Below are 144,179 nucleotides of genomic sequence, written 5' to 3' on the forward strand. Positions count from 1 at the left end.
GGGAACTTGAAGGCGGTGGCATTCCTATGTATCTGCTACACTTGCCCTTCCAGATAGAAATGATTGTGTGTTTGGAAGGTGCTGTCTGAGGCTCTTTGGTGAATTGCTACAGTGCATCTTGTAGATAGTTCACACTACTGCTACTGATGTTAGGGGTGGAGGGAGTGGATGTTTGTGGATGTGGTGCCAATCAAATGGGCTGCTTTGCCTTGGATCGTATCAAGCTTCCTGTGTGTTGTTGAAATTGCGTCCATCCAGACAAGTGGGGAATATTCCACCACAGTCCTCACTTGTGTGTTGTAGATGATGGACAGGTATTTACCCAGTGCAGTCCCCGAAGAATCCTATATATTTCAATGAGATTGCTTCTCATTCCTCTCGAGGAGTGCAGTCCCAAACTGTTTAACCTTTGTTCATAAGACCTCATAATATCCCGAGGCGAAAGTGAGGATTGCAGATGCTGGAGATGAGAGTTAAGATTAGAGTAATGCTGGAAAAGCACAGCAGGTCAGGCAGCATCCAAGGAGCAGGAAAGTCAACGTTTCGGGCAAAAGCCTGATGAAGAGCTTTTGCCCGAATCATTGATTGTCCTGCTCCTCAGATGTTGCCTGACCTGCTGTGCTTTTTCAGCACCACTCTAATCTTGACTCATAATATCCCTCCCCGCCAGGGACCATCCTAGTGAACCTTCTATGAACTGTCTCCAACGAAGTACAATCTTTCCTTAAATAAGGGGAGCAAACCTGCTCTCAGTACCCCAGATGTGGTTTCCCTAGCTCCTTGTATGGCTGCAGTAAGATGGCCCTACTCTTATATGGTCACTGTTTAAATTAAGAGTTTGTGTGCAGATAGAAGTTGTGCGATATCACCCATTTAATTTTATTATTCATTCACGCAATGTGGTCATTGCAGGTTCAGCAGATTAATTACCTGTCCTGAATTGCCCAGAGAGCATTGAAGAGCCAACCTCATCACCGTGGGCCTGGAGTCATGTGTAGGCCGGGCCACAATGATGGTATATTTCCTTCCATACAGTCCATTAATTTCACTCACTCTGCTTCCACTCTTCCTTCTCTTGCTCTCCTTTGCTTTCCTTTGGTTCTTAAATGTTTTTTGTTTAAATTAACAGTTGTTCCCGAACACTTCACATTTCACTAGTTGCCTTTCACTATCCTTAGTTTGTTGTTCTTGTTGCTGATAGGAATGGCGATCCCTTTAAGGGTCAACCAGAAGGTACTTTCTAATCCACCTGGTCAGAGATGTTATTACACACCTCTGGAGAAGGAGGGACTTCAACCTGGGCATCCTGGCCTGGAGATAGGGATATTACCTTGAGACCACAAGAGCTCTTACATGAGCGAACCCAGAACAGTTCTCTGTTGTTTATGAATAAGTGATTCTCCATAAAGTCTGAGTTCAAATCCCACCTGCTCCAAAGGTGTATCATAATCTTTCTGAACACATTCATTAGAAAATTCTTCACCAGACATTAGGTCTGATGGCACTGTGGCACAGAGGATATTCCCTTACCGCTGTACCTGGAGATTTAGCTTCAAGGCCCATCTGCCCCAGTCATAACATGTCCAAGCAGGTCAATTTGAAAATACATAAGAGGTGAGCTCTTTTCCAACTCCATTTTAATGTTGTCTCTTCATTCTCTTGTGGCCAGTGCTTGTCAACTTATTGTTAAATTGGAAACACAGGGATTTATTGATGGAAGAAGAGTTCGGAGGATTGGCAAGTCATCTCTGGAAAGAAGGTAAAAACAATGACTGCAGACGCTGGAAACCAGAGTCTAGATTAGAGTGGTGCTGGAAAAGCACAGCAGGTCAGACAGCATCTGAGGAGGAAAGAAGACAAAGAAAAACAATGTGGGGTTTGATGGTCTGGTGGTTTTATTAGTCGATTATTAATCCAGTGATCCAAGTAATGTTCTGTGGGAATCCTGCCATGGCAGATGGTGGAATTTGAATTCAATAAAAATTTGGAATGTTTAAAAATATTCCCTCATGGATCAGTGGCATTCAGGCTGGGCCAACATTTATTGCTTGTCCCTCGTTGCCCTTGAGAAGGTGGTAATGCGCTGCCTTCTTGAACAACTATAGTCCATGTGCTTTAGGTGGACCCACATTTCTCCCTCATTTCTCCTACCTTTCCTTAATTTTGTTATTTTTGCGTTGCCCCCTTTGTTATTTGATAAATAATTCACAAACATCCACTCCCTCCATCACCGACGCTCAGTAGCAGGGAGCATGTACTATCTGTAAAGAAATTCACCAAAAATCCTTTAAAGGGCACCTTCCAAATGCATAAGAAAAAGTGAGGACTGCAGATGCTGGAGACTAGAGTTAAAAAATGTGATGCTGGAAAAGCACAGCAGGCCAGGCAGCATCCAAGGAGCAGGAGAATCGATGTTTCGGGCATAAGCCCTTCTTCAGGAATCTTCCAAATGCATGGCCATTTCCACCTAGAAGGACAAGGACAGCAAATGCATGGAAACACCATCCACTGCAAGTTTCCCTCCAAGCCACTCACCATCCTGAACTGGAAATATATCGCCATTCTCTCAGTGTCAAAATCCTAGAATTCCTTCCCTCAGAACATTGTGGGTCAAACCACAGCACATAGATTGCAATGATTCAAGAAGTCAGCTCTGCACTACCTTCTCGAGGGGCAACACTGGATGGGTAATAAATGCTTGTGCAGCCAGCAATAAAACAAATACAAAACAACTTCAGTTAGCTGAATATCAATTATCCGAATTTTGGATTATCTGAACGAGATCTTAAGGTTCATTATCCAATCAGTCATCCAAACAAGTTCCTCCTGGATAATTGGGGTTGTTCTGTACTTATTTAGGCGATTGGTGCTGAGTTATTCAAAATGAGAAAAAATCTTGTTTCTGAGCCATCAAGAAAGTGCTATGGTAGGGACTTTACTCACAACAGTTGGGATCTCTTCTGTAGCTCCATCTGTGCATGAATGCCCTTAGGGATGGAGTATGCTGTATCTATGAGTAACCTTGAGCCTTTTTGAGAGACGTGGAAAACACAGAGGCTGGAGCACATTTCTTGCCTCCCCCCATCCCCTGTCCAATTTTGCTTTGGACCCCTCTCGTTTCCCCATCTTTGTTTTGTTTTTAGTTGGTGGGCAGTGGTTATAACAAGTTAAGGGTGCTATTCGTTAACTTAGCTGGGTGGGTGTTACTATAATAATAAAAAGAGTTGGGCTTCTTCAATGTCTGCATCTCGTGTTTGGAAGTGTTTGGGAATTCCATGAATTTGACAGCGGATCTATGTTACACTAAAATAAAGAGCTGCTTTTGTTCCATGTGGGGGGTTTTGTCCAGTGGACAGAAGGAAGAGATGGGAAACTGATGTTTGTCCTAATCTGTGGATTTACAATAAAGCACTTGTAAATCTCTGAGAATTTTCAGCTGATTAATTCAGCATATGGATATTGGTCTGTTATTCAGTTCTGAGAGATATTTTGAGCTGCTGTTCACACTTCAGTTTACACATTCCTTCTCTTCCCAATGTTTTTCGATTCTTGATTTGATGGAACAGATTGACCACATTAAATTTACATCTTTGAGATGAATGATGCCCAGAGTGTTGGACAGGAATTTGATAAGTGAAATCTGTGCTCCGCACATCATTCACAGTTCTCCCCATGATATTTTTCACAGCTCATGGCTTGGTGGCTCAGTGGTTGGCACTGCTGCCTCACAGCAACAGGGGCCTAGGATCGATTCCACCCTCGGGTGACACATTCTCCCCGTGTCTGCATGGATTTCTTCCAGTTGCTCTGGTTTCCTCCCACAGTCCAAAGATGTGCAGGTTAGATGGATTGGCCATGCTAAATTTTTCCATAGTATCCAGAGTTAAACAGGCTAGCTGGGTTAGTCATGGGAAATGGAGGGGCACAGGGATAGGGTAGTGAATTGGGATGTTCTTGGGAGGCTAGGTGTGAACTTGATGGGCCAAATAGCCTGCTCAACACTAAAGGGATTCTATGACAACAGTACATTAGGGAAATGCTATATTTCATCAGAACATTCTGAAGAAGTCACTGAACCCAAAACACTGACTTTGTTTTCTTCCCACAGATCTGCCAGACCAATTGAGTTTCGCCAGTTGAATTTCCTCAACCTTTGTCAATCTTGCCAGTGGATGTAAAATATTCCATGGCACTGTTTCAGAGAAGCAGTCCCTCACCTCCCACTCCCACAATGTAAATTAATCAATATTTAATCCTTAACTGAAGGTTACAACAAGTGGGTAATTGAATGATTTTCAGATTGCTGTTATTAGGGCTTGCTGTGTGCAAATTAGTTGCTGCATTAACAATATAAGTGAAAACAATTCCACAAAGTACTGTATTCACTGTACAGTGCTTTGTGATGTTCAGAGGTACCTGTAATCGCAAACTCTTCTTTCTTTCCCATTTTTTGTTTGAATGTGTCTTATAGAGCAAAGTCAGAGCAGAGTAGATTGAAAATACTATTCTTAGTTCCAACCTTAAATATCACTCTCGGAGCAAATTACTACAAATACTGGGATCTGTACTGAAAACAACAAATGCTGGAGATCACAGTGGGGTGAGCAGCATCCGAGGAGAGAGAGCAAGCTAATACTTCAAGGAAAGAGAGCATGATAAAGTTTTGAGGAGAGAGAGAGAGAGAGAGAGACAGAGAACAAGCTAAAGTTTTGAGTCGAGATGACTCTTCATCAGACCAACTAAGCCATGACGAACATGCATCTGCTCTGATGAAGATTCATCTGGACTCGAAACATTAGCTTGCTCTCTCTCCACAGATACTGCCTGACCCATTGTGATCCCCAGCATTTGTGGTTTTTAAATATCAGATTGTTATTTAGGGGGTTGGTTCGCTCAGTTGACTGAATGGTTGCTGAATAATGCCAACAGCGAGTGTTCAATTCCTGCACTCGCTGAGATTACCATGGATATCCCTCCTTCTCAATGTCTCCCTTCCCTGAGGCAATGGTGATCTTCAGATTAACCCACTACCAGTTCTCTTTCTCTCCAATAAGGGAAGAGTAACATTCTAACCTGCTCCTGGCTCTTTTGTTCAGGAGGAGAAATATAAGAAAAACCAAAAGAACTGCAGGTGCTGTAAATCAGAAGCGAAACTAGAAATTGCTGGAAAAGCTCAGCGAGTCTGGCAGCATCTATGAAGAAAAATCAGAGTTAACATTTCAGGTCAGGTGAAACTTTGTTGGAAGATGCGTATGTGCGTGGGAACAATGTAATGTCTGTTTTATACTCACAGCAAACATTCCATAAACCCCTTTATTTCCACTTCTGTAAATCACCACTCAGTATGTGGACTTAATTTACCTTTTTATGTGGTATTTCCCCACCCTCCGACAAACTCTTCACCAACAAGACCAGAAGTTGCTGGAGAAACTCAGCAGCTCTGGCAGCATCTGTGGGAAGAAAGCAGAGATAACTTTTCAAACCCAGTGGCTTTACACCGGAATTGAAATGTTCTCTCTGCTTTCTTCCCACAGGTGCTGTCAGAGTTGCTGATAATGGGATAGTGTAAGATAGATAGGCTCCAGATTGGGTCCATAGGTCAGCGCAACATCAAGGGTCAAAGGGCCTTACTGCGTTGCAATGTACTATGTGCTATGTTTCTCCAGCACTTCCTGGTTTTGTTTCAGATTTCCAGCATCCGCGGTTCTTTGTTATTCCCATGAACTCATTCCTTTCTGAAGTAAAGCTGTCTACAATCTGCTCTGCACTCAGTCTCATCACCCCCATCATGGTCTCACAGTATTGTTATCCATCAGTGCAGCTGGATTCATATTCCTCTCCTTATCTGACAGCTCAAGGCCTCACAGTTCCCAACCTTTACAGCCTTCTCCAACGTTGCCCATTGACTTATGTCGTGGATGTCGAGGCTGTGGTGCTGGAAAAGCACAGCAGGTCAGGCAGCATCCGAGGAGCAGGGGAATCAATGTTTCGGACAGTAGACCTTCATCAGGAAGGGTTGAAGGGCTTTTGTCCAAAACATCGATTCTCCTGCTCCTCAGATGCTGCCTGACCTGCTGTGCTTTTCCAGCACCACAGCCTCGACTCTGATCTCCAGCATCTGCAGTCCCCACTTTCACCTCACTGTCCTGGCTGTCCTACACAGTCTATTCTTTGCTCCATCTTCATGGCAGAACCCTCGCAGTTGTCTTTTCCCTGTGTCTTGTAACTGATCCTGCAGTCTTCTGTGTCACTCTGTTCACCTTCAGAACCTTTTGGTTACCTCCAGATTTTCTCTCAGATTCTGTGTTCAAATTATTTCATCTGTATGGACAGGAGGAGACCATTGGAACAATCTGGTCTCGGCAATTATCATTCTTCACATCCGTCTCCTTTCAAATTTATCACAACAATATATTCCATTTATCCCTCATATAACCTTCTCTTTTAGATTAGCATGCTGTTCTGCTGTCTTATTAGAGAGAAAGCCAACTGGGAGTGGTGGTTTATCTGGAGGGTCACCATGCCTCAAGTGAGGAGTGAGGCTGAGAAGGAGAAACAGCTGTGATATATTCAGCTGGTGCAGGAATTGAGTGCACGCTGATGGTTTTGTGATAGGAATGTTTTTTTTCAAAGGACTTGGTGGTAATTGCAGGACTGTCACTGGGCCAGTGATCTAGAGACACAAGGGACCTGGGTTTCAATCCTACGACTGCAGAAGTTAAATTAAATTAAAAGTCTAATGATTACCATTGTTAGTTACTAATAAAAAAACAACTAGTTATGGAAATCTGCAATCCTTACCTGGTCTGGCCTACTCCAGACCCACAATAACATTATTAACTCTTAACCACCTTCTGAAATGGCAAGGCAAACAGTTGTATAAGCTGCTAATTAGTCTCCAAAAAGGAATTGGCTTGCTGAGGTTCAAGAATACCATTCACCATCACCTTCTCCATAATAAAGTTGGTGATACCCATCACCAATGAGTAAGTTTAAACAAAAATCCTTAGCTCTCTTTGGGTTTTAGATTAGATTAGATTACTTACAGTGTGGAAACAGGCTCTTCGGCCCAACAAGTCCACACTGACCCTCCGAACCGCAACCCACCCAGACCCATTCCCCTACATTTAACCCTTCATCCAAAACTACGGGCAACTTAGCACGGCCAATTCACCTGACCTGCACATTTTTGGAGTGTGGGAGGAAACCGGAGCACCCGGAGGAAACCCACGCAGACACGGGGAGAATGTGCAAACTCCACACAGTCAGTCGCCTGAGGTGAGAATTGAATCCGGGTCTCTGGCGCTGTGAGGCAGTGTGAAGACTGTTTTTTTTCTGAATTCCTGTTTAGATTTAATTATGACAATTTTACAGCATTGTCTCCAGCTTTGGGAAACATCTTCCTATCTTCCACCTTGTCAAAACCTTTCATCATCTTAAAGACCATCATGTGGTCACCTCATGCTCTGCCCTTTTCTGGGGAATGATGTCTCAGTCTGTGCAGTCCTTCCTGTTCATAGTAATACTTCAGTTCTAGCTCCTGGCTGAAGGGACAGGGATCTTGAAGCCCAAGTAATGAGCATGGGCTGAAATCCCATCTCAGCAAATGATGGAAAATCAAAACTATCCAAAAATCATGGAATGTCAACATGTCACGAACCATAGCGAATAGAAGATGCCCTGCAGCATATTGAGTCTCAGTAATGGTGACCATGACAACTATCAGTAATCCCCTGTCACTAATCAGCCATGTGATCAGCAGTTGACATCAGAACCACAGCAATATGTTGATGCTTTAACAAAGCCCTATTGAGCCAGTCAGTCCATAAACAGGCAACAAATCCTGGGCTTGCCTGCGACACCCACAACCCACAAAGAATAAAAACAATTTTTGATGTGCTTCTCCAGGGCTTCACTTTTGTTAGTCGCAATAACTCAATGTAAAAAAAAACCCACACAATGTCAGCAAGTTTTTGTTTGGAAGTTTAAAGCTACACGATGCAATTCTTCTGCATTCTCAAAATCATTATTTGTGTCAGTTTGAAGTCAGAATGTCTTTGATTTTTTTTTCTGCCTATTAAAAGCCGAATGATTTATTTTTCATGAGTTCAAGTCAGTATTCAATTGTTACTCTGACAACAGAGAAGTGCCTGTTTAACCGAAGGTCAGAAGCAGCCCAGCCAATTGCTTTTGTTCACAATTTTGTTCTGAATAGTTCATTGCAGGCGTGAGACAGAGCAAGGATTTTATGGAATATCGCAAAAGTGCAGTGATGGAGTCTAGACACATACTGGTCATCAATGACTGGATTAACAGAACAGGTTTAAAGGACTTAATAGCCTCTCAGTTCGATAGTCTGACCATCCATTGCTGCTCAGAAGTGGCTTGGTTAGCTGGAGAACCAGTTTGTGATGCAGAACAGCACCAACAGTGTGACCCTCAATTCCCAGACTAGCTGAGTTTACTGTCAAGGTCCTGATTTCTCAACCTTCCCGCTTGCCTGGGATTTGCTGACCTTCAGGCTAAATTCACAACCAGTTGTCTCTCTCTCTAATGCAAGTGCAGGACCACGGATACATTATTATATCAACGCTGTAGAATTACAAAGAGCTTTAATCATCCCAAAGCATGTTGCACGAACATTTTCCAACTGAATTTGACTTTGAGCCACTGTCCCTTCACTGTCACAGGGCCTAATTCTGGAATTCCCTTCCTTACAGCAGTTCTGATGTGACTGCACCTGAAGGATTGTAAGAGCCCAACAAAGTAGCTCACCCCTACTTTTTCCCAGGGCAGTTAAGGAATGAGCAATCAATGCTGATCGAGCCAGTGATATCACATCCCACAAGCACCCAACTAAAGGACATCTTCAAACAGATGACCAGAAACTCCATCAAAGTTACAGGCTTGAAGGAGCAACGCAACTGAGAAAGAAGGAAGGAAGATGTTTAAGGGAGGGAATTTCAAACCAATGTTACTTTGGGGAGAATTGTCAAAGATGAAGCGGTTAAAATTGACCTGATTGGAAGATTGAAGATAAAAAAGGGAGAGGAGACAAAACTGCCTGTGTGCGTGTTGGCTCTGGAGTCTCAGATATTTGACAATCTGAAAACGCATCAGGAGTTAAAAGCGACAGACACTGGAAATCTGAAAAAAATCTCCGGTACTACCAGTCTGACAGTATATGTGGTGAGAGAATCAGAGTTAGTGGCTCACTTTCAGAGTGGTAAGGAGGCTCATTACTGACAGTGGAATCATTGAAACAATGGATCACTGTGTCACTGAAACCAATAGAGAATAGGGTGGCCTCACGTTTGCTTCACGTGTTCAGGTTACAGATCTCTGCTGGGACTTGAATCCAAGGGGAATAGAAGCACCCATTCCTTACTACAACACAGGGACCTCCATCTTGTCAACCCTATCAAAAGGCAGCCAATATCTTTGAAGATCCCTCCCAACCTGATTATAATCTCTTCTCACCTCTTCCTTTGGGTAGAAGATACAAAAACTTAACCACATGTGCCAACAGGTTCAAGAACAGCTTCTTTCTCACTGTTTTTAGATTTCTGAATAGACTTCTCAAATTTCAAATTTAATTTTAAGCTTGCTCTCTGTGCACCTTCTCTGAGGCTGTAACACTGTATTCCTCACTCTGTTCTATTACCCTAGTGCATGTTTTATGGTATGATCTGCCTGTACTGCTCGCAAAACAAAACCTTTCATTGTAGCGAGGTACATGCGATATAATAAATCAGATCAGAAAAAGATCAAAAGAAAGATCAGAAATGAGAGCCAGAATCAGACTGCTTTGTGACTGCAGTGATGGTACCCAGCCAATGTCTCTGTGTAAAGTCTCATCAGACCCATTGGAGCAGACAGGAACTCTTCGTTGCCGTCATCAAATCCAAAAGGAGCCAGTTAGCCTCAAGGTAAAGATAACTACATGAACTTGTCAAAGTAACCAGGGATGTGGATGTTGTGTTGAACTCCGGATTTCTGATCAGCTGGCAGTTTATGGTTAGCTGAAGTGTTGCCACCAATCTTCATTTTTATATTGTTTTAATCACGCTTTTGAGAAATGTTATTATACATCTTTTGGGGTTTTGTTAAGGGCTGATTGGCTCAATTGAATTTTTCCACCAGAGAGTCAGGTGTAAAATTGAGAGCGATGCATTCGAGGTAGTCTATTTGGATTCAGCAAGGCTTGAGATAAGTTGCCCTTGGGAGACTCCGAGTAAAGGTAAGAAACCCATGGGATCGAAGGAAATTGGAAAAACTGGATCCTGAATTGAGTGTAGTGCCGGAAAAGTCAGGCAGCATCTGAGGAGCAGGAAAATCAACATTTCAGGCAAAAGTAATTCATCCTGATGAAGGGCTTTTGCCCAAAACAACAACTCTGATCTTTAGAATCTGCAGTCCTCACTTTTGCCTGGATCTTGAACTGGCTGTGTTGAAGAAAGCAGAGGATGATGATCATGGGATCATTTTTGGCTGGAAGTGTGTGTCTAATGATGTCCCCCAGGGATCAGTGCTGGGGTCCTTGCTACCTGCAATTTGTGTAAATAATCTAGACTTGAAGGTAGGACAGTTGGTCAGGAAGAATGCAGATGATACAAGAATTAAGGGATGGTGGTAAATTGTGAGAAGGATAGCCTAAGGTTACAGGAAGGTCAGGTCAGATGGGCTGGTCAGTCCGGATAATTGTGAGGTGATGCACTAGGGCAGGACAAACAAGGCAAGGGAATAAATGATGAATGGTATGAATGTACACCTCCCCCCACCCCCACCCCCCCCCCCCCACCCCCCACCTTAATGTATCAGGGTAGGTGGATAAAGGGTCAAGAAGGCATTTGGGAAACTTGCCTGAGGCATAGACTTTAACAGTAAGGAAGTTATACGCTGGAACTGTATAAACCATTGATTATACCACAGATAGAGTATTGTGTTCAGTCCTGGAATCATATTATGGAAAGGAATGTGACTGTACTCGAGAGGATACAAAGGAGATTCACCAGGATATTGCTGAGTTTGGGAGAGTTTGACTTTTGGAGAGAGATAGGAGAGACAGTTTTCCTTAGAGCAGAGGAGTTTGAGAGGGGACATGATTGAGATGTATAAAATCATGAAGGCTATAGATGGAGTGGACAGGACAGAACCTGTACTCCTCCTGATGGAGCAGTCAACGATCAGGAGATATAGATTTAAAGCGAGGAGCAGGAAATTTACAGGAGAGGGCTGGGGGAGGGAGGCGGGGTGGGGGTGGGGGTGGGGGAGGGGACAGAAACTCTCAGAACATTGAAGAATATTTAGATCTACATTAGCAATTTCAAGGCTCTTGGCCAATTGCCGGAAAACGGGATTCGAATAGGTGGGTGGATATTTTTGACCAGCACATACTCTGTTGTCCTCTATGACCCAGAGAGTTGTTGGTCTGCAGGTCAAACAATTTAGTCAGTGCTATTTTTCTTCAACGTTTTGAATTCACCACAGAATGTGTAGCCATTGGGATTGAGTCCACTTCCTGTTTCCCAGCTTCTTCAGGGAAATCTATTCTGCCTCAGGATACTTTTGATCTCACTGTGAACCAAACCAAACCAAACGAGTAGCCATGATCACCCACATGGGCCCCAGCTATCCCTGCCTCTTCATAGGATATGTGGAACAGTCCATCTTCCGCAGCTACACTGGCACCACCCTCCACCTTTTCCTCCGCTACATCGATGACTGTATCGGCGCTGCCTCGTGCTCCCACGAGGAGGTTGAACAGTTCATCCACTTTACCAACACCTTCCACCCCGACCTCAAATTCACCTGGACCATCTCAGACTCCTCCCTCCCCTTCCTAGACCTTTCCATTTCTATCTCCAACCACAAGGGATGAACTCAGATTTCTCCAGTTTCCTCATTTCCCCTCCCCCCACCTTGTCTCAGTCAAATCCCTTGAACTCAGCACCGCCTTCCTAACCTGCAATCTTCTTCCTGACCTCTCCGCCCCCACCCCACTCCAGCCTATCACCTTTACCTTGACCTCCTTCCACTTATCGCATTTCCAATGCCCCTCCCCCAAGTCCCTCCTCCCTACCTTTTATCTTAGCCTGCTGGACACACTTTCCTCATTCCTGAAGAAGGGCTTATGCCCGAAATGTCGATTCTCCTGCTCCTTGGATGCTGCCTGCCCTGCTGCGCTTTTACAGCAACACATTTTCAGATCTCACTGTGAACCCCAATTCCAGTGAAAACAAAAGCAAGGAAGAATTTGAGGAAGAATTCCTGATAAAGTAGTGACAGTTCTTGACTCAAGATGAAGATTCTTTCATCCCAAGCTGAACACAAAGTTTTTTCTTCATTGTTTTGCAGTAGGTAATACATAGCTAAATGTAATCTAGAGTTTTGGGGTTGTATGGTTGATGATAGAATTCTGGAATGTTTGTAGCTTAGAAAGAAGCCATTGGTGATGTAGCTCATCAAGAACAATCTGATAAATTGGAAATACTCAAAGGAAGACATCTCCTGTTATTTCTCCAATTAATGAGGATGAAATTTACATGACTCCTGAAATGAAAGGAAATTAACTAGAATTTTAAATGACCTTTGAGCTGAGCTTGGTCACATTTTTAATGTCATGCTAAGATTTCCCCTTAACCATCAAGCTGCAAGCTGTCATGTAAACCAATTCTACATTTTCTGCAGCTCTGATGATCAATTATTCACAACTCTCCTCCTGTATAACTTAAAATTAGTTCAGGAAAAAAAAGGTTGAAATGAAAAAAAAGAAAAAAAACACATGATCTTGAAGAGGCTGTAAAAATGAACTTGTACAAATATTGAACTTTCTGGCATAAAGCCACCGTAGTTAATAAAAGCTTGAATTCACCTCATAGTTGAAGGGAGTTGGTTTGCACAATTGATTGGACAGTTGGCTTCATACAAAATGATGTGAGCAATATCAGTTCAATTCCTGCCACCAGCTGAGGTTACTATGAAGGGTTCTCCATCTCAACCTCTCCCCTCACCTGAGGTGTGCTGACCCTAAGGTTAAGCCAGTGTTAATTGTCTCCCTCTGTCAAATGAGTCCCTCTGGGACTGTAATAATTCCACTTTAGACAATAGACAATAGACAATAGGTGCAGGAGCAGGCCATTCTGCCCTTCGAGTCAGCACCACCATTCATTATGATCATGGCTGATCATCCTCAATCCTGTTCCTGCCTTACCTCCATAACCCTTGATTCCACAATCCTTAAGAGCTCTATCCAACTCTTTCTTGAAAGTATCCAGAGACTTGGCCTCCACTGCCTTCTGGGGCAGAGCATTCCACACGCCCACTACTTTCTGGGTGAAGAAGCCTCTCCTCATCTCTGTTCTAAGTGGCCTACCCCTTATTCTTAAACTGTGTCCTCTGGTTTGGGAAACATGCTTCCTGCCTCCAGAGTATCCAATCCTTTAATAATCTTATATGTCTCAATCTGATCCCCCCTCAGTCTTCTAAACTCAAGGGTATACAAGCTCAGTCGCTCCAATCTTTCAGCGTAAGATAGTCCCACCATTCCAGGAATTGACCTCGTGAAACTACACTGCACTCCCTCAATAGCCAGAATGTCTTTCCTCAAAGTTGGAGACCAAAACTGCGCACAATATTCCAGGTGTGGTCCCACCAGGGCCCTGTACAGCTGCAGAAGGACCTCTTTGCTTCTATACTCAATTCTTCTTGTTATGAAGGCCAACAAGCTATTAGCTTTCTTCACTACCTGCTATCACGAGAGAGAGGTTTAACCTGCAGTAACTTCAGTTAAAGAGATCAGAGTCAAAAAGTGTGGCACTGGAAAAGCGCAGCAGGTCGATTCTTCTGTTCCTCGGATGCTGCCTGACCGACTGTGCTTTTTGCGTTACACACTTTTTGACTCTGATCTCCAGCATCTGCAGTCTTCACCTTCTCCTTTAAAGTGGTCAGTTGGCTGGATGGCTGGTTTGTGATGTAGACTGATGCCAACAGTATGGGTTCAATTGCTATACTAGCTGAAGTTACCACAAGTTAAACCTCTCTCTCGTGACAGCATGGTGACTTTAATTTAATGAGGACAGTTAGCATAATTGGCTGGATGACTGGTTTGTGATGTAGACTGATGCCAACAGCATGGGTTCAATTCCTATATTAACTCAAGTTACTGCAGGTTAAACCTCTCTCTCGTGACACCATGGGACTATGGTGACTTTAACGCAAGGAGGAGAGCTAGCTTAATTTACAGGATGACTGGTTTGTAATGTACAGTAACAACACCAGTTCAATTCCTGCACCAACTGAGGTTACCATGAAGGACTCTCCTTCTTCAAATCTCCCCTTGTCTGAGGTGTGGTGACACTCCACTTAAACCCAGCACAAGCTATGTGTCTTTCATGAGACCACAGCCTTATTGTCCTGTAGGACTGGGACAAGTTTACTCAGTTAAATAAAGAGACATTTTCCATCTTGTGGGAGTCAATCTTGACTTTGTGAGAAATAATGTAAAACGCTGATAGGAAGTATCTATTGAGCTCAGTTTTGAAAGCTCCAATCGCTCCCCGAAGCTGTTGAACTCTGAACATCCACCAGCTGCTGTGTGATAAAGGTGCTTCCTGATCTCACCGGGAAATGGCTACACTTGGATTTTAAGATTCCAGATCTTCGATGTGGATTCCACCTCCTCAAAACAGAAAAATCTGAACACCCCAACCCCCCAACTTTAACCTGCTAACCTCACAAGAGTAGAAGGCAATGGTACACCTGCATTCTTTGGAAATATCTTCAGCAGCTGCTGTCATGAGTCACAAAGTCATCAAGGTCGACAGCATGGAAACAGGCCCTTCGGCCCAACTGGCACATGCTACTCAGTTTTTCCCATTTGCCTGTGTTTGGTCCGTATCCCTTTGTACCTCTCCCATCTATGCACCTGTCTAAGTTTTTCTTAAATGATAAAATTGTGCTTGCTTTCACCATGACCTCTGGCCACCCATTCCAGGCTCTCACCACATCTTCTGTGAAAAAGTTGTCCCTCCCCGGATCCTTTTGTAGTTCTCCCCTCTCACCCTAAATCTCTCCCCTCTAGTTTGAGACTTCCCTAACCTGGGGAAAAGTTGTCTGCTATCTGCCTTATCTATGCATCTTATAATTTTATATACCTCACATATATTGTGAATATACTTATGATGTATTGAGAAAACCTTTAAACTTGCAAGTAATCAACTGAGAGTGTCACATATGGGATTTATGAAATTAAACAAGGAAAAATGGACTGTATCTCACCTACACTTCCCCCTTCTTTCTTCAAAAACAGCCACTTCCTTTTCACACATGACTTGTATTCCAAAACCATTTTTCTTTACAGTTTACTCTTTGCCCGCAAGCTCAAATATAAACAAAGTTGTCACCTTATTGCAATTGTTATCACCTACTGATGTGATTCAATCAAGAAGCTCTTTCTCTGCACCTGAAGACACTTATGAACAGATTAGATGGGGGAGTCTGTTTAAAATCTTCTCAAACTTGACAAAAGTCTGAAATAAACTGAATAAAGGTGACCATGATTCTCACAGAGAAAGCTTCCAAATGGAATTGAATCGGACAGGCTCTGACTGTGAGCTGGATTCCAAAAAAAAACACTCTTGAGCGTACAACGAAATTAAGATGCTAAACTACATTTTGAACTAGTAAAAAGAAAAATGTTATTTTAAATTTAGAAAGAGTGAACGTTTGAGGCGACCCAATTGAACATATTTGAATTAAGACTGGCAGCAGTGAACAGCAAGTCATTATCATCGTGGAACGGACAGGGGCGAGTGTGCAGTGAGTCAGTATCACTGTGTCACAGACTGGGAGGAGTGTGCAGTGAGTCAGTATCACTGTGTAACAGACTGGGAGGAGTGTGCATTGAGTCAGTATCACTGTGTAACAGACTGGGCGGAGTGTGCATTGAGTCAGTATCACTGTGTAACAGACTGGGCGGAGTGTGCATTGAGTCAGTATCACTGTGTAACAGACTGGGAGGAGTGTGCAGTGAGTCAGTATCACTGTGTAACAGACTGGGCGGAGTGTGCAGTGAGTCAGTATCACTGTGTAACAGACTGGGCGGAGTGTGCAGTGAGTCAGTATCACTGTGTAACAGACTGGGAGGAGTGTGCATTGAGTCAGTATCACTGTGTAACAGACTGGGAGGGGTGTGCATTGAGTCAGTATCACTGTGTAACAGACTGGGAGGAGTGTGCAGTGGGTCAGTATCACTGTGTAACAGACTGGGAGGAGTGTGCAGTGAGTCAGTATCACTGTGTAACAGACTGGGAGGAGTGTGCAGTGGGTCAGTATCACTGTGTAACAGACTGGGAGGAGTGTGCAGTGAGTCAGTATCACTGTGTAACAGACTGGGAGGAGTGTGCATTGAGTCAGTATCACTGTGTAACAGACTGGGAGGAGTGTGCAGTGGGTCAGTATCACTGTGTAACAGACTGGGAGGAGCGTGCAGTGAGTCAGTATCACTGTGTAACAGACTGGGAGGAGCGTGCAGTGAGTCAGTATCACTGTGTAACAGACTGGGAGGAGTGTGCATTGAGTCAGTATCACTGTGTAACAGACTGGGAGGAGTGTGCAGTGAGTCAGTATCACTGTGTAACAGACTGGGAGGAGTGTGCAGTGAGTCAGTATCGCTGTGTAACAGACTGGGAGGAGTGTGCAGTGAGTCAGTATCGCTGTGTAACAGACTGGGAGGAGTGTGCATTGAGTCAGTATCGCTGTGTAACAGACTGGGAGGAGTGTGCAGTGGGTCAGTATCACTGTGTAACAGACTGGGAGGAGTGTGCAGTGAGTCAGTATCACTGTGTAACAGACCGGGAGGAGTGTGCAGTGAGTCAGTATCACTGTGGAACAGACCGGGAGGAGCGTGCAGTGAGTCAGTATCACTGTGTAACAGACTGGGAGGAGCGTGCAGTGAGTCAGTATCACTGTGTAACAGACTGGGAGGAGTGTGCAGTGAGTCAGTATCGCTGTGTAACAGACTGGGAGGAGTGTGCAGTGAGTCAGTATCACTGTGGAACAGACTGGGAGGAGTGTGCAGTGAGTCAGTATCACTGTGGAACAGACTGGGAGGAGTGTGCAGTGAGTCAGTATCACTGTGGAATAGACTGGGAGGAGTGTGCAGTGAGTCAGTATCGCTGTGTAACAGACTGGGAGGAGTGTGCAGTGAGTCAGTATCATTGTGCAACAGACTGGGAGGAGTGTGCAGTGAGTCAGTATCGCTGTGTAACAGACTGGGAGGAGTGTGCAGTGAGTCAGTATCGCTGTGTAACAGACTGGGAGGAGTGCGCAGTGAGTCAGTATCACTGTGTAACAGACTGGGAGGAGTGTGCTGTGAGTCTGTATCACTGTGTAACAGACTGGGAGGAGTGAGCAGCGAGTCACTATTGCTGTGTAACAGACTGGGAGGAGTGTGCGGTGAGTCAGTATCGCTGTGTAACAGACTGGGAGGAGTGTGCAGTGAGTCAGTATCACTGTGTAACAGACTGGGAGGAGTGTGCAGTGAGTCAGTATCACTGTGTAACAGACTGGGAGGAGTGTGCAGTGAGTCAGTATCACTGTGTAACAGACTGGGAAGATTGTGCAGTGATTCAGTATCACTGTTTAACAGACTGGGAGGAGTGTGCAGTGAGTCAGTATCACTGTGTAACAGACTGGGAGGAGTGTGCAGTGAGTCAGTATCATTGTGCAACAGACTGGGAGGAGTGTGCAGTGAGTCAGTATCACTGTGTAACAGACTGGGAGGAGTGTGCAGTGAGTCAGTATCACTGTGTAACAGACTGGGAGGAACATGTTATCTCCGGTAAGTGGTAGACTTTTTAAAATTGTAGTCATTCACAGGCTGTAGGCGTCACTGGCTAGTCAGCATTTCATCCTATCACAAATTACCCAGAGTGGAGTTAACTGTCCCCATGTTTCTGTAGGTCTGGAGTCACATGTAGTCCAGACTAAGCAATGAAGTCAGATTACTTCCATTAAAGTCATTTATGGGCCAGGTGGGTTTTTCTGATAATCAACAATGTTTACATGGTCTACTTTCGACCCTTAATTCCAGATGTTTTTTTAATATTCTTATTCCACCATCTGCAATGTCCGGACTCAAATCTGGGTCCCATGAACATTGGTTGCCATTCTGGATTAAGAGTCCAGCGATAGTACCATGAGTCTACCTCCTCCCTTTTCATGTTTCTTCTGTGTCTCCCTTGGTTCATGAAATTATTTAAGTCAGGAGGTGTTATTATATCTGAAGAGTAATTTTCAGGAAATCATTCTATTAATATTAATGGACCAGACCAAACCCCTTCCCCCAAAGATAACATGTAGATACTCTACCCCCTGACTTTCTCTTATTTAAAGGCTGGTATAAGGTATTGTTTTCCAGATGTGATTTGATTGGTTACACAACTCTCCTTTTAAGCAAGACACACTTTATTCTTTGGACAAAGTAACGATGCAGATGCTCGAGATCAAATTTGAAGAGCATGGTGCTGGAAAAGCACAGCCAGTTAAGCAGCATCTGTGGAGCAGGAGAGTCGATGTTTCAGGCATAAGTTTCCTGATGAAGGGCTTTTGTCCGAAACATCGATTATCCTGCTCCTCGGACCTGCTGTGCTTTTCCAGCACCACGCTCTTCGACACTTTGTTGTTACTCTTCAGTAATAATGCAAACAAAAGCAGGAAGAATTGAAATAACAACGCTTTCTAAAAACATAACAGAATAATAAAATTAGTTTGCTACAAAACAGCTGTTCCAATATAGTAATATCACAAACACACCCTTGGCAAAGGCAAAAGCAGAGGGAAATAAGAGGTTCCACATCCAGGTACAAGACCCTGGCAACTGCAGAAAGCTAAAACTAAAATCCTGGTTCAATGGGAGCCTAACTCCACCCATTCATGCTGCTTCAATTGTTCAAAATTAAAAAAATACATGCCAATGCCCCTTAAGCTGTTTATTTTGTTGACTTGAAACAGACCACTCAGCACCTTGCCGTAACCTCTCTTCATAAAAAAAGGGCAAAATACACCTCTTAAAGCCATAATATTAATGCATATTTAACATCTAAATTTATTCATTCAATAGAATGAAGATGGCTGGGCAGGTGATGTGTTGCAGCTGCAGAGTGTGGGAACTGGTGGATACTAGTGATCCACATGGAATGCATCTGCAACAAATGCTGTTTGTTTGAGGAACTCCTGCTCAGAGTTGATGACCTGGATGTTGCAACTTGTCAGGACAGGGGAGAGGTACCTGGATACTGTTTCTCACACCTCAGATTACATACATCCAATTTGGTCTCTGATCAGGAGCAAGGAGTGTTGTGTGGGGGCAGCAGGGTGGGTTATGGTGAGTGTGGAGTGGCATAAGAATGTAAGTAAAGGCAAGTAAGGGGATCCAAAAATTAGGATTGGAGAAACTTCAGCCATTCTAGACTCAGATTATTTTCACTGGAAAGATGGAGGCTGAGGGCCGACAGATAGCAGTCTGTAAAATTATGGGAGGCATACATAGTATGGATAAACAGAGGGTTTTTTTTCCCAGGAAGGGAAGGTCAACCACTTAAGGACACAGGTTCAAGGTAAGAGTGGGTGAAGTTTAGGGCAGAAATGTGAGGGAAATGTTTCACACAGAAGGTGGCAGGTGTCTGGAATGCACTGTTGGTGGAGGTGGTGGAAGCAGGCACATTTACAATGTTTAAGGTGTATCTTGATCGACACATGAATCATGCGTGGGCAATATGTAGCAGGTCTAAATATGTATTAGAATTGATGCAGGCTTGGTGGACTGAATGGGCTGTTCCTATTTTGTATTGAATTGTATTGTATTGTATTAGGAATGAAATTGTTGTTTCCAGTGTGGGCAAGGGCATGGACTTCAGTGTCGATGAGTGAACTGACCACAGCACCCTTCATGTGAAGGGCGGAAAAGAGAAATGTAACAGTAATAGAGAACAAGCATAGTCAGGGGGATACATATGGGACTCTGTGGCAAAGACAATAAGCCGATAAGGCTGAGTTGCTTACCTGGTGCCAAGGTTAAGGCCATCTCTTTTGGGATGGAGGGAACGTCGAGTGGGAGGGGGAGGGATCCAGTCGTTGTGGTCCACAGAGGCAGTAATGACATAGATAGGAATTGGAATTCAATCCTGATGAAGGATTATGAGCAGCTTGTGGCTAAATTTAAAAAAAAAACAGAAACAAATGTAATAATCTCTGAGCTGCAGGCAAATTGGCACACAGTAAATAACGTTAGAGAGAATAGCACAGCACTCAGATTGTTGTGGGTTCAGATTCATGGGGTTCTGGCATCAGTCCTGGGGAAAGAGAAAGCTATTCCATTGGCACAGGTTTCATTTGGATCATACTGGGACCGGAGTCCTGCTGAATCATATAAACAGGATTGTAGACAGTACTTCCAACTAATTTGAGGGAGGAGGGATTCAATAAAAGGAAACTTTTAGCATCAAAACAAAATGAGCAAACAGAGATTCAGGGCAGTGAAGAGGCAAATTATCATCAAAGTGTGATGGAAAGGGGCAAAAATATTCTAGGCAGAAGAGTAAAACAGAAATTCAAACCAGATAATGATAAAAACCAAAGCTTTTGGCTCTTTATCTGAGTGAACACACCATTTATACAAGATTGATGATTTGATGGTATGACTCGAATGAACGATTGTGACTTGACAGCGAATATGGAGACATAGTTCAAAGGTGACCAAGACTGGGAACAGCCTGATGAAGACTAATGAATATTCTGGAAGAAGAGACCAGAAGAAGAGGTGATGGAATGCTGTTGTTATGAAAGGAGTGTTTCTGTACTCTGCTGAGTCATGACATGGGGTCAACAGATGGTGACGTGGAACTGGATTGTGTGGAGATAAGGAATAGCAGGGAAAAGATGTCACGGGTGGGTGCTGTCTAAGAGAGTTACCTCACTGTCTGACAAAGAATAAATTTGGAAATAACAGAGGTCCATTAGAAGGGCACTAAAATTGTCGTGGGCACCTGTAATCTGCATTTTGATGAGACAAATCATATGGGCAAGGGTAAAATGGAAGAAACGTTTGTAATGTACATTAGGTGATCGTTTCTTTGAGCAGTTCAGCTAACATTATCAAAGACCGTCCCTCCCCAGTTATAATCCCATTCAACCTCTTCCACCAGAAGATACAAAAGCTGAAGCATATTCTTCCTTGCTGCTATTAGACTTCTGAATGGACCTCTCAAGTTTTAAATGTAATATTGACCTTTCTCGTTGTGCACCTTCCCTGCAGCTGTAACATTGGAGTCCTCATTCTGTTCTGTTACCCTAAGCAGTTTGTATGGTATGAGCTGCCTGTACTACACACAAAACAAAACATTTTACTGTACCTCAGTGACAATAAGAAATCAAATCAAATCAAAAGCACTGCAAACTCTACCATGAACAGGGTATGTTAGATCAAGTGGTGTGTACTGAGGTAGGATTACGACAAGACTTTGTAGTTAAGGATGCTCAAGTGAATCAACATGGTCCTCTTTCAAATTCAGTCGGAGGGAGAGCAACTCCGTTTCAAAACCAGTGTCTTCAATTTAAATCAGATCAACTCCTGAGGTATGAAGAAAGACTTGCTTAAAATAGAGTGGGAAATAAATTAAACAGATGGTGGCATGGTGGCTCAGTGGTTAGCACTGCTGCCTCACAGTGCCAGGGACCCAGGTTCAATTCCAGCCTTGGTCGACTGTCTGTGTGAAGATTGCACGTTCTCCCCGTGTCTGTGTGGGTTTTCTCCCTCAAAGATGTGCAGGTTAGGGGAATTGGCTGTGCTAAAGTGTCCAGGAATGTGTAGGGTCGATGCATTAGTCAGGATTAAATGGAGAGTAATGGGTTTGGGTGGAAGACTCTTCTGAGGTTCGGTGTGGACTTATTGGGTCAAAGGGCCTGTTTCTACACTATGGGAATTCTGAGAAAAAAAAGATAATGAACAGTGGTTGATATTTAAGTAGATATTTCCTAACACTCAGAAAAAAGAATGTCTTGATTAAAGGACTTGACAATAAGGATAAACCATTCAAGGTTAACAAAGGCAGTCAAAAAAAATGTAATCAAAATCTAAGGCATACAACACAGTGGAAACTAATGGTAGGCTACAGGATTGGGAATGTTGTAGACATGAGGTTTTGATTATTATAAAGGTAATAAAGAGGGACAAACACACATTGCTTTTGAAAGTAAAATTGGCAAGAAATATGAAAACAGGCAGAGCTTCTCTGGATATATAAAAGGATAGAGAATAGTTAAAGTAAGGACATGTGGAGGGGCACAGCTGGAGAACTGAGAACAAGGAACAAGGAAAGAGTGGATAACTTAAAGCAGTATTTTGCATCAGAGTGCAGATTATGATAAATGTCTCAAAGATAACGAATAAGTAAGATGCTAATGGGAGACAAGATCTTGTAAGAGTCTCTATTAAAAGGGCCAAAGCACTTGACAGCCTAATAGGACTGAAGGCAGACAAATCACCTGGACTCTAATGGGTTACATCCAAGGCTCTTAGACAATGTAGCTGCAGTGATAGCAGTGACATTGGTTGAAATGTTCCAGAATTGGCTAGCTTCTGGGAGGGTTTGAAATTGGAAAGTCAATAAAGCCATGCCTCTATTCAAGAAGGGAGGAGCTAGAAAACAGGAGTCTATCGGCCAGTTAGCCTCACATCTGTTATGTCAGAATGCTATAGTTTATTATTAAGGAAGCAATATCAGAGCATTCAGAAAAGCTTTATACAACCAAACAAAGTTAATATGCTGAATGAAAGGGACATTGTATTTGACACATTTGCTAGACTTTTCGAGCATACAATAAGCAGAGTTGATTCTGTAAGATAGTCAATAAAGTGATACATAAAAAAGGTGATTACACAAGGTTGGAGCTCATGCTATTGGGAGTAATGTATGAGCATGGATTGAGGATTGGATTAACACCGAGAAAACAGAGTTGCGGTTTTTCAGGTTGAAAGGATATAACTAGTGGAGTACCACAAGGATTGGTTACTGAGCCTCAATCAGTTGCCATTTGTATTAATGATGAGAAGGTGGGAGCAGGCTATATCTAAATGGCTGATTGACTGGGAAGGCATGGTGTGATGAGGACATTGGGAATCTGCAAGGGGATGTAGACAAGTTGAGTGAGTGGACAGAAACTTGGCAGGTAGAGTTTGTGTAGGAAATTCTGAGGTGGTGTACTTTGGAAAGAAGCAAAAGACAAACTATTAATTAACTGGAGACAGATTCCAAAAAATGTGCAACACAAAGGCATTTGTGTGTTCTTGTGAATGAAGCGCACAGATACAGCAAGCAATTAACAAGGCTAATGGAAAGGTTTAAGGTTAAAAACAGGGGGATCATTAGCTTGGTTAGATTTGTCATTTCTATTTTATGAAACATTTTGACTTTCCTGAAAGATTTTGGCTTGGGGTGTAGCTAGTATGAGAGCACAAGTCTCAGTACTATTGCCAGAATGTTGTCAGGGCCCACAGCCTTTGTGATATCCACTGCCTCCAATTGTTTCTTGATGTCACGTGGAGTTAATTGAATTGGCTGAAGACCTGTGATGCTGGGGACCACTGAAGGACGTTGAGATGGATCATCCACTTGGCATTTCTGGCTGAAGATTGCTGCAAAAGTGCTTCAGCCTTATCTTTTGCACTGATGTCCAGTACTCCCCCATCACTGAGGATGGGGATATATGTGGAGCTTCCTCCTCCAGTGAGTTGTTTAATTATCCACAACTATTCAAGGCTTGGGGTGGCAGGACTGCAGAGCTTGGATGTGATCCATTGGCTGTGGGATAGTAGATCTGCATCATGTGACACTTTCATGGCTTGGCACTCAAGTGGTCCTGTTTGGTGGCTTCACCAGGATGACACCTCGTATTTAGGGGTAAACCTGATTCTGCTCCTTTCATTCCTTCCTCCACTGAATCAGGGTTGTCCTCCCAGTTTGATGGTAATTGGGTGGGTGAGGGGGGGAGGGGTGGGGAGGTGAGGCGGGGAGGGGAAGAATATGCGAGACTATGAAGTTATAGATTATTCAGGAACACAATCCTGTTGCTGCTGATGGTTCTTGATTTAGAACTGCACTGATTTAGCTCAGTGGCAATCCCAAGATGGCAGCAGAGTAGAATTCCTGTAGGGGATTGTTCTGGTCCAACAGTTTTTCTGTACTTTTTTCCCTTTTGTTTTTGAACTTTACTTAGTTACTTTCTTCCTTTACCATTGGCGGTGGGAAGGAATCCCAGCATGCATTGAGTGGGCCCAGTGATGACCACGTGGCAGCAGTGAGTGGGCCCCCATTTACTCCTCCTGGGCAAGGAGGGAAGCTGGCATCGAAATCGGCAGCTGCGATATTGGTGGAGGGAAGGTGAGCAAGGTGGACCCAAGCAAGGACAATGAGGTGGGCCCAGTAAGGTGGGTACAATGGGCCCGGTAATGTCAGTGAAGTGGGCCCAGTAAGGTGGGTACAATGGGCCCGGTAATGTCAGTGAAGTGGGCCCAGTAAGGTGGGTACAATGGGCCCGGTAATGTCAGTGAAGTGGGCCCAGCAAGGTGGGTACAATGGGCCCGGTAATGTCAGTGAAGTGGGCCCAGTAAGGTGGGTACAATGGGCCCGGTAATGTCAGTGAAGTGGGCCCAGTAAGGTGGGTACAATGGGCCCGGTAATGTCAGTGAAGTGGGTCCAGTAAGGTGGGTACAATGGGCCCGGTAATGTCAGTGAAGTGGGCCCAGTAAGGTTAACGTAGCGTGCCCAGAAGCGAAGCTGGTACCTGAGGCTCGGTGACCTCGTCATTGGTTGGGTCTGGTGCTTGTGGCAGTGATGCGATGATGGAGAGGCATCACAGCAACATCTTGAAGGTGGGCCCAGAGGCGAAAGGTCTGAGGCAGTGGGTGAAGGGGGGATGGGGGTTCAGCCCAGCAGTGGAAGAGCGGCGACTTTGGAATTGGTTGGGTCCGGTGTAGACAGCAGCCAGGCAGTGGAGGAGAAATGGTGACACTAGTGATGTTGGCAATGAGCTGGCTTAGAAATAATAGACTGTCTTTAAGCGATAGCTCTCCATTTGTTTTTATTCTTAAAATTATTCAAAATGGAGTTGGATCATGGCACCAGTGGAAATGCTTTTCACCGTATCTTACTGTCTTTCTCAATGTAAAACACACCTGATTCATTCTCATCACAGAATGGAGAGTAATGAAAACAGCAAGTGCTGGAGAAGCTCAGCTGTTCTGACAGCATCTATAAAGAGAGAAACAGAGTTAACGTTTCAAGTCCAGTGACTCTTCCTCACAATAATGGAGGGTGTCCTTAGTGTGAAGATGGGACTGTGTTGTGGTTACTCCTATGGGTACAGTTATGGACAGGTAGACAGGAATTAGGTAAATCCTTGAGGATGAGGTAGAGTCAGTTTTTATCGGTGTTATTTCTCTCACTATTTGCTCCGGACCCCAGCAGACAGATTTGCCTTTCAGGACTTGTTCAGCTTGGTCAGCCTTGGTGATGGGCATTGATGTTCCCAGCTCACAATCCAATCCATGTCCGAACCAACTGCAGTACCCCCTCCAGGTGGTGATTACCATGAGGTACTGAGCCATTCAACTCCACTAGTGTATGCTGGAGATTTTGTACCCCGCAAGCTTTTTGTCCTACTGTCCTTCATCTCAGATTATCAACATAATCTTTTTCTTCTTACCCCTTCACAAAGCCAGCTTCAATCCATCTCTGTCACTCACTTCAATGATACCAAAGTGAAAAAATATTTTCTCCTGTAACTCATAAGGACCCCTCTATCATTGTTAGTTCTCTGTCTTTTCCTTTCTCTGTCACAGGGGATTCCAATGTTTTAGATGCATAGTTCTTGGCAGCTGCTATGGCCTAAAGCTATCCTGGCTACCTCTTGTCTCCCTCCAGCCCTGAACTTCTTCAGTTTAATACAAACAGTTTAACTGAGGCACCGCTCAATGGCTCAGAAAAGCCCAGGGTAACTGTTCTATTTCCCACTCCCAGTGCAATCCTTAGCCATATGTTGTCAGTAATTCTAGTCAGTTTTGACTTCAGTCACAAACTGTGCCACTGTAGGAACTTGGCACAATAGATATTGTGTGTCAGGGAGCCAATCTTTCTCAATACCAAAATATCTCCCACAGCAGAACTCCTGCATATAAATGGGCAGGGACATCGATATTTCGAAGCCATGAGTCTGGAGGGTCGCTTTTTGTGTAGAATTTCAAGAGCAGAGCAGCAAACCTTGCAGGCAGAGATTTCCTTCCCCTGTGAAATGATGGTATCAAATTGAATTAAACTGGACAGACAGAATGAGTCCAGATGGTAGAACAGACAGAAAGGACAAAGTGTTTCTTGCTGATAACCAACCTTTTCTTCCTTCATCAGATACAGAAGGGCAATGATGCTGTGCCCAACTTCCAAATGGTTCAAGAGACTCATCCCCTTTCATCAATAAAGACTTTGTTTGTCATGCTGCACAGCATATTCACTCAACAGAATTGCCAAAAGCACTCAGTTATAATGCCCCATTCCATAATAGTTCAGGTGAATTATTTGACTCTATTTCCATTAATTACTTGTGTGCGCAGCGGTGTCGAGATTTTTCATTGTAAAATGGTGGTCAGGAAACATTGATGAAAGCTGAGTGCTGCAGGCTGGAGGAAGGACCTCCAACAATCTGTACCCACATGCACTCCCCATCACTCCGCACGCAAACACACTCCCCATCACTCCACACGCAAACACACTCCCCATCACTCCACACGCAAACACACTCCCCATCACTCCACACGCAAACACACTCCCCATCACTCCGCACACACACACACTCCCCATCACTCCGCACGCAAACACACTCCCCATCACTCCACACGCAAACACACTCCCCATCACTCCACACGCAAACACACTCCCCATCACTCCGCACGCAAACACACTCCCCATCACTCCACACGCAAACACACTCCCCATCACTCCGCACACACACACACTCCCCATCACTCCGCACGCAAACACACTCCCCATCACTCCGCACGCAAACACACTCCCCATCACTCCGCACACACACACACTCCCCATCACTCCGCACGCAAACACACTCCCCATCACTCCGCACGCAAACACACTCCCCATCACTCCGCACACAAACACACTCCCCATCACTCCGCACGCACACACACTCCCCATCACTCCGCACGCACACACACTCCCCATCACTCCGCACACACACTCCCCATCACTCCGCACACACACACACACTCCCCATCACTCCGCACACACACACACTCCCCATCACTCCGCACGCAAACACACTCCCCATCACTCCGCACACACACACACTCCCCATCACTCCGCACGCAAACACACTCCCCATCACTCCGCACGCAAACACACTCCCCATCACTCCGCACACAAACACACTCCCCATCACTCCGCACACAAACACTCTCCCCATCACTCCGCACGCAAAAACACTCCCCATCACACCGCATGCAAACACACTCCCCATCACTCCGCACGGACACACACTCCCCATCACTCCGCACGCACACACACTCCCCATCACTCCGCACACACACACACACACTCCCCATCACTCCGCACACACACACACACTCCCCATTACTCCGCACACAAACACTCTCCCCATCACTCTGCACGCAAACACATTCCCCATCACTCCGCACACAAACACACTCCCCATCACTCCGCACACAAAAACTCTCCCCATCACTCTGCACGCAAACACACTCCCCATCACTCCGCACACAAACACTCTCCCATCACTCCGCACGCAAAAACACTCCCCATCACTCCGCACGCAAACACACTCCCCATCACTCCGCACGCAAACACACTCCCCATCACTCCGCACACAAAAACACTCCCCATCACTCCGCAAACAAAAACACTCCCCATCACTCTGCACGCAAACACACTCCCCATCACTCCGCACGCAAAAACACTCCCCATCACTCCGCACGCACACACACTCCCCATCACTCCGCACGCAAAAACACTCCCCATCACTCTGCACGCAAACACACTCCCCATCACTCCGCACACACACACACACTCCCCATCACTCCGCACGCAAACACACTCCCCATCACTCCGCACGCAAACACACTCCCCATCACTCCGCACACAAAAACACTCCCCATCACTCCGCAAACAAAAACACTCCCCATCACTCTGCACGCAAACACACTCCCCATCACTCCGCACGCAAAAACACTCCCCATCACTCCGCACGCACACACACTCCCCATCACTCCGCACGCAAAAACACTCCCCATCACTCTGCACGCAAACACACTCCCCATCACTCCGCACACACACACACACTCCCCATCACTCCGCACGCAAACACACTCCCCATCACTCCGCACACAAACACACTCCCCATCACTCCGCACACAAACACTCTCCCCATCACTCCGCACGTAAAAACACTCCCCATCACTCCGCACACAAACACACTCCCCATCACTCCGCACGCACACACACTCCCCATCACTCCGCACGCAAACACACTCCCCATCACTCCGCACGCAAACACACTCCCCATCACTCCGCACGCACGCACACTCCCCATCACTCCGCACGCAAACACACTCCCCATCACTCCGCACGCAAACACACTCCCCATCACTCCGCACGCACACACACTCCCCGTCACTCCGCACGCAAACACACTCCCCATCACTCCGCACACAAACACACACTCCCCATCACTCCGCACACAAACACACACTCCCCATCACTCCGCACACAAAAACACTCCCCATCACTCCGCACACAAAAACACTCCCCATCACTCCGCACGCACACACACTCCCCATCACTCCGCACGCAAACACACTCCCCATCACTCCGCACACAAACACACACTCCCCATCACTCCGCACACACACACACTTCCCATCACTCCGCACACACACACACTCCCCATCACTCCGCACGCAAACACACTCCCCATCACTCCGCACACACACACACTCCCCATCACTCCGCACACACACACACTCCCCATCACTCCGCACACAAACACCCTCCCCATCACTCCGCACACACACACACTCCCCATCACTCCGCACACACACACACTCCCCATCACTCCGCACACACACACACTCCCCATCACTCCGCACACAAACACTCTCCCCATCACTCCGCACGCAAAAACACTCCCCATCACTCCGCACGCAAACACACTCCCCATCACTCCGCACGCAAAAACACTCCCCATCACTCCGCACGCAAACACACACTCCCCATCACTCCGCACGCAAACACACTCCCCATCACTCCGCACGCACACACACACTCCCCATCACTCCGCACGCAAACACACTCCCCATCACTCCGCACGCAAAAACACTCCCCATCACTCCGCACGCAAACACACGCCCCATCACTCCGCACGCACACACACTCCCCATCACTCCGCACGCACACACACTCCCCATCACTCCGCACGCAAAAACACTCCCCATCACTCCGCACGCAAACACACGCCCCATCACTCCGCACGCACACACACTCCCCATCACTCCGCACGCACACACACTCCCCATCACTCCGCACGCACACACAATCCCCATCACTCCGCACACAAACACTCTCCCCATCACTCCGCACACACACACACTCCCCATCACTCCGCACACACACACACTCCCCATCACTCCGCACACACACACACTCCCCATCACTCCGCACACAAACACACTCCCCATCACTCCGCACGCAAACACACTCCCCATCACTCCGCACGCAAAAACACTCCCCATCACTCCGCACACAAACACTCTCCCCATCACTCCTCACGCACACACACACTCCCCATCACTCCGCACGCAAACACACTCCCCATCACTCCGCACACAAACACACTCCCCATCACTCCGCACGCAAACACACTCCCCATCACTCCGCACGCAAAAACACTCCCCATCACTCCGCACACAAACACTCTCCCCATCACTCCGCACGCTCACACACTCCCCATCACTCCGCACGCAAAAACATTCCCCATCACTCCGCACGCAAACACACTCCCCATCACTCCGCACGCACACACACTCCCCATCACTCCGCACGCAAAAACACTCCCCATCACTCCGCACGCACACACACTCCCCATCACTCCGCACGCAAACACACTCCCCAACACTCCTCACGCACACACACTCCCCATCACTCCGCACGCACACACACTCCCCATCACTCCGCACGCAAAAACACTCCCCATCACTCCGCACGCACACAAACTCCCCATCACTCCGCACGCAAAAACACTCCCCATCACTCCGCACGCAAAAACACTCCCCATCACTCCGCACGCAAACACACTCCCCATCACTCCGCACGCACAAACACACTCCCCATCACTCCGCACGCAAACACACTCCCCATCACTCCGCACACAAACACTCTCCCCATCACTCCGCACGCTCACACACTCCCCATCACTCCGCACGCAAAAACATTCCCCATCACTCCGCACGCAAACACACTCCCCATCACTCCGCACGCACAAACACTCCCCATCACTCCGCACGCAAAAACACTCCCCATCACTCCGCACGCACACACACTCCCCATCACTCCGCACGCAAACACACTCCCCAACACTCCGCACGCACACACACTCCCCATCACTCCGCACGCACACACACTCCCCATCACTCCGCACGCACACACACTCCCCATCACTCCGCACGCAAAAACACTCCCCATCACTCCGCACGCACACAAACTCCCCATCACTCCGCACGCAAAAACACTCCCCATCACTCCGCACGCAAAAACACTCCCCATCACTCCGCACGCAAACACACTCCCCATCACTCCGCACGCACAAACACACTCCCCATCACTCCGCACGCAAACACACTCCCCATCACTCCGCACGCAAACACACTCCCCATCACTCCGCACACAAACACTCTCCCCATCACTCCGCACGCTCACACACTCCCCATCACTCCGCACGCAAAAACACTCCCCATCACTCCGCACGCAAACACACTCCCCATCACACCGCACGCACACACACTCCCCATCACTCCGCACGCAAAAACACTCCCCATCACTCCGCACGCACACACACTCCCCATCACTCCGCACGCAAACACACTCCCCATCACTCCGCACGCACACACACTTCCAATCACTCCGCACGCAAAAACACTCCCCATCACTCCGCACGCAAACACACTCCCCATCACTCCGCACACACACACACTCCCCATCACTCCGCACACACACACACTCCCCATCACTCCGCACGCACACACACTCCCCATCACTCCGCACGCAAACACACTCCCCATCACTCCGCACGCACACACACTCCCCATCACTCCGCACGCAAAAACACTCCCCATCACTCCGCACGCAAAAACACTCCCCATCACTCCGCACGCAAACACACTCCCCATCACTCCGCACACAAACACTCTCCCCATCACTCCGCACGCTCACACACTCCCCATCACTCCGCACGCTCACACACTCCCCATCACTCCGCACGCTCACACACTTCCCATCACTCCGCACGCAAAAACACTCCCCATCACTCCGCACGCAAACACACTCCCTATCACTCCGCACGCACACACACTCCCCATCACTCCGCACGCAAAAACACTCCCCATCACTCCGCACGCAAAAACACTCCCCATCACTCCGCACGCAAACACACTCCCCATCACTCCGCACACAAACACTCTCCCCATCACTCCGCACGCTCACACACTCCCCATCACTCCGCACGCAAAAACACTCCCCATCACTCCGCACGCAAACACACTCCCTATCACTCCGCACGCACACACACTCCCCATCACTCCGCACGCAAAAACACTCCCCATCACTCCGCACGCACACACACTCCCCATCACTCCGCACGCAAAAACACTCCCCATCACTCCGCACGCACACACACTCCCCATCACTCCGCACGCAAAAACACTCCCCATCACTCCGCACGCAAACACACTCCCCATCACTCCGCACGCACAATCACACTCCCCATCACTCCGCACGCAAACACACTCCCCATCACTCCGCACGCAAACACACTCCCCATCACTCCGCACACAAACACTCTCCCCATCACTCCGCACGCTCACACACTCCCCATCACTCCGCACGCAAAAACACTCCCCATCACTCCGCACGCAAACACACTCCCCATCACTCCGCACGCACACACACTCCCCATCACTCCGCACGCAAAAACACTCCCCATCACTCCACACGCACACACACTCCCCATCACTCCGCACGCACACACACTCCCCATCACTCCGCACGCACACACACTCCCCATCACTCCGCACGCAAAAACACTCCCCATCACTCCGCACGCAAAAACACTCCCCATCACTCCGCACGCAAAAACACTCCCCATCACTCCGCACGCAAACACACTCCCCATCACTCCGCACACAAACACTCTCCCCATCACTCCGCACGCTCACACACTCCCCATCACTCCGCACGCACACACACTCCCCATCACTCCGCACGCAAAAACACTCCCCATCACTCCACACGCACACACACTCCCCATCACTCCGCACGCAAACACACTCCCCATCACTCCGCACGCACACACACTCCCCATCACTCCGCACACAAACACTCTCCCCATCACTCCGCACGCTCACACACTCCCCATCACTCCGCACGCAAACACACTCCCCATCACTCCGCACACAAACACTCTCCCCATCACTCCGCACGCTCACACACTCCCCATCACTCCGCACGCTCACACACTCCCCATCACTCCGCACGCAAAAACACTCCCCATCACTCCGCACGCACACACACTCCCTATCACTCCGCACGCACACACACTCCCCATCACTCCGCACGCAAAAACACTCCCCATCACTCCGCACGCAAAAACACTCCCCATCACTCCGCACGCAAACACATTCCCCATCACTCCGCACACAAACACTCTCCCCATCACTCCGCACGCTCACACACTCCCCATCACTCCGCACGCAAAAACACTCCCCATCACTCCGCACGCAAACACACTCCCTATCACTCCGCACGCACACACACTCCCCATCACTCCGCACGCAAAAACACTCCCCATCACTCCGCACGCACACACACTCCCCATCACTCCGCACGCAAAAACACTCCCCATCACTCCGCACGCACACACACTCCCCATCACTCCGCACGCAAAAACACTCCCCATCACTCCGCACGCAAAAACACTCCCCATCACTCCGCACGCAAACACACTCCCCATCACTCCGCACGCAAACACACTCCCCATCACTCCGCACGCAAACACACTCCCCATCACTCCGCACGCAAACACACTCCCCATCACTCCGCACGCAAACACACTCCCCATCACTCCGCACACAAACACTCTCCCCATCACTCCGCACGCTCACACACTCCCCATCACTCCGCACGCAAAAACACTCCCCATCACTCCGCACGCAAACACACTCCCCATCACTCCGCACGCACACACACTCCCCATCACTCCGCACGCAAAAACACTCCCCATCACTCCGCACGCACACACACTCCCCATCACTCCGCACGCAAACACACTCCCCATCACTCCGCACGCAAACACACTCCCCATCACTCCGCACGCACACACACTCCCCATCACTCCGCACGCAAACACACTCCCCATCACTCCGCACACAAACACACACTCCCCATCACTCCGCACACAAACACACACTCCCCATCACTCCGCACACAAAAACACTCCCCATCACTCCGCACACAAAAACACTCCCCATCACTCCGCACGCACACACACTCCCCATCACTCCGCACGCAAACACACTCCCCATCACTCCGCACACAAACACACACTCCCCATCACTCCGCACACAAACACACACTCCCCATCACTCCGCACACAAAAACACTCCCCATCACTCCGCACACAAAAACACTCCCCATCACTCCGCACGCAAATACACTCCCCATCACTCCGCACGCAAACACACTCCCCATCACTCCGCACACACACACACTCCCCATCACTCCGCACACACACACACTCCCCATCACTCCGCACGCACACACACTCCCCATCACTCCGCACGCAAACACACTCCCCATCACTCCGCACGCACACACACTCCCCATCACTCCGCACGCAAAAACACTCCCCATCACTCCGCACGCAAAAACACTCCCCATCACTCCGCACGCAAACACACTCCCCATCACTCCGCACGCAAACACTCTCCCCATCACTCCGCACGCTCACACACTCCCCATCACTCCGCACGCTCACACACTCCCCATCACTCCGCACGCAAAAACACTCCCCATCACTCCGCACGCAAACACACTCCCTATCACTCCGCACGCACACACACTCCCCATCACTCCGCACGCAAAAACACTCCCCATCACTCCGCACGCACACACACTCCCCATCACTCCGCACGCAAAAACACTCCCCATCACTCCGCACGCACACACACTCCCCATCACTCCGCACGCAAAAACACTCCCCATCACTCCGCACGCAAACACACTCCCCATCACTCCGCACGCACAATCACACTCCCCATCACTCCGCACGCAAACACACTCCCCATCACTCCGCACGCAAACACACTCCCCATCACTCCGCACACAAACACTCTCCCCATCACTCCGCACGCTCACACACTCCCCATCACTTCGCACGCAAAAACACTCCCCATCACTCCGCACGCAAACACACTCCCCATCACTCCGCACGCACACACACTCCCCATCACTCCGCACGCAAAAACACTCCCCATCACTCCGCACGCACACACACTCCCCATCACTCCGCACGCACACACACTCCCCATCACTCCGCACGCAAACACACTCCCCATCACTCCGCACGCAAACACACTCCCCATCACTCCGCACGCACACACACTCCCCATCACTCCGCACGCAAACACACTCCCCATCACTCCGCACACAAACACACACTCCCCATCACTCCGCACACAAACACACACTCCCCATCACTCCGCACACAAAAACACTCCCCATCACTCCGCACGCACACACACTCCCCATCACTCCGCACGCAAACACACTCCCCATCACTCCGCACACAAACACACACTCCCCATCACTCCGCACACAAACACACACTCCCCATCACTCCGCACACAAAAACACTCCCCATCACTCCGCACACAAAAACACTCCCCATCACTCCGCACGCAAATACACTCCCCATCACTCCGCACGCAAACACACTCCCCATCACTCCGCACACACACACACTCCCCATCACTCCGCACACACACACACTCCCCATCACTCCGCACGCACACACACTCCCCATCACTCCGCACGCAAACACACTCCCCATCACTCCGCACGCACACACACTCCCCATCACTCCGCACGCAAAAACACTCCCCATCACTCCGCACGCAAAAACACTCCCCATCACTCCGCACGCAAACACACTCCCCATCACTCCGCACACAAACACTCTCCCCATCACTCCGCACGCTCACACACTCCCCATCACTCCGCACGCTCACACACTCCCCATCACTCCGCACGCAAAAACACTCCCCATCACTCCGCACGCAAACACACTCCCTATCACTCCGCACGCACACACACTCCCCATCACTCCGCACGCAAAAACACTCCCCATCACTCCGCACGCAAAAACACTCCCCATCACTCCGCACGCAAACACACTCCCCATCACTCCGCACACAAACACTCTCCCCATCACTCCGCACGCTCACACACTCCCCATCACTCCGCACGCAAAAACACTCCCCATCACTCCGCACGCAAACACACTCCCCATCACTCCGCACGCAAAAACACTCCCCATCACTCCGCACGCAAACACACTCCCCATCACTCCGCACGCAAAAACACTCCCCATCACTCCGCACGCAAACACACTCCCTATCACTCCGCACGCACACACACTCCCCATCACTCCGCACGCAAAAACACTCCCCATCACTCCGCACGCAAAAACACTCCCCATCACTCCGCACGCACACACACTCCCCATCACTCCGCACGCAAAAACACTCCCCATCACTCCGCACGCACACACACTCCCCATCACTCCGCACACAAACACTCTCCCCATCACTCCGCACGCTCACACACTCCCCATCACTCCGCACGCAAAAACACTCCCCATCACTCCGCACGCAAACACACTCCCTATCACTCCGCACGCACACACACTCCCCATCACTCCGCACGCAAAAACACTCCCCATCACTCCGCACGCACACACACTCCCCATCACTCCGCACGCAAAAACACTCCCCATCACTCCGCACGCACACACACTCCCCATCACTCCGCACGCAAAAACACTCCCCATCACTCCGCACGCAAACACACTCCCCATCACTCCGCACGCACAATCACACTCCCCATCACTCCGCACGCAAACACACTCCCCATCACTCCGCACGCAAACACACTCCCCATCACTCCGCACACAAACACTCTCCCCATCACTCCGCACGCTCACACACTCCCCATCACTCCGCACTAAAAAAACACTCCCCATCACTCCGCACGCAAACACACTCCCCATCACTCCGCACGCACACACACTCCCCATCACTCCGCACGCAAAAACACTCCCCATCACTCCGCACGCACACACACTCCCCATCACTCCGCACGCACACACACTCCCCATCACTCCGCACGCACACACACTCCCCATCACTCCGCACGCAAAAACACTCCCCATCACTCCGCACGCAAAAACACTCCACATCACTCCGCACGCAAAAACACTCCCCATCACTCCGCACGCAAACACACTCCCCATCACTCCGCACACAAACACTCTCCCCATCACTCCGCACGCTCACACACTCCCCATCACTCCGCACGCACACACACTCCCCATCACTCCGCACGCAAAAACACTCCCCATCACTCCACACGCACACACACTCCCCATCACTCCGCACGCAAACACACTCCCCATCACTCCGCACGCACACACACTCCCCATCACTCCGCACACAAACACTCTCCCCATCACTCCGCACGCTCACACACTCCCCATCACTCCGCACGCAAACACACTCCCCATCACTCCGCACACAAACACTCTCCCCATCACTCCGCACACTCACACACTCCCCATCACTCCGCACGCTCACACACTCCCCATCACTCCGCACGCAAAAACACTCCCCATCACTCCGCACGCACACACACTCCCTATCACTCCGCACGCACACACACTCCCCATCACTCCGCACGCAAAAACACTCCCCATCACTCCGCACGCAAAAACACTCCCCATCACTCCGCACGCAAACACATTCCCCATCACTCCGCACACAAACACTCTCCCCATCACTCCGCACGCTCACACACTCCCCATCACTCCGCACGCAAAAACACTCCCCATCACTCCGCACGCAAACACACTCCCGATCACTCCGCACGCACACACACTCCCCATCACTCCGCACGCAAAAACACTCCCCATCACTCCGCACGCACACACACTCCCCATCACTCCGCACGCAAATCACTCCCCATCACTCCGCACGCACACACACTCCCCATCACTCCGCACGCAAAAACACTCCCCATCACTCCGCACGCAAAAACACTCCCCATCACTCCGCACGCAAACACACTCCCCATCACTCCGCACGCAAACACACTCCCCATCACTCCGCACGCAAACACACTCCCCATCACTCCGCACGCAAACACACTCCCCATCACTCCGCACACAAACACTCTCCCCATCACTCCGCACGCTCACACACTCCCCATCACTCCGCACGCAAAAACACTCCCCATCACTCCGCACGCAAACACACTCCCCATCACTCCGCACGCACACACACTCCCCATCACTCCGCACGCAAAAACACTCCCCATCACTCCACACGCACACACACTCCCCATCACTCCGCACGCAAACACACTCCCCATCACTCCGCACGCACACACACTCCCCATCACTCCGCACGCAAAAACACTCCCCATCACTCCGCACGCAAAAACACTCCCCATCACTCCGCACGCAAAAACACTCCCCATCACTCCGCACGCAAAAACACTCCCCATCACTCCGCACGCAAACACACTCCCCATCACTCCGCACACAAACACTCTCCCCATCACTCCGCACGCTCACACACTCCCCATCACTCCGCACGCACACACACTCCCCATCACTCCGCACGCAAAAACACTCCCCATCACTCCACACGCACACACACTCCCCATCACTCCGCACGCAAACACACTCCCCATCACTCCGCACGCACACACACTCCCCATCACTCCGCACGCAAAAACACTCCCCATCACTCCGCACGCACACACACTCCCCATCACTCCGCACGCAAAAACACTCCCCATCACTCTGCACGCAAACACACTCCCCATCACTCCGCACACACACACGCACTCCCCATCACTCCGCACACAAACACACTCCCCATCACTCCGCACGCAAAAACACTCCCCATCACTCCGCACGCAAACACACTCCCCATCACTCCGCACACACACACACTCCCCATCACTCCGCACGCAAACACACTCCCCATCACTCCGCACGCAAACACACTCCCCATCACTCCGCACGCAAACACACTCCCCATCACTCCGCACGCACACACACTCCCCATCACTCCGCACGCACACACACTCCCCATCACTCCGCACACACACTCCCCATCACTCCGCACACACACACACACTCCCCATCACTCCGCACACACACACACTCCCCATCACTCCGCACGCAAACACACTCCCCATCACTCCGCACACACACACACTCCCCATCACTCCGCACGCAAACACACTCCCCATCACTCCGCACGCAAACACACTCCCCATCACTCCGCACGCAAACACACTCCCCATCACTCCGCACACAAACACACTCCCCATCACTCCGCACACAAACACTCTCCCCATCACTCCGCACGCAAAAACACTCCCCATCACTCCGCACGGACACACACTCCCCATCACTCCGCACGCACACACACTCCCCATCACTCCGCACACACACACACACACTCCCCATCACTCCGCACACACACACACACTCCCCATCACTCCGCACACAAACACTCTCCCCATCACTCTGCACGCAAACACATTCCCCATCACTCCGCACACACACACACACACTCCCCATCACTCCGCGCACACACACACACTCCCCATCACTCCGCACACAAACACTCTCCCCATCACTCTGCACGCAAACACACTCCCCATCACTCCGCACGCAAACACACTCCCCATCACTCCGCACACAAACACACTCCCCATCACTCCGCACACAAACACTCTCCCCATCACTCCGCACGCAAAAACACTCCCCATCACTCCGCACGGACACACACTCCCCATCACTCCGCACGCACACACACTCCCCATCACTCCGCACACACACACACACACTCCCCATCACTCCGCACACACACACACACACTCCCCATCACTCCGCACACACACACACACTCCCCATCACTCCGCACACAAACACTCTCCCCATCACTCTGCACGCAAACACATTCCCCATCACTCCGCACGCACACACACTCCCCATCACTCCGCACACACACACACACACTCCCCATCACTCCGCACACAAACACACTCCCCATCACTCCGCACACAAAAACTCTCCCCATCACTCTGCACGCAAACACACTCCCCATCACTCCGCACACAAACACTCTCCGATCACTCCGCACGCAAAAACACTCCCCATCACTCCGCACGCAAACACACTCCCCATCACTCCGCACGCAAACACACTCCCCATCACTCCGCACGCAAACACACTCCCCATCACTCCGCACACAAAAACACTCCCCATCACTCCGCAAACAAAAACACTCCCCATCACTCTGCACGCAAACACACTCCCCATCACTCCGCACGCAAAAACACTCCCCATCACTCCGCACGCACACACACTCCCCATCACTCCGCACGCAAAAACACTCCCCATCACTCTGCACGCAAACACACTCCCCATCAATCCGCACACACACACACACTCCCCATCACTCCGCACGCAAACACACTCCCCATCACTCCGCACGCAAACACACTCCCCATCACTCCGCACACAAAAACACTCCCCATCACTCCGCAAACAAAAACACTCCCCATCACTCTGCACGCAAACACACTCCCCATCACTCCGCACGCAAAAACACTCCCCATCACTCCGCAAGCACACACACTCCCCATCACTCCGCACGCAAAAACACTCCCCATCACTCTGCACGCAAACACACTCCCCATCACTCCGCACACACACACACACTCCCCATCACTCCGCACGCAAACACACTCCCCATCACTCCGCACACAAACACACTCCCCATCACTCCGCACACAAACACTCTCCCCATCACTCCGCACGTAAAAACACTCCCCATCACTCCGCACACAAACACACTCCCCATCACTCCGCACGCACACACACTCCCCATCACTCCGCACGCAAACACACTCCCCATCACTCCGCACGCAAACACACTCCCCATCACTCCGCACGCACACACACTCCCCATCACTCCGCACGCAAACACACTCCCCATCACTCCGCACGCAAACACACTCCCCATCACTCCGCACGCACACACACTCCCCATCACTCCGCACGCAAACACACTCCCAATCACTCCGCACACAAACACACACTCCCCATCACTCCGCACACAAACACACACACCCCATCACTCCGCACACAAAAACACTCCCCATCACTCCGCACACAAAAACACTCCCCATCACTCCGCACGCACACACACTCCCCATCACTCCGCACGCAAACACACTCCCCATCACTCCGCACACAAACACACACTCCCCATCACTCCGCACACACACACACTTCCCATCACTCCGCACACACACACACTCCCCATCACTCCGCACGCAAACACACTCCCCATCACTCCGCACACACACACACTCCCCATCACTCCGCACACACACACACTCCCCATCACTCCGCACACAAACACTCTCCCCATCACTCCGCACACACACACACTCCCCATCACTCCGCACACACACACACTCCCCATCACTCCGCACACACACACACTCCCCATCACTCCGCACACAAACACTCTCCCCATCACTCCGCACGCAAAAACACTCCCCATCACTCCGCACGCAAACACACTCCCCATCACTCCGCACGCAAAAACACTCCCCATCACTCCGCACGCAAACACACACTCCCCATCACTCCGCACGCAAACACACTCCCCATCACTCCGCACGCACACACACACTCCCCATCACTCCGCACGCAAACACACTCCCCATCACTCCGCACGCAAAAACACTCCCCATCACTCCGCACGCAAACACACGCCCCATCACTCCGCACGCACACACACTCCCCATCACTCCGCACGCACACACACTCCCCATCACTCCGCACGCACACACAATCCCCATCACTCCGCATACAAACACTCTCCCCATCACTCCGCACACACACACACTCCCCATCACTCCGCACACACACACACTCCCCATCACTCCGCACACACCCCATCACTCCGCACACAAACACACTCCCCATCACTCCGCACGCAAACACACTCCCCATCACTCCGCACGCAAAAACACTCCCCATCACTCCGCACACAAACACTCTCCCCATCACTCCGCACGCACACACACACTCCCCATCACTCCGCACGCAAACACACTCCCCATCACTCCGCACACAAACACACTCCCCATCACTCCGCACGCAAACACACTCCCCATCACTCCGCACGCAAAAACACTCCCCATCACTCCGCACACAAACACTCTCCCCATCACTCCGCACGCTCACACACTCCCCATCACTCCGCACGCAAAAACATTCCCCATCACTCCGCACGCAAACACACTCCCCATCACTCCGCATGCACACACACTCCCCATCACTCCGCACGCAAAAACACTCCCCATCACTCCGCACGCACACACACTCCCCATCACTCCGCACGCAAACACACTCCCCAACACTCCGCACGCACACACACTCCCCATCACTCCGCACGCACACACACTCCCCATCACTCCGCACGCAAAAACATTCCCCATCACTCCGCACGCACACAAACTCCCCATCACTCCGCACGCAAAAACACTCCCCATCACTCCGCACGCAAAAACACTCCCCATCACTCCGCACGCAAACACACTCCCCATCACTCCGCACGCACAAACACACTCCCCATCACTCCGCACGCAAACACACTCCCCATCACTCCGCACACAAACACTCTCCCCATCACTCCGCACGCTCACACACTCCCCATCACTCCGCACGCAAAAACATTCCCCATCACTCCGCACGCAAACACACTCCCCATCACTCCGCACGCACAAACACTCCCCATCACTCCGCACGCAAAAACACTCCCCATCACTCCGCACGCACACACACTCCCCATCACTCCGCACGCAAACACACTCCCCAACACTCCGCACGCACACACACTCCCCATCACTCCGCACGCACACACACTCCCCATCACTCCGCACGCAAAAACACTCCCCATCACTCCGCACGCACACAAACTCCCCATCACTCCGCACGCAAAAACACTCCCCATCACTCCGCACGCAAAAACACTCCCCATCACTGGGCACGCAAACACACTCCCCATCACTCCGCACGCACAAACACACTCCCCATCACTCCGCACGCAAACACACTCCCCATCACTCCGCACGCAAACACACTCCCCATCACTCCGCACACAAACACTCTCCCCATCACTCCGCACGCTCACACACTCCCCATCACTCCGCACGCAAAAACACTCCCCATCACTCCGCACGCAAACACACTCCCCATCACTCCGCACGCACACACACTCCCCATCACTCCGCACGCAAAAACACTCCCCATCACTCCGCACGCACACACACTCCCCATCACTCCGCACGCAAACACACTCCCCATCACTCCGCACGCACACACACTCCCCATCACTCCGCACGCAAAAACACTCCCCATCACTCTGCACGCAAACACACTCCCCATCACTCCGCACACACACACACACTCCCCATCACTCCGCACGCAAACACACTCCCCATCACTCCGCACGCAAACACACTCCCCATCACTCCGCACACAAACACACTCCCCATCACTCCGCACACAAACACTCTCCCCATCACTCCGCACGCAAAAACACTCCCCATCACTCCGCACACAAACACACTCCCCATCACTCCGCACGCACACACACTCCCCATCACTCCGCACGCAAACACACTCCCCATCACTCCGCACGCAAACACACTCCCCATCACTCCGCACGCAAACACACTCCCCATCACTCCGCACGCACACACACTCCCCATCACTCCGCACGCAAACACACTCCCCATCACTCCGCACACAAACACACACTCCCCATCACTCCGCACACAAACACACACTCCCCATCACTCCGCACACAAAAACACTCCCCATCACTCCGCACACAAAAACACTCCCCATCACTCCGCACGCACACACACTCCCCATCACTCCGCACGCAAATACACTCCCCATCACTCCGCACACAAACACACACTCCCCATCACTCTGCACACACACACACTTCCCATCACTCCGCACACACACACACTACCCATCACTCCGCACGCAAACACACTCCCCATCACTCCGCACACACACACACTCCCCATCACTCCGCACACACACACACTCCCCATCACTCCGCACGCACACACACTCCCCATCACTCCGCACGCAAACACACTCCCCATCACTCCGCACGCACACACACTCCCCATCACTCCGCACGCAAAAACACTCCCCATCACTCCGCACGCAAAAACACTCCCCATCACTCCGCACGCAAACACACTCCCCATCACTCCGCACACAAACACTCTCCCCATCACTCCGCACGCTCACACACTCCCCATCACTCCGCACGCTCACACACTCCCCATCACTCCGCACGCAAAAACACTCCCCATCACTCCGCACGCAAAAACACTCCCCATCACTCCGCACGCACACACACTCCCCATCACTCCGCACGCAAACACACTCCCCAACACTCCGCACGCACACACACTCCCCATCACTCCGCACGCACACACACTCCCCATCACTCCGCACGCGAAAACACTCCCCATCACTCCGCACGCACACAAACTCCCCATCACTCCGCACGCAAAAACACTCCCCATCACTCCGCACGCAAAAACACTCCCCATCACTCCGCACGCAAACACACTCCCCATCACTCCGCACGCACAAACACACTCCCCATCACTCCGCACGCAAACACACTCCCCATCACTCCGCACACAAACACTCTCCCCATCACTCCGCACGCTCACACACTCCCCATCACTCCGCACGCAAAAACATTCCCCATCACTCCGCACGCAAACACACTCCCCATCACTCCGCACGCACAAACACTCCCCATCACTCCGCACGCAAAAACACTCCCCATCACTCCGCACGCACACACACTCCCCATCACTCCGCACGCACACACACTCCCCATCACTCCGCACGCACACACACTCCCCATCACTCCGCACGCAAAAACACTCCCCATCACTCCGCACGCACACAAACTCCCCATCACTCCGCACGCAAAAACACTCCCCATCACTCCGCACGCAAAAACACTCCCCATCACTGGGCACGCAAACACACTCCCCATCACTCCGCACGCACAAACACACTCCCCATCACTCCGCACGCAAACACACTCCCCATCACTCCGCACGCAAACACACTCCCCATCACTCCGCACACAAACACTCTCCCCATCACTCCGCACGCTCACACACTCCCCATCACTCCGCACGCAAAAACACTCCCCATCACTCCGCACGCAAACACACTCCCCATCACTCCGCACGCACACACACTCCCCATCACTCCGCACGCAAAAACACTCCCCATCACTCCGCACGCACACACACTCCCCATCACTCCGCATGCAAACACACTCCCCATCACTCCGCACGCACACACACTCCCCATCACTCCGCACGCAAAAACACTCCCCATCACTCTGCACGCAAACACACTCCCCATCACTCCGCACACACACACACACTCCCCATCACTCCGCACGCAAACACACTCCCCATCACTCCGCACGCAAACACACTCCCCATCACTCCGCACACAAACACACTCCCCATCACTCCGCACACAAACACTCTCCCCATCACTCCGCACGCAAAAACACTCCCCATCACTCCGCACACAAACACACTCCCCATCACTCCGCACGCACACACACTCCCCATCACTCCGCACGCAAACACACTCCCCATCACTCCGCACGCAAACACACTCCCCATCACTCCGCACGCAAACACACTCCCCATCACTCCGCACGCACACACACTCCCCATCACTCCGCACGCAAACACACTCCCCATCACTCCGCACACAAACACACACTCCCCATCACTCCGCACGCAAACACACACTCCCCATCACTCCGCACACAAAAACACTCCCCATCACTCCGCACACAAAAACACTCCCCATCACTCCGCACGCACACACACTCCCCATCACTCCGCACGCAAATACACTCCCCATCACTCCGCACACAAACACACACTCCCCATCACTCCGCACGCAAACACACTCCCCATCACTCCGCACACACACACACTCCCCATCACTCCGCACACACACACACTCCCCATCACTCCGCACGCACACACACTCCCCATCACTCCGCACGCAAACACACTCCCCATCACTCCGCACGCACACACACTCCCCATCACTCCGCACGCAAAAACACTCCCCATCACTCCGCACGCAAAAACACTCCCCATCACTCCGCACGCAAAAACACTCCCCATCACTCCGCACGCAAACACACTCCCCATCACTCCGCACACAAACACTCTCCCCATCACTCCGCACGCTCACACACTCCCCATCACTCCGCACGCTCACACACTCCCCATCACTCCGCACGCAAAAACACTCCCCATCACTCCGCACGCAAACACACTCCCTATCACTCCGCACGCACACACACTCCCCATCACTCCGCACGCAAAAACACTCCCCATCACTCCGCACGCAAAAACACTCCCCATCACTCCGCACGCAAACACACTCCCCATCACTCCGCACACAAACACTCTCCCCATCACTCCGCACGCTCACACACTCCCCATCACTCCGCACGCAAAAACACTCCCCATCACTCCGCACGCAAACACACTCCCTATCACTCCGCACGCACACACACTCCCCATCACTCCGCACGCAAAAACACTCCCCATCACTCCGCACGCACACACACTCCCCATCACTCCGCACGCAAAAACACTCCCCATCACTCCGCACGCACACACACTCCCCATCACTCCGCACGCAAAAACACTCCCCATCACTACGCACGCAAACACACTCCCCATCACTCCGCACGCACAATCACACTCCCCATCACTCCGCACGCAAACACACTCCCCATCACTCCGCACGCAAACACACTCCCCATCACTCCGCACACAAACACTCTCCCCATCACTCCGCACGCTCACACACTCCCCATCACTCCGCACGCAAAAACACTCCCCATCACTCCGCACGCAAACACACTCCCCATCACTCCGCACGCACTCACACTCCCCATCACTCCGCACGCAAAAACACTCCCCATCACTCCACACGCACACACACTCCCCATCACTCCGCACGCACACACACTCCCCATCACTCCGCACGCACACACACTCCCCATCACTCCGCACGCAAAAACACTCCCCATCACTCCGCACGCAAAAACACTCCCCATCACTCCGCACGCAAAAACACTCCCCATCACTCCGCACGCAAAAACACTCCCCATCACTCCGCACGCAAACACACTCCCCATCACTCCGCACACAAACACTCTCCCCATCACTCCGCACGCTCACACACTCCCCATCACTCCGCACGCACACACACTCCCCATCACTCCGCACGCAAACACACTCCCCATCACTCCGCACACAAACACTCTCCCCATCACTCCGCACGCTCACACACTTCCCATCACTCCGCACGCACACACACTCCCCATCACTCCGCACGCAAAAACACTCCCCATCACTCCACACGCACACACACTCCCCATCACTCCGCACGCAAACACACTCCCCATCACTCCGCACGCACACACACTCCCCATCACTCCGCACACAAACACTCTCCCCATCACTCCGCACGCTCACACACTCCCCATCACTCCGCACGCAAACACACTCCCCATCACTCCGCACACAAACACTCTCCCCATCACTCCGCACGCTCACACACTCCCCATCACTCCGCACGCTCACACACTCCCCATCACTCCGCACGCAAAAACACTCCCCATCACTCCGCACGCAAACACACTCCCCATCACTCCGCACGCACACACACTCCCCATCACTCCGCACGCAAAAACACTCCCCATCACTCCGCACGCAAAAACACTCCCCATCACTCCGCACGCAAACACACTCCCCATCACTCCGCACACAAACACTCTCCCCATCACTCCGCACGCTCACACACTCCCCATCACTCCGCACGCAAAAACACTCCCCATCACTCCGCACGCAAACACACTCCCTATCACTCCGCACGCACACACACTCCCCATCACTCCGCACGCAAAAACACTCCCCATCACTCCGCACGCACACACACTCCCCATCACTCCGCACGCAAAAACACTCCCCATCACTCCGCACGCACACACACTCCCCATCACTCCGCACGCAAAAACACTCCCCATCACTCCGCACGCAAAAACACTCCCCATCACTCCGCACGCAAACACACTCCCCATCACTCCGCACGCACAATCACACTCCCCATCACTCCGCACGCAAACACACTCCCCATCACTCCGCACGCAAACACACTCCCCATCACTCCGCACACAAACACTCTCCCCATCACTCCGCACGCTCACACACTCCCCATCACTCCGCACGCAAAAACACTCCCCATCACTCCGCACGCAAACACACTCCCCATCACTCCGCACGCACACACACTCCCCATCACTCCGCACGCAAAAACACTCCCCATCACTCCACACGCAAAAACACTCCCCATCACTCCGCACGCACACACACTCCCCATCACTCCGCACGCACACACACTCCCCATCACTCCGCACGCAAAAACACTCCCCATCACTCCGCACGCAAAAACACTCCCCATCACTCCGCACGCAAAAACACTCCCCATCACTCCGCACGCACACACACTCCCCATCACTCCGCACGCACACACACTCCCCATCACTCCGCACGCAAAAACACTCTCCATCACTCCGCACGCAAAAACACTCCCCATCACTCCGCACGCAAAAACACTCCCCATCACTCCGCACGCAAACACACTCCCCATCACTCCGCACGCAAAAACACTCCCCATCACTCCGCACGCAAAAACACTCCCCATCACTCCGCACGCAAACACACTCCCCATCACTCCGCACACAAACACTCTCCCCATCACTCCGCACGCTCACACACTCCCCATCACTCCGCACGCACACACACTCCCCATCACTCCGCACGCAAAAACACTCCCCATCACTCCACACGCACACACACTCCCCATCACTCCGCACGCAAACACACTCCCCATCACTCCGCACGCACACACACTCCCCATCACTCCGCACACAAACACTCTCCCCATCACTCCGCACGCTCACACACTCCCCATCACTCCGCACGCAAACACACTCCCCATCACTCCGCACACAAACACTCTCCCCATCACTCCGCACGCTCACACACTCCCCATCACTCCGCACGCTCACACACTCCCCATCACTCCGCACGCAAAAACACTCCCCATCACTCCGCACGCAAACACACTCCCTATCACTCCGCACGCACACACACTCCCCATCACTCCGCACGCAAAAACACTCCCCATCACTCCGCACGCAAAAACACTCCCCATCACTCCGCACGCAAACACACTCCCCATCACTCCGCACACAAACACTCTCCCCATCACTCCGCACGCTCACACACTCCCCATCACTCCGCACGCAAAAACACTCCCCATCACTCCGCACGCAAACACACTCCCTATCACTCCGCACGCACACACACTCCCCATCACTCCGCACGCAAAAACACTCCCCATCACTCCGCACGCACACACACTCCCCATCACTCCGCACGCAAAAACACTCCCCATCACTCCGCACGCACACACACTCCCCATCACTCCGCACGCAAAAACACTCCCCATCACTCCGCACGCAAAAACACTCCGCATCACTCCGCACGCAAACACACTCCCCATCACTCCGCACGCACAATCACACTCCCCATCACTCCGCACGCAAACACACTCCCCATCACTCCGCACGCAAACACACTCCCCATCACTCCGCACACAAACACTCTCCCCATCACTCCGCACGCTCACACACTCCCCATCACTCCGCACGCAAAAACACTCCCCATCACTCTGCACGCAAACACACTCCCCATCACTCCGCACGCACACACACTCCCCATCACTCCGCACGCAAAAACACTCCCCATCACTCCACACGCACACACTCTCCCCATCACTCCGCACGCAAACACACTCCCCATCACTCCGCACGCACACACACTCCCCATCACTCCGCACGCAAAAACACTCCCCATCACTCCGCACGCAAAAACACTCCCCATCACTCCGCACGCAAAAACACTCCCCATCACTCCGCACGCAAACACACTCCTCATCACTCCGCACACAAACACTCTCCCCATCACTCCGCACGCTCACACACTCCCCATCACTCCGCACGCACACACACTCCCCATCACTCCGCACGCAAAAACACTCCCCATCACTCCACACGCACACACACTCCCCATCACTCCGCACGCAAACACACTCCCCATCACTCCGCACGCACACACACTCCCCATCACTCCGCACGCAAAAACACTCCCCATCACTCCGCACGCACACACACTCCCCATCACTCCGCACGCAAAAACACTCCCCATCACTCTGCACGCAAACACACTCCCCATCACTCCGCACACACACACACACTCCCCATCACTCCGCACGCAAACACACTCCCCATCACTCCGCACACAAACACACTCCCCATCACTCCGCACACAAACACTCTCCCCATCACTCCGCACGCAAAAACACTCCCCATCACTCCGCACACAAACACACTCCCCATCACTCCGCACGCACACACACTCCCCATCACTCCGCACGCAAACACACTCCCCATCACTCCGCACGCAAACACACTCCCCATCACTCCGCACGCACACACACTCCCCATCACTCCGCACGCAAACACACTCCCCATCACTCCGCACGCAAACACACTCCCCATCACTCCGCACGCACACACACTCCCCATCACTCCGCACGCAAACACACTCCCCATCACTCCGCACACAAACACACACTCCCCATCACTCCGCACACAAACACACACTCCCCATCACTCCGCACACAAAAACACTCCCCATCACTCCGCACACAAAAACACTCCCCATCACTCCGCACGCACACACACTCCCCATCACTCCGCACGCAAACACACTCCCCATCACTCCGCACACAAACACACACTCCCCATCACTCCGCACACACACACACTTCCCATCACTCCGCACACACACACACTTCCCATCACTCCGCACACACACACACTCCCCATCACTCCGCACACACACACACTTCCCATCACTCCGCACACACACACACTCCCCATCACTCCGCACACACACACACTCCCCATCACTCCGCACACACACACACTCCCCATCACTCCGCACACACACACACTCCCCATCACTCCGCACACACACACACTCCCCATCACTCCGCACACACACACACTCCCCATCACTCCGCACACAAACACTCTCCCCATCACTCCGCACACACACACACTCCCCATCACTCCGCACACACACACACTCCCCATCACTCCGCACACACACACACTCCCCATCACTCCGCACACAAACACTCTCCCCATCACTCCGCACGCAAAAACACTCCCCATCACTCCGCACACAAACACACTCCCCATCACTCCGCACGCACACACACTCCCCATCACTCCGCACGCAAACACACTCCCCATCACTCCGCACGCACACACACTCCCCATCACTCCGCACGCACACACACTCCCCATCACTCCGCACACAAACACACTCCCCATCACTCCGCACGCAAACACTCTCCCCATCACTCCGCACGCTCACACACTCCCCATCACTCCGCACGCAAAAACACTCCCCATCACTCCGCACGCAAACACACTCCCTATCACTCCGCACGCACACACACTCCCCATCACTCCGCACGCAAAAACACTCCCCATCACTCCGCACGCACACACACTCCCCATCACTCCGCACGCAAAAACACTCCCCATCACTCCGCACGCACACACACTCCCCATCACTCCGCACGCAAAAACACTCCCCATCACTCCGCACGCAAAAACACTCCCCATCACTCCGCACGCAAACACACTCCCCATCACTCCGCACGCACAATCACACTCCCCATCACTCCGCACGCAAACACACTCCCCATCACTCCGCACGCAAACACACTCCCCATCACTCCGCACACAAACACTCTCCCCATCACTCCGCACGCTCACACACTCCCCATCACTCCGCACGCAAAAACACTCCCCATCACTCTGCACGCAAACACACTCCCCATCACTCCGCACGCACACACACTCCCCATCACTCTGCACGCAAAAACACTCCCCATCACTCCACACGCACACACTCTCCCCATCACTCCGCACGCAAACACACTCCCCATCACTCCGCACGCACACACACTCCCCATCACTCCGCACGCAAAAACACTCCCCATCACTCCGCACGCAAAAACACTCCCCATCACTCCGCACGCAAAAACACTCCCCATCACTCCGCACGCAAACACACTCCCCATCACTCCGCACACAAACACTCTCCCCATCACTCCGCACGCTCACACACTCCCCATCACTCCGCACGCACACACACTCCCCATCACTCCGCACGCAAAAACACTCCCCATCACTCCACACGCACACACACTCCCCATCACTCCGCACGCAAACACACTCCCCATCACTCCGCACGCACACACACTCCCCATCACTCCGCACGCAAAAACACTCCCCATCACTCCGCACGCACACACACTCCCCATCACTCCGCACGCAAAAACACTCCCCATCACTCTGCACGCAAACACACTCCCCATCACTCCGCACACACACACACACTCCCCATCACTCCGCACGCAAACACACTCCCCATCACTCCGCACACAAACACACTCCCCATCACTCCGCACACAAACACTCTCCCCATCACTCCGCACGCAAAAACACTCCCCATCACTCCGCACACAAACACACTCCCCATCACTCCGCACGCACACACACTCCCCATCACTCCGCACGCAAACACACTCCCCATCACTCCGCACGCAAACACACACCCCATCACTCCGCACGCACACACACTCCCCATCACTCCGCACGCAAACACACTCCCCATCACTCCGCACGCAAACACACTCCCCATCACTCCGCACGCACACACACTCCCCATCACTCCGCACGCAAACACACTCCCCATCACTCCGCACACAAACACACACTCCCCATCACTCCGCACACAAACACACACTCCCCATCACTCCGCACACAAAAACACTCCCCATCACTCCGCACACAAAAACACTCCCCATCACTCCGCACGCACACACACTCCCCATCACTCCGCACGCAAACACACTCCCCATCACTCCGCACACAAACACACACTCCCCATCACTCCGCACACACACACACTTCCCATCACTCCGCACACACACACACTCCCCATCACTCCGCACGCAAACACACTCCCCATCACTCCGCACACACACACACTCCCCATCACTCCGCACACACACACACTCCCCATCACTCCGCACACAAACACTCTCCCCATCACTCCGCACACACACACACTCCCCATCACTCCGCACACACACACACTCCCCATCACTCCGCACACACACACACTCCCCATCACTCCGCACACAAACACTCTCCCCATCACTCCGCACGCAAAAACACTCCCCATCACTCCGCACGCAAACACACTCCCCATCACTCCGCACGCAAAAACACTCCCCATCACTCCGCACGCAAACACACACTCCCCATCACTCCGCACGCAAACACACTCCCCATCACTCCGCACGCACACACACACTCCCCATCACTCCGCACGCAAAAACACTCCCCATCACTCCGCACGCAAAAACACTCCCCATCACTCCGCACGCAAACACACGCCCCATCACTCCGCACGCACACACACTCCCCATCACTCCGCACGCACACACACTCCCCATCACTCCGCACACAAACACACTCCCCATCACTCCGCACACAAACACACTCCCCATCACTCCGCACACACACACACTCCCCATCACTCCGCACACAAACACACTCCCCATCACTCCGCACGCAAACACACTCCCCATCACTCCGCACGCAAACACACTCCCCATCACTCCGCACGCACACACACTCCCCATCACTCCGCACGCAAAAACACTCCCCATCACTCCGCACGCAAAAACACTCCCCATCACTCCGCACGCAAAAACACTCCCCATCACTCCGCACGCAAACACACTCCCCATCACTCCGCACGCAAAAACACTCCCCATCACTCCGCACACAAACACTCTCCCCATCACTCCGCACGCTCACACACTCCCCATCACTCCGCACGCAAAAACATTCCCCATCACTCCGCACGCAAACACACTCCCCATCACTCCGCACGCACACACACTCCCCATCACTCCGCACGCAAAAACACTCCCCATCACTCCGCACGCACACACACTCCCCATCACTCCGCACGCAAACACACTCCCCAACACTCCGCACGCACACACACTCCCCATCACTCCGCACGCACACACACTCCCCATCACTCCGCACGCAAAAACACTCCCCATCACTCCGCACGCACACAAACTCCCCATCACTCCGCACGCAAAAACACTCCCCATCACTCCGCACGCAAAAACACTCCCCATCACTCCGCACGCAAACACACTCCCCATCACTCCGCACGCACAAACACACTCCCCATCACTCCGCACGCAAACACACTCCCCATCACTCCGCACGCAAACACACTCCCCATCACTCCGCACACAAACACTCTCCCCATCACTCCGCACGCTCACACACTCCCCATCACTCCGCACGCAAAAACACTCCCCATCACTCCGCACGCAAACACACTCCCCATCACTCCGCACGCACACACACTCCCCATCACTCCGCACGCAAAAACACTCCCCATCACTCCGCACGCACACACACTCCCCATCACTCCGCACGCAAACACACTCCCCATCACTCCGCACGCACACACACTCCCCATCACTCCGCACGCAAAAACACTCCCCATCACTCTGCACGCAAACACACTCCCCATCACTCCGCACACACACACACACTCCCCATCACTCCGCACACAAACACACTCCCCATCACTCCGCACACAAACACTCTCCCCATCACTCCGCACGCAAAAACACTCCCCATCACTCCGCACACAAACACACTCCCCATCACTCCGCACGCACACACACTCCCCATCACTCCGCACGCAAACACACTCCCCATCACTCCGCACGCAAACACACTCCCCATCACTCCGCACGCAAACACACTCCCCATCACTCCGCACGCACACACACTCCCCATCACTCCGCACGCAAACACACTCCCCATCACTCCGCACGCACACACACTCCCCATCACTCCGCACGCACACACAAACCCCATCACTCCGCACGCAAACACACTCCCCATCACTCCGCACACAAACACACACTCCCCATCACTCCGCACACAAACACACACTCCCCATCACTCCGCACACAAAAACACTCCCCATCACTCCGCACACAAAAACACTCCCCATCACTCCGCACGCACACACACTCCCCATCACTCCGCACGCAAACACACTCCCCATCACTCCGCACACAAACACACACTCCCCATCACTCCGCACACACACACACTTCCCATCACTCCGCACACACACACACTCCCCATCACTCCGCACGCAAACACACTCCCCATCACTCCGCACACACACACACTCCCCATCACTCCGCACACACACACACTCCCCATCACTCCGCACACACACACACTCCCCATCACTCCGCACACAAACACTCTCCCCATCACTCCGCACGCTCACACACTCCCCATCACTCCGCACGCACACACACTCCCCATCACTCCGCACGCAAACACACTCCCCATCACTCCGCACGCACACACACTCCCCATCACTCTGCACGCAAACACACTCCCCATCACTCCGCACACACACACACACTCCCCATCACTCCGCACGCAAACACACTCCCCATCACTCCGCACGCAAACACACTCCCCATCACTCCGCACACAAACACACTCCCCATCACTCCGCACACAAACACTCTCCCCATCACTCCGCACGCAAACACACTCCCCATCACTCCGCACGCACACACACTCCCCATCACTCCGCACGCAAAAACACTCCCCATCACTCCGCACGCAAAAACACTCCCCATCACTCCGCACGCAAAAACACTCCCCATCACTCTGCTCGCAAACACACTCCCCATCACTCCGCACACACACACACACTCCCCATCACTCCGCACGCAAACACACTCCCCATCACTCCGCACGCAAACACACTCCCCATCACTCCGCACACAAACACACTCCCCATCACTCCGCACACAAACACTCTCCCCATCACTCCGCACGCAAAAACACTCCCCATCACTCCGCACGCAAACACACTCCCCATCACTCCGCACGCACACACACTCCCCATCACTCCGCACGCAAACAAACTCCCCATCACTCCGCACGCAAACACACTCCCCATCACTCCGCACGCAAACACACTCCCCATCACTCCGCACGCACACACACTCCCCATCACTCCGCACGCAAACACACTCCCCATCACTCCGCACGCACACACACTCCCCATCACTCCGCACGCACACACACTCCCCATCACTCCGCACGCAAACACACTCCCCATCACTCCGCACACAAACACACACTCCCCATCACTCCGCACACAAACACACACTCCCCATCACTCCGCACACAAAAACACTCCCCATCACTCCGCACACAAAAACACTCCCCATCACTCCGCACGCACACACACTCCCCATCACTCCGCACGCAAACACACTCCCCATCACTCCGCACACAAACACACACTCCCCATCACTCCGCACACACACACACTTCCCATCACTCCGCACACACACACACTCCCCATCACTCCGCACGCTCACACACTCCCCATCACTCCGCACGCTCACACACTCCCCATCACTCCGCACGCAAACACACTCCCCATCACTCCGCACGCACACACACTCCCCATCACTCCGCACGCAAAAACACTCCCCATCACTCCGCACGCACACACACTCCCCATCACTCCGCACGCAAACACACTCCCCATCACTCCGCACGCACACACACTCCCCATCACTCCGCACGCAAACACACTCCCCATCACTCCGCACGCACAAACACACTCCCCATCACTCCGCACGCAAACACACTCCCCATCACTCCGCACGCAAACACACTCCCCATCACTCCGCACGCAAACACACTCCCCATCACTCCGCACGCAAAAACACTCCCCATCACTCCGCACGCAAAAACACTCCCCATCACTCCGCACGCAAAATCACTCCCCATCACTCCGCACGCAAACACACTCCCCATCACTCCGCACGCACAAACACACTCCCCATCACTCCGCACACAAACACACTCCCCATCACTCCGCACGCACACACACTCCCCATCACTCCGCACGCAAACACACTCCCCATCACTCCGCATGCAAACACACTCCCCATCACTCCGCACGCACACACACTCCCCATCACTCCGCACGCAAACACACTCCCCATCACTCCGCACGCAAAAACACTCCCCATCACTCCGCACGCACACACACTCCCCATCACTCCGCACGCAAAAACACTCCTCATCACTCCGCACGCAAACACACTCCCCATCACTCCGCACGCAAACACACTCCCCATCACTCCGCACGCAAACACACTCCCCATCACTCCTCACACAAACACACACTCCATCACTCCTCACACAAACACACTCTCCATCACTCCTCACACGCAAACAAACTCTCCATCACTCCTCACACAAACACACACTCTCCATCACTCCGCACACACAACACACACTCCATCACTCCTCACACACAAACACACTCTCCATCAATCCTCACACAAACACTCTCTCCATCACTCCTTACACAAACACACACTCCATCACTCCGCACACAAACATAAACTCCATAATTCATCTCTCACAATCTCTACCACTCCTCTCTGAAATAAAAACAAGTGCCAGCCCTCCCCAGACAAACTGAATCACCAGCATGTTTCTGTCTGCCAAAAACTAAGTCCCTCACTCGTCTCCCAAAGACAATCTTCACTATTCCTTTTAAAAAAATACAAACTTCATTGCTTCTCTCCCAAACAAGCTTCACCACTCTGCTCTCAAACATCATCTCTATTATTGCTCTTTAAAAAACCCACCATCTCCCCTTACAGGAAACACAGTCTCCATCATTCCACCACTTCGTTCCTGAATAGCTTCATTAGATTAGATTACCTACAGTGTGGAAACATGCCCTTCAGTCCAACAAGTCCACACCAACTCTCCGAAGAGTTACCCATCCAGACCCGTTTCTCTCAGACTAATGCACCTAACATTACAGGTAGTTTAGCATGGCCAATTCACCTGCCCTGCACATCTTTGGACTGTGGGAGGAAACCGGAGCAAACTTACACAGACACAGGGAGAATGTGCAAACTCCACACAGACAGTCACCCAAAGCTAGAATCGAACGTGAGACCCTGGTGATGTGAGACAGCAGTGCTAACCACTGAGCCACCATGCCACCCCAATGTTGTCAATGGCTGTTCATAACCACAGAACACGGAACCCGCAAACCATGGTCCACAGTGTGCTTGGGATGGAAGTCAGCATGAGTTTTGATGAAGAATTGGGCGGCACGGTGGTACAGTGGTTAGCACTGCTGCCTCACAGCACCAGAGACCCGGGTTCAGATCCCCCCTCAGGTGGGAACTGTGTGGAGTTTGCACGTTCTCCCCGTGTCTGCGTGGGTTTCCTCCCACAATCCAAAGATGTGCAGGTCAGATGATTTGGCCATGCTAAATTGCCCATAGTGTTAGGTAAAGGGGTAAATGTAGGGGAATGGGTGGGTTGTGCTTCGGCGGGTCGGTGTGGACTTGTTGGGCCGAAGGGCCTGTTTCCACATTGCAATGTAATCTAATCTAAACTATTGCTGACTTATACCACAGCAACCACTCCCAGTGGATCACAAGACCGGAATCAGAGAATCCCTACAGACAGAAGCAGTTCATTCAGCTTACTGACTCCACAGTGACCCTCTAAAAAGTATTCCACCCAATTGTCCATGGCCAATCCACCCAACCTGCACATCCCAGGATGATTACCCACGGCCAATCCACCCAACCTGCACATCCCTCGACTGTGAGATGAAACCCATACAGGCACGAGGAGAATGTGCAAACTCCACACAGACAGTGGTGGGAATATGGACCTGCAACAGTCATAGACTTACCAACTTTAAGAGCATTTAAATGACCTTTGGGTAGACATATGGATGAAAAGGGAATAATGTTCTACAGTTATCCAAGTGTGGAATTGAACTCAGGACCTTGGTGTTATGAGACGCCAGTGTTAACCACTAAACCACCGTACCACGAGGTCGAGTTTGTTTTTCTAAAACTTTGTTGACAATTTCAGGACAAAGCCAAAGCACTTTGCAGCGAAGAAAGAAACTTACTGAAGTTCCTTCGAGGTTGTGGTCTAGACAATGCGACAACCAAAGGATCAGGGATTGACACTCATCAGACAACATTTTGAAGAGCTGGCACAAATACAATGGGCTGAACAGCCTCCTTCCATAACTTAATGATTCTGTGATCCTTCAGGTTGAAATCTTTCTTTTCTTTATTCATTGGATGGGAGCATTGCTGGATAGGCCGGAATTTATTGCTCAATCCTAAATCTCTCAAGGGACATTCACAGTTTGCAGAGAGACATTGAAAGGTTAAGTAAATGGGCAAAAAGTTGGCAAAAAAGAGTATGATGTTGTGAAATATGAGGTTTTTCATTTTGGAAGGGAGAATAAAAGAGCAGAGTATTATTTCAATGGAGAGACACTGCAGAAAGCTGTAACACAGAGGGACTTGGCAGCTTTTGTTCATGAAGAACAGAAAATGGTATATGGTGCAGCAAGTAATCAGGAAGGCAAATGGAGTGTTGGCCCTTATTTCAACGGGGTTGGAGTATGAGAGTAAGGAATTCTTACTGCAACTAAATAAGGTGCTGAGGAGACCACATCTCCAGTATGTAAGCAGTTTTAGTCCCCTAATGTAAAAGTTATGATTTCATTGGAGGGAGTTCAGAGAAGGTTCACTAGGATGATCCCTGGTATGGAGCGACTCTCTCAGAAGCAAATGTTAAATAGGTTGGGACTCACTGGAGTTTAGAACAATGAGGGATCATCTCATGGAAACATATTCAATTCTTAAGGGCCTTGACAGAGTAAATATTGAGATGATATTTTCCATCATGAAGAGTCTAGGGCCAGGGATTCTCAGGAAAATGGGGCAAAAATTTAAGTAAAAATGAAAATAACTGTGGATACTGGAAATTGGAAACAAAAACAGAAACTGCTGGAAAAGCTCAGCAGGTCTGTCAGCATCTGTGGAGCAAAAGCAGAGTTATTGCTTTGGGTCCAGTGACTCTTCCTCAGATCCTCCTGAGTCTCTCAATCTTTGTGTGAGGAATACACAAGGGAAAGAGCATTGTACTGAAAATCCGAGAGGAAACCAAACTGTTGGAAGTACATAGAATCCGTTGGTGGTGAGAGAAACAGAGTTAACAGGTGGAACTTAATGGGGTCACGGCAATGGTTCAATGAACCAGCTGGAGATACAGTGAAACACTGCTGTGGCCATTTTGTACAGTCTTCTTGTGATTCTGTCCTGATCAGAAAGCTCGCAAACTGTCAACGGTGTTCACAGGTCCACTGGAGGAAATTCCTCACCAGATGTCCGACTGTAGAGCAGATGGCCCCCGCAACCTTTACTCCAAAGAGTTGCTGGATGATCAGAGCTCGACCAGGGAGTACCAGCCACCATTAGTCCCGCAGTCAGCCAGAGAACCATAGCAGAACAATATAATGCCTACAGTGTGGCAGCTGCCTGACCCACTGTGACCTCCAACAGTTGTTTTCAGTGCAGATTCCTGCATCGGCAGTAATTTGACCCTAAATTACAGGTATGTTAGCCTGACGTCTGTGGTGGGGAAAATGGCAATAATTAAGGATAGGGCAACTGATCATCTTGAAAGATTTTCAGTTAATCAAAGAGAGTCATCAGAGGGATTCATGAAGTGTCAGTTAGACCTGATAAGTTTCATACAGTCTTTTGAAGAGGTGATGAAGATAGTGGGCAGAGGTACATTGATGGATGTTATCTATGTGGACTTCCAGAAGGCTTTTGATAACGATCCGCACAAGAGACTGTCAGCTAAGTTGGAGTTAAGGGCAAATTACTGACATAGATAGAAAATTGAATAAATGGCAGGAAACAGATAGTTGGAATAACGGGTAAGTACTCAAATTGGGACGACATGACAAGTCATGTCTCACATTTTTGGCGCTCAATTATTCACAATATTCATTAATAACTTGGGAAATAGTATAAAAAGTGAAGCATCCAAATTAGCTGATGACACAAAATTAGGCAGGATTCCAGACAGTGTTGGAAACAGCATAATATTACAACAGGTTACTGATCGATGAGGTGAATGGGCAAAGCTGTGGCAGATGGATTTTAATATAAGCGAGTGTGAAATTATCCATTTAGGACCACGAAAAGGATTGTTCAGGGTATTTTTCAGAACTCATAAACTACATACAGTGGATATCCAATGAGATTGGGAGGTTCACGTACATAGCTATTTAAAATACCACGAACAGCTGCAAAAAATGATTGAGAAGGCTGATGGAATGTTAGTTTTCATATCTCAAGGACTGGGTAGGGATGCAGACATGATGCTGCAGTTATACAAAACCCCATTTCGAGTACTGTGAGCAGATCTGAGTACCATACCTTCAGAATACCCAAGAGGGAGTTCAACACAGGTTTAAAAGAATGATACTGGGACATCAGGGGTTAAGTTATGAGGAGGGATGAGACAAATTTGTCCTTTATTCTCTAGAATTCAGAAAGTTAAACTGTGATCTAATCAAAATCTTCAGGATATTAATAGAGAAACACAAGGTCAATAAAGATCATCTATTTCCATTGGTTGAAAATTCTCAGACCAAGGGCATAGTCTAAAAATAAGGTCAGGCCATTCAGGAGAGATGTCAGAAAATACTTCTACGTGCAAAGTGTAGGAGACATTTGGAACTCTCTTCATCAAATGGTGGTTGATGCTAATTCAACTGTTCAATTTAAATCTGAGGTAGACATTTTTTATGAAGTAAAGATATCAAGGGATATGGACCCAAGGCAGGCATATGGAGCGAGGCCACAGATTAACCATAATCTTATTTGTCAAGAGTGTGGTGCTGGAAAAGCACAGCAGGTCAGGCAGCCTCCAAGGACCAGGAAAATTGACGTTTCAAGCAAGGGTCTTCCGCAGTCCTCCCTTTCTCCGAGATGATCTTATTTGTGCAGAGCAGGCTCAAGGGGCTGAATGGCCTACTCCTGTTCCTATGCACTTAATTGCATCAACATGCTCCTTCATTGGATTCGGTGCATGAGAACCTCTGACCAACTCATAGCGCACTCGGCAGGTTTCCTGCTGGTTTGCCTGTTTGGTGTAACTCCACCCATCACTGATAGAATATGAGGGATAGAGTGATACACTCCACATGGGAAGGCCATTCTCAACCATCCAGTCCTGTACCGAGTCAGGCAGATGGAGTCAGGGGAGTGACGGGGCAGTGACAAGACCCCCATCTCGGATCTTCCATCCCCATTCAAGTGTCAAAGGGAGAGCTTTAACTTCCACCCTTCATTTCAGTTCAGTTGTAGTGACACTTAGAACATAGAACATTACTGCACAGAACAGGCCCTTCAGCCCTTGATGTTGCACCGTCCTGTGGAACCAATCTGGAGCCCATCTAACCTATGCTATTCCATTTTCTCATGTTTATCCAATGACCATTTTAATGCCCTTAAAGTTCACAAGTCTACTACTGTTGCAGGCAGCACATTCCACACCTCTACTACTGTCTGAGTAAAGAAACTGCCCCTGACATCTGACCTATATCTATCATCCCTCAATTTAAAGCTATGTCCCCTTGTGCAAGCCATGATCATCCACAGAACATTGAACATAGAACAATACAGCGCAGAACAGGCCCTGAGGCCCTCGATGTTGCTCCAACCTGTTGCTCCAGCTCGTCCCCCTACACTATCCCAAAATCATCCATGTGCTTATCTAAGGATTGTTTAAATCTCCCTAATGTGGCTGAGTTGCCTACCTTATCAGGTAGGGAATTCCAAGCCCTTATCACTCTCTGCGTAAAGAACCTGCCTCTGACATCTGTCTGAAATCTATCACCCCTCAATTTGTAGTTATGCCCCCCTTGTACAAGATGATGTCATCATCCTAGGATAAAGCCTTTCACTGTCTAACCTATCTAATCCTCTGATCATCTTGTATGTCTCTATCAAATCCCCTCTTAACCTTCTTCTTTCCAATGAGAACAGAACCAAGTCTCTCAGCCTTTCCTCATAAGACCTTCCCTCCAGATCAGGCAACATCCCGGTAAATCTCCTCTGCACCTTTTCCAATGCTTCCACATCCTTCCCGAAATATAGGGACCAGAACTCTACACAATATTCCAAGTGTGGCCGCACCTGCGTTTTGTATAGTTGCAGCATGATATTGCGGCTCCGGAACTCAACCCCACTATGGATGAAATCTAATACTGTTGCCTTCTTAACAGCACTATCCACCTGGGTGGCAACTTTCAGGGATCTATGTGCATGGACTCCAAGATCCCTCTGCACATCCACACTAGCAAGAATCCTTCCATTGACCCAGTACTCTGCCTTCCTGTTATTCTTCCCAAAGTCAATCACCTCACATTTAGCTGCATTGAACTCCATTTGCCACCTCTCAGCCTAATTCTGCAGTTTTATCCAAGTCCCCCTGCAACCTGTAACATTCTTCCAAACTGTCCACTACTCCACCGACTTTAGTGTCTTCTGCAAATTTACTAATCCATCCACCTATGCCTGCGTCTAAGTCATTGATAAAAATGACAAACAGCAATGGTCCCAAAGCAGATCCTTGTGGCATACCACTAGTAACCAGACTCCAGACTGAATATTTTCCAACATCCACCACTTGCTGTCTTGTTACTGAAAGCTATTTTCTAATCCAAACTGCTAAATTACCCTCAATCCCATGCCTCTGCATTTTCTCTAATAGCCTATCATGTGGAACCTTATCAAAGGCTTTACTGAAGTCTATGTATACCACATCAACTGCCCTACCCACATCTCCATGCTTCAAAAAAACCTACCTTCTCAAAAAACTCAGAGGTTTGTGAGACACGACCTGCCCTTAACGAAACCATGTTGACTATCTGAAATTAAATTGTTGCTTGCTAGATGATTATAAATCTCATCTCTTGTAATCCTTTTCAAAACCTTTCCTACAACAGAAGTAAGGCTCACTGATCTATAATTACCTGGGTCATCTCTGCTGCCCTTCTTGAACAAGGGTACAACACGTACAATCCTCCAGTCCTCTGGTAGACAAACCTGTAGACAATGACGACTCAAACATTAAAGCCAAAGGCTCTGATATCTTCTCCCTAGCTTCCCAGAGAATCCTCGGATAAATCCCATCCGGCCCAGGGGACTTGTCTACTTTCACTTCTCCTAGAATTGACAACACCTGTGCGTAACTAACCTCGATCCTTTCTAGTCTAATATCTCGGACCTCATTCTTCTCCTCTACAATATTCTCCTTTTCCTGAGTGAAAACCGATGAGAAATGTCCATTTAGCACCTCTCCGATCTCCACACAGGGTCCACACTCAACTTCCCACTTCTGTCTTTGATTGGCCCTATTCCCACCCTAATCATCCTTTTATTCCTCACATACCGGTAGAAATCTTTAGGGTTCTCCTTTATTCTGTTTGCTAAAGACTACTCATGTCCTCTCTTTGCTCTTCGTAACTCTCTCATTAAATCCTTCCTAGCTGATCTGTAACTCTCCATCGCCTCATCTGAACCATCTTGCCTCATTAACACATAAGCCTCCTTCTTCTGCTTAACAAGGGATGCAATTTCTGTTGTAAACCACGGCTCCCTTACCTTGTCACTTCCTCCCTGCCTATCGAGGACATGCAACATCTGTTCATTAAACTAGCTCCACATTTCCATTGTCTGCATCCCCTGCATTTTGCTACCCCATTCTATGCATCCTAATTCTTGCCTAATCGCATTATAATTGCCCTTTGCCCCATCAATAACTCTTGAACTGTGGCATGTACCTATCCCTTTCCATCGCTAAACTAAATGTAACTGAATTATGGTCACTCTCTCGAAAGTGTTCACCTACCACTAAATCAAACACCTGGCCTGGTTCATTACCAAGCACCAGATCCAGTGTGGCCTCCCCTCTTGTTGGCCCTTCGACATACTGTGTCAGGAAACCCTCCTGTACACATTGGACAAATCTGATCCATCCAACGGACTAGATTTATAGCATTTCCAGTCAATTTTGGTGACATTAAAGTCCCCCATATTGACCACCCTGTTCCTTTCACTCCTACCCAGAATAATTTGTGCCAATCCTCTCCTCCACTTCCCTGGAACTTCACGGAGACCTGTAAAAAACTCCAAGCAGTGTGACCTCTCTTCTCCTGTTTCTAACCTCAGCCCACACTACCTCAGTAGACGAGTCCTCATCAAAAGTTCTCTCAGCCACCATCATACTATCCTTGACTAACAAGGCCACACCTCCCCTTCTTTTACCGCCTTGCCTGTTCTTAATGAAAGATCTAAACCCTGGAACCTGCAACATCCATTCCTCACCCTGCTCTATCCATGTCTCCGAAATGGCCACAACATCGAAGACCCAGGTACCTATCCATGCTGCAAGCTCACCTACCTTATTTCGGATACACCTGGTGTTGAAGTAGACACACTTCAAACCACTTCGCTGTTTGCCAGCACATTCCTGTGACCCTGAAATCCTGTCCCTGTCCTTCCTACTCTCATCCTCATGTGCACTGCAACTACACCTCTGGTTCCCATCCCTCTGCTGAGCTAGTTTAAACCCACCCGAATAGCACCAGCAAATGTCCCACCCAAGATATTAGTACCCCTCTGGTTTAAGTGAAGACTGTCCTGTTTGTATAGGTCACACCATCCCCTGAATGAGCCAGAATTATCCAAGAACCTGAAACCCCCCCTCCTGTATCATCCTTGCAGCCACGTGTTCAGCTGATATCTCTCCCTATTCCTTGCCTCGCTATCACGTGGCACGGGTAAACAAACCAGAGATAACAATTATGTTTGTTCTAGCTCTCAGCTTCCACCCTAGTTCCCTGAAATCCTGCTTTACATCCCTATCCCTCTTTCTACCTATGGCGTTGGTACGTACATGGACCACAACTTGAGGCTGGTCACCCTCTCCCTTCAGGACCCCAAAGGTACGATCCGAGAAATCACGGATCCTGGCACCTGGGAGGCAACACACCAACCGTGAGTCTCGCTCATTCCCAACAAACCTTCTATCTGAGCCTCTAACTATTGAGTCCCCAGTGACTAACACTCTCCTCCTTTCACTCCTTCCATTCTGTGCAACAGGGACAGGCCCTGTGCCAGAGACCTGGGCCCCACTGCATAGCCCTGGTAAGTCATCCCCCTCAATAGTATCCAAGACGGTATACATGTTTTTCAGGGGAACGACCTCAGGGGATCCCTCCACTGACTGTTGTTTCTCCCTTTGAACAGTCACCCAGCTTTCTTCGTGCCTAGGAGTAACTACTTCCCTGTAACTCTTATCTATCACAGCCACTGCCTCCCAAATGATCAGAAGTTCATCCAGCTCCCGCTCCAGTTCCCTAACACGGTCTTGGAGGAGCGAGAGTTGGGTGCACTTCCTGCAGATGTACTTGGATGGGACATTAGTGGCGTCCCTGACCTCAAATATCATTTTGGAGGAACATTGCTCTCCCTGCACTGCCATCTCTGCTAGTCCCCTTATCACAAAGTAAAAAGAAGAGACACTTACCTGATACGTCCCTGGTCTTTCAGATTAGAGGAGGTGTTTGGGTGGGAGGCCCTACAAAGGTAGGGTCTCGGGTTGAGAAAACACTGACTTATATAGCTGGACTGAAATAAAAATAAGAAGTCCCTCCTTTCCCAGAAACCTCTGCTCTCTGACTTCAAACTTAAAAGCACAAATCAGTGACTCACCGCTCCCGGCAGGCCCCTGATGCAAGCTCCCACCCCTCGAGTTGCTGCTGCCGCTGAAAAACAGAAAAACAGAAAATCTGAGGAAAAAGGCTCTCACTGTCCACCCTATCTAATCCTCTGATCATCTTCCATGTCTCTATTAAGTTACATCCTAACCTTCTCTCTGATGAAAACAGTCTCAAATCTCTCAGGCTTTCCTCATAAGACCTTCCTTCCAGAACCAGGCAACATCCTGATAACTCTCCTATGGACCTTTTCCAATGCTTCCACATCCTTCCTATAATGCGGTGAACTGACCTGTACGCAATACTCCAAGTGTGTCTGTACCATAGCTTTGCAGAGCTGCAGCATTACCTCATGGCTCTGAAACTCAATCCCACTATCAATAAAAGCTAACACACTGCATGCCTTCTTAACAACCCTATCAACCTGGGTGGCAAATTTCAGGGATCTATGTACATGGACACCGACATCTGCTCACCTACACTCCCAAGAATCTTACCATTAGCCCAGTACTCTGTATTCCTGTTACTCCTTCCAAAGTGAATCACCTCACACTTTTCGACATTAAACTCCATTTGCCACCTCTCAGCCCAGCTCTGCAGCTTATCTGTGTCCCTCTGTAATCTGCAACATCCTTCAGCACTATCCACAACTCCACCAAACTTAGTGTCATCTACAAATTTACTAACCCATCCTTCTACACACTCATTCAGGTCATTTATAAAAATGACAAATAGCAGTGGCCCCAAAACAGATCCTTGCAGTACACCACTAGTAACTGAACTCCAGGATGAACATTTCCTATCAAACACCACCCTCTGTCTTCCAACAGCTCACCAATTTCTGACCCAAACCGCGAAATCACCCTCACTCCCATGCCACCGTATTTTCTGTAAGAGCCTACTGTGGCAAACCTTATCAAGCACCTTACTGAAATCCATATACACCACATCACCTCTTTACCCTTATTCACCTGTTTGCTCACCATCTCAAACAATGCCATAAGCTTTGTGAGGCATGACCTACCCTTCACAAAACCGTGTTGACTATCCCTAATCAAATTATGCCTTTCCAGATGATTATAAATCCTACCTCTTATAATCTGCTCAAATACTTTAACCACAACTGTATTAAGGCTCACTGGTCTATAATTACCAGGGTTGTCTCTAATCCCCTTCTTGAACAAGGGGACAAAGTTTGCGACGCTCCAATCTTCTGGCAATATTCCTGTCGACAATGACGACATAAAGATTAAAAGCAAAGGCACTGCAATCTCCTCCCTGGCTTCCTAGAGAATGCGAGGATAAATTCCATCTGGCCCAGGGGACTTATCTATTTTCACACTTTTCGAAATTGCTAACACCTCCTCCGAGTGAACCTCAATCCCATCTTGTCTAATAGCCTGTATCTCAGTATTCTACTCAACAATATTATCTTTTTCCTGTCTGAATACTGACAAAAAATATTCATTAACAACACTTCTACCTCTTCAGACTCTGTGCACAACTAGCCCTTAACTTACTCTAATCATTCTGTTATTCCTGACATACCCACAGAAAGCTTTAGGGGGTTCCTTTATCCAATCTTCCAAACACTTCTCATGTCTCCTCCTGGCTCTTCTTGGCTCTCTCTTTAGATCCTTCCTGGCTAACCTGTCACTCTCAAGCACTCTCACTGAGCCTCATGTCTCATCTTTACATCAGCCTTCTTCTTTCTTTTGACAAGAGATTCAACCTCATTAGTAAATGAGGGTGGCACGGTGGCACAGTGGTTAGCATTGCTTCCTCACAGCGCCAGAGACCCGGGTTCAATTCCTGCCTCAGGCGACTGTCTGTGTGGAGTTTGCACATTCTCCCCGTGTCTGCGTGGGTTTCCTCCGGGTGCTCCGATTTCCTCCCACAGTCCAAAAATGTGCAGGTTAGGTGAATTGGCCATCCTAAATTGCCTGTAGTGTTAGGGGCAGAGGTAAATGTAGGGGAAAAGGTCTGGGTGGGTTGCGCTTCAGCGGGTCGGTGTGGACTTATTGGGCTGAAGGGCAACCCCCCAACTCTTGCCCTGCAGTATGTACCTATTGCTTTCCATCGCTAAAGTACATGGTAACCGAATTATGATCACTATCACCAAAGTGCTCACTTACCTCCACATCTAACACCTGGTTCATTACCCCAGTACCAAATCCAATGTAGCCTTGCCTCTTGTTGGCCTATCTACATACTGTGTCAGGAAACTCTCCTGCACACATTGGACAAAAACTGACCCATCTAAAGGTCATAAATAGGGTTTCAAGGTCACACAAGTGTACCGGCAGGCATGAAGTTAGTTTGAAGTGTGTCTACTTCAACGCCAGGAGCATCCGGAATAAGGTTGGTGAACTTATAGCATGGGTTGGTACCTGGGATTTCGATGTTGTGGCCATATCAGAGACATGGCTCGAGGACAGACAGGAATAGTTGCTGCAGATTCCGGGATTTACCCCTGGTAAGTCATCCCCCCCCCCCCCCCCCCCCCCCCAGCAGTATCCAAAATAGTATACTTGTTGTTGAGGGGAATGGCTACAGGCATTCCTGGCACTGTCTACCTGTTCCCACTCTGTCCCCTGACTGTAACCCCATTTACCTTTCTCCTGTACCTGAGGTGTGACTACCTCCCTGTAACTCCTCTCAATTATCCCCTCAGCCCCTCAAATGATCCAAAGTTTATCTAGCTCCAGCTCCAGTTCCCAACTGCAGTTTCTGAGGAGTTGGAGTTGAGTGCACTTACTGCAGGTGAAGTCAGCAGGGACACTAGTGGTGACCCTTACCTCCCACATTCTCCAGGAGGTGCATTCAACTGTCCTACCACCCATTCCCACTGTTCTGAATTCCAACGAGTAACCTTACCAAGTCAGCACTCGGGACCTTTTTTTTTGTTAGAGAAGGAGGAGGATGGGAGGGAAACACAACCTAAGTTTCAGGTAAGGCAACCGCCCAATTATAAAGCCTCACTTACTCAGTCGTCCCATGTCTGCTCCAGCTCAGCCTCTGACTGTTGCTCTCTCTTCAAAAACCATCAAACCTGCTGAATATGTCCAAACGTTTCTTATAGGTCTCTGTGACACTGTGTCCCAAGAAGTTTCAGGGTCTTAGACACAAGGGCAGAAATGTCCAAATACTTATTCTGGAGAAGAGCAATACCTATGAAAGTTTCTGAAAGATGATTAATCCCAAAATAATTTGTCATTATTATTGATTATCATTCTCACCCAAAATTATAATTGCTAATAATTCTGGTCTTCCTTTGTCATTTCATCATTAATTCGCTTGACTGATTGGATAATATGTCATTGCATGACTGTACAAGTGTCTATATTTAATTCCAGCAATTTTCCTTCCTCTTTCTTTTGTTTTTTAAATGTGTTTTTTCTGTATTTTCATTCACTAATAATTATTGAGAGAAAAGATTGTATTTTAATTTTGTACGTGGATTGGAGATTATGATTAGCTGGAGAGTTTTGACTGGATTGGGGATCTGGTTGAATTACAGATCATGATCAGATTAGAGATCTAATTGTTTTAATTGATCCCACTGTATTGAAAGTTTGAAATCCTGTGGGGAAGTGGTAGCATCTCAACCTCAGAGCAAGGGGTGTCAGGGTTCATGGCTCCAGAGGGGTGAAAGAACTTGTCTGAACACGTTGATTAAAAAAAATCTCAAAGTTTGGAATTGTGGGAGGGTGAAGAATGGTTTCAGATTCTAGACAGCATGATGTCAAGGTTAATCTGGGGTCTCTAATTGGTCTGGTGTTTTCAATTGACCTGCGGAATTCTGCAGTTTCCAGTATTACCAAATGATCTTTGGTCTCAGAGGTTCTGAAAAGCATAATGAAGCATTTTTAAAAAAAACAAGTGAGCAAGGAAATCAGGATAAATTTAGAGCAGTTTTCGCAATGTCACTTTGGGGAGAGTTCCTTTAATCCTGAAGAATCTTTTAAAAAAAATTTTGCTCCTATTTGAAAATGGTAGACCACAACTCTTTTTATTCTTTCACGGGTTCTGGCTGGGCCAGAATTTATTGCTCATTCTGAAAAAAAACCCTCAAGAAGGCGACAATGAGCTGTTGTAAGTCGACCCATAATTACCATTAGGGATTTTGACCTGGTGACACTGAAGGATGTATTTCTAAGTCAGGATGGTGAGTGGCTTGGAGGTGAACGTGAAGGAGGTGGTATTCTCTTTATTGAGTCATAAGTACTTGACAGTATTTAAAGCAAGAGAGGAAGCTGGTCATTAAACATCCACCTATCTTCCAATAATTGGCCTATCATCCAATGCATTTTTTCTTTTAAACTGCAGGTGTAACAGGGATGGGAATTGCTGCTGAACGAGAGCATTGGAATTCTCTTTGATGTCTCAGCTAGTTATTCTTCATCCAGGATCACCAATTCCAAATCTCCTGATGATTTCCCTGTTTACTCTGTTGAGGGACTTTGTTAGAAATCAGATCCCAGATTCCCTGCTAACAGTAACTGATAGCCACAAGGGTGCTTTGCATTGCAAAATACATCAAGCGTAGCTTCCACCTGCTGAACATGCAGCTACCTGAGACTTGCAGAGACTAATTGATTGACGGAAATTAAATTACTCAAGGCACAGCAAGTGCAAACTAGAAATCAGAAAACTGTGCAACTTGGCAATTCAGAGCTAAAAGAGGGGGTTTGTTGATTGATCTCATTCAGTTGCAGTCACTGCCAGATTGCACCCCTATCACTTCACACACAAAACAGGAGGGGGGGGGGACCGAGGATAATAACACCCTCAAACCGAATCTCCTGCCTCTTTAATTTTGGAAATAAACTTGTAGCAAAAAATATCTGGGAGCTTCATTATGTATTGAAACAAGGAGAAGAACAAATGTGCTTTGATGTCAATGGAAACTGGCAATAATTCCACCCACTCAGGCTTTATCAACAATGCAAGCTGAAGGTTTGCCTTGTCAGTGTTGACACTCGGAGGAGTATGAAGAAACAGTCAGCAAAAGCATTTCAAGGTGCAGCAGCTTATCCGATGCTGACAGGAGTTACAAAGTGTAACCCAGGTAAGTTAACCCCATGGGTGAAAGTTTCAAATGCCAGAAAATACAAACTTAAGATTTGGAATTTATGCATGAGTAGATGATGCCGTGGGAGCTGATGCAGTACTAAACTTGTCGAACGTGTTACCAGTGAAAGTGACTTGAAAACAAATTCAAATGATAGTCAAGAAAAATCCTGGCATCAATTGCAGACCAACTTGTTTATCCCAGTGTAGATAGTTTCCTCATCAAACTGTTCGGAGATGTTATTGTAACCTCTGGTGCAAGTGATATTTGAACTTGGATCTTCTGGCACAGAGGTAGTGGCACTACCATGGCACCACAAGAGCTCGACTTGGCCTCTTGCATTCCCCAGTACCATGCATGACCTTGAAATGTTAATTGGGGGTCATTGGGCATAGATCAACCATTCAGTCTTTGAGGCTGCTATGCAAACATTATAATCATGGCTGATCATCCAACCCCTGTTCCTGCTTTCTCCCCATGTCCATTGATCCCCTTAGCCTGAAGAACTATATCTAACTCATTCTTAAAAGCGTTCAATGTTTTGGCCTCAACCACTCTCTGTGGGAGAGAATGCCACAGGCTTCCCACTCTCTGGGTTGTTATGAAGGTGTAGAAGTGTCCTGTGCCTTCAGGAAAGTTAAAATCTGAACCAAGGACCTCTCACAATTTTAAGAGCCATTTCTCTCAATTTTAGTCAACAACAGGTCTCTGAAATTAAACAAATTGTTTCACCTACGTTTTATTTAAAGATTCAGGACACTGACCTGCAAATGTTTAAATCTGCTGGGATTTTTCATACACTAGATCTATTCAGTCGCCAAACTGTTCAAATCCTGGACAAGCCTCCAAACAGTTAGAATAAGGGTAAACCCCCTTCTGTTACTTTTAAACCAGCAACACAAAAAAAATTTATCCCGAAAAAAGATTCAAGAGGCTAAGAAATATTTAAAATAAAAAGTAACCACTTTATTTCATAAAGTTTAACAGAGAATAATTAACGAACAACTATTTACAACTCATTCCTTTAACCTGTCTTTTACTTTCCCTCTGTAATACTAGTCTGATAAATACTAGTCTGATTAAGATTTACAGAAAACTTCAAATTTCAAAACCAGCCAGCTGTCGAATCTTCTCTTGGGATCTTCCTCAGTGGATTTGCTCTCCAGGTTTCCTGTGCAAGCTCCTTCTCCAGACAGGTACCTCTCAGAGAGTTCTTACTAGCAGCATACATCTGTTGGTCATTTGGCAGTTCTGCTCTCAACTGTTCAATTTTTCCCGGTCTTATACCCCAGAGCATCGGATTATTTCATTGGTTATTAATATTGTCAATATACTAAATGCAAATTTGATTGGAGGTTGGTACTATTTGAGATATAATTTAAACTGATTGGCCTAATTTGTTTTTGTCTCCAGGTAACCAGATACCCTAGCTACTGAACGAAAAGGTTAGATTGTATCTTGTTCAGAACACTTGGTTCTATCAGATAGTTCTGCTAGCTTTTAACTTTCTCAAAAATACAATATACTTTTACACCTTCATAACATGGTGAAGACATTTCTTCCCATCTCAGTCCTCAGTGTCACCACATATCTTTTGACTCTGACCCCCTGGATCTAGACTTCCTAGTCATCAGGAATATCCTTCCTATTTTTACCCTGTTTAGTCCTGTTAGAATATTATAGGTTTCTAAATGTTTCCTACTTATTCATTTAAACACCGGTGAATATAATTGTAACTGATCAAGTCTCTCCTTATGTGTCAGCCCTGCCATCCAAACCTTCACTGCACACCCTCCATCGCCAGAACATTCTTTCTCAGATAAAGAAACCAAAATGGCACACAATATTCCAAGTACAGTCTCACCAAGGTCCTGTACAATTGCAGCTCTGTACAAGGCATCTCTGCCCCTGTACTCAAATGCTCTCACTATGAAAGCCAACATGTTATTTGCTTTCTTCATTGCCTGCTGCATTTGCATGTTTACCTTCAGCGATTGCTGTACAAGGACACCAAATCTTATTGGTCCTCCCCCTTTCCCAATCTATCACCATGAAGATAATAATCTGCTTTCCTAATCTGTTATCCATCAAAGTGGATAACCTCACATTTATCCACATTATACTGCATCTGCCATGCATTTGCTCAACTTCCTCATTTCCCCTCCCTCCACCTTATCTCAGTCCCAACACCCGGATTCAGCACCGCCCTCTTGACCTGTAATCTTCTTCCCGACCTCTCTGCCCCCACCCCCTCTCCGGCCTATCACCCTCACCCTCACCTCCTTCCACCTATTGTATTCCCAGTGCCCCTCCCCCCTAGCTTTTATCTCAGCCCGCTTGGCACACCAGCCTCATTCCCTGTGGAAGGGCTTATGCCCAAAACATCGATTCTCCTGCTCCTCGGATGCTGCCTGGCCTGCTGCGTTTTTCCAGCAACACATTTTTCAACTTATTGTAATCTAGGTTAAGTTTGCACTTGAAAATGAGAAATTACAGTGTTATAATGAGAGCTCAGGGATTGGTGAGATGGGACTCATTGGACAGTTACTTCAAACAGCGACTACAAGCAAGACAGTTCGAATGGCCCCTTCTATTCTATACTCTACACGGTTAAAGAAAATTTTGAGTGTGTCTAAATTTTTATGACCACAAGATGTCTCGGTGTGCCTCAGTTGACCCTGCTAAAGAACTTCTGCTGTGTAGTTACTAATGCAACGTACCAAATGTGGCAGCCAAGTTCTGGTCAGGAAAGTAACACATACAACAATTTCATACTAGAAGATAACCTATTTTTATGTTATTAATTGAAAGACAAATATTGCCTTGAACCCCAGGGAACCCTCCTTGAACACTGCTGTAGCACCTGACTGAGAGGGGAGGTAGAGCCTCGGGTTAACATCTCTCTCTAAAACATAACATCTCTCAATGGCAAAGCCTCCAAACTGTGCTGTTTGGTCTATGTTTCCCTGCATTAGCCCTGGAAATGGGTGTTCATTTAGAGCCTGGTGACTTCGAGATAAGAATGCTGTCAAATAACTGGTTGATGTGAACTTATAGAATGGTGTGTCTATACTCCTGAGAGCTTTACAACGAGCCCATCCTCACAATAGGTTCCTCAACTGCAGGGTGACCAGTGACGGACAAGTCATGATGGCGACATCTTGAAAATGTTTCAGTTTTTAAAAAATACATGTTTTGACCTAAAATTTATAATTATAGACAGGTGACTGTATATTTCTGTATCATTTCTTTTCATTTACTCGTAGTACTTAGACATGACTGGCTGTCCATTGTATTTGTGTAGGCAAATTCATTTGGATGTTGATAGTGGGGAGTTACCACTGAATGTCAAGGAGTGATGGTTAGATTGTCTCTTTTGGAGATGGCCAATGCCTAGCATTTGTGTGGCATGAATGTTAGTTGTCATTTCTCAGTCTAAGCCTGGATATTGTTCAAAGCTTTATTGCATTTGGATGTAGACTGCTTCAGTATCTAAGGAATTCCAAAATAGTGCTGGACACTGTGCAATTATTGGGGAACATCCCTACATCTGACCTTATGATAGAAAGAAGGTCATTGATGAAGCAGCTAAGATATTATTCTGAGGACTAATTAAAGGCTCTTTTGTGTTCCTATCTCTGAGCCAGGAAACATGGGTTCAAATTCTACCTGTTCCCAAAGTGTGCTATAGCATTTCTGAACAGATTCATTAGATAGGTAAACATGCAGGTTGAGTCCGTGATTAAGAAAGCGAATGCAATGTTGTCATTTATCTCAAGAGGGCTGGAATATAAAAGCAGCAATGTGCTACTGAGACTTTATAAAGCTGTGGTTAGGCCCCATTTGGAGTACAGTGTTCAGTTTTGGGCCCCACACCTCAGGAAGGACATACTGGCACTGGAGCTTGTCCAGCAGAGATTCACACGGATGATCCCTGGAATGGTAGGTCTAACATATGAGGAATGGCTGAGGATCCTGGGATTGTATTTATTGGAGTTTAGAAGGTTAAGGGGAGATCTAATAGAAACTTTCAAGATAATACATGGCTTGGAAAGGGTGGACGCTAGGAAATGGTTTCCGTTAGGCGAGGAGACTAGGACCTGTGGGCACAGCCTTAGAATTAGAGGGGGTCAATTCAGAACAGAAATGCGGAGGCATTTCTTCAGCCAGGGAGTGGTGGGCCTGTGGAATTCATTGCCGCGGAGTGCAGTGGAGGCTGGGACGCTAAATTTCTTCAAGGCAGAGATTGATAAATTCTTGATGTCACAAGGAATTAAGGGCTACAGGGAGAATGCGGGTAAGTGGAGTTGAAGTGGAGAAGGCGGCACGGTGGCACAGTGGTTAGCACTGCTGCCTCACAGTGCCTGAGACCCGGGTTCAATTCCCACCTCAGGCGACTCACTGTGTGGAGTTTGCACATTCTCCCCGTGTCTGCGTGGGTTTCCTCTAGGTGCTCCGGTTTCCTCCCACAGTCCAAAGATGTGCAGGCCAGGTGAATTGGCCATGCTAAATTGCCCACAGTGTTAGGTAAGGGGTAGATGTAGGGGTATGGGTGGGTTACGCTTCGGCGGGGCGGTGTGGACTTGTTGGGCCGAAGGGCCTGTTTCCACACTGTAAGTAATCTAATCTAATCTAAAAATGCCCACCAGCTATGATTAAATGGTGGAGTGAACTCGATGGGCTGAATGGCCTTACTTCCACTCCTATGTCTTATGGTCTTATGGTCTTAAATATTAACCCTGAGGAACTCCTGCAGAGCTATCCTGGAACTGAGATGTCTAACCTCCAAAAACACAACTGTCTTCCTATGTGCCCCTTGATTCCCATTTTCTCCAGTTATACTAGGGCTCCTTGATTCCACACTATTGCACAAGGAAATCTAATTTGGCACTTCAAAGATCTGATACATACATAATCCAACTCTATTTTTTGCTACAAAGTCAATTGAAAATGTCACATAATTAGAGATGAGGTATAGAAATAGGAGGTACAGAGACAAGATAAAGAGAACTAATAACACTTGGACTATCTTTGCAATGGTTCCATTTTCCATTCTGTTACTGTCCATATTGTTTGACTGATAGGTTGTTGCTACTTGTGTTGGTTGTGTTTCTTGTAGATCAGTTTTCATAGAATGTTTTTTCTAAATGAGACTGCTCAGTAACAGGTTCATTGGTACACTTCAGTCCAGATTTTGTTATCACTTCCCAGTGCCACTGAGTTTAGCTTCCCTTGTTAATTATTGACTGAAGTCTCTAATGACATTGGGACCATTATATCCTTTATCTGCTTCCATCAAAGAGCATTTCTCATCAAACATTTCATACACACAGTTTCTTAGTCTGCAATTTTCAAATGGATCCAAGAAATAATAACATTTTTAATTGGGGAAAATACAACTTTCCTCACCTTATCATTCCCTGTGCGGGTTACATAAAAGTAACCAGAAATTATTGATGGCAAATGCTCACTCTGATATCCCTCAGATAATAAATAATATCTATAGCTACTAGAGACACATGTCGCTAAATTCGGCTTATCAGGTTTTCTCCTGTCCCTCATGTAAGTCAGATAACGATGTACTTGAACTTCAATACTGGACTAAGAGTGAATTCATTACAGAGTTGGAAACACCAGGACAGTTTCTTAAAGAGCGTGGTAAGACCTTTATGACTGAAGAGAGACTGAAGATATCTGGGAAAAAATGTTACTCACACTCAGCTGTTTGACATTAATAATATGAAGATATATAATCAAAGTGAAAAGGATGTAATCATAGATATTGACTCGTTTACTCCTGAAGTGCTCATTAAAGCTTTTGTTACCTCCAGATGTGTCTCTTCAAAGTACGCCCTGGCCGGTCTCCCATATTCTACTCTCAGTAAATAAAAGGTCATCACAAACTCTACTGCTCTTGTCTTAACATGAGGCCAATCTCTCTCAGAAAAGAAATCAAGGGCTGTTGGGAACGGCCGGGAAAGTAGAATTGAGGATAAGACCATAAGAAATAGGAGTGGAAGTAAAGCCATTCGGTCCATCGAATCCCTTCCGCCATTCAATCATGGCTGATGGGAATTTCAACACCGGTCCCTGTATCCCTTAAGTCCTTGCAAGATTAAGAATTTATCAATCTCTGCCTTGAAGATATTTAATGTCCTGGCCTCCACTGCACACCGCGGCAATGAATTCCACAGGCCCACCACTCTCTGGCTGAAGAAATGTCTCCTCGTTTCCATTCTAAATTGACCTCCTCTAGTTCTAAGGCTGTGCCCACAAGTCGTGGCTCAGTGGTTAGCACTGCTGCCTCACAGCACCAGAGTCCAAGATTCGATTTCAGCCTCAGGCGACTGACTGTGTGGAGTTTGCGCATTCTCCTGGTGTCTGCGTGGATTTCCTCCGGGTGCTCCAGTTTCCTCCCACGGTCCAAAAATGTGCAAGTCAGGTGAATTGAGTTATATTGCCCATAGTGTTTAGGTGCATTAGTCAGAGGGGAAATGGGTCTGGGTGGGTTTATCTTCAGAGGGTCGGCGTGGACTGGTTGGGCCGAAAGGCCTGTTTCCACACTGTAGGGAATCTAATCTAATCTTTAAAAAGTCCTATTATCCTTGCTTGATGGAAGCAACTTCCCAGCATCCACCCTTTCTAAGCCATGCATTATCTTATAAGTTTCTATTAGATCTCCCCTCAATCTTCTAAACTCTAATGAATACAATCCCAGTATCCTCAGCCATCCATCATATGTTAGGCCTATCATTCCAGGGATCATCCGTGTGAATCTCCGCTGGACACGCTCCAGTGCCAGGAAGTTCCTCCTGAGGTGTGGGGCCCAAAGCTGGACACAGTACTCCAAATGGAGCCTAACCAGAGCTTTATAAAGGCTCAGTAGTGCATCACGGCTTTTACATTCCTACCCTCTTGAGATAAATGGCAACATTGTATTTGCTTTCTTAACCATGGACTCGACCTGCAAGTCAACCTTTAGAGAATCCTGGACTAGCACTTCCAGGTCTCTTAGTAGTTTGACTTTATGAATTTTCTCATGGTTTAAAAAATAATCCATGCCTGAATGTTTTTTTCCAAAGTGCAAGACCTCACATTTGCTCACATTGAATTCCATCAGCCATTTTGTGGACCATTCTCCTAAACTGTCTAAATCTTTCTGCAGCCTCCCCACCTCCTCAGTACTACCTGCCTGTCCGCCTAAGTTTGTATCATCAGCGAACTTCACCAGAATTTCTCCTGTCCCTTCATCCAGATCACTAATATATAAAATGAACAGCTCCGGCCCCAAAAATGAGCCCTGCTGGACACCACTTGTCACTAGCTGCCCAGATCAGGATGATCAGATCAGCCATAATCTCATTGAATGTCAGGAAAGACTTGATGGGCTGAGTGGCCTCCTTCTACATCGTATGGTTACTGGGTCTTTCGGCCATAATCCCATGAGACTGCTCCCCATGAGAAAGAGACAACTGATGCTCGGTTTTATCTAAGGGTTAAAAAGGAGAAAGTGAGGACTGCAGATGCTGGAGATCAGAGCTGAAAATGTGTTGCTGCAAAAGCGCAGCAGGTCAGGCAGCATCCAAGGAGAAGGAAAATCGACTTTTTGGGCATGAGCCCTTCTTCACGAATTAAATGTAATGAGAATAGTTGCTGTTATTTTTCACGTGCACAGACATGCTGGGCCAAAGGACCTTTTTTCTGTACAGTACAGGCACGTGGGACTAGTTTAGTTTGGCATTACTGTCAGCATGGACTGGTTAGACTGAAGGCATTTTAACATGCTGCAGTGTTACAGTTGTGGGATTTGAACCCCATCTCCGCTGAGAGTGGAACCACTCGGCCACACTAGCTATCTGAGGGCTCCCAGGCTTCAAGTGAGAAGCAACGTTGAGAAGGACAATCTCTTCTGGTGGTCTTTACTGATGCAGGGATTGAGTCCACAGACCACACTGCATTGCAAAGCACCCATCCAGCCAAATGAGCTAACTGACCCTCTTAGCATGCAAACTCCTTAGTGTTCATGGAGAGACACAGGTATGCTGCACATTACTGAAGAGTAACCCATCAACCGACTCAGAGGTGAACTGATCGTCTTAAAGTCTGCAAATTGGGAGGATGTTGTTTGAATCCAGACATGTACATTTATAAAAGTAGATAAATAAAAAATAAGAAATGCACACTATTTTGATACTGCGATGTTGTGCCTCTGTTCACTGATTTACATTGGGCCTCAGTCAAGCAAAATTTTGATTTTAAAATTCTCAACTTTGATTTCCATGCCTTTGCAAAATGTGGTTTCCTCCAGCCGTGAATCCCTCGGAGTTGGGTTAATTCATGTTGAGCATTTTACTTGCTTTGCCAGTGGCAGTTGTGCTTTTGATTACTAGTAACTTGACTGGGGAATGTGCTCTCTAATCCTCTCTACTTCTCTTGTCTTTAAAAACAATCCTTAAAACTAACCCTTATGGTCACCTGACCAAATATCTCTTGATGTGGCTCAGTGACTTACTTTATAAACTGCTGTAAAGTGACATCGAACATCTAATTATGTTATAGGTGCTTTCTAAATATAGATTATTGCTGATAGGCTTTTATACACTTCATATCTGAAGTAAGACTATGAAAGGTTTTGATCTCGTGTTGGAGAGTGTTTCCACTTGTGGGAATGAACATAGTTAGAAATCATTGACATAAGGATATCAGTAAGCTATCAAATAAGAAAATCAGGTTTAGGTATTTCACCCAGAGGCTGGGAGAATGTGGTGCTTACAACCACAAAGAACACACGGTGTGTTTAACAGATGACCACTGCAGCTATTCTTGGTTGATATTTGAAGCAAAAACAGAAATTACTGGAGAAACTCCACAGGTCTGGCAGCACCAGTGGAAAGAAAGCAGGGTTAACTTTTCTGATCCAGTGGATTTAAAAAGTCACAGGACCCAAAACATTGTCTTTGTTTCTCTCTCCACAGCTGCTGCCAGACCTGCTGAGTGTCTCCAATAATTTCTGTTTTTGTTTTAGATTACCAGCATCTGCAGTTTTTGGTTGAATTGTACGTCAATGGATCTTCCTTTAGAAAGGTAATTTATTCCATTAATTGTCTCTGGAATAATGATCAGATGATAGAAGTTAAAATACAATAGCCCCTATTTATCACTACTGTAAGAACTGTTTAAGGTAATTGGCAAAAAGAGCAATGATCAAAAAATAATTTCACTCAGTGACTGATTAGGATCTGGAATCAAAAGGATAGGAATAAAGGTTTGTGTTTCTAGCATACTCACATCTCAGAAATGAATGAAAAGATCCATACTCCACAGTGACAGTAATAAATTAGTGATTGAACTCATGATAGTTGCATTTTAAAAGAATTCTTTCATAAGATTTGTGTCATTAGCAAGTCCACTGTTTGTTGCCTATAATTACATTTCTGTTCAATTGACAAGTTTGCTCAAATATTTCAAAGGGCAGTTAAGAATCAACCAGATCACCACGGGTCTGGAGTCACATGTAGGCCAAACCAGATAAGGTCCTGGCCAGTGTTGCTGAACAAAGAGACCTTGGAGTGCAGGATCATAGTTCATTGAAAGTGGATTCACAGGTAGATAGGATAGTGAAGAAGTGTTTGGTATGCTTTACTTTATTGGTCAGAGTATTGAGTACAGGAATTGGGAAGTCATGTTGCAGCTGTACAGGACATTGGTTTGGCCACTTTTGGAATATTGTGTGCTTGGAATATTGTGTGCAATTCTGTTCTCCCTCTGATAGGAAGGATGTTGTGAAACTTGAAAGGGTTCAGAAAAGATTTACAAGGATGTTGCCAGGGCTGGAGGGTTTGAGCTATTGGGAGAGGCTGAATAGGCTGGGGCCAATTTCCCTGGAATGTTAAAGGCTGAGGATTTCTGCAGGGTTTGGACCTTAGAGAGGTTTATAAAATTGAGGGGCATGGATAGTGTAAATAGACAAACTCTCTTCCCTGGGGTGGAGTAGTCCAGAACTAATTGACTTAGGTTTAAGGTGAGAGGGGAGAGATATAAAAGGGAACTAAAGGGGTAACTCTTTCATGCAGAGGGTGGTACGTGTACGGAATGAGCTGCCAGAGGAAGTGGTGGAGGCTGGTACAATTACAACACTTCATGGGTATATGAATAGAAAGGGTTTAGAGGGATATATACTTTACTCTCTCTCTCTCTGCATTCAATTGCGGTTGGTTTCTAATTTATGGTGGCTGAGTGGATAGCACTGCTGCCTCACAACACCAGGGACTTAGGTTTGATTCCTGCCTTGGGCAACTGTCTGTGCGGAGTTTACACGTTCTCCCCATGCCTGCATGAGTTTGCTCTGGTTTCCTCCTACAGTCCAAAGGTGTGCAGGTTAGGGTGGATTGGCCGCGGTAAACTGCCCCATAGTGTTCATAGGATGTACAGGCTGGGTGGGTTAGCCATGGGGAATGCAGAGTTACAGGGATTGAATGGGGGGGGGGGGGGGGTCCGGAGGATGGAAGTTCCTGGGCGGGCCGTCTCTGAAGTATTGGTGTGGACTTGATGGGCTGAATGGGCAGCTTCTGCAGCTGATACATTCTGCCCATTGACCTATGTTGTCTCTTAGAAAGAACAGTCTAGTTCGTTCCATTCTGCGCACCCTTTCCCCCAAAACACATGCAATCCCCTGTTTCTTGGATTCAACCAGAACTCTCCTTAAAGCCACAATTCAATCTGCTTCTACCAGGCAATGGTGATTTCAGTTCATGACTCTGTAAGAATTCAGACTCCTCATTTCCTGTCTGGTTCTTTTGCCAATTAAATCGGTGTCCTCTGGTTATTGAGCAGAAAGAGTCATGGGTTTTATTAATGAAGGTGGACCTTTAATGAGTGCAAAACACACATTGCCTCCGAAAGGTCAATTGAAATAATGCAGAGTGTAATTTAAAACTCATTTGTGACATATTTATTGGTCCACTGAAGCCAAAATTATTCTAATTAGGAGCATGAAGCAGAGTCTGTGATTTTTCAATTGTTTACACTTTAACAGAAAAGGTGTATGTTAATTCTTTCACACAGGCATCAAAACTAAGGAGTAAAATAAAGCTATAATGAGCTAAAATCTAAATTAATAAATAACTACTCACCAATATTCATCTCTAACATCATTAAACCAGGTAATCAGGTCATTATCACTGTGGCGTGGTGGCTCAGTGGTTAGCACTGCTGCCTCACAACACCAGGGCCTCAGGTTCGATTCCAGCCTTGGGCAACTGTCTGTGTGGAGTTTGTACATTGTCCCTGTGTCTGTGTCTGTTTCTTCTGAGTGATCCAGTTTCCTCCCACAGTCCAAAGGTGCACAGGTTAGGTTGTTTAGCCTTGGGGAATGCAAGATAACAAGGATATGATAGGGAGGTGGGTCTGGGTGGGATCCTCTTTGGAGGGTTGGTGTGGACTCGATGGGCTGAATGGCTGTTTCTGCAATGTAGGATTCTATTTGTGGATCTTGTTGTGTACAAATGACAAAACTCAATAAAGAAAAAGCTAATCAGTTTGTCTTGGCCCTTGAGAGAAATTGATACTGGGGTGGAGAGGCACTAAACAGTATCTTCTGCCCATCTTCAGTGTGGAAGACGTAGAAAATATCCCAAAGGTAAATGGAAGTCAAGACATGAAAGAGAAGGTTGGACTTAAACATATTCTCCTGGGAAAATATTTAATGGCTGACCAAATGGCCTGTACCCAAAGCTCTTAAAATATGTAGCTGGCATATGTTAGGGATTTGGTTAAAATCTTCCAAAATGCCTTGACTTCTGGGAGGAAAGTTTTTATGATACTATGGTAGTGGTTCATGTCAAGTCCTATCTGCTTCTGAAGCGTGGAACAGGTCTCGCAGCAGGTTCATTAGAAAATATCCAGATTCTGCAAGGGCCCTGTGGACCAGAATGTAACAAATATAACATCTCTTTTGCAAGTAGAAGGGGAACAGAGAGCAGGAAACTCCATATCTGTGCCAGTTACTCAACATCTGACATAGGGAATAGTGAGAAGGGATTTATAATAGGATGCTTAAAAGATCATAATGAGATCAGACACCATCAGTATGGTATTTTGAAAGAGAAATTGCATTTACAGAATTTTGAGAGCTCTGTGATGAAGCAGGTTTGAAAAGATAAAAAGATGAATAGCTTCCTTCTGTTACCTAATCCCTGCATTCCTGAACTGGCATCCTAATTCCAATTCTGCAAAAGTCACCCCACGTCCAATAGTCTTTCATGGTTGTGAAATGCTTTAGGACTTCTTGAAGCTGTGAAAGACCTTTTATAAATTCAAGTTATTTCCATTCGTTGTGTGCACATTGTGAGGTACCCAATGGCTTTTATGTTTTCCATGTTACATGTTGTGGGATATAGGTAAAGTAGTGTTACTTCTGCAATTATGATTACTTATGCAAGGTAAATGCACTCATACCAGAGTATAATTGTTTCAACCCAAGAGCTGAGTCAACAAGAATGAAAACTATGTGGAGGAAATATATAATTGTTTTTGTATTAGCTAAAATGTGAATGCAAGAATGAAACGTGCCTGCTAACAATGGTAGACAAATAGATAAGGTGCTGTGAGGATGTAGGTTAAGCAAGATATGCTTGTGCAAGCAGTAGTTATAAGCATCTGTTTCCCACTTTTGCAAAAACACAAAAACAAACCCCAATTAAAAGGTCATAAGGATCAATATGGTTGGGGAAAGGGAGGAAATGTCACAGGTGGGGGAAGTAGATAATAGTGAAGAAGGATATACCCAACAATGGGCCACAGCAGGATGTGGTGAAATGGCCGAGTAAAACCTGTACTTTGTTATGCACAAGGCCGGATAAGGCAAGAGATAAACAATAGTAATGGGCACCGGGTTGGGAGTAGTGAATCCTATATAAGATATCTACTTGCTAAACTCTGTGTGCCTTACTTCAGGTACCACGCTTGCAAGTGTATAATAAACATACTGATTGCTTCAGACCTTGTCTCGGACTGAAATTATTGAAGTGAGTGAGCTTTGTTTCTCACAATATGAACACCTGATGGCATTGCCAGGACTCAAAACCCATACTAATATAGATATCAGCAAGTCTAATCAGGGGCCAGGGATTGTTATTCTCGACATGATTGCTGCTAAGGGCGAGTGCAAATTCGACGAGTGCAAAATCTTATCCATTGGATCCATTGGTAATATGGCTGCACAATCCTACTCAAACATAAGTAATAAGAATATGCGTCAGAGTAAAATTAATGAGGTAGCATACATAGTAGAATTCAGCTGCATGGTCACACATTCACAGAATTATTACTTTGGGAAGGAATACCTTCAGGACATTGTGCCTGGAGCAACTCTTTCATTATCACCAAGCATCAATATCCTGATTCCTCCTCAAATCATTGAACATGATTTATAACCAAATAACCATTCACTGTCCTCTTGAATGCCTCAACTTCACATGCCATCACCACATTTCCAGGCAAGTATGCAATGTCATAATTATTGCTGGGAGAAGGCTCCCATCAGTGCTTCCATAAGATTGTACGACTATAAGAAATAGGAACAGGAGCAGGTCTTTCAGCCCATCTGAAGAAGGGTTACACCTGAAACGTTGACTTCTCCACCTCCTGACACTGCCTGGCTTGTTGTGTTCTTCCAGTCTCCTGCTTGTCTACCCTATTCAGCCCCTCAAGCCTGTTCTGCTTTCAAAAGGCCTGGCTTGCTGTACTCTCCCTGCCTCCTGTTAGTCTGCTTTGGATTCCAGCAGCTACAGTCTTTTTTTGTCTGTCTTCAGTAGGATGATGGCTGATCTGACATTCCTCACATCCACTTTCCTGCCCTTTCCCTGTAACCCTTCATTCCCTGATGAATCAAGAATCTATCTGTCTTAGCCGTAAATATACACAAGGACTCTGCCCCACTGTTCTCCGTGGGTAAGAGTTTCAAAGATACACAATGTATGTTTCCTGCCGATTTAATTTCTATTCTCTCTCCAAATCAATCCGTTTCCCGATCTCAGCTAGGCTCCCTTCTCACTACTCTCCACACATCATTCTTTACATGGGAGATTTATCCTCCTCCTTTCCCATACTGTCTTTCTTTTGAAAATATTGTGTACCATGAAACATTGACATCAAAGTCTGTCTTTGTCATGAAAATTAGATTAAAGTCAATTCTCAAAAGCTGAATAATATTTTAATATCATTTCTTGTGGCAATGCTGTCTCCTTTTGCGTTTTGAGCTTGCAGTTCGGACATGGAGATAGTTGGGATAATTTATCAAAGCCTATTTGGATCCGTAAACAGTCAAATGTTTTCATTAAAACAACTGATGAAGTAATCTTATGACAAACAAGAAAAGATTTGAGTGGCTCTACCTGATAGCATGAAGACTGATGGCACTTGTCAGAGTTATACTTGTTTGGAGCAAACACAGAATTTCACAAACTTCAGAATTCTCTGCCTCTGGCACAAGATGGTTTCAAATAGACTCCAGAGATTTTCAAAGAACCGGTGCCCTTCAACATAATCTATATACTCTGCCTATTGATTAACTCAATTCAGCTGAACTGGATATTCCACAGAACTGTGAATATTTAGGATACGACAGAACAAATACAATGGTAAACTCACAATCACCCTTCCTACTGTGGCTAAATTCATTTCTCACTGGGTTCAATTAGTGAAGATTACGACACAAAGACCAGGCATTGGCCATCTCTGAGAAGACACAATCTAACCACCTCCCCTTGGTATTCAACAGCATAGCCATCACTGAATTCAACATACTCATGTTTACCATTGACCCAAAACTCAACAGGACTTGTCGCATAAAGACAGAGACTGGAAGAGCAGGTCAGAGGTTAGGAAGAATGCAAAAGGAGACAGCATTGCCACAAGAAATGATATTAAAATATTATTCAGCTTTTGAGAATTGACTTTAATCTAATTTTCATGACAAAGACAGACTTTGATGTCAATGTTTCATGGTACACAATATTTTCAAAAGAAAGACAGTATGGGAAAGGAGGAGGATAAATCTCCCATGTAAAGAATGATGTGTGGAGAAGTGAGAAAGGAGCCTAGCTGAGATCGGGAAACGGATTGATTTGGAGAGAGAATAGAAATTAAATCGGAAGGAAACATACATTGTGTATCTTTGAAACTCTTACCCACGGAGATTCCCCAAAGCCTGTCCACCATCAACAAGGCACGAGTCAGGAGTGTGATGAAATATTCCACACTGGCCTGGATGAGTGTAACTCCAACTCATAAAGCTTGATACCACCCAGGACAAAACAGCCTGCTTGACGGGCACCGCATTCCAAACATCCACTCCCTCCACCATGGTGCTGAGCAGCAGTAATGTGTGCGATGTACAAAATGTTTGCAGAAATTTATCAAAAATCCGTTGCATAAAGATAGCAGATACATATGGGAATACCACATCTTGCAAGTTTGCCTCCAAGCCCTTCCCCATCTTGACTCGAAAATATATCATCATTCCTCCACTGTCACTGGGTCACAATCCTGGAATTTCATCCTAAGGGCATTATGTATCTATTTACGACTCGTAGATTGCAGAGGTTTAAGAAGATGGTTCGTAACCACCACCTCAGGGGCAACTAGGGATGGGCAAGAAATTCTGGGCCCAGCCAGTGACGCTCACATCCCATGAATGAATTTAAAAAAGTCGTGCCCTATCACACCCTTGAGAAGCATCACCAATGTACTTCTCAGGAAACATTATACTTGGGAAAATGCTTGTACGATGACTACTGCCACTCGTCACAGAGAGGAAGGAAGACCCCAATCAGTTGAGATACGTTGATCCATCTTTTGTGTTGGTTGAACCTTTGGATGATGTGTCGGGGGGAGGGAAAGTGTGCTGAGGGAATGCGTATGATTGTGTTTTTGTTTCTCAGGAATTCTATCTGCATTTCTCAAAGCTACTTGATAAGGTTTGTTGGAGTTCTCGGTGAAGAGTATCTCCATTGTCCCCATTCAGCGTTACCTCAGTGTCATTATTTGTATCATTCAATCTTTTCCAGTCCCTCAATGTATTTAATTCCCCTCTCCACCCCCATTCTTCCAACACACTACAGACTGGTTCAACCTAAGGTCAAAAGTCATACGACTCCAGTATAGCACTGCTCTGAAAGCTTGTGTTTCAAATAAGTCTGTTGGATTATAACCTGGAGTCGTGTCATTTGTGACTTTGTGCACCTCAATCTAATATTGGTATCTCCACGTGATATCAGTTCAGGACCCAGATAATGTGCCTGGGTTCAAATCCAACCATGGCATCTGGTGTAATTTGCATTCAATAAAAATCTGGAACTGAGAGTCTAATGATGACCATGAACAATCAACGTTATTAATTAAGGGGGGGAAACCCATCTGGTTCACTGTTGTCCTTTAGACAAGGAAATTGACATCCATACCTGGTCTCGTCTACATGTGACTCCCAACACACAACAACGTAGTTAACTGCCCTTCGGATAATAAATGCTGACCTATAGCAGTGATGTTCACATCCTGTGAATGAATGAAGAAAAAGATCCTTTCATGTTATATCAGCACCAATATCTGTGCTTCTTAGTTCTCAATGTAAAATATTCACAAAGCATAACAAAAATCCTTTATCAATAAATCCATGTTTCATAATACCGAAGCTTCAATAACTTATCATTGCGATTACATTCTATTATTTTCATTTGGTCTCTCTAGATTCTCCAGTGACTATTGTTAAGGTTAATTGTAGGCCAAATTTGGCAATTACAAATAGATTGGTAGCTTCAGAGACACTTAGCGTGTAATCATCTTACAGGCTTTTAGTCCGAAGCAGTGCAATTATTGGAACACTGGGCAATTTGAGAAGAAATTAGATCTGCTAAAAAATTGCATCGCTGACTTCTCTTGGTTTTCTGTTTGTTTCTAACGATATCCTGATAATCAGATGTAGAGATGCTGGTGTTGGACTGGGGTGGACAAAGTCAGAAGTCACAAGACACCAGGTTCTAGTCCAACAGGTTTGTTTGAAATCACTTCACCTGACGAAGGGGCAGCACTTAGAAAGTTTGTGATTTTAAACAAACTGGTTGGACTATTACCTGGTGTCATGTGACTTCTGATTTTAATAATCAGAATGTAGGGAATCTGGACTTGACCCCTGCAGGCACATTCAACCACGGCCAACATTTAGGGAACAAATTTAAAGAATGTCTCTTTCAACTTGTTTCACTTTTTCCAAGTCAAAGGTGTGACAATGGGTATCCGTATGGGTCCCAGTCATTCGTGGCTCTTCATGGGGTACATTTCTGTGTTTGAGGAACACCTGTGGAATCAAATTCCCTCCGGAGAAATAGATGTGGAATCGAACAGAAGTGAAACTGGAAAATGTTTAAAATACTCAGTGGTGCCTCATCTGATGAAAGGCCATTGATCTGAGCCATTAACTCTGGTTCCCTCTCCACACATACCACTAGCATTCCAGAATTTTCTCTATGTTATCACTGATTTCCAGCACCCACAGTAGTTTTGCCTCTGTGCCTCATGCAACAGGCTGTGAACAAGGGCTTATGCCCGAAATGTCGATTCTCCTTCTCCTTTGATGCTGCCTGACCTGCTGTGCTTTTCCAGCAACACATTTTTCAGCTCTGATCTCCAGCATCTGCAGTCCTCACTTTCTCCTCCTTGTGAGCAATCACCCGAGAATAATGCTCAGAAAAGACATTGCTCTTGATTCATTAGAATTGAGACAATTATCCAGTTAGTGTGGACTATGTCTGCTCAAAGGCACATCTGCATGTTCTCCCCACCCCCGATCACCAGGCTTCTCTGATGGAAGTCACTGCTTCTCATTAAAATATATGAGAAAGTAATTCATATCTCAGTAAATGCTCCCTTTGAAGTGATTATTCACATTGATGCTGTGCCCATTAGCTGCATGTCCTGTAGTAATAATGAACTTGTTCCAGCTGTTCCCTCCTCAGCTGTTGCCTTTGGCATAGCCATCACTGAATCTGACAGAGGTGAGTGTGATCAGGTAAGAATCAAAGAGTTGTTACCTTTTAATTTTGCTTGATGAGCAAGGGGCCGATCAGTCAAAGAATTTCATTCCATATGCTGTTCTGTAAATTGGCTGGAAGGAGACAACATCCAAATAAATTGAGCCTGGCACATCAACTTTTATCCATCATTGAAAATGAGCTATTTTAATTCAATTATTTTTTCTCTCTCTTTCTGGATACAATTCGCATAATTAAGAATGTTTGAATTACTGCTGAACATTCTTTGGGCAAATCATAATTCTTAACAGTGTACACATTGCGTTGGGTCAGGTGATTGCCAGTGCTATTGAAATAATAGCTGAGTATGGTCCCAACATTACCCAGTAACTAGTTTAAAGGGAGCAATGTGATCCATTTGTCAGCAAGTCACCCATGTAGCTCAACAGAGAACTACTCATTCTGACGATCAGCTATATCACACCAACAACTTTGCCACTGTCTGACAACAGTGAGATTTTTTTTCTCATTTGTAGGATGTGGATACCCCTCAGCGTCCGACGCTCCAGGGAAAGTAGCCCCAGCCTCTTCAGCCTCTCCCTATAGCTCAAATCCTCCAACCCTGGCAACATCCTTGTAAATCTTTTCTGAACCCTTTCAAGTTTCGTAACATCCGTCCAATTGGAAAGACACCAGAATTGCACACAATATTCCAAAAGTGGCCTAACCAACATCCAATATAGGTAAAAACAATGACTGCAGATGCTGGAAACCAGATTCTGGATTCGTGGTGCTGGAAGAGCACAGCAGTTCAGGTAGCATCCAAGGAGCAGCGAAATCAACATTTCGGGCAAAGGCCCTTCATCAGGAATAAAGGCAGAGAGCCTAAAGTGTGGAGAGATAAGCTAGAGGAGGGTGGGTTGGGGAGAAATTAGCATGGAGTACAATAGGTGAGTGGGGGAGGGGATGAACACCTCATCTTCCGCCTCGGAACACTTCAACTCCAGGGCATCAATGTGGACTTCAACAGTTTCCTCATTTCCCCTTCCCCACCTCACCCTAGTTCCAAACTTCCAGCTCAGCACTGTCCCCATGACTTGTCCGGACTTGTCCGACCTGCCTATCTCCTTTTCCACCTATCCACTCTACCCTCTCCTCCCTGACCTATCACCTTCATCCCCTCCCCCACTCACCTATTGTATTCCATGCTACTTTCTCCCCACCCCCACCCTCCTCTAGCTTATCTCTCCACGCTTCAGGCTCTCTGCCTTTATTCCTGATGAAGGGCTTTTGTCCGAAACGTCGATTTCGAAGCTCCTTGGATGCTGCCTGAACTGCTGTACTCTTCCAGCACCACTAATCCAGAATCCAACATCCAATATAGCCACAACATGATCTCCCACCTCCTATAAAGGAGGTGACCAATAAAGGAAAGCATATCAAATGCCTTCTTCATTGCAAGGAACTATGAATCTGCACTCCAAGGTCACTTTGTTCAGCAACACTCTCTAGGACCTTACTATTAAGTGTATAAGTCCCGCTAAGATTTGCTTTCCCAAAAGGCATTACATCACATTTATCTAAATTAAACTCCATTTGCCACTCGTCGGCCCATTGGCCCACCTGATCAAGATCCCATTGTACTCTGAGATAACCTTCTTTACTGTCCACTACATCTCTGATCTTGGTTTCATCTGCACTTACTAACTGTACCCTCTATGTTCACATCCAAATCATTTAAAAAATGACGAAAAGTTGTAGACTCAGCAGTGATCCTTGTGGCACTCCACTGGTCATAGGCCTATAATCTGAAAAACAACCCTCCATCACCACCCTGTGCCTTCTACCTTTAAATCATTTTTGTATCCAAATGGCTAGGTTCTCCCTGTACTCCATGAGATCTAACCTTGCTAATTAGTCTCCCATGGGGAACCTTGTTGAACACCTCACTGAAGTCCAGATAGATCATGTCTACCATTCTGCCCTCATCAATCCTCTTTGTTACTTCTTCAAAAAACTCAATCAAGTTCGTGAGACATGATTTCCCATGCATAAAGTCATGTTGACTATTCTTAATCAGTCCTTGCCTTTCCGAATAGATGTACATCCTATCCCTCAGGATTCCCTCCAACAACTTGCCCACCACCAACGTCAGGCTCACCAGTCTATAAAGTTCCCTGGCTTTTCCTTACCACCTTTCTTAAATAGTGGCACCACGTTAGCCAATCTCCAGTCTTCGAGCACCTCACCTGTGACTATCGATGATACAAATATCTCAGCAAGGGGTCCAACAATCACTTCTCTAGATACCCACAGAGTTCTAGGGTACACATGATTAGGTCCTGGGGATTTATCTACCTTTATGCATTTTAAGATGTACAGCACCTCTTCCTCTGTAACATGGATATTTTTAAAGATGTCACCGTTTATTCCCTATATTCTATATCTTCCATGTCCTTTTCCACAGTAAACACTAATAAAAAAGGCTCATTTAGTATTTCCCCCATCTCCTGTGGTTCTATACATAGGCCGCTTTGCTGATCTTTGAGGGGCCCTATTCTCTCCTTAGTTACCCTTTTGTCTTTAATGTATTGATAAAATACCTTTGGATTCTTCTTAACCCTATTTGCCAAAACTACCTCATGCCCCCATTTTGCCCTCCTGATTTTCCTCTTCAGTCTGCTCCTACTGCCTTTATACTCTTCTCAGGATTCACTCCAGTTATCCTGTCTATACCTGACATATGCTTCCTTCTTTTTCTTAACCAAACCATCAATTTCTCAAGTCATTCAGCTTTCCCCACACCTGCAAGCCTTTCCTTTCAACCTAACAGGAATATACTGTCTCTAAACACTCATTATCTCATTTCTACCATCCCTTTACCTGCGAACATCTGCCCCAATCAGCTTTTGAAAGTTCTTGCTAATACTGTCAAAATTAGCCTTTCTCTAATTTAGAACTTCAACTGTTAGATCTGGTCTATCCTTTTCCATCACTATTTTATAACTAATAGAATTATGGTCGCTGGCCCTAAAGTGCTCCTCCCATTGATACCTCAGTCACCTGCCCTGCCTTAGTTCCCAAGAGTAGGTCAAGTTTTGCACCTCCTCTAGTAGGTAAATTCACATACTGAATCAGAAAAGTTTTTTGTATGCTTAACAAATTCCCCTCCATCTAAACCCTTAATATTATGGCAGTCCCAGTCTATGTTTGGAAAGATAAAATCCCCTACCATAACCACCCTATTATTCTTACAGATAGCTGAAATCTCCTTACAAGTTTGTTTCTCAATTTCCCACTGACTATTAGGGGTCTATAATACAATCCCAATAACGCGATCATCCCTTTTTTATTTCTCAGTTCCACCCATATAACTTCCCTGGATATATTTACAGGAATATCCTCCCTCAGCACAGCTGTAATGCTATCTCTTATCAAAAATGCCATTCCCCCTCCTCTCTAGCCTCCCTTTCTATCGTTCCTGTAGTGTTTGTATCCTGGAACATTAAGCTGCCAGTCCTGCCCATCTCTGAGCTACATTTCTGTTATTGCTATGCTATCCCAGTCCCATGTTCCTAACCATGCTTTGAGTTCATCTGCCTTCCCTGTTAGGCCACTTGCTTTGAAGTAAATGCAGTTTAATTTATTAGTCCTACCTTGTTCTCTGCTTTGTCCCTGACTGCCCTGACTGTTTGACTCGCTTCTGTTCTCAACTATACCCGTCTCAGATTGATCTCTTTCCTCACTATCTCCCTGGGTCCCACCCCACCACCTTACTAGTTTAAATCCTGCTGAGCAGCTCTAGCAATTCTCCCTGCCAATATGTTAGTCCCCTTCCAATTTAGGTGCAATCCATTCTTCTTTTACAGGTTATTTCTACTGAAGAAGAGATTCCAATGATCCAAAAATATCAACCCTTCTCCCCTGCACCAGCTCATCAACTATGCATTCATCTGCTCTATCCTCCTATTCCTACCCTCACTAGTTCGCAACACTGGGTGCAATCCAGATATTACTACCCTCAAGGACCTCCTTTTTAAATTCCTGCCTAACTTTCTATATTCTCCCTTCAGAATCTCATCCCTTTCCCTTCCTATATCATTGTTTCCAATGTGTACAATGATTTCCTGTTGGCCCCTCTCCCCCTTGAGAACATTCTACACCTTCTCTGAGATATCCTTGATCTTGTCACTGGGGAAGCAACACATCATTCTGAATTTTTGCTGCTGGCCGCAGAAATGTCTATCTGTGCTTCGGACTAGAGAGTCCTCTAACACAATCGATTGTTTGGAACACGATGTACCCCTCATTACATTAGAGCCTGTCTCGATACCAGAAACTTGGATGTTCCTGCTACATTCCCCTGAGAGTCCATCACTCCTTACATTTTCCAAAACAGCATTCTTGTTTGAAATGGGTGTCGCCACAGGAGATTCTTGCATGGCCTGCCTATCCCTCTTACCTTTCCTGGAATTAACACATCCATCTGACTGTATCCGTGATTTTTCTCCCTTCGCATGACTGCCATCCATCACACCCCTTAGCTCCTGTAAATTCCTCATTGCCTCTAACCGCAGCTCCAACTGATCCATGCGATCTGATAGGATTCACAATCGAAGACACGTTTTGCAAGCCCAATCATCAGTAACATGGAAATTCTCTCAAAATTCCCACATCTGACAGGAAGAGCATATCACTCTACTACAGGCCACCTTCACAATTTACAGACCCATAAAATGGCCCTGTCTTGTTGCTATAAAAAACTGTGCTCCGGGCTAACTTAGCACGTATGATTATCATTTTTAAGATTTAATCAAGAGACAGATCTCAATAAAAACATATAATCAAGAAAGAACCCACTCTCTCATTACTGTAGACTCACAGCAAGGTTACACGTTAAAAACTATGCACTTATGTGTTCCTGTGCTGGGAGCACTCCCACACAGGTTCCTCCAAGGTCAGCTGTGAATTTTGCTTTTTGTTAATTTTTCCTAGACACACTCCGATGGCCAGAGATACATGAACTCAAACTACAAAGGCAGTAACTGTGCAGGTTCACTTCTGTGTCAGTTAGCAGTGTGGGTTTCTTTCTCTTTCTCCCACAATGACCATGTAGTCGCTGCCTTTTGTCTGTTTTCTTCCTTTAAGAGTGCCATTGCTTTGATCCCTTTTCTCAAAGGTTCCAAAACACTGCAACATCATATAATAAAGTAATTACTGCTCCTGGAATTTGAAGAAATCGCCTTCAATATCTAAAATGCCTCAGAAAAAGAGCAGCTCTTCCTGCCACAATTATTTTCCATTCTCCATTTTGGATTACCCAGAAGCCTATTTATAGAGCTATAGCAAAACCTCGTGGCGCACAAACTCAATCCCCCTGTTAACGAAAGCCAAAACATAATATGCCTTCTCAACAATCCTATGAACTTGGGTGGCAACTTTGAGGGATTGATGTACATGGACCCAAAGATCCCACTATTACTCCACACTGTCAAGAATCCTCTCTTTAACCCTGTATTCAGCATTCAAATTTAACCTTCCAAAATGTATCATTTCACATTTATCCAGATTGAACTCCATCTGCTACTTCTCAGCCCAGCTCTGAATCCTGGCAATGTCTTGTTGTAGCCTACAACAGCCCTCGATACTATCTACAACACCAGTAACCTCTGGGTCATTGGCAAACTTACTAACCCACCCTTCCACTTCTTCATTCAAGATATTTTTAAAAACTGCAAAGAGCAGAGGCCCAAGAACAGGTCCCTGTCGACACCACCAGGCAGAATTATTTCCATCCACTACCACTCACTGTCTTCTTTTGGCCTGCCAATTCTGTATCCAGACAGACACATTTCCCTGTATCCCGACCCTCATAACTTTCTGAATGAGCCTACTGTGGGGAACCTTCTCAAATGCCTTACTGAAATCCATAAACATCACATCCACTGCTCAACCTTCGTCAGCTTGTCTTGTCACATCATCAAAAAACGCAGTAAGGTTTTTGAGGCATGACCTGCCCCTCACAAAGCCATGCTGACTATCTTTAATCAAACCATGTTTTTCCAAATAGCCAGAAATCCTATCTCTCAGAATCCTTTCCAGTACCTTGCATTTCACAGATGGAAGACTGACTGGTCTGTAATTCCCAGGGATTTCCCTATTTCCTTTCTTGAACAGAGGAACAACATTCACCTCCCTCCAATCATCTGGTACTATTCCTGTGGAGAGTGAGGATGCAAAGATCATCGCCAGAGGCACAGCAATCTCATTCCTCACTTCCCCATAGTAACCTTGGGTCTGGTCTGGCCCTGGGGACTTATCTATCTTGATGCTTCCCAGACTTTCCAGCCCATCCACTTCCTTAATAGCAATCTGTTCAAGCCTATTAACCTGGTCCATGGTGTTCCCACTATCAACAAGGTCCCTCTCTCTCTCATGAATACCGAAGCAAAAAACTCATTTAGGGCTGACCCTACCTCTTCAGACACCAGATACAAATTCCTTCCACTAGCTCTAATTGGCCCCACCCTCTCTCTGATCATTCTCTCATTCCTTGCATTGGTGTAGAATGCCTTTGGGTTTTCCCTAATCCTTCCCCCAAAGCATTTTTGTGCCCCCTTCTTACTCTCCTCAGTCCATTTTTGAGTTCTTTCCTAGCTACCCTGTAAATCTCTAAAGCTGTGCCAGATCCTTGCTTCCTCAACCTTAAGTAAGCTTCCTTCTACCTCCTGACGACAAGCTCCTCCTCTCTTGTCATCCAAGACTCCTTCACCTTACCATTCCTTGGCTGTCTCAGTGGGACAAAGTTATCCAACACTTGCAACAAGTGCTCCTTAAACAGCCTCCACATTTCTGTCGTGCCTTTCCTGGAGAACGATTGTTCCCAATTTATACTCCACAGCTCCTGTCTCATAGCAGTATAATTTCCCCCCCTCATGTTAAACACCTTCCCTTACTGTCTGTTTCTATCCCTCACCTTTAGGTATGGTAAAGATGAGGCAGTTGTGGTCACTGTCACTGAAATGTTCTCCCATTGAGAGATCTGACACATGGCCTGGCTCATTGCCGAGCACCAAATCCAATATGGCCACCCTCTTGTCAGTTTATCTACATACTGAGTCAGGAGGTTCCAATCAGTATTGGGGAAGTTGAAGTCACCCATAACAACAACTCTGTTACATCTGTACCTTTCCAAGGTCTACTGTCTAATCTGTCCTTCCATCTCTCTGCTGCTATTGGAATGTGTGTAGAAAACACCCAATAAAGTGACTGCTCCTTTCCTGTTACTGACTCCCACTCACACTGCCTCAGTAGACAAACCCTCCTCAACAACCTCCTTTTCTGCAGCTGGGATGCACTGTCTAATTGATAATGCTACTCCCCCTCCTCTTTTACTCTTCTCTCTGTAATTTTTAAAATATCTAAACTCTGGAACATCCAGCAATCATTCCTACCCTTGTGAAATCCATGACTCCATTATGGCCGCAACATCGTAGTTCCAAGTACTGATCCATGCTCCAAGTTCATTACTCTTATACCTGACACTCCTTGCATTGAAACAGGCACACTTTAACCCATCCCTTTGTCGTATCAACTGTGTATCCTTCCTGACAGACTCTCTGCAGTCTATTTCTGCTCATTCAACAACTACCCTCTCCTCTGATCTGTAGCTCTGCTTCCCATCCCCCTGCCAAACTCGTTGAAACCACCCCCACCAAAGTGCTCCAGCAAATCTCCCACCCAGGACATTGGTGCACCTCCAGTTTAAGTGCAACCCATCCTTTATGTCCAGGTCCCACCTTCCCCAGAAAGTGCCCTAATGGTCTACATATCTGAAGCCCTCCCTCCTGCACCAGCGCTGTAGCCACATGTTTAGCAGCACTCACTCCCTGTTCCTCGCTTCATTATCAAATGGCACCAATAGTAATCTTGAGATTACTACTCTGCTCTTCCTGCTTTTTAGCTTCCAACCTAACTCCCTGAAATCACATTTTAGACCCTCATCCGTTTTCCTGGCTATGTCATTGTTTCTGGCTGCTCACCCTCTCCCTTCAGAATTTTATAGCCCAGGGGCCATATCCCAGACGAGGCACTTGGGAGGCAACATACCTTCCAGGAGTCCCGAAAACAATCACAGAATCTCCTGTCAGTTCCTCTAACTATTGAGTCTCCTACCTCTAGCGCTTTCTTATTCTCCCCACTTCCCTTCTCAGCCACAGAGCCAGGCTCAGTGCCAGAGACCTGGCCACTATAGCTTTCCCGGGTAGGTACCTCCCCCAACAACAGTATCCAAAATGGTATACTCATTATTAAGGGGAATGACCAGAGGAGATCCCCACACTGTCTGCCTGTCTGTACTAAATGTCCATAAAATCTGGTGAAAACTGAGTCAGAAAGATGGGCAGTACCAAAACGCAATGTGAAATCTAAAAAAGTTAGCACAGAAAGAAAATAAAATTAGTTTTGCTGTTTCCTTGGAGTGTTAACAATTCATTTGTACAGGAGTATGTGGTATGCAGAATCTTGAGATATTTTAGCACATTAAATGTGTCATCAAAATGTAAATTAGAACATAGAACATAGAAAAATACAGCGCAGTACAGGCCCTTCGGCCCTCGATGTTGCGCCGACCAAAGCCTACCTAACCTATACTAGCCCAATAACTTCTATATGCTTGTCCAATGCCCGCTTAAATGACCATAAAGAGGGAGAGTCCACCACTGCTACTGGCAGGGCATTCCATGAAGTCACAACCCAAAATTATTGTTGTTACAAATTCAAATTATGGTAGACCATCAGAAAGATAACTAAAACAGAAGGAGATGATCCCTGGTATGGAGGGTTTGTCTTTTCAGTAAAAGGTTAAACAGAGTGGGACTGTACCCTTTGGAGTTTAGTGGAATGAGAGGTGATCTCATTGAAACATACCATATTTTTAAAGGTCTTGACAAGGTCAATGCTGAGAGGATGCTTCCCCTCATGGGAGAGTCTAGGATTAGGGGGCAGCATCTCAGAATAAAGCAGAACCAGTTTAAGACTGCGATGAGGAGGAGGTTTGTCTCTCAGATGGTTGTGAGTCTTTGGAAATCTTGCCATAGAGAGCTGTCGGAGCAGAGTCCCTATATATTTAGGGCTGAGATGGATAGATTCTTGATCCGTGGAGGAAGTAAGATATACAGGGAAAGGGCAGGAAAGTGATTGTGAGGAATGTCAGATCGGCCATGATCCTGTTGATTGGCAGAGCAGACTCAACAGGCGAAATAATCTCACTCCTATTTTATTGCTTTTGGCATTGTGGTCTTCTTTTGAGATAAAAAAGGATTATTGTTCTCCAGGAGATGAAAGGTGAAAAGGTGTAGCAATTTATAGGTATCAAGTCCTTCCTCATTATGGGCACTTCTTCATTGGTCCATTTTAACCATCCCTGATGCTAAAAGCAGTGTTGAACCAATTTAAATATGTAGGACATAATCCACGTCAGCTCCAACTCTGTACTCCAACGTAACTGCTGCTGCTTTAGGTTTAAAATGTACTTCTCTTATTTACCTTTCTGTAACTCTGACAGAATTAATCTCGGGTGTGAAGGCTGCTTGCTGCTTCTGAAACAATTATTAGTAATTGAACACTTAAGAGAGAATAAGCTCATCTCAAAGTGCTAAGGAATAAACGGCCTTTCGAAGAAATTCAAGTTAAGATATGGAGACTTGCTTCCCACCTAATCTATGACACAGCTGGAGTTAAATTGATCCAGATTCCTGGCACTTGCTACGTTAATGAGCTTAGCAACCTGGACTCAGCAGCTGACAGGAGCTTTCTTAGTTTTCATCCAGACTGTCTATTGATTTGAGATGAAGTGTCCTTGAATTCTGATAACCATACAGTAACCTAACACTGCAAAAAACAATGCTCTAAATACTTAATCAACAGTCTGTATTGTCCAGCATCACAACGACAAGTCAATGCTGATTTCTTTTCTTGGAATCAATACTAACAATCACAAGTAGGCGTTGCTGTTGGGTTTGTTTTAATCAGAGTTATAAGATTGTGATGTTCGGTTCTTCAACTATACTGACATTCTGTTCATCTGATGGATTTGATGTGTCACATTGTCCATGCACACTTTGTGCTCACATTAAATCGGACATTTTGATCAACTGCAGCATTACTCTGGAATTGACAGGAACTGGAGAAAATAAAAGACTCCATGCTAGAAATCTGAAATCAAAAGTAGCGAATGTTCTCGTGTTTGACACAGATTGCAGGAGGCTATGCCAGGAGCAGAACCAAGCCTATCAAAAAACGAAGACTCAGTCTGATGAAGTGACCTTACAGGACTAGTTGTGCGCAAAATGACAAGTGATAGGCAGAGCTATGATCCCAAACCAACAGATCGGATCTGCAGTTCTGCCTTGTTCAGTTTTGAATGGTGGTGGACAATGAAGCAACTCACTGGAGGAGGAGGGTCCACAAATGTCCCCATCCTCCATGATGGAAGAGCCCAACACATCAGGGCAGAAGATAAGGCTGGAGCACCCTGGCAGCGTTCTGCCAAAAGTGCAGAGTTATTGATCCATCTCAGCCTTCACTAATGGTCCCCAGAAACCAATTTGATTCACTCCATGTGATTTCAAGAAACAATTGGAAGCATTGGATACAGCAAAGACTAGGTACCCTGACAACATTCTGGCAATAATTCAAAACCCTTGTGTGCCAAGCTGTTTCAGTACAGCTACAACACTGGCATCTACCCGACAATGTGGAAATTTGCCCAGGCGTATCCTGTTTTCAAACAGCAGGATAAATCCAACCTGGCCAATTACTGCCCCATCAGTCTACTCTCGATCATTAATATTGTGATGGAAGATGTGCTATCAAACGGTGCTATCAAACAGCACCTGTTCAGCAATAACCTGCTCAGTGACGCCCAGTTCGGGTTCCCCCAGCTCCTGACCTCCCTCTAGCCATGGACAAACGAGCTGAATTCCAGAGGGGAAGTGATATCAAGGGCTAATCTTTGTAGCCGTTCTTGATAAGTCAACCCCTTTATCCCAGGAATCAGCCTAATGGCTTGCTTCAGAAATATCTCCAATGCCAGTCTATCTTTGTTTTAAGATAGGGTGATGAAAGCTATTGACAGTCCTCCAGGTGCAGCCTCACCAATGCCCACTACAGTTGTAGCAAGGCTGCCATGTTTTTTCTCTCCAATCCCTGAGCAATAACAACCAACGTTTAGAAGAATATAGTGTGATCTTACTGAAACATTGAAGATTCTGGGGGGATTGACTCAGTAAATGCTGTCAAGATGTTGGTAGAGTCTCAAATTAGGGGACATAATTCCAGGATAAGAAGGCACTCATTTACAACCAGTGAGTGACAAGAATTTTGTCCACCAGACAGGTGTGGAGGAGGCTAGAACACTGAAATATTTCAAGAGGAGGTAGATAGAGTTTTGAAATATTGAGGGGCCACGAGGAGCTGTACAAAACCAAACATTCTGTCTTGTAACCTCATCAACCCCTCGTCCACTCTACAAGTTATACCCTCAAAGAATTCTAGTAGATTTGTAAAGCATGATTTTTCTTTAATAAATCTTACCAGTATTCTTTTCTCATTACACGATACCCAGTCAAGGGTAACCTATTTTCCAATTGGTTCCTCAACATATTGGTCTCGAAAACCATCCCATGAATACTCCAGGAATGCCTTCTCTACAGATATTGTTGCTGATTTGGTTTGCCCAAACTAAACACAGATAAAAGTCCCCCCATAATTACAAAGTTTCCTTTACTAAATGTTTAATGTCATTCCCAACATCACCCATTTTGGGCTTGAGTAGCCTATTTTTAGCTCCCACTAACGTTTATTGCCCTCTGTGTTTTTTAGCTCTACCATCCAGATTCCATGTCATCGAAGTTAGAGTCCTTCCTCACTATTATATTAATTGATTTTTAGCCAGCAATGCAACACCACTGCCTTTTCATTTTTGTCTACCCCTCTTAAATACCGAATACCTCTGGATATTCAGTTCCCATCTCTGGTCATGTTGCTGCCATGTCTCAGTAATCCCAGTTACATCATTCTTGTTTTCATTGATTTGGACAATTAATTTATCCACTTTATTATGAAAGCTCTGCATTTTAAGTCACAAAGCCTTCAGGTTTGTTTTTCTAACAGTACTTTTCCCATGCCTATTATTTTTCACTATGTCCCAGCTTAATCCTGGCCCTTGATTTCTCTGCCTATCACTGTTCTTACTCCCCTTCTATCTTTTGCTAATGTCCTTCATTCCACATTTTCAAACTCTGCACAGATTCCTAACATCTTACCATTTGAGTTTAAAACCCTCCAAAACTCTCGAGTAAACATTCCCCTAATCTTTAATCAGTAAAGGAATCAAGAATTATAGAGAAAAGGCAAGAAAGTGGAATAGAGGGATAGCAGATCAGCTGTGATGGTAGAGCAGGCAGGATGGGCTGAATGGCCGACTACCGTACCTAAATCCAATAATCTCAGAACAGATTTCCAACAATGAATCTCCATGCTGAGGGAGTACACTGACATGAATAGGCTGGAAAGGCTGGAAGTGCTTTCAGAACTGTAAAGGAGACTGAGAGGAGATTTGAGAGTGTTATTTATAATCATGAAAGGTTTATAAGCAGTGAAGGGAAAAAAATGCATCTAAGATGCATTTGTGGGCGGCACGGTAGCACAGTGGTTAGCACTGCTGCCTCACAGCGCCAGAGATTCGGGTTCAATTCCCGCCTCAGGGACTGTCTGTGTGGAGTTTGCACATTCTCCCCGTGTCTGTGTGGGTTTCCTCCAGGTGCTCCGGTTTCCTCCCACAGTCCAAAGATGTGCAGGTCAGGTGAATTGGCCATGCTAAATTGCCCGTAGTGTTAGCTAAGGGGTAAATGTAGGGGGATGGGTGGATTGCGCTTTGGTGGCTCGGTGTGGACTTGTTGGGCCGAAGGGCCTGTTTCCACATTGTAATGTAATGTAATCTAAAAAGATTGGAAGGGTCAATAGCCAGAGGCAGAGATTTAAAATGATTGACAAAAGAACGAGAGGCACTCTGGGCAAAAACCTTTTTCCACCTCAGATGGTTAGTATTTGAAACACAGTGCCTGATTGGAGAATTATATTCTTCTTTGAAGGAAAAAGAAAGCTGTAGCAAGGAAGTCATGTTTCAGAAGGATGGACATTTCAAGGAAGGATTGATTGTTAAAACAACTGAGTAGAACCTAATGAGAGGAATAGTTCCTGTAGTATACCAGTCAATAATTCTGTCATTGTGCATCATTCCATCAAGAAACACAGAAACAGCCCATATTCAATGCAACATGATCTGGAAAACATCCAGGCTTGGGCTGATAAGGCACAAGTAACAATTGTACCACAGGCAATGACCATCTGCAACAAGAGACAATCCAGTCATCACAACTTTGATAATCAATGGACTTACTGTCACTGAATTCCCAGCTATCAACATCCCGGGGGTTACCATTGACCAGAAACTCAACCAGACTTGCCATATAAACACAATGGCTACAAGAGCAGGTCAGAGGCTAGGAATACTGCAGCAAGTAACTCACGTCCTGACTCCCTAAGGTCTGACCACCATCTACAAGGCACAAGTCAGGGCTGTGATGGAATACTCCTCACTTACCTTGATGAGTGCAGCTCCAACAATGCTCAAGATACTGAACACCGTCCAGCAAATAATAGCCCACCTGATTGATATCACATCCACAAGGATCCTCTCCCTCCATCACTGGCGTTCACCAGCAATAGTGTGTACTATCTACAAGTTGCATGGCAGAAATTCACCAAACATCCTCAGAGCAGCATCTGTCAAACCCACAACCACTTCCATCTAGAAGGACAAGAGCAGCAGATACATGGGAACACCATCATCTTCACGTTCCCCTCCAAGTCATTCCCCATCCTGACTTGGAAATATATCACCATTCATTCACTTGTCACTTGGCCAGAATCCTGGAATTCCCTCCTTCATGGCATTGTGGGTTAACCTGCAGCACATTGTCTGCAGTGGTTCAAGAAGACAGCTCACCTGCACCTTCTCAAAGGCAACTAGGGACGGGCAATAAATGTTGGCCCAGCCATCAATGCCCATGTCCCACAAATGAGTAAAATCTTAGTCCCTTACCTATGCTGATTGCAGCTAGGATTGCTGTTGCAGTCTTGATTCCTCAGTAACTCTGAGGAAGACATGAGGAAAATTAGCCTCAGCCACTGCTCTGGGTAGCTACTGAGACAAACTATGATGAATATTTGTCAAATGGAATAGCGATATTTGTTATTGGGATTCATACCGGATTGTTAAGCAGCAGACACCTGTCAGTGGAACAAAAAGAGAAAATGCTGGAGAAACTCAGCAGGTCTGGCAGCACCTGAGGAGAGAGTAACAGAGATAACGTTTTGAATCTGGTGACTTTCATTCAACACTGATAATTACTCGGAAAAGGTGGTATTCACGGTGAGGACAGGGGGTGGGGTTGATGGGGGGTGATCGGATAAATGGAGATGGGGCCAAGAGAGAAAGACAGTTCAGTAAACAAAAGGATGGATAATGAGATGCTGAGAAAGAAAGGACAGCTGTTTACCGGGGACGCTAAGTAGCTGAAAATGAGTTGCTGTGCTTAAAGCAGCCCAGGCTATACAGGAACTGGGGTGTGCTCATGGGTAAGGACCATGGAAGACGATGTTCAGACCCGAAAATGATCAAACTCGATATTGAGACCTGAAGGCTGCAAGGTCCCACAATTGGAAGACTTAGTTTTCTGCCAATTAAACCAATTGTTAGCACAAGCCAACAGTACAAAGTGAGGAGAAAGAGTGTACAAAGCAAACCTTTCAAGACAGCTTTTTTTAAAAATAGTACAAACCTCTCAATGTTGCTTTCCACTTGAAGCAGGAGGGTTTTTTTTTACCATGAAACATTGTTTAATGGATGCCTACACATCACTTGAGGAATACTTATATTAAATTTTACATTTTTCAGAGCAGTGTATGTGATAAATTGGAAACCACATATTTAAAGACTCAAAATTAATGTCTTGTTTAATGAGAATATCCGAATACACTTCATGCCACAGCATTGATCACTTTAATAGCATTTCTTGAACCATTATTTTTGAGAATTTTTTTTATTTCCTGGTTCATTGACTAATCTTGAGAAAGGCTTGGTCACATTAATTGAATGACCAAGATTCTCATAATTTGCTAATACGCACATGTCTGAAAAATGCTTTAATCATCAGTTAGCCTTGGTTCAGTTGGTCGCATTCTAACCACGGAGAGATTTGAGATCATAATCAAGGCAGAGCCTCCAATACAGTACAGAGAAAGACAGGAAGAGCTCTCAGTTTCAGTTTCACTTTCCACTGACAAACATAAAGTCTAGGCCTAAGATTTCCAATTTACACTGACTCTGCGAATGTACTGTATTGTAGTAAGGTGCTCCATGAGTGTGAAAGGTGCACAGCAAAAAGTGCTGAAGTGGAGGTGATCCAAAATAAATTGATGATGGGTCATCAACATAGAATATCGAACATTACAATGTAGTACAGTCCCTTTGGCCCTCGACGTTGCGCTGATCTGTGGAACCAATCTGAAGCCTATCTAATGTACACTATTCCATTTTCATCCAAATGTTGATCCAATGACCATTTAAATGCTCTTAAAGTTGGCAAGACTACTACTGTCAAGACTGTGTTGCTGGAAAAGCACAGCAGGTCAGGCAGCATCCAATGACCAGGAGAATCAACGTTTCGGGCAAAAGCCCTTTATCAGAAATGAGGTTGGGAGCCAAGGGGGTGGTGAGATAAATGGGAGGGGGGTAGGGCTGGGGAGCTAAGCGTGCAATAGGTGGATGGAGATGGGAGTAAAGGTGATAGATTGGAGAGGAGAGTGGAGCAGATAGGTGGGAAGGAAGATGGACAGGTGGGACAGGTCATAAGGGCGGTGCTGAGCTGGAAGTTGGAACTGGGGGAAGATAAGGGGAAATGAAGAAACTGGTGAAATCCGCATTGATCCTGTGGGGTTGAACGATCCCGAGGCAGAGGATGAGGTGTTCTTCCTACAGGCGTCGGGTGGTGAGGGAGCGGCGGTGGAGGAGACCCCAGACCTGCATGTCCTCGGCAGCATGGGAGGGGGAGTTGAAGTGTTCAGCCACGGGGCGGTGGGGTTGATTGGTGTGGGTGTCCTGGTGATGTTCTCTGAAGCACTCTGCAAGTAGGCATCCTGTCTCCCCAATGTAGAGGAGACTGCATCAGGAGCAATGGATACGGTAAATGACATTTGTGGAAGTGCTGGTAAAACTTTGATGGATGTGGAAGGCTCCTTTGGCCTTGGATGGAGGTGAGGGAGGAGGTGTGGGTGCAGGTTTTGCAATTCCTGCAGTGGCAGGGGAAAGTGTCTGGCCGTGAGGGTGAGTTGGTGGGGAGCATGGACCTGACCAGGTAGTCACGGAGGGAATGGTCTTTATGACAAGTGTATAGAGGAAGGGTGGGAAATATATCACTGGTGATGGGGGTCCATTTGTAGGTGGCAGAGGGTGATGCAATGCATACGGTGGTAGTGAGGTGGCAGGTGAGGACCAGGGTTGTTCTATACCCTTCCGTTTCTTCCTTTCCCAACATCCCCACCAGAAAACCACCACGGACACTCTCAGTTGTTTGGCTGAACTGGTCCTCACCATTAACAATTTCTCCTTTGAATCCTGTCACTTCCTCCAGATGAAAGAGGTAGCCATGTGCACCCACATTGGCCCCAGCTATGCCTGTATCTTAGTTGGCTACGTAGAACAGTCCATCTTCTAGAGTTACACCAGCACCACTCCCCACCATTTCCTCCATTGCATTGATGACTGCATCGCCGCCATCTCGTGCTCCCTCGAGGAGGTTGAACTTCACTAACACATTCCACCCTGACCTTAAGTTCACCTGGACCAACTCAGCCACATCCCTCCCCTTTCTGAAACTCTCCCTCCCCATCAACAGTGACCGACTCAACACAGACATCTTCTACAAACCCATCGAGTCGCACAGCTACCTGGACTACACCTCCTCCCACCCTGTCTCCTGTAAAAATGCCATCCTGTATTCCCAATTCCTCCGCCTCCACTGCATCTGTTCCCAGAAGGATCAGTTCCACCAGAGAACACACCAGATGCCTCCTTCTTTAAAGACCACGTTTTCCCCTCCCACGTGATTGATGATGCCCTCCAACACATCTCATCCATTTCCCACAATTCCGACCTCGAACCCCACCCCTTCAACTGCAACAAGGACAGAGCACCGCGTCCCCCAACCCCCTCCCTACCCCCGGTCCTCACCTTCCACCCCGTCAACCTTCACATATATTGCATCATCTTCCAACATCTTCAAACAGAGCCCACCATCAGGGATATATTTCCCTCCCCACCCCATCCACTTTCTGCAAAGACCATTCCCTCCATGACTCCCTTGTCAGGTCCACGCACCCCCCCCCCACCAACACCTTCCTCTCCTGGCACCTTCCTCTGCCATCCCAGAAATTGCAAAACCTGCACCCACACCTCCCCCCTCACCTCTGTCCATGGCCACCAAAGGAGCCTTCCACATCCATCAAAGTTTTACCTGCATATCCACCAATATCATTTATTGTATCCGTTGCTCCCGATGCAGTCTCCTCTACATTGCGGAGACAGGACACCTCCGAGCAGAGTGCTTCTCTGGGACACTCATACCAACCAACCCCACTGTGCTGTGGCTGAACACTTCAACACCCCCTCCCACTCTGCCGAGGACATGCAGGTCCTGGCCCTCCTCCATCACCACACCCTAACCACACAATGCCTGAACCCTTAGCTTCCACCTCGGGGCCCTCCAGCCCCACAGGAATAATGCAGATTTCACCAGTTTCCTCATCCCCCTCTCCCTCTCCACCTTACCCCAGTTCCAAACTTCCAACTCGGCACCGCCCTCAATTTATCTCACCACTCACTCGGTTCACACCCTCATTCCTCAAGAAAGAGACTTTGTGGAGTGCCTCAGAGATGGATTTTTAGAGCAGCTGGTGCTGGAGCCGACCAGGGATAAGGCGATTCTGGATCTGGTATTGTGTAATGAACCAGAATTGGTCAGTGACCTCGAAGTGAAGGAGCCATTGGGAAGTAGTGATCAGAATACATTAAGCTTCAATCTGCAATTTGAGAGGGAGTGGGTACAATCGGAAGTGACAATATTTCAGTTGAATAAAGGGAAATATGGAGCTATGAGGGAGCAACTGGCCAAAGTTCAATGGTGCAATACCTTAACAGGGAAGACCGTGGAGGAACAATGGTGGATATTTCTGTGTATAATGCAGAAGTTACAGGATCAGTTCATTCCTAAAAGGAAGAAAGATCCCAGGAGGAGACATGGGCGGCCGTGGCTGACGAGGGAAGTAAAGAAACATATAAAGTTAAAAGAGAAAAAATATAACTTAGCGAAGATAAGTGGGAAAACTGAGGACTGGGAAGCTTTTAAAGAACAACAGAGGATTAGTAAGAAGGAAATACACAGAGAAAAAATGAGGTACGAAGGTAAACTGGCCAAGAATATAAAGGAGGATAGTAAAAGCTTTTTTAGGTATGTCCAAGGCAAAAAAATGGTTAGGACAAAAATTGGGCCCTTGAAGACAGAAACAGGGGAATATATTACGGGGAACAAAGAAATGGCAGAGGAATTAAATGGGTACTTCAGATCTGTGTTCACTGGGGAAGACACAAGCAATCTCCCTGAGGTAACAGTGGCTGAAGGACCTGAACTTAAGGGAATTTATATTTGCCAGGATTTGGTGTTGGAGAGACTGTTAGGTCTGAAGGTTGATAAGTCTCCGGGACCTGATGGTCTACATCCCAGGGTACTGAAGGAGGTGGCTCGGGAAATCGTGGATGCGCTGGTGATTATTTTCCAGAGTTCAATAGAATCGGGGTCGGTTCCTGAGGATTGGAGGGCGGCTAATGTTGTGCCACTTTTTAAGAAGGGTGGGAGAGAGAAAGCAGGAAATTATAGACCAGTTAGTCTGACCTCAGTGGTGGGAAAGATGCTGGAGTCTATTATAAAGGATGAAATTACGGCACATCTGGATAATAGTAACAGGATAGGACAGAGTCAGCATGGATTTATGAAGAGGAAATCATGCTTGACTAATCTTCTTGAATTTTTTGAGGATGTAACTCTGAAGATGGACGAGGGAGATCCAGTAGATGTAGTGTACCTGGACTTTCAGAAAGCTTTTGATAAAGTCCCACACAAGAGGTTAGTGAGTAAAATTAGGGCGCACGGTATTGGGGGCAAAGTACTAGATTGAATAGAGAATTGGTTGGCTGATAGGAAACAAAGGGTAGTGATGAACGGCTCCATTTCGGAATGGCAGGCAGTGACCAGTGGGGTACCGCAGGGATCCGTGCTGGGACCACAGCTTTTTACAATATATGTAAATGATATAGAAGATGGTATCAGCAAATTTGCTGATGATACAAAGCTGGGTGGTAGGGTGAAATGTGATGAGGATGTTAGGAGATTACAGGGTGACCTGGACAAGTTAGGTGAGTGGGCAGATGCATGGCAGATGCAGTTTAATGTGGATAAATGTCTGGTTATCCACTTTGGTGGTAAGAACAGGAAGGCAGATTACTACCTCAATAGAATCAGTTTAGGTAAAGGGGCAGTACAGAGAGATCTGGGTGTTCTTGTCCACCAGTCAATGAAGGCAAGCATGCAGGTACAGCAGGTCGTGAAGAAGGCTAATAGCATGCTGGCCTTCATAACAAGAGGAATTGAGTATAGAAGCAAAGAGGTGCTTCTGCAGCTGTACAGGGCCCTGGTGAGACCACACCTGGAGTACTGTGTGCAGTTCTGGTCTCCAAATTTGAGGAAAGACATTCTGGCTATTGAGGGAGTGCAGCATAGGTTCACGAGGTCAATTCCTGGAATGGCAGGATTACCTTACACTGAAATACTGAAGTGACTGGGCTTGTATACCCTTGAGTTTAGAAGACTGAGAGGGGATCTGATTGAAACATATAAGATTATGAAAGGATTGGACACTCTGGCAGGAGGAAACATATTTCCGCTGATGGGGGAGTGCCGAACCAGAGGACACAACTTAAAAATACGGGGTAGACCATTTAGGACAGAGATGAGGAGAAACTACTTCACCCAGAGAGTGGTGGCTGTGTGGAATGCTCTGCCCCAGAGGGCAGTGAAGGCCCAGTCTCTGGATTCATTTAAGAAAGAATTGGATAGAGCTCTTAAAGATAGTGGAGTCAAGGGTTATGGAGATAAGGCTGGAACAGGATACTGATTGGGAATGATCAGCCATGATCATATTGAATGGCGGTGCAGGCTCGAAGGGCTGAATGGCCTACTCCTGCATCTATTGTCTATTGTCTATTGTCTATTCCTGATGAAGGGCTTTTTCCCAAAATGTTGATCCTCCTGCTCCTCAGATGCTGCCTGACCTGCTGTGCTTTTCCAGGACTGCACTCTGAACTCTAATCTCCAGCATCTGCAGTACTCACTTTCACCGAGTCTACTCCTGTTGCATTCCATGCTGCTACTGCTCTATGAGTAAAGAAACTACCTCTGACATCTGTCCGATATCTATCACCCCTCAATTTAAATCTATGTCCCCTCGCGCTAGCCATCACCATCCAAAGAATAAAGGTCTCACTATCCACCCTACCTAATCCTCTGATTATCTTATATGTTTCAATTAAGTCAACTCTCAACCTTCTTCTCTCTAACGAAAACAGCCTAAAGCCCCTCAGCCTTTCGTCATATGACCTTCCCTCTATACCAGACAACATCCTGGTAAATCTCCTCTGAACCCTTTCCATTGATACGACATCTTTCCTGTAATGCTGTGACCTGATCTATACGTAATACTCCAAGTGCAGCCACACTAGAGTTTTGTACAGCTGCAGCATGACCTCATGGTTCCAAAACTCAATCCTTCTACCAATAAAAGCTAACACACTTAACCCCCCTATCAACCTAAGTGGCAACTTTCAGGGATCTATGTACCTGAACACCGAGATCTCTCTTCTCATCTACACGACCAAGAATTTTACCATTAGCCCAGTCCTCTCTATCCCTGTTGCTCCTTCCAAAGTAAATCACCTCACACTTCTCCACACTAAACTCCATTTGCGACTTCTCAGCCCAGCTCTGCAGCTTATCTATGTCCCTCTGTGAAGTACAATATCCTTCATCACTATCCACTATTCCACCGACCTTAGTGTCATATGCATATTTACTAACCCATCCTCTACGCCCACGCCCACGTCATTTATAAAAATGACAAACACCAGTGAGCCCAACACCAACCCTTGCAATACACCACTCATAACTGAACTCCTGGATGAACATTTCCCATCAACCACCACCCTCTGTCTTCTTTCAACTCGCCAATTTCTGATCCAAACTGCTAAATCACCCTCAATCCTATGACTCTGTATTTTGTGCTATAGCCTACCATGGGGAATCTTATCAAACGCCTTACTGAAATGCATATACAACACTTCAACAGCATTACCCTCATCCACCTGTTTGGTCACCTTCTCAAACAATGCAATAAGGTTTGTAAGGCACAACCTACTCTTCTCAAAACCGTGTTGAATGTCCCTGATCAGATTATTCCTTTTGAGATGATTATAAATCCTATCTCTTGTAACTTTTTCCAACACTTTACCCACAACCGAAGTAAGACTCTATAATTACCAGGGTTGTCTTTACTCCCCTTCTTGAACAAGGGGACAACGTTTGCTATCCTCCAGTCTTCTGGCACAATTCCTGTAGAAAGTGACGATATAAAGATCAAAGCCAAAGGCTTTGAAATCTCTTCCCTGGCTTCCCAGAGAGTCCGAGGATAAATACCATCCGGCACAGGGGACTTATTTATTTTCACACTTTCCAGAATTGCTGAAACCTCCTCCTTGTGAACCTCAGTCCCATCCAGTCTAATAGCCTGTATCTCAGTATTTTCCTCGACAACATTGTCTTTTTCCAGTGTGAATACTGACGAAAAATATTCATTTAGCACTTCCCTATCTCCTCGGACTCCACGCACTACTTCCCACTACTGTCCTTGACTGGTCCTAATCTTACTCTGTTCATTTTTTTTTTCTTGACATACCTCTGGAAAGCCTTAGGGTTTTCCTTGATCCTATCTTCTTAGCTCTCTCTTTAGGTCCTTCCTGGCTAACCTGTAACAGTCAAGTGCCCTAACTGAGCCTTCATGTCTCATCTTTACATCAGCTTCCTTCTTCCTCTTGACAAGAGATTCAACCTCTTCAGTAAACCACGGTTCCCTCACTCCACCACTTCCTTCCTGCCTGACAGGTACATACTTATTAAAGACACACAGTAGCTGTTCCTTGAATAAGCTCCACATTTCAATTCTGCCGATCGCCTGCACTTTCCTTCCCCATTCAATGCATCCTAAATCTTACCTAATCGCATCATAATTGCTTTTCCCCCATCTATAACTCTTCCCCTGTGGGATATACCTATCCCTTTCCATTGCTGAAATAAACATAACTGAATTGTGGTCACTATCACCAAAGTGATCACCTATCTCTAAATCTAATACCTGGCCTGGTTCATTACACTTTACCAGATTCAATGTAGCCTTGCCTCTTGTTGGCCTATCTACATACTGTGTCAGGAAACCCTCCTGCACACATTGGACAAAACTGACCCATCTAAAGTACTCGAACTATATCATACATCAAAGAAGTTTCAGAAATGACAGCCAGACTACTAAGACCCCTCGGAATCTTAGTAGCACACAAACCCACCAACACGCTCAAACAAAAACTAACAAACTTAAAAGACCCAGTACAACCCATGGACAAAACCAACGTCATCTACAAAATTCCATGCAAGGACCGCCACAAACACTACGTAGAACAAACAGGAAGAAAGTTAGCCACCAGGATACATGAACACCAGCTAGCCACAAAAAGACACGACCCTCTCTCCCTCGTAGCCCTACACACGGATGAAAAAAAATCACCATTTCGACTGGGACAACACATCTATCCTGGGACAGGCTAAGCAAAAACATGCCAGAGAATTCCTAGAGGCCTGGCACTCCAACCACAGCGCCATAACCAAGCACATAGATCTAGATACTATCTATCAACCCCTCAGAAAACAAACAGGAAATGACATCACCACAAACCCCAGGAACCCCATCCAGGAGAAAGGTATAAATAGAAAGCAGGAGACAACAGCTTCGCTTCACTTGGAGGTTGCCACTGATGATGTCACCTAGCCAGGTAATGAAATGTCTGGATATCAAACCTATAGCTCAGCGAGCAAGCCTACACCCTAAACCTCAACCTGAGCTACAAACATTCACAAACCTTGCAAAAATACTCAAACTATAGTTTTCCCAGTCAATACTTGTCACAGTCAACCTGAAACATTAACTCTGTCCCTCTTCCTACAGACTTCTGACTCTTGACCATTTCATGACAACATAAGAACTAGGAGCAGGGGTAGGCCACTCAGTCCCTTGAGCCTGTTCCAACATTCAACACAACCATGGCTGACTTAATCTTAGCCTCAACTCCATTTTCCTTCCCACTCTCCATAACCCTTCAACCTATTACTAATTAAAAATCTTCTAACTCCTCCTTAAATTTACTCAATATCCCAGCATTCACCAGACTCTGGGGGAGTGAAATCCACAGAAGTGACCCTTCAAGAGAAACAATTTCTCCTCATCTCTATCTTCAATCTGCTCCCTTTTTTCCGTAAACTGTGGCCTCTCATTTTAGTTTGTCCCATATGGGAAACCATCCTCTCTACTTCTAATTTGTCAAACCTGTTTAGCATCTTATAGACCACATCTTGGATCTCATCTCATCCTTCTAACCTCGAGTGAGTTGAAGCATTTTGTCTTTTTATTTCAGAGTTCTTCTTTCTGCAGCACATCATCTGACTCCTGCAGAATGCAGTGGATGCTGGGACACTGAATAAGTTTTAGGAGGAGGCAATCAGACTTTTAATGAATCATGGGTTGAAAGGTGATGGAGAGTGGGCAGGAAGGTGGAGTTGAGGCTGAGATGAGAACAACCATGATCATGTTAAATGGCGGAACAGACTCAATGGGTTGAATGGTCTACTCCTGCTCCTTGCCCTGATGTTCTTCTCTTTGTCTGTGTTCACACACTCAGAAACTGAGCTCCAAGCTATTGTCAATACATTCATGATGTTGTGTGAGAGAATTGAACTTAAGCTAAATATCTAGAAGTTCAAAATTCTCCACTAGCTTGTTCCCATCCTGGAACAGCATCTCACAACTATCAAGATCCAAGGCCCAGCTCTGAAAAATGTGACCAATCCACATGATCTAAGAGCCTCCTCTCAATGAGGACAAACACACATAGTGGAAGTTAGCATGATATCCAATGTATCAGTGCAGCCTTTGACAGGCAGATTGTTTGATGGAAAAGATCTCAAACACAGCACCATGCTCATGGTCTATAGCACAGCTGTGTTTACCACCCTCCCATCTGCAACACAGACATGAAGAGACAAGCAGATACTTCAAAGCCCTCAAGAAATATCACTGGTGATGCCACAACCAAATCTTTTAAATCTGTTACAGAATAGGTAGTCTAATATAAGTGTTAATCTTAGGCAAGCATCTCCAATTTTGAGACCCTGCTTACTGTCAATCTGCTACATTGGGTGAGCCATATCGTTGGCAAAACTAACACAACAGCTCCAAACCAAGCTCCCTATTCTGAGGCTCCTCATGGCAATGATACCAGGAGGAATTCTTCACAGTTGTCCCCAAAGTTCCTGAAACAATACAACATCCCCATAAAACCACGGGAATTTCTTGCTCTGCACTGCCCAGGCTGGTAAAGAGGGGTCCACAAAGGTGCCATTCATTTTGAGCATCTCCAACAATCCCACGTGTAGACAGGGCACAAACAGTGAAAGAATTGTGTGAAAAGCTGAGCATCCCACTAACCCAGGTCAGCAAACACCATCCGCCCCCACGGCAGGTAGGGCAGGTAGATGCAGCATTGGAGTATCGAATCACCTCAGGATGCATAACTCCAGATTGGAAAAATGTCATCCTCAATTCTAAGAGTCTGCCTTAGATGGAGAAAAAGTTTTGAAGGAGTACATAGGTTAATGCATGCAGACAAACTGTTAAGGCTAAGAAGTGAGAGTATTAATGAATAAAAACATATTTTTCAAAGACTTCCATCTTGTGTCAATCAATTGGCAGTTAACTGTCAATCATCAGCTAATTGATACAGTCTTGATAGAAACACTATGCAGAGTCCACTTACCAACCAATTAGCACTGTCCTCCCATAATGGGTAAATGTTGTTCTCCCATTATATTGGTCCTCCTGTAAGTTATCCTGATGTAAACAAGACAAAATACTTTGACAATATGTGTCTTTTTCTCAACAATGTTCACGTTCTGCACAACCAAACAACTATTTGAACAATGACATTCTCCTCCTTTTCATCTAATTCACGGTTGTCACTGTTTCATTTTTTTTACTCATCCCTGATTCTCTTCAATTTTCTTTCAAATTTCAATCAGATGACTCCTGTGGCAGGAAAAGCTTATCTTGTCACATCTCTTAAAAATGGTTTCACAAAGTCCTTTCTTCCATTGCTAAGATGTCACTTGCAGAAAATAAATTTTAAAAAAAAGTATTGACAGCCTGTGGGGAGGTTGGAGCCATATCCTGTACCATCACAAGGGAACGATGTAACTGATGACTGGAAGTAATTAGTGGCACGTTAGATAACTGGAAGGAATATTGTATTGTTAGTGGTACCAATCTTGTACCAAGAGTATTTCCATGAAAATTGTTATAACATAGATGGAAGAATACACTGTCCTTCTCTAGTTCCACTACTTAATTGATTTACTTTGTTCCTCTTGCGTTCAATTGTGTGATTTCTTTTTTAGATAAAAACAAGGGCTGCAGATGCTGGAAACCAGATACTAGATTAGAGTGGTGCTGGAAAAGCACAGCAGTTCAGGCAGCATCCAAAGAGCAGGAAAATCGACATTTCGGGCAAAAGGCCTTCATCAGGAATAGACTCCTGATCCTGCTCCTCGGATGCTGCCTGAACTGCTGTGCTTTTCCAGCACCACTCTAATCTAGAATCTGATTTCTTTTTTAATTTATTTGTGGGAAGTGGGCATCGCTGGCTGGCTTGCATTTATTACCCGTCCCTTGAGAAGGTGGGAGTGAGCTGCTTTCTTGAACCGCTGCAGTCCATGTGCTGTAGGTTGACCCATAATGCCCTAAGGGAGGGAACTCCAGGATTTTGACCCAGCGACAGTCGGCCAAAATATTTCCCGATATTAGATATAAAACAACCCATCAAGCAAGTTTCTTATACAAACACAAAATTCTTCATTTACTATAAAACAAAGATTAATTAATAAAAATGTGGAGTTATTTGAATCACACAGTTTGCAAAATAAATATAAATGTTCGTGTTACTAAAATAACTCTGTCTCCCCACCATACCAACCCCCGATGCAAACACATACAGACACTGCAGGTAAAGGGAAAAAGATAGACTTCTTCCTGCAGAACTTCACTTAAAACAAACTTTCTAAAATGTTTCGGAATGTGATGATTTGGCTTCCTTTACCTATGGTCAAGTCATTACTGCACGCTTGTCTTTGGGAACTTGGCAGACACAAGAACTGCCATTTTTAGATGTTCTTTCAGTCACTCTTGTAGAAGACCAATCAGGTTTTATCCTGATCTGACAGCGAATACATTTCAGAAACAGGAAACATGAGTGGAGCAGCTTGTTCCATAGCAGACTTTCCCCAAGTGAAAATCTAAACCACAAGCTGCAGGTAACATCCAAACAGAACAGCCAAAGAACTGTTATAAAACAATTGTAAGCTGTTATAAAACAGTCAACTGCATTCCCTGATGTGAGCTTAAGCAAAAAAAAAGCAACTATCTGGAAATATTTGGTTTCTAAGAAATTCCAAAAAAAGATCTAAAGCTCTGACCTGTCTTTTCAGAAACTTTTAAAAATTAGATTCAGGCATCATCACAATCCTGCAAATACATGGTGACAAAAATAATCAAATCTGAATCAATTTCATATGAGAACCAAAAGAACATTATCAAAATTGCCATTTGTTAGAATTTGAAACACATTATACAGAACCAGACTATTCAAATTGGACTCTTGGCTGTTCTGCCATATTTTCCTGTCCCTAAACTCGATGTCACCCACAATGTTAAAACTCACTCTATATCCTGTTCCCCCATCAATCCCATTCTTCCTGATCTATATTAGCTTCCAGTCAAGCAACATATTGATTGTAAATTTCTTATCTTTGTTTTAAAATCCTTCCATAGCCTTTACCCTCTTTGTCTTTGTTATGCCCCAAAACTCCCCAATCTTACAGAGTAACCGTGCTTTTTGAATGCTAGTGTCTCCTGGAACTATCATTGTGATGGCTGTGCCTTCAGTTGACTAGGTCCCAAGCCTCTAAATTCTGTTCCTCCCCTCTTTGTCTCTTTACCTCATACATCTTCTGAAAGACAATCTTTCAAATCTATTCTTTAATCAAGCTTTCAGTCATTCAACCTAATATGTTCCCATAGGCCGATGCTCGTTAAAGTTTGGAAGAATATGAGCAAATCTATTTGAGGTCTATAAGATGCTAAAGAGGATTGACAAAGTAGACGTAGAGAGGATGTTTCCTCATGTTGGGTAATCTAGAATGAGAGGTCACAGTTTTAGGATAAGGGTTAGCAGATTTAAAGCAGAGATGAAGAGAAATTACTTACCTCAAAGGATTGTGAATCTGTGGAATTCACTCCACCAAGAGTTCAGTGGATGCTGGAGCAAATTTTAGGAGGCGATAGACCGATATTTCATTAGTAATGGGTTAAAACATTATGGAGAGCAAGCAGGAAAGTGGAATCGAGGTCGAGGTGAGATCAGCCACAATTATATTAAACGTTGGAGCAGGCTCAAGGCGCTGAGTGGCCTCCTCTTGTTCATAGTTCTTTTGGTCTAATGTGACATGGTGTCTTATTTTATTTTGTAATGCTCTTGTGAAGTGAATTGAGGTGTTTCAATGCATAGACGAGGCTATGCAGAAGCTTAACATGCACATGAGAGAGAAAGGATAAGGATTATGAAATATTTCTGAAAACACCAAACATGATTCCACAATTGTACGACATTTGCTATAAATTCCAAAGGTACTAGATTTATGCCAACACACAATTTAAGAAAAAAACAAGAAGTGCTGTTGAATTTCAGCCTGTCTAATAGCTTTGATTCTTGTTTGAGATCTCCACTATCCATAGTTCTCTTTTTCATTTTACCTAATCTAACATTGTAGTCAGGCACTCAATGTGATTCACTTTTTCGGCAACATGTTGGGCAGAAAGACCATGGCCACATATGGTGTCTTTTCCAGCCAATTCTTGATGAATTTGGCAACATCTGGAACAGTCAAATTGCCAGCTTCAAATTGAAACAAAAGCCTTGCATTGATCTATTCCTGGTGCATTCTCCCATTGCAACATCTTTACGAACATCTGCAAGATACTTACCAACAAATCAGCAACCTCTCATCTCATGCAGTGTAAATTGTCATTCCTTTTGAAATTTGGTGTTCTTGTAATTATGTCCTGACAGAAAGCGACAATGGCATTTATTCATTTGACAGCAATATTTGAGGTGTTTACGAAGCAAATGTTAAGAGAATGTTCACATTTGATGGGAGAAAATTTGTACGGATTGTCAGAGGATTCCTTGGGCTGAGCAGTTTGCGTCTATGCTGTACATTCTATGTAAGTGAATGCATAATTTAACACTTTTCAATATTGTTTTTTATGACTAACCTGCTGGGAGCGTTGTTAAAAATTCAGTTCCATAAACGTTTTCACCAAGTATACTGGCTGCCTTCCAAATGAGCCAATAGCATGTTGACAGATTTAACCATCAAATATCCTGTTGCAGCTGCCATCTCAGTCTGGGTACTGAGAGATTTGTTCCAGTTCATTTTGCCAACGTGAAGAACACCTTAGAAGATATAAACTCTCCCAGACACTCTCTGACATAACAGAGAGTGTTAAATAATTGCACTGTGCTTGCGTAATTTTGTTTTTGTATTATTTTTCAAAACTGATTTTTTTTTCAGCTAAAGATATGCCTACAGCTTTCACCCAGTAGTTAATAATTAACTTTGCATCAGAAATGAATGTTAAAATGAGTTAGTTCGGTAATGAGCCAAAAAGGGATTTTTTTTTTGAGCAGATCATAATTTTGTAAGAAATAGGAACAGGAGTAGGCCATTCGGCCTGTGAATCTGCTCCACAATCCAATAGGATCATAGCTGATCCAAGATTCCTCATATCCATGTTCCTGTCCTTATAAGACCTTTGACACACTCCTATTACAGTGCATATACTTAAACTAATTCTGAGTTCTTTTCCTTGATTATTTTGTGGGATGTATTTGTTGCTAACTGGTTTGTTGCCCATCTCCATTTGTCCTCAACCTGAATGACTTGCTCGTCCATTTCAGAGGGAAGTTAAAAGCCAATCAGATTGGCAAATGTGACAGAAGAGAATGAGGACTGCAGGTGCTGGAGAATTGAGTCAAAAGTGTGGCGTTGAAAAAGCACAGCCAGTCAAGCAACATCTGAGGAGCAGGAGAGTTGACATTTTGAGCCTTTCATCAGGAATGGGATAGTCCAGGGATGGATGGCAGATTCCTATCCCAAAAGGAATTAGTGAGCCAGATGGGTTCTTACAACAATCATTGGGAGTTGACATGGTGGTCACTATTTTTGGGACTAGATTTATAATTTAAATCCTACCTGCTAACATGGTCAAGATATGAACTACTGACTGCAGAGCTCTGGCACAGGTCTCTGAATGTCTAATCCGTTGACTACCCCATGGCACCACCATTTGGATGATGTTTGAAAGGAAGGAACCAATTCTTATGAACCACATCACACATATACTCCAAGAGTAAAGTGGCAGGAACAGATGAGAAAGGAGAATGACTCCATCTGCAATGTGATGTAGCAGATTCACCCTGAAACCATCACCTCTTCCCCTTCCTTCCATCTCACCAGTATTTTCTTCAAAATCATGAGAATCGTGGGTGTCTCTGTGAAAAGTAGCTTCAGATAGTTAGGATGTGGAGGGTTCCTGCCTGGACCATTACAATAGACACCAGAAACCTGGGAGAGCGAGGCAGACACATGCTTACTGTTACTGCTTGTGAATGGACTTCCCTCCATCATAAGGTCAGAAGTGGGGTTGTTCACTGATGATGATTGCACAATGTTCAGCACCAATTGCAACTCCTCAGATTCAGGAGGATCCTTCAAAACAGGATTATATCTTTTCTTGAAGGAAAAGCAATCTGTAGCAGGGAAGTCATGTTTCAGGGGATGGACAGGATTGATCTTTCATTCATGATGAAAAGATTTTGCCCGAAACGTCAATTTTCCTGCTCCTTGGATGCTGCCTGACCTGTTGTGCTTTTCCAGAACCACACTCTTGCCCTTTGAAAGAACTTACTAAGAATTAATGAGATGATTAGTTCCTGTATTATACCAGTGAGTAATTCTGTTATTATGCAGATCAAGAAACTCAGAACCAGCCCATGCTCAAATGCAAAAAGATCTGGACAATATGCATGTTTGGCCTGACAAGTGACAAGTAACATTCATGCCACAAAAATTCCAGGCAATGACCATCTCCAATAAAAAACAATCCTACCACTCCCCTTTGACAATCAATGGCCTTACCATCACTGAATCCATCCCTCACTATCAACATCCTGGGAGTTATCATGGAACAGAAACTCAACTGGACTCACCACATAAGCACGTTGTCTATAAGAACAGGAATACTGTGGCAAGTAACTTACCTCCAGAGTCTCCAAAGCTTGTCCATCATCTACAGGGCACAAGTCAAGAATGTGGTGGAATACTCCCCACTTGTCTGGATGGGTGCTGCTCCAACAACATTCAAGACACCATCCAGGTCAAAGAAGCCCACTTGATTGGCAGCACATCCATAAACAACTACTCCCTCTAGCACTGATACTCGGTAGCAGCAGTATGTACTATCTACACGATGCAGGGCAGAAATTCACCAAAAATCCTCAGATGGTCCAAGCCCATGACCACTTCCATCTAGAAGGACAAGGGCAGCAGATACGTGGGAACATCATTCCCCTCCAAACTCCTCACCATCCTGACTTGGAAAGTTATCACCTTTTCTTCACAGTCGCAGAGTCAAAATCCTGGAATTTCCTCCCTAAGAGCATTCTGGGTTAACATACAGCACATGGAGTGCATCAGTTCAAGGAGGCAGCTCACCACCACCTTCTCAAGGGGCAACTAGGGACGGGCAATACGTGCTGACCCAGCCAGTGACAGCCACGTCCCATGAGTGAATAAACCAAAATTCCAAAGTAAGTGAATGTTGCAGTTACTCTGCGGCTTATGACTGGAATCACCTGTAGTGTGGCATGGACCCAAGATCCCGGTCGAGGCCATCCTGATGGATACCGAACTTGGCTATCAGCCTCTGCACAGCCACTCTGCATTGTTGTGTATCACGAAGTCCACCTGAAGATCCAAGGCTGGACACAATCTTACCTAGGCCTTCACGTCTCACCTTTATATAACCACTGAACCAGAAAAAACCATTGTTTGCCGCAAACTGCCCAGCCTTCAGGACTACATTGACCACAATACCATGTATACAACCCTGTCATGGCAACCGCTGCAAGACGTGTCAGTGCGTCGACATGGATACCACCATTGCATGTGGGGGCACCCATCATGTACACGGCAGATACTCATGTGACTCAGCCAATGTTGTTGCTCTCATACGCCGCAGGCAAGGATGCCCCGAGGCATGGTACATTGGCGAGACCAAGCAGAGGTTACGACAATGGACCGCACAGCAATCAACAGACAGAGATGCTCCCTGCAGATTTGCATTTGCGGATACATTCTAGTTTGCTCAAAAAGCACACAATCTGTAGGCAGTCTGTCCAGGTAAAAATTAATTCCTACTTTGGAAATCGAACCAGTCTGACTCAAGGTTGGGATACAGACAGACTCTAACCTCACACATTTAGTATATTTCCTGAGCTGAGATGTTACCCTTTTTTTGTAAAACCTTAAGTTTTGGGGAATGTGACTTGAAAGAGGTTCTAGGATTTACATGTTAATGAACTGAAACCTGCGCCCCATTCTAAGTGATTCAAGACTTAACAGCAATTTAGATTTGTTCAATAAATCACACTAATTGTATAACACTTTGATCATTTATTATCAATTCTGCATCCTATAATCTTGCCCCACTAGCTACCTGACGAAGGAGCAGCGCTGTAAAGGCTCACACCTCCAAATAAACCTGTTGGACAATAACCTGGTATTTTGTGATTAACTTTGTCCACCCTAATCTAACACCAGCACCTCCACATCATGGTATGGACTATGCTTAACAGCCAGTATGATCTCAGTGTTCCCTCTTAAGGGCAGCAATAACTATTTGCGATCAGGCTCAATTGTAACTCTTTGGGTGATACGTTTCCTTTGCGGGAAGTGTAACAGTCTTATTTGACCAATTTTAACAACCCATTTTCTTCGATTCTGTCTTGGGAGCTGCGCATGAGTGGTGAACCTAATATTTATTGCCCATCCCTAAATACCTGGGCGCAGGGTTTCCTGGGCAATCTTACATAGTCAGAGAGTCCTACAGCATGGAGACAGGCCCTTTGTCCCAAACTGGTCCATGCCGACCAAAATGTCCATCCACATTAACCCCATTTCCCTGCATTTGGCCTATATCCTTCTAATCCTTTCCTATCCATGCATTTGTCCAAATGCATTTTAAATGTATCCGCATCAACCACTTCCACTGGCAGGTCATCCCATATGTGTACCACCCTCTGTGTAACAGTGTTGCTCCTCAGGTTCCCTTTTATTCTTTCCTCTCTAACCTTAAGCTGATGCCGTCTAGTCCTTGATTCCCCAACCCTGGGAAAATGACTGAGTACATTCACCCTATCCACACCTAACATAATCTAATACACTTCCATAAGACCATCCCTCAGTCTCCTATGCTGTACAGAAAAAAGTCCTAGCTTGTCCGACCTCACCCTATAACTCAGAACATTGAGTCCTGGCAACATCCTTGTAAATTTATTCTGCACTCTTTCCAGTTTAATAACGCCCTTCCTATAGCAAGGTGACCAAAACTGGACACAATATTCCAAATGCGGCCTCACCAAAGTCCTGTATGACTGCAATATAACTTCCGAACCTCTATACTCAATGCCCTGCCTGATGAAGGCCAGTGTGCCAAAGGCCTCCTTCACTGCCCTGTCTACCTGGGACTCCACTTTCAGAGAACCATGCACCTGTTCCACTTCACTCCTCAAGGTCCTACCAATCTTCTTCAAAAACATGAACAAGTATGTCCTTAACTTTGGAAAGCAGGAATCTGTCAGTTATAAATCCTGTGACCCATCCAGATGGTGTAAAAGCCCAGGCGGAATTTGGGGAGTGAGGGTATGATAGGAACTGGCTGGAAGTCTCGAGGTAAGGCAAGACCAAGTCTCTCTATGGTGTGTGGTGTGGGACAACAGCAACACAATGGTTTAAAGAGAAGGACCACATTAAAAGATTCCCTTTTCTTTGCCTTTTCTGTTGAATGTTCCCAGCATGTTCTGCCTGACAATATCACCATCAGTATCAAATGGTGGAGCAAGGTCAAAAGGGCCAAATGGCCTCTTCCTGCCTCTATTTTCAATACTCCTCTCTTTTCATCAGGCCAGAAAGATGCCAACATGGTCTGATTTCATTATGTAAATGGTTGGGTCACCTTGGGAATGATTGTTCTTGCTATGTGTGATTTAAAACCAACCTAGTTTAGTGGGGAAGGTAGTTAACCAACTCCATTTTAATTTTCCTGCCGAGGAGAAGCTTTTAAGTCCATGACCACTTCCATCGAGAAGGACAAGGGAAACCACCACCTGCAAGTCCCGCTCCAAGCAGCTCGTTCTCCTCCAGTACCACTGGGTTAAAACCCTGGCACTCACTTCACAACAACATTGGACCTAGAGCACGTGGACTACAGAGTTTTGAAAAGGCAATCACCACCTCCTTCCCAAGAGCAATAAAGGATGCTGGCCCAACCAGAGATGCCTATAACCCATGAACAAATAAAACTGAACAAATAAAGCTGAACTGACCTTGTTGTGCCTGATTACTGGTGGACATCCAAAAAACAGAGTGTAGTGGGGGAAGCAAATTCAATTGTAACATGCAATTGAAGAGTTGGAGAAATGTTTGAAGGGCTACAGGGAAAGGTGAGTGTATGGTTCTAACTGGGTACTTTCACTGGAAAGCAAAGTCAAAAGTTGCACGACTCCAGCTTATAGTCCAACAGGTTTATTTGAAATGACAAGCTTTTGGTGCGCTGCTCCCTCACTACCAGGAATTACATAGGAGCGGTCCGAAAGCTTGTGATTTCAAATGAACCTGTTGGACTATACCCTGGAGTCGTGTGACTTCTGACTTTGCTTTCCAGTGAAAGCACCCAGTTAGAACCATGCACTCACCTTTCCCTGCAACCCTTCAAATGTTTCTCCAATTCTTCAATTTGCATGATATGACTGAATTTGCTTCTGACTTTGTCCACTCCAGTCCAACAACAGCACCTCCACACCATGACCAGAAAACAAGAGATTGATGGTCCAGATTGTGCTGCATGATTTCCAATTGACCAAATGTGTTTGATTGTGAATGACAGACTGCAACAAAGGCAATGGATTTGTGCCAACACTTGGATTACAATGTCAACTGTTCAAAATGAGATTACTTTCAGGCAGTCCTTGGAGTGTATTTGAACCTTTGAACTGAAAAGTAGTAATTTATAGAGTTTATCTGGAAAACATGAACAAAATGAAATATCTATAATTTGATCAAGAATCCAATTGTGACAGAATGTAATATTCATTATAGTTTTGTTCTGGGATCAATCATCTCCCTGTTTCCATCTGCATATGAATTTAAGTTAGGAAGAAAATTTACCTCGCTGGGGATTTTCATGCTGGGGATTTACAGACATGCTGAACATCTTTCTGCCCTAACAGACCCATCCTTCAGAAATCTCCTGAGACAGACAATCCAAGAGGATAACAAATTTACAAAAAAGAAAACTCTGGGGAAAAGCTGCCAGGAGACTCCAGAATGAATCTCATGAGCCTTATTATTGGTGATTACTCAGCAGCTCACAATGTTACAATATAGGATTGTGAAAGGAAGCAGCAAAGGCAGAACGTTTAATCAATTATACCTGTGCCACATCTGTGAACACAAGGGAAAACAGCTTTAACTTGAGGGGTGATAGATATAGGACAGATGTCAGAGGTAGTTTCTTTACTCTGAGAGTAGTAGAGGCATGGACCGCCCTGCCTGCAACAGTAGACTCACCAACTTTAAGGACAGTTAAATGGTCATTGGATAGACATATGGACAAGAATGGAATAGTGTAGGTTAGATGGGCTTCAGATTGGTTTCACAGGTCGGTGCAACATCGAGGGCTGAAAGGCCTGTCCTGCGCTGTAATGTTCTATGTTCTATACCTTTCAAAGAGTTATCTAATTATTCCCTGCTCTTTCTCTCATAGTTTTGTACCTTTTCCCTCAACAAGGAAGTATTACTATTACTATGTATTATAATAGTAACTGTAATTACTATTACAGATATTATTGACTATGCTTCTACTACTCTTTTAGGCCTTGCATTCCAAAACATCACAACTAAACAAAATCTTACCAGAAATCTGAATCTTACCAGAAATTAACTTCATAAACATATTTTGCCGAAGAAACTCAGCAGGTCTGGCAGCATCTGTGGAGAGAAAAACAGAGTTAAGGTTTCAGAATTGTTCATTTTAGAGTTAGGGGTAGCACAGTGGCTCAGTTGTTAACACTGGTACCCCCACAGTGCCAAGGACTCAGGTTTGATTCCAACCTTGGGTGACTGTTTGTGTGGAGTTTGCATATTCTCCCCCTTGACTGTGTGGGTTTCCTCTGGGTGCTCTGGTTTCCTCCCACAATCCAAAGATGTGCAGGTTGTGTGGATTGACCATAGGAAATATGGGACAGGATAGGCTAGGGGGGGTGGATTGGGACTGGATACTTATCGGAAAGTCAATGTGGACTCAATGGGGACTGAATGGTCTGCTTCCATACTGCAGGGACTCTATTCTATTTGAAGTATCACTGGACTTGGAACAGTACAGCACAGGAAGATGCCCTTTGACCTGAGCTCTAAGGAAGGGTCCCTCGACCCAAAATGTTAGCTCTGATTTCTCTCCACAGATGCTGCTGGACCTGCTGAGATTTTTCAGGAGTTTGTGATTTTGCTTCATTTTCTATGAGGTCCAGCTGACTGACCTTGTTATAATCACTACATGGACATTCCCACAGAAACTCAGACTCCCTGGAAACGTGTGGATCTGGTTGAAGACGGCAGCCGCAAAGATGCGGTGGATTAGGAAAGCTCTTCTACACACAAAGGGTGATCCACATCTGGGACTCTCTTGCACAGTGGATGCTAGGTCAGTTGTTAATTTTAAATCCGAGGTTGATAAATGTTTGTAGAGCAAAGGTATTAAGGGATATGGTCCAAATGGAATTAGGCCACAGAGCAGTCATGATCTCATCGAATGGTGGAACAGGCTTGAGAGGCTGAATGGTCTCCTCCTGTTCCTATCAGAATCCTTGCTTTAATTACTCTGCATTATATTCTGCATTCTGCCACCCCCCACCCCATCCCGTACCTCAAACTGCTCCACCTCTCTCCCTCTCCACTTTAAAGAGACTGTTTGACAATTTTGACTCTTTGAGAATTCTCCCAGGGGAGGTGATGGCCCTGGTGGTATTATCGCTGGACTGTTAATCCAGAGACCCAGGTAATGTCCTGGGGACCTGGGTTTGAATCCTGCTGCGGCAGATGGTGGAATTTGAATTCAATAAAAATCTGGAATTAAGAGTCTAAGTCATTATCAGGAAAACCCCATTTGGTTCATGAATGTCCTGTAGGGAAAGAAACTGCCATCCTTACCTGTTCTTGTCTACATATGACTCCAGACCCATAGCGATGTGTCTGACTCTTAACTGCCCTCTGGGTAATTAGGGATGGGGCTAAATGCTGGCCTAGCCAGTACTGCCTACATCCAGTCGATAAAGTTTTTAAAAATACTTTTTAGCTATCCATCCGAATGTCTTTTCATTTAACTCAATATCCATTTTTATTTCATTGAGAGGATAAAGTTTTGAGCTGAGTCAACAAAGAACATTATGGCCCAGGAACAGGCCCTTCGGCCCTCCAAGCCTGTGCCAATCCAGATCCTCTATCTAAAACTTGTATCCCTCTGCTCCCTGCCCATTCATGTATCTGTCTCGATACATCTCAAATGATGCTATCGTACCCGCCCCTACCACCTCCGCTGGCAATGCATTCTAGGCACCCACCACCCTCTGGGTAAAGAGCGTTCCACACATATCTCCCTTAAATCTTTCCCTTCTCACTTTGAACTTGTGATCCCTAGTAATTGAGTCCTCCACTCTGAGAAAAAGTTTCTTGCTGTCCACCCTCTCTACACCTCTCATGATTTTGTAGGCCTCAGTCAGGTTCCCCCCTCAACCTCCTTCTTTCCAATGAAAATAATCCTCATCTACTCAACCTCCCCTCATATCTAGCACCCTCCATACCAGTAAACATCCTGGTGAACCCCACCCACACCCCCTCCAAAGCATCCACATCCTTTTGGTAATATGGCAACCAGAACTGTACACAGTATTCCAAATGTGGCCAAACCAAAATGTTCTACAACTGTAACATGATCGGCCAACTCTTGTACTCAGTACCCTGTCTGATGAAGGAAAGTATGCCATCTGCCTTCTTGAGCACACTACTGACCTGCATTGCAAACTTCCGGGAACAATGGACTTGAACACTCAGATCTCTCTGTATATCAATTTTCCCCAGGACCTTTCCATTTACTGCATAGTTCACTCCAGAGTTGCATCTCCCAAAATTCATCATCTCACATTTGTCCAGATTGAACTCCATCTGCCATTTCTCTGCCCAACTCTCCAATCTATCTATATTCTGCTGTATTCTCTGACACTATTTGCTACTTCACTATTTGCTACTCCACCAATCTTAGTGTCATCTGCAATCTTGCTAATCGGACTACCTATACCTTCCTCCAGATCATTTATGTATATCACAAACAACAGTGGTCCCTGCACAGATCCCTGTGGAACATCACTGGGCACAGGTCTCCATTTTGAGAAGCTCCCTTCCATACTACTCTCTGTCTCCTGTTGGCCAGCCAATTCTCTATCCACCTAGCTGGAACACCCTGAAACCTATGTGCCTTCACCTTCTTCATCACCCTACCATGGGGAGCCTAGTCATCAGGAAGAATGGCTCCCTGTTAATGTGTGAAATGAATCAGGGAGAAAACATTCACAGTAACATCACAGTACAAGGGAGGGTCTGCAATATAACATGAAGTTTAATTTCATTTCTGTTAGCCAGCTTATCGCCAAGTCAAAAAAAAGTCACCAATTTGATAAAACATATTAACATTAAATTATGCTTTAGGTATAGCTTAATTAATCATAATTCTGCTTGGTATTTACTTGATCAGATCTAGGGAATAAAATTGACATTAGATAAAGAGTTCTTAATCTCTCAGGAAGTTAAAATCTGAGATCTGCAGTTAAGAATAGTTAAGCAAAACATTTAGCTTAATTTTCCTGGAAAATAAGGTTGTACTTTTGGTCAAAGTTACTGTGCTATGGAGCAATATAGTCACAGGGACAGAGTGTAAGCACTTCTCGCTGTGATGTTAGTAAGACAGAGAATTGTAAACTTACAACCCTTGAATATTTCATTTTAAATTAAAGTTTAGGGTGATCCAGGTGATTGCTCCAAATGCAAAAACTTCCTGAAGTTAACAGCATAGAGAAAACCTCCTTCAATTAGCTCAGCTTCAAAACACAGATGGCCATCAGCATGGATGCTGTTACAGTATTAACCTTCATTTCACACTGGAGCCAAAATTACATCAAAGCAATGCAAAATATGCATATGCGTGTTTGCCTTCTCTTTTGAATACTGTACTAGATCTTTGTTAAAAAGATTGGCAGTTAGTTTTGAAGAAAAGTCATATCAGACTTGAAACATTAACTGTTTCCACAGATGTTGCCAGACCTGCTGAGTTTCTCCAGCATTCTCTGTGTTTGTTTCAGCTTTCCAGCTTCTGCAGTGTTTTGCTTTTATTCATTAAATAATTTGTTATTTTTCTCTCCTCGTCATGCATGGCAGCTCAGGTACAACATGAGCAGATGGATCATGATAGCCACTTTTATTAGTGACCCCTGTTTTCTGGGTTGGAAAGCTGCCCTCAGCAGAAATAAAAGAGTTGATTTGAGAGAACCTGGCCAATTTTTATATCTTTTTATGAAGTAAACCGTCTAATAAATAGACGTATGGCAGAGTATTTCGGTCCTGTGAAAGGTACAGCTTGTTCCATGAGGGACCCCAGAATGTTTCTCATGGTGTGATGATGCTCCTCCTTTAACAAGGTTAGATTGTCCTTTGTTTATTTTTCAAGGTAGTTGTAAAGACAAAGACTGAAATGTCTGGGGTTGATCTAATTGAGAATGTTTTCAAGTTTAAAAAAAATATACAATGAAAGGGGAGTGGCCAGTTCTCCCAGCTCAGCTTTTCTCTGGTTTGGTTTGGTTTGGTTTTCACACTCTGGCTGTTCTCTGAAAGCAGGCAGTTCAGTTTGTGGCTGCTGGACCAAGAAACAGCTCCATGGAAGAGGGTGTCTCGTACTGCCACCTCCCTCTGACATCACTCCTGTTAGACCCTGTGTTTGATTTAGCCTTTTGTTCCATGGGGTGTTTATGGGGATTATTACAAGTATTGAGAACAGCATCATTCAGCTGGGAACAGCATCATGGGATCATCTGTTGAGTTTTCAGATAGGTTAAGTTATTCGATATTGTGTTCTCTTTTGTTTCATTCGGTAATCTTGTAAGTAAATTCTGTTTTGTTTAAAACTAAATGGTTTGACCAGCTGCATCACATCTGGATGTGATTTATGATTACACCTTACACCTACTTAAAACAACTGGAAAGGTTAGGGTCCGGCCGACTTTCTTGAAATGTTTTGAGGGGGTCTGGCCTGGCCCATAACAGCCAAGCCTGTACTTTTCACCAATCCCTGATTGGTTCTCCATTTTTAAGACAACCACATTGCTGTGGGCCTGGAGTCATATGTAGGCCAGGCCTGGTGAGGATGGCAGTTTCCTTCTCTTAAGGTATGTGAACTAGATGGGTTTTTCCAACAACCCAGAACTGTTTCATGGTCATCACTAGACTCTCAATTTCATATTTTTAATCTCATGTTGGGATTCAGACCAGTGTTCCCAGAATGCTGTGTCGTGGCATAGTGTTGGAATCACTAGGTTGTGATTCAGTGATGAGGTTTAAAGTTTGCTCAGTGATGAGGAGAGGGTATGTAAGCTTGTGATGCTTTTTTTGAAGCAGAGGAGGCTGAGGGAACCTGATGGAGGTGTATCAGATTATGATTAGATTAGATTAGATTACTTACAGTGTGGAAACAGGCCCTTCGGCCCAACAAGTCCACACCTCCCTGCCAAAGCGCAACCCACCCATACCCCTACAATTACCCCTTACCTAACACTACGGGCAATTTAGCATGGCCAATTCACCTGACGTGCACATCTTTGGACTGTGGGAGGAAACCGGAGCACCCGGAGGAAACCCACACAGACACGGGGAGAATATGCAAACTCCACACAGTCAGTCGCCTGAGGCGGGAATTGAACCCGGGTCTCTGGCGCTGTGAGGCAGCAGTGCTAACCACTGTGCCACCGTGCCGCCCCATGCTTGGCATGGACAGGGCAAATAGAAAGGAGCTGTTACCTGAGTCAAAGAGTCAATATAAGGTAACATAATTTTAAAGTGAAAGGCTGAAAGTTGAGAGGGGATTGAGGAAAAGTTTGAGGAATGCACTGCCTGAGAGGGTAGTTGAGATGGAAAGTACATTACAAAGTACTCTGATGGACACTTGAAGTGTCATAATATTCTAGGCTATGGGTCTAGTGCTAGAAAGTGGGACTAGAGTGGGTAGCAGTATATTGTTAAAGACCAAAAAATCTTTGACCCATCCTGCCAAGATTACTCGCACTGTCCATGCCCTCATTGCATCTGGTAATCTCCCTCCACTGCCCCCAAACTCAGTCCCCCAGCCCCACACTGCCCGGTTCTACCTGCTCCCCAAGATCCACAAGCCCAACTACCCTGATTGACCCATCATCTTGGCATGCTGCTGCCCCACCAAAGTCATCCCGTCATACCTCCACTCCATCCTCTCTCCCTTGGTTCACTTACTTCCCACCTACATTCGTGACACCAACCACAGTCTCCATCTCTTCAGTAACTTCCAGTTCCCCGGCCCCCAGCGCTTTATCTTCACTGTGGCCGTGCAGTCCTTATACACATCCATACCCCACAAGGATGGACTCAGCTTCCTCCCGCCAACAGACCCATCCAGTTCCTCTCCACCAATACCCTCCTCCATCTCGCTGAACAGGTCCTCACCCTCAACAACCTTTCTTTTAACTCCTCCCATTTCCTCCAAATCCAGGGGGTGGCCATGGGCACCCATATGGGCTCCAGCTACGCCTGCCTCTTTGTCGACTATGTCGAACAGTCCCTCTTCAGTACCTACACATGCAGTGAGCCCCAACTCTTCTGCCATTCCATCGATGACAGTATCCTCCGCCCAGGCTGAATTGGAGCAGTTCATCAACTCTGCCCACAACTACCACCTACCCTCAAATTCACTTGGTCCATCTCGGACACCTGCTTCCCCTTTCTTGACCTCTCCATTTCAATCTCTGACAACACTCGCCAGACAGACGTTTACTACAAACCCACAGGCTCCTATAACTACTGGACTCCGCCTCCTCCCACCCAGTACCTTGCAAGAAATCCATCCCATTTTCCCAATTCCTCTGCCTCTGTCACATCTGCTCAGATTCCCAAGCATCCCAGATGTCCACCTATTTTGAACAATGTGCTATTCCTCCTTCTGTGATTAGACAGCCCTCCACTGCACCACCTCCATTCCCCGTTCCTTTGGTCTAAACCAACCCCCCTCCCAACGCAATAAAGACAGAATCCCCATGTCCTCACCTCCCATCACACAAGTCTCCGCATCCAATGCATTACCCTTAAACGCTTACAACTAGACCCCACCCCCAAGAACATCTTCCCCTTCCCAAACCTCTCTGCCTTCTGCAAGGAGCATTCCCTCTGACAGCCCTTGGCAGCGCCACTTTCCCCACTGACTACCCCCAGAACCCCCAAGTACCTTCCCTTGCAACCAGAAAAGATGTAAAACCTGCCAATACACCACCCCCCACACTCCATCCAGGGCCCCAAACACTCCTTCCAGGTGAGACAGAGGTTCACCTGCCTCTCCTCCAACCTGATTTACTGCATCAGGTCCTCCCGATGTGGTCTTCTCTACATCAGGGAGCCCAAACGTAAACTGAGGGAATGGTTCATTGAGCATCTCAGCCGGGCCTTCAGACCTCCCAGTCACTGCCTGTTTTAATTCCCCTTCCCACTCCCTCTCCAATATGACCATCCTTGACCTCCTCCATTGCCACAATGAACCAAATTGCAAATTCGAGGAACAGCATCTCATCTTCCACCTGGGCAGCCTACAGCCCGGAGGACTCAACACTGAGTTCTCCAATTTCAAATAACATCCCTTCCCATCCCCCAACTCACTTGCCAGCTCCTCCCCCTCCTTTCCACTACTCCCTTCCACCAACCAGATTCATTCCTCCCATTCACCATCCAGGTCATACCCTCTGCCTGTCTTCAGCTATCCCCACTTTACCATCCTGTCCCCCCCACCCCCTTTATCTGCCGTTCCCACCACACCTACCTCTAGTCCCGAAGATGGGTTCCATCCAAAATGCCGACTTCTCCACCTCCTGATGCTCCCTGCTTGCTGTGTTCTTCCAGCTTCCTGCCTGTCTACTAGCAGGATAGTTTTGGCAGTGCAGACTTGAAGGGTCAAATGACCTCTTCTGTACTGTATGATTCTGTGACTACCCGGGTTTCTGGATTAATATCGCAAGGATAGCTCTTCCCCAAATATTTCTGAGGGAGATTTCTTCAGTTTATCCAGCTGAAGGAGCTCAAGCTTAGCTCTTGATTCCCCAACTCGAGCAGCTGCTGGTATCACTGTAGCTCCTCATTGAAGCTGAGAGTTACGTGGCGACCGTGAGCCTGGATGTAGTCACTCAACAACTGATGAGAGCGCAGTCAGAGAGTGAACAGATCTGTCAAAAAGGATCAAACATCAAATACAATAATCTGCTGAGAACATCATACTCTTCCAACTGGGAATCATTTTGGGTTGCTCTGCACATGAGAGTCCCTTTAGGGAGTTCAGGATAAGTAAACTGTGTGGCATTACACAGGATGAGCTATAATAGTCATGGGAGATTCGATATTTCGTTGAGTCTTTCTACAGCTGGAGACGTAGCTGTAAAATTGGAAAGTGCTTTCTTGTTTCCAAAGTCAAAGGTGTCACAGGTTGGCTGCAGAGAACCCAGGGAAGGGAGAAAAATCAGCCCACAGTTATTATCCTTTATAGCACAAACTGTATGGGTAGGAAGAGGAATATTTCCTGGAGGCAAAGTTTCAAGAGGAAAGAAAAAGACATGTGAGGACAACATCGAAGGCAGCTGTTTCTGGATTACCCCTCACAATGGTCTGAAGAACAATAGGAGGATGGAGCAGATCAATGCAATCCAAAGAGAATTAATAGGGGCTGCGATGGTGGGAATTGAAGGGACTGAAGGTACAAAGTCCTCCTATGCTGTTTGAAAGAGCTTGCATTAAATTGGAATCGGTATTAGAATCGGATTTTGCATTTGAAAGGGAAATCAAGGAACAAAAAGACTTTGAGAGTCAGGTAGCAGCGGGGTAAGAAACAATGAAGTCATAGGTGATGTCAGACCAAAAAGATTTAAGATCTAAATAAATCTAAATATTGGTGTCTCAGGGTTTAGGGGTTGTATGGCTCAGTGGTTAGGGTGTGGTACAGTCCTTCAGTGGTTAGGGGGTGGTACAGTCCCTCAGTGGTTAGGGGGTGGTACAGTCCCTCAGTGGTTAGGGGGTGGTACAGTCCTTCAGTGTTTAAGGGGTGGTACAGTCCTTCAGTGGTTAGGGGGTGGTACAGTCCTTCAGTGGTTAGGGGGTGGTACAGTCCTTCAGTGGTTAGGGGGTGGTACAGTCCTTCAGTGGTTAGGGGGTGGTACAGTCCTTCAGTGGTTAGGGGGTGGTACAGTCCTTCAGTGTTTAAGGGGTGGTACAGTCCCTCAGTAGTTAGGGAGTGGTACAGTCCCTCAGTGGTTAGGGAGTGGTACAGTCCTTCAGTGGTTAGGGGGTGGTACAGTCCTTCAGTGGTTAGGGGGTGGTACAGTCCTTCAGTGGTTAGGGGGTGGTACAGTCCTTCAGTGTTTAAGGGGTGGTACAGTCCCTCAGTGGTTAGGGAGTGGTACAGTCCCTCAGTGGTTAGGGAGTGGTACAGTCCTTCAGAGGTTAGGGGGTGGTACAGTCCTTCAGTGGTTAGGGGGTGGTACAGTCCTTTAGTGGTTAGGGGGTGGTACCGTCCTTCAGTGGTTAGGGGGTGGTACAGTCCTTCAGTGGTTAGGGGGTGGTACAGTCCCTCAGTGGTTAGGGAGTGGTACAGTCCTTCAGAGGTTAGGGGGTGGTACAGTCCTTCAGTGGTTAGGGGGTGGTACAGTCCTTTAGTGGTTAGGGGGTGGTACCGTCCTTCAGTGGTTAAGGGGTGGTACAGTGACTCTGAGTGGTTAGGGGGTGGTACAGTCCCTCAGTGATTAGGGGGTGGTACAGTCCTTCAGTGGTTAGGGGGTGGTACAGTGACTGAGTGGTTAGGGGGTGGTACAGTCCTTCAGTGGTTAGGGGGTGGTACAGTGACTGAGTGGTTAGGGGGTGGTACAGTCCTTCAGTGGTTAGGAGGTGGTACAGTCCTTCAGTGGTTAGGGGGTGGTACAGTCCTTCAGTGGTTAGGAGGTGGTACAGTCCTTCAGTGGTTAGGAGGTGGTACAGTCCTTCAGTGGTTAGGGGGTGGTACAGTCCCTCAGTGGTTAGGGAGTGGTACAGTCCTTCAGAGGTTAGGGGGTGGTACAGTCCTTCAGTGGTTAGGGGGTGGTACAGTCCTTTAGTGGTTAGGGGGTGGTACCGTCCTTCAGTGGTTAAGGGGTGGTACAGTGACTCTGAGTGGTTAGGGGGTGGTACAGTCCCTCAGTGATTAGGGGGTGGTACAGTCCTTCAGTGGTTAGGGGGTGGTACAGTGACTGAGTGGTTAGGGGGTGGTACAGTCCTTCAGTGGTTAGGGGGTGGTACAGTGACTGAGTGGTTAGGGGGTGGTACAGTCCTTCAGTGGTTAGGGGGTGGTACAGTCCTTCAGTGGTTAGGAGGTGGTACAGTCCTTCAGTGGTTAGGGGGTGGTACAGTCCTTCAGTGGTTAGGAGGTGGTACAGTCCTTCAGTGGTTAGGAGGTGGTACAGTCCTTCAGTGGTTAGGGGGTGGTACAGTCCCTCAGTGGTTAGGGGGTGGTACAGCCCTTCAGTGGTTAAGGGGTGGTACAGTGATTGAGTGGTTAAGGGGTGGTACAGTGACTGAGTGGTTAGGGGGTGGTACTATGACTCTATGGTTAACTGTGGTGCAGTGGCTCCATGGTAAACACTGTTGCCTCACAGCACTGGGGACCTAGGTTTGATTCCACACTCAGGTGTCTGTCTGGAATTTGTGTGTTGCTCCTGTGTCCGTGTGAGTTGCCTCCAGGTGCTGCAGTTTTCTCCCGTTTCCTCCTATGCTCCAAAGATGTTCAGTTTAGGTGAATTGGCCAAGTGAAATTGCCTTTAGTGTCCACAGATGTATAATTGAATTAGACACAGGAAATGTGGGGTTACAGGGATGGGGTGTCTGGGTGGGATGCTCTCTGGGGGTTGGTGTGACTAGATGGACCAAATTGCCTGCTTCTGCACTGGAGGGATTTTAATTTCCAATGTCTGTCTTTAAACACATTTGGCATGGTAAATAAGATTGGGTAAATTACAGGTGGAGATAACCACATGGGAAATTACAGCGAAATATAAAACATGTAGTGATAATGGAATCTTTAATTATCAAATATATAAAGTATGATGGTAACAGCATAAGTGGTGGAAGGAGAGGAAAGATTTCCTGTTATGTATTCAGGAGGATCTTTTGAGATCAGTATATTTCTGGATCGAGGAGGAATTGCTGGATTTGCTTTTATGAAATGACATGAGTCAATTGGGTCATACAGGAAACATGTAGGGAAGAGTGAGCATAGCATCATATGTTTAGGATTATTTACAGAAAAGGTCCAAAACACTAAGAATAATTATCTCGGGAAGGAGACATTTCCATGGGTTAAAGGTGGATCTGTTCAGCTAAACTGAAGAAGGGCTCATGCCCGAAATGTTGATTCTCCTGCTCCTTGGATGCTGCCTGACCTGGCTGCGCTTTTCCAGCAACACATTTTCAGCTCAGCTAAACTCTAGACAAAGACAAGCAGGTTTAATAACAACGTTTCAAAGGGCTGTCTTTTAACGAGGAAATGGATCCGATACTTTCCCATGAGACACGAAAGGTAGAGCAAGCAATGCCACAACCCATTGGATGATAGAAGGAATAGAAAGTAAGCAGGAACTGAAAATAGGAGCACATTAAACAGAGAAGGCAGGAGGGAGCTGTTAATCAGAACGTAATAAGTCTGCTCTGTGTAGGTCTCTGAGAAACATTCGAAAAATTGTGAAAATAGCAAGCAAGGTTCATAGTCCAACAGGTTTAATTGGAAACACTAGGTTTCAGAGCATCGCTCCTTCATCAGGTGGATGTGGAGGACACGATTGTAAGACACAGAATTTATAGCAAACGTTTACGGTGTGATGTATCTGAAATTCTCAGGTTAACTGTAACAATTGGTGTCAGCGCAGATGAGATGTTGAAGGTGTTAGCCCCCTGTGTTCCCTGTCTGTGCCATAATGTTTAGACTGATTCTCATCTAAAAAATTGAGTTAACAGAGTCTTACATGGATTCATGCAGTTTTTGAGCAAAGTACAATGGAACTCTGCAAGTACAAATTCACCCCACAAACGTATATGTGTATGTGTGCATGTGTGTGAGAGTGTAAAGGGGTCTAAGTCTGTGAGAGGGTGCATATGTGTGTGTGTCTGTAGGAGTTTATATGTGTGTGTGTGTGTGTGTGTCTGTATATAGGTGTGTGTGTGTGTGTATGTGTGTATGTACAGTGCAATGTGGATCACCTGTAGTGTAACATGAACCCAAGGTCCCAGTTGAGGCCCTCTCTCTGGGTACAGAACTGAGCTATCAGCCTCTGCTCAGCAACTTTTCACTGCCGCCTTTCCCGAAGCCCGCCTTGGAGGATGGTCACCCGAAGGTCCGAGGTTGCATGTCCTGGACCACTGAAGTGTACTCCAGAGAAGGCAGGAGGGAGCTGTTAATTAGAACGTAATGAATCTACTCTGTATAGGTCTCTAAGAAGCATTCAAAAAATTGTGAAAGTAACAAGCAAGGTTCATAGTCCAACAGGTTTAATTGGAAACACTAGCTAACACCAAACTGTCTGTTGATTGTTGTGCGGTGCCCATTCATGTGTTGCCGTAGCCTCTGCTCGGTTTCCCCAATGTACTATGCCTCAGGGAATCCTTGCCTGCAGTATGTGAGATAGACAACGTTGGCTGAGTCACATGAGTACCTGCCATGTACATGGTGGGAGGTGTCCCCATGTGTAATGGTGGTATCCATGTCCACACTCTGACATGTCTTGCAGCATCTACCATGACAGGGTTGCATAGAGTTGTCCTGAAAGCCAGGCAGCTTGCTACGAACAACAATCTGTTTGAGGTTTGGTGGTTGTTTAAAAGTGAGCAGTGGGGGTGTGGAGAAGGTCTTGGCGATGAAACTTGTTGATATCACTGTGTAGTTTTATCAGTGACCCCTCGCCATGGGTCCAGAGATACGTTGCTGACATTTTCTTCCTCAGATGAGGAGGAACGTGATGGGCACCTGGAAGTACTCAGGGATGCCCTCACAAGAACGGGGTACGATGCTCAACTCATCAACTGCCAGTTCCGACGTGCCACAGCAAGGAACCGTAATGACCTCCTCAGGTAACGGACACATGCTGCAACCGACAGGGTCCCCTTTGTTGTTCAGTATTTCCCAGGAGCCGAAAAACTACGCCATGTTCTTCGCGACCTGCAACACATTATCAATGAGGATGAGCACCTCGCCAAGACCTTCCCCACACCTCCTTTAAACAACAGCCAAACCTCAAACAGATCATTGTTCAAGTACTCATGTGACTCAGCCAACGTTGTCTATCTTAGACGTTGCAGACAAGGATGTCCTGAGGCATGGTACTTTGGTGAAACCGAGCAGAGGCTACGGCAACGGATGAATGGGCACCGCACAACAGTCAACAGACAGGAAGGTTCCCTCCCAGTTGGGGAACACATCAGTGGTCCAGGACATTCGATCTTGGACCTTCAGGTGACCATCCTCCAAGGTTGACTTTGGGACAGGCAGCTGGGCAGACGGGGATAGCTAAGTTCCATACCCATAGGGAGGGCCTCAACCGGAACCTTGGATTCATGTCATACTTGAAGTGATCACCATTGCACTATACACATGCACACACACACTCAGACACACAGAGGCACTCCTATACACATACATACACACAGACACAACTATACACAGATACGCACACAGACACGCATACACACTCCTACAGTCACACACACACACCTACAGACACACACACACACCACACTCACACATGCGCCCTCTCACAGACTTAGACCCCTTTACACTCACACACACATATACACTCTCTCACAGAGACACTCACAACCCCCCACTCCAGACACGCATGCACACACACATACACATAATACGTTTGTAGGGTGAATTTGTACTTGCAGAGTTACATTGTACTTTGCTCAAAAACTGCATGAATCCATGTAAGACTCTCTTAACTCATTTTTTAGGTGAGAATCAGTCGAAACATTATGGCAGAGACAGAGAACACAGGGGGCTAACACCTTCAACATCTTATCTGGCTGACACCAATTGTTACAGTTAACCTGAGAATGTAACTTATAAAAAAAGTTTTGTGATTTACATATGAAAGAAGTGAAACTATCATGGTCATTCTAACAGATTCTAACTGAACAAACAATCAAGGTAATTTTCAATGTATAATTTCAGTTACATCACACTGTAAACTTTTGCTATAAATTCTGTGCCTTACAATTGTGTCCTCCACAACCACCTGATGAAGGAGCGTCACTCCGAAAGCTAGTGCTTCCAATTAAACCTGTTGGACTACAGCCTGGTGTGGTGTGGTTTTTAACTTTGTACACCCCAGTCCAACACTGGCATCTTCATATCAGAAAGAAAAGGCATCATGGATAAGACTGTGGAAGGGGTAGTTTGTGAGTATTACAGTCTGGATGCAGCTGTACAGTGGGGGATCCAGCATTTAGTACTAGGACAGCTGCTATTCTTGATTAATGTCTGAAAGTTAAACTTAAGTGCACAGGATGTAATTCTTAAACAAAGGCAGAAATTGCCAGGCAGCATCTGTGGAGAGAAATCAGAGTTAAATTTTAAGATCCAGGAACCCTTCCTCAGGACACTTTCCTCGATTCTGAGCAAGGGTCCTTGGACCAGAAACGTTAACTCTGATTTCTCTCCACGGATGCTGCTGGACCCGCTGATCTTTTCCAGCAATTCCTGCTTTTGCTTCTGATTTCCAGCATCTGCAGTTCTTTTGGGTTTTATTGTGCAATTCTTAAAATTGTGTTTAACACCAACTGAAAGTGTTAATGAGGAGGATATTTATGGTCCTGAGGAGGACATTGACAGGGCTAGTGCAATGCACAGAGATGGAGCAGGTGACATTTAACGCAGATATGTTTGAAATTAAACATTTTGGTAGGAAGAATGCAGAGAAGCAATACAAATAAAGAACAAATTTGCAAAGGGGATAACTAGGACAGAGACACCTGCATCCAAATTGATAAAGATGGCAGAGCAAGTTGGGAAAATGGCAAAAAAGGCAAATGGGAACCTTGACTTAGAAATCGAGGTCTTGAGGACTAAACCAAGAAAGCAAAGATGAACATTCATAAAACTTTGATTTTGGCTTCAATTGGAGTTTACTATCTAGTTCTGGGCTCCATACCCACGAATAGACAGCTCACTATGACCCTATCAAAGGTAACTAGGGACAGGTAATAAATGCTGGCCCATGGGTGAATCAGAATAAAACTTTAGTGACAGTGCAGAATCGAGTGATGAGGATGCTTTCAGGAACTTCTACCCCTGTATTAAGGGGAGAAGCTGGAGTCTGCCTTAGAGGAGAGATATATACGAGGAGGTTTATAGAGGCATAGTGTCATAGAGATGTACAGCACGGAAACAGACCCTTCGGTCCAACCCGTCCATGCCGACCAGATATCTCAACCCAATCTAGTCCCACCTTCCAACACCCAGCCCATATCCCTCCAAAACCTTCCTATTCATATACCCATCCAAATGCCTCTTAAATGTGACAATTGTACCAGCCTCCACCACTTCCTCTGGCAGCTCATTCCATAACGTATCACCCACTGCGTGAAAATTCTGCCCCTTAGGTCTCTTTTAAATCTTTCCCCTCTCACCTTTGCCCTCTAGTTCTGGACCCCCCGACCCCAGGGAAAAGACTTTGTTTATTTATCCTATCCATGCCCCTCCAACACTCCAGGAAAACAACCCCAGCCTGTTCAGCCTCTCCCTGTAGCTCAGATCCTCCACCCCTGGCAACATCCTTGTAAAACTTTTCTGAACCCTTGACAGAGGTGTTCAAAATCAGGAGATTTCCAGATGGCATTGATAGAGAGGAACTGGTCTCTATTGGCACAAGTGTGAGAGGATAAGGGGGATGACAAAACAAACCGCAACACCATGAGGGACAACTCATTGAAGCAGCAAGTCATTTGGATCTGGAATAAACTCTCTGAGAGTGTGGTAGATACAGATTCAAAAATGGATTTGAATAGCGCATTTCATAAGAATGTTACCAGAAAAGATACCTTACTAAGTGAAAGGAAGGAGTGGGGGAGGAGGACTACCTGAATTGCAGAGAACTGGTACATTAAAAACAAAGGAACAGAAGTAGGTCATTCAGCCCCTCAAGCTGGTTCTATCGTTCAATGAGATCAGGGCTGATCTGTGATCTAACTCCATATGCCTACCTTTTATTCACATCCCTTAATACCTTTGTTAAATATTAATGTATCTATCGCAAATTTAAAATTTACAACTAATCCGGCATCCATTATCATTTTTGGAAGAGAGTTCCAACCCTTTGTGTGTTGAAGTGCTTCCTAACATCTCTCCTGAACAGGGTGAAACTGAGGACTGCAGATGCTGGAGATTAGAGTCAAGATTAGAGTGGGCTCCTGCCCAAAATGACTTTCCTGCTCCTCAAATGCTGCCTGACCTGCTGTGCTTTTCCAGCACCACTCTAATCTTGATCTCTCCTGAACAGTCTGTCCCTAATTCTCAGACAATGCTCTTAGTCCTAGAATCTCCCCAGCAATGGAAATGGTTGATCTTTATCTACCCTGTCTGTTTTACACACATGCACACTCACATGCACACTTGCACAGACACACACATTCTCACACACACACACACACTCACACTCACACACACAGACACACACACACGTGCACACATACGCGCGCGTGTGCACACACGCAAGCACACACTCATACTCACACCTGAATGACTTCCTTCTGTGCTGTAATTATGCCATGATTCCACCAATACTTGGAACACTTTATTATGATAAAGTCACAACATAAATATCAATTCTATTTCAATGTTTATAATGATGTGGAAGTGCTAGTGTTGGACTGGGGTAGGCAAAGTCAGAACCACACACCCCTGGTTATAGTCAAGTATGTCTGTTTGAAATCACAAGCTTTTGGAGCAGGACCACCAGGACTTGATGAAGGAGAAGAGCTCTGAAAGCTTGCAATTTCAAATAAACCTGTTGGGCTATCATTTGGTGCCATGTGACTTCTGTCCATGGTTATAAGATCAAGCGATTCATTTAGTCATGGAATGTGATTGTCTCTGGTAAGGTCAGCATTTTCTGCCCATCCCTTTTGAACTGAGTTGCTTGCTATGAAAAAAAGGGACATCAGAGTCATTATGGTGGGTCTGGAGTCACATGTAGGCCACGTCAGTAATAACAGCAGATGGACTTTTCTGAAAGGTATTAGTGAACCAAACGGATTACTTTTCTAACAACTAAACATAGTTTCAAAATCAGCATCACCAACTTTCAATTTCAGAATGATAAATGGAACTTAAATTTCACCAGCTATCCCAATGGGGATTTGAACCCATGCTCCCCCACCCCATACATTGTCTATCAGTGACATCCTACTATAGCACTCTCTCCCTCAGCCCTGGCTCTGCAATTGAAATAATGTGGCTTGATGTTTGGTATATGTCTTTGTTTCTTCCAATATCAGAGAAAGTCATGTGAGAAACAGGATTATCCAAGTCCAGGAGACAAGGAGCTGTCATTGTTCCATCCTTGTTAGTCTGTTGTGTCACCGAGGCCAGTTGCCACCACAATGAGATTCTCCGAACGCTTACGAGGATAACTGGCCCTATTGAACCCAAGACAGGACCTATAACCATTCCAAACTCATAACTGTCTTTCTGTGTTCAGTCATTCATCTGTTAGAAAGAGAAAAAAAACTCCCATTTCCTCAGCATTATTCGTAGAATCCAGATGAACCCTAAGCACTTCACAGTTTTTAGCATCTCACACTGGCTTTATCTCAACATATGCAACAACCACAGCCAATTTGTGCACGTGAAGGTCCCTCAGGCAGTAAATCAGATAACCGACTAATTAATCTATTTTGGCAGTGTTGTGGTTATGTGATAAATGACAGGTAGGAGACTGGGAGAACCTTCACTTGCTGATCTTTGTGTTGGAGCCACTTAGTTCCATCTGAGCAAGCAGACAGACTTGGTTTTAATGACTCAGCTCTCACTGTGTTCAGATGATAAAACTGTCACCAGTCACTGCCACTACTGCAGGAAAACTGATAGCAACTTTGGAGGGTGAGGTGGTGCAGAATTATCACTGAAACCCATAGACCTCCATCTATGGGTTCTGCTCTCCTCCACAGGGTCCACTACCGAGGTTTCCATGAACTGCAACCTCCTACTTAACTATGACAAATAAAAACCTCCATTATGACACAGGTAGACGCATTCTAAGAACCCTGAAAATCACCTAGATCTCGTTGAATGAAGTGTAACTGGATTTTAATGCTAAAACATAAATTTATATTCGGAGCTTCCTTCTTACTGGGGAGACTTCGGGGTCATCCATATGCAATAGCACATGCCGAAAATATAAACTTACAAGAATGGCTCCAAGAATAAGGAATATCAGTGATGAAGATAGGTTGAAGAAGTTGGGACTGTTCTCTTGGAGAGAGAAGGTTGAGAGGAGGTTTTCAAAATCATGAGTATCTGGTTGGAGTCGATAAGGTGGAGCTGTTCCTGCTAGTAAAAGGGACAACAACAGTGGGATTTAAAGTAATTGGGAACTAAATGATACGTCACGTGATAAATCTTCCTCCTCAATTTAAGACAGTAACATAGAAAAGATTTATCTCGTGCAGTAATCTGTGGAATGCCATGCTTCTAGAAATTCTCGTGCATGTCTTTGTTTGACTTGTCCTAGGATGGATGTGTTGTCCCAGTCGAAGTGGTGTCCTTCCTTATCTGTATGTAAGGATACTAGTGAGAGAGGGTCATGTCTTTTTGTGGCTAGTTGGTGTTCATGTAACT

The sequence above is a fragment of the Chiloscyllium punctatum genome, chromosome 20 (genome assembly GCF_047496795.1).
Source record: "Chiloscyllium punctatum isolate Juve2018m chromosome 20, sChiPun1.3, whole genome shotgun sequence".
NCBI lineage: Eukaryota > Metazoa > Chordata > Chondrichthyes > Orectolobiformes > Hemiscylliidae > Chiloscyllium > Chiloscyllium punctatum.